The sequence below is a fragment of the Chrysemys picta genome, chromosome 3, assembly GCF_011386835.1.
Source record: "Chrysemys picta bellii isolate R12L10 chromosome 3, ASM1138683v2, whole genome shotgun sequence".
In the NCBI taxonomy this organism is placed as follows: Eukaryota; Metazoa; Chordata; order Testudines; family Emydidae; genus Chrysemys; species Chrysemys picta.
Genome location: NC_088793.1, coordinates 193,438,843 through 193,567,066, shown reverse-complemented (window position 1 = coordinate 193,567,066; position 128,224 = coordinate 193,438,843). Strand labels below are relative to the sequence as shown.

General features: G+C 45.0%; 1 protein-coding gene across 5 annotated transcripts; it reads right to left on the bottom strand.

The window, feature by feature from the left end:
* Window positions 1-17,832: 17,832 nt before the first annotated feature.
* On the bottom strand, window positions 17,833-118,922 carry SERTAD2 (SERTA domain containing 2). Of its 5 annotated transcripts, none has more exons than XM_005287226.4 (2): window positions 118,463-118,922; window positions 17,833-23,646 (listed from the first exon to the last, which is right to left on the bottom strand). In XM_005287226.4, the coding sequence occupies exon 2, from the start codon at window positions 23,640-23,642 to the stop codon at window positions 22,683-22,685; it is 960 nt and encodes a 319-aa protein (XP_005287283.1). In that variant the 5' UTR covers window positions 23,643-23,646; window positions 118,463-118,922; the 3' UTR covers window positions 17,833-22,682. The 5 variants fall into 5 exon arrangements, with proteins under 5 accessions (XP_005287283.1, XP_008170604.1, XP_005287285.1 ...); XM_008172382.4 differs by lacking the exon at window positions 118,463-118,922 and adding an exon at window positions 109,737-116,318; XM_005287228.5 differs by lacking the exon at window positions 118,463-118,922 and adding an exon at window positions 43,629-44,869.
* Between the last annotated feature and the right edge of the window lie 9,302 nt (window positions 118,923-128,224).

Sequence of the window (128,224 nt, the reverse complement as noted above, 5' to 3'; positions counted from 1 at the left end):
CATAATATCAATAGGTGCCTGTTATTTGTCCCCTATGTTAACACAGAGGCAACATCCATTCCTGTAGAAGATACATTTCAGGCATCCTCTTCTGGAGTTATGTGCCAACTATTTTGCTGGGTGATATCCAACTTCTGCATTATGGCGAGGGGGTACATGGTAAGCCTTGGGCTTTGTCCACAGGTGGGAATGACGTCATGTTAGAAAATGTGTTAACTGACATGATGTTAAACTTGATTCATCCCCTTAGCGTGGACAAGGCTAGTTGGGTTTAAACACCTGGGCATGGGCGAGGTGTTAGCTTTCCATGGTTATTAGTTGACAGTCCCACCCACAGAGTTAACCACGTCCAGCTACCACATTTTACAGCATGACTTGTCCCTGCCTACACTGGCTGCTAAAGCACGTTTAAAAAGCATGTTCATTATAATAAGTTGTTTGACACATTTGTCAACAGCCCGCGTGTCTCTAGCATAGAAATGGTCGTAACAATGTGGGAACATTTCTGAAACCAAAGGGCCAAATTCTCTTTTCACTTACAGCTGATAGTTACCCTGGGGTAAAGCTGGTATTAACTGAGAAGACGAAATTGACAAAAACTGTTTACAGTCTTTCCTGGTTGTAAAAAGAACAGGAGTACTTGTGGCACCTTAGAGACTAACATTTATTAGAGCATAAGCTTTCGTGGACTACAGCCCACTTCTTCGGATGCATTCCTGGTTGTGTTTTGCTTGCCTGGTACAGGCAGCAAGTTGTACATGGGTGAGAGTAAACCTAGCAAAGAGCCAGGTTCCTGGGGGTTGAAATCTTGTCGATGCGACCCAGAGGAAGAGACTCAGCGCTGAAAGCAGCCCAGCAAGTTTGAGACAATGACTTCACCTGGCTTGTTTCCCCCTCCCGTTAGAAAATGACCAGCCAGGCAGAGTGGAACTCTACCCTGAAACACGCAACTAGAGCACAGACTTAATGACGGGCTTTGTCTCAGCGCAGATGTTAGGGTGCGTGGAGTGGTGGCTGCGCTGTGCTGCTACCCAGTCAAAGTGCATCTGCTCCATGCTGGGATTTGTGAAGTTAATGGGTGGGGCAAGGCAAGCCGCAGCCACAGCGGGAGTGCTACAAGCCCGTGTGCACTGCAGTCATTTACCTCAGGAGCAGGGGCTTGAGTCACACAACTAGGGGTAGGACTCAAGCCTGCGCTGTGTGTATGTAGCAGCCCAATGGAAAGGTTACTCCCTTCTGACCCCATTTGTATTGCCGCCTGGCCTGGGGGTGATCAAAGATTAACTACACTGTGGGCTGGTGATTTTCAGCACCTTTTCCATCGTCCTGATCCTGGGAGCGACTCAGTACCTACTGCCTGGGGCTAGGCATCAGGGCCAGCTTTAGGCCAATTCCCCCGAATCGGGCCCCGCGCCCAGTGGCAGGGCCGCCCAGAGTGGGGGGCAAGTGGCAGAGAATCCCTTCCTTGGCTAGAGGCGCCTTATTAATTTTTACTCACCCGACGGCGGGCCGGGTCTTTGGCAGCAGGTCCTTCACTCGTTCTGGGTCTTTGGTGGCACTTTGGTGGGGCGTCCTTCAGTGCTGCTGAAGACCTGGAGCGAGTGAAGGACCCGCCGCCAAAGACTAGGAGCACGGCCCGGTGAGTACAAGTCCCACGTGTTTTTGTTAGTCATCTCTGTCGGGGCCCCATTAAAACTGTTCGGTTCAGGCCCGCACTTCCTAAACCCAGCCCTGCTAGGCATCCGCCACTTCCAGCAATTGAGAGCAGAGCGCTCAGCATCTCCCAGGCTCAGCCCTAAGTCTGTGCTGTGGTAACCCTGTCTTTCGCCTTTGTGCGCCTATTTCATCACCCCAACCCAAAGGAATCTCACCTCCACAGCTCCTGTTCCCACCCCTCTCTCTTCCCTGCACGCACCAATTAGTTCCACCCACCCTCCAGGGGGCCACTGGCCCCAGGTTGCCACCATCCTGCATGGAGCAGCTCTGGGTTCCATCCTGGTTCTTTTCCGACTGGTCTCCTGCCACCAATTCCTGCCCTGAGGGGGTGGCTGGGAGGCAGCAGGGAGGAATGGGGGGGGAATAGGAGTTTTGGCAGGTGAGCCAGGTGGGGCTTGCTGCATCCTAGAGCCCAGCCTTGGTCCCACTTCCAAATGCTAAGCACAGCCCCTGCCCTCCCCCCCAGTGGTCACTTAACCCATCTGGGAAGTAGCGAGGCCCTGTGTGCCTGCCCCTGGGGTGTACCATTGGAGCTGGTTGAATAATTCATAGCAAATGGTTCACTAGACAGATTTCCCCTCTTGCTCTGTCCAGCAGCCGTTTGCAATATTCATAAAGGTGTTAGTTGTCATTAGGTATTGTTTACGTCCCAGTAGCACCCACAAGCCCAGGCACCATCCACTCAGTCAAATAGTCATTTGAATAATCATGTTAATTTCTGCAAATAATTCTTGGCCTCTTCAGTGTCCACGAGCTGGTAACTTGGGGCTATTCAGTAGCCGTAGTCTGAGGGCTGCTGGTTACTTTGGAGCAGTCCCATGGCAGTGGAGAACTGGGCTATAGCCAGCAACATGAAATGCAACAAAGACAAATGTAAGGTGCTACACTTAGGGAAAAAAACCAAATGCACAAACACAGACTGGGGGGGGAGGGGGGGACGAATGGCTTGGCAGCAGCACTGCTGTGCAGAATCTGGGGGTTGTGGTGGATCACAGCCTCAACATGAGTCAGTAATGGGGTGCTGTTGCAAAAAAGACAAATGCAACGTGAGGTTGCATTAACAGAGGCATAGCACACAAGTCACGGGAGGCAATAGTACCGCTCTGTTCGGTGCTGGTTAGACCTCAGCTGGAGTACTGTGTCCAATTTTGGTCACCAATGTATAGAAAGAATGTAGAGAAACTGGAAAGGATCCAGAGGCAAGCGACAAAGATGACCAGAGGGATGGAATGCAAGTCATCTGAGCAAAGGCTGAAGGAACTGGGTATGTTTAGTTTGGAAAAGAGGAGATTAAGGGTGGGGGATATGATAGCAGTCTTCAGATACTTGAAAGGCTGCCATAAAAAAGATGGGGAAAAGTTGTTCTCTCTTGCACAGAGGGCAGGACAAGAGGCCATGGGTTCAAACTACAGCACAGCAGATTTAGATTAAATCTCAGGAAAAACTGCCTAACTGTAAGAACAGCAGGACAATGGAACAGACACCTTGGGAGGTTGTGGAGACTTCTTCACTGGAGGCTTTCAAAAGACGGCTGGGTGGTTTAGGCACAACAAATCCTGCATCTTGGCAGGGGGTTAGACTAGATGACCCTTGCAGCCCCTTCTACCCCGAGGATTGTTTCTGGTCTTTGAAGGGTTGAACGTAACTCTTAGGATGAGGTTCCTGGTGCAAAGAGTCATATTGGCGAGATCAACGCAGCTTTCCAGGAATAGTCACTAACATTTGCTGACAATTTGTTGCTTCTGTGAATGTTCCTGCCAATCAGCTCCATCATTAGGGGGTTAGTGGAAAGCAAAAGGGGTGTGGGCAGAACCACATTGAACTCAGGTGTTGCACAGTAGCAGATATTCCTGGGGGGTCATTTTGACGCAATCCCCCAGCTCTCCTTAGAACCCTGTGAGGCACCCACCTGACTTGGCAGATAGACATTCACTAGGCTCATGGATGGACTGGATTTAGCTGCCCCTCCTCATGTCAGTTTGGCTTCGAGCAGTGATCTCCCTTTCCCCTTCATCTCCCTGTTCCCCCATCCCATTTTTGCCTTGCATTCCCTCAATTTGTCTAGCTCACAAACTAAGGGGAAATGATCCTCCCGCCCCCAGCTGCGCAGGTGCAATCGGTGGAGTTGCATACATGTATCTGAGTGCCAAACAGCCCATAGACATTGGATGTAGGAAAGACCTACAGTCCTGGAGTCTTAAACGTGCACCTGTCCTGCCCAGGTCCCCGGACCGCAGTGTTACTAGCCATGCGGGATGGGAATCCTTTGCAGAACAGGTGGACAGTGAAAATTCCAGGAGTAGGTGATCTAGTTTCTCTGCTGCCCAGGCAGAATTATGCACCAGTGCTCTGACAAGCTCATCTTTAAATGGCTCAGGCCATGCTGCGGGGTCCATCTCCACAGTGCCCTGTACTGAGGGGTACAGGGCTAATTCTGCCCTCACTTTCATCCAGCGTAATGGCACTGACTTTGGGGAGTCTCTGGGGGGCAAGAGGGCAGAATTAGGAGCAAAGAGCTACTCTGTTTTTAACCCTTGAAGTGCCTTAAAGCTATGTCTATAGACTCTACAAGGCAGGGTTCTCCACGTTCTTATTTCTGTTTCAGGGGGGCTGCAACTGAAGACTCAAGCAGCGGCACCCTTCCCTGTGGGGCTGAAGCCAGGAGCCATGGGGCTAAAGACTCCAGGGCTGGGGACTTAGGGCTCTGGGCTCCGGCCACCCGGCAGGCATAGGCATGGTTTGACTTCTGTTTTGGGGGGCAGGGCCCAGAGGGGCTCAGGCCAGCTCCACCCAGCAGGACGTGGGGAGGCACCACCTCCACGCCCTGACTCTCCTCTGCAGATCACCTAGCCTGGCTGGGTTGTGGGGAGGGGTGCAACCAAAAATTATAGCTCAAAGGGGGAGGGTGGCTCAAAAAGTTTGAAAACCACTCAGGGTGCAGACAGGGGGTAGCTCAGGGTGCAGGGAGAGGGGTAGCTGGGGCTGTGTGCAGGCAGGGGGTAGCTCAGGGTACAGGGAGAGGGGTAGCTGGGGCTGGGTGGAGGCAGGGGGTAGCTCAAGGTGCAGGTAGGGGGTAGCTGGGTCTGTGTGCAGGCAGGGGGTAGCTCAGGGTGAAGGGAGAGGGGTAGCTGGGGCTGTGTGCAGGGAGGGGGTAGCTCAGGGTGCAGGGAGAGGGGTAGCTGGGGCTGTGTGCAGGCAGGGGGTAGTTCAGGGTGCAGGGAGAGGGGTAGCTGGGGCTGTGTGCAGGCAGAGGGGTAGCTGGGGCTGTGTGCAGGCAGGGGGTAGCTCAGGGTACAGGGAGAGGGGTAGCTGGGGCTGGGTGGAGGCAGGGGGTAGCTCAAGGTGCAGGTAGGGGGTAGCTGGGTCTGTGTGCAGGCAGGGGGTAGCTCAGGGTGAAGGGAGAGGGGTAGCTGGGGCTGTGTGCAGGGAGGGGGTAGCTCAGGGTGCAGGGAGAGGGGTAGCTGGGGCTGTGTGCAGGCAGGGGGTAGTTCAGGGTGCAGGGAGAGGGGTAGCTGGGGCTGTGTGCAGGCAGGGGGTAGCTGGGGGTGCAGGGAGAGGGGTAGCTGGGGCTGTGTGCAGGCAGGGGGTAGCTGGGGGTGCAGGGAGAGGGGTAGCTGGGGCTGTGTGCAGGCAGGGCCCCCACCTGCAGTTGCTGAACTCCCTGAGGGCTCTGCGAGCCCCAGAGCCAGATCCCCCTACCTGGGCGCGAGCAGTCAAAGGGAGCTGGGAGCAGCTGCAACCCCAGGCACCAGCAGGAGGAGGAGACAGGGAACGTTGCCACTGCCCACTCCCTGGCCCCAACCAAAGCAATAGCAGCTCCCCTGCCCAGCTCTAGCTTCCGGCCTCTGACCTAGCCCGGGGCTGGGGGAGAGGAGGAGGGGTTGGGGCGGGGAAGCTTCCCCTGGGACTGCCCCTTTTGGCTAAGGCAGTGTAGTTTGGATTGCAATGCCCCTATGCCCCCCAACTCCACCCCTGGGCTTGGGGCTTTAGTCCTGCAGTGAGAGTCGGGGCCTCAGCCCCACAGCTCCCGGCTTCAGCCCCCCCAGGGGGCATCAGGGCTCCAGGCTTCAGCCGCAGGCCCTGCGTCTCTCCTGAAATGACTTACCTCCGGTTGAGAACTGCTGCTTTAAGGTGTAGGTTCACATTCAGTTTTGTACATACACTGGTAGAGGTGATGCCTTAAAACCTGGCCTTACAAGAGTATAGTGGTGGACTACGTTCCCTCGCACTCACAAGCAGACAAACCGAGGGTGAAAGTTCTCCAAGTTCTTCAGTTAAAATAACGGGAAATGTCCCAAGCTGCCGAGTTCAGATCTGGATGGGGACTCCCTCCCTCCCCCCCAACGTCCATCAGGAATGTCTGGCTCTAGGCCTGAGGATTTGGGCCTGTAATGAAAAATAAGCTAGGTTACTTGTAGGACAGCAGCTTCTTGAAGTTTTCCAGAACATTAGCCTTCACATAAATGAACTTCAGCAGGGTTCCCTACTAAACAGAGTAAGTTGTGGATGGGTGGGATGTGTGCGAGAAAGATGCAAACTACATAGGGTACATCTACACTGCAAGAAAAAAAACCCATGGCACCGAGTCTCAGCACCCAGATAAATTGACTCAGGCTTGTGGGGCTCAGACTGTGGGACTAAAAATTGCACCATAGACATTTGGGCTCAGGCAGGTTAATGCAGAAAATACAATACAAGCTGCCGAGAGTCCAGCTGAAGAAAAGGCAGCATTTGCCCAATGATTCCGTTTTCTCCATATCCTCGTACACCCGCCCAGACAAGTGGATTTATTTCCCCCTGCCAGCAGGTAGAGACAGGAGAAGAACGAGATGCGGCCAAAAAAGACCTTGCTGGCTGCATCAGCTCTGCTGGAGGGTTTCCAAGCACTGGAACTAAACTTACCCCGAGCTGCCTAGAATTGTTCTTTCCTCCCCTGAGTGGGAGGCGGAGGAGAAACAAGCTCAACAGGTATGAAATTACCCTGCCCCAAAAATCTTACTGCGGCAGCCTAGACAAGTCGACTACCAAAGCAATAGCCACCTTTCACGCCTAGAAAAGAGGCAGGCACCTACGCCCTACAATGGACTGCAGACCCTGCAGCAGTGTCACCAACTCCGGCCACTGTTAGAAAGCGTCACAACATTTGGTGTCTTTCTTAAAGCCCCAGCGCTTGGAGTCAGCTTATTTCATGAGACTCTCAGCTTTCGGTTAAATAAATAAAGTTGGTCACTAGCCCTCATGGTTGAGGAGAAAAGGGGACCCTAAGGATTCAATAACCTCCCCCCCCCCATTTATTTTCTTTAACATCTGCTGATTGTTGAGCCGGTCGGATGATTTCGGGAGTGCCTGAGGCATGATTTTTGAATGCTTGGGGGCAGCGTCAGAGCGAGTGGCTGGACTCAGTCAGTAGTGACGGCAGCAAGTGTGAGGACAGGCCCCACGAGCCACTCACTGCACATACATGTCAGGACAAAGCCTTTGCTGTCTCCAGCCAGGATGCTGTCACTGAGGTAAGCCTCCCAGGCCTCAGGAGGCTCTGCACCAACGCTGAATAACTTGTTCTCCCTGACTCGGTCTTGACTGTATGACCCCACTCCTGGGTGTCCCCAGGCAGTGCACGTGGCCTGCTTTCCTAAGGGGGCAGAGACCTCTGAGGGACATAACCAGAGCCCGTCTGCCATCCAGCATGGGAAGCCCCGTCTCCTTCTGCGTCCCTGGCCAAGGATGCAAGGAAGGTGGGGACACAGCGGGGCCTCGCCTGGGGCAGTGAGTAAGGAATAGCAGAGGAGCCAAGTATTGCAACTAACCTCTTCCCCGCACTGTTTGTCCCTGACTGGCCTGGCATGTGAGTACGGCATTAACTGGTCCCTCCTGCAGTCGCACCAGGGGACGCCCTCTCAAGCTGGGGAGGGCTCTAATCAAATTCAGGGCAAACTTAACTCCTGGCTGGAGTCTAGAAGTGGCCCCACTAGAAGAGAGAGAGGGGAATAAAACAACAAATTAAATCTCATTAAACATCAGAAAATTGAAATGAACCTAACTGGCTCCGCAGGCCGGCCCTCAGCAAGTGCCTAACTGCCGTGCCCAGCGTCCATCCCTCCCAAGCCAGTCACAACTGGCAGCAGTACTTCCCCCGGGAACTGAAATTACAGGGGGTGTTCACTTTACAGGGGCGGGAGGGATGGAAAACAACTAAGTTGGCAACACTCCATGTAACTAGTTGACTGCTTGGGTGGGAAGGGGGGTGTTCGGGGCGGGGGGGAGGGGGGGGCTAGGGAAATCCTGGTTGGTAGGCTGCCAGGGCAACCAAAAGGGCTAGGAATTCATTGGCGGAGGAGTGGTGAAGTTAAAAGGAAGCCGAGGTAGGCAAGATGGTGGACTAGTTCCCGGATATAAATACTGAGGGACACACTTCCCTCTGCTCCAGCAGGCAAACGGGAGAGATTACAGGGAAGAGGCGACCTCCCTCCACCACACATACCCTTCCTGGTGGGGTGAACCCAGGTTCGAGGCTGGTCTTTAACTCCAGGGTTAACGTGTGCGAAAGGCTTTGTCCTGACAGGCGTGTGCAGAGAGCGTGTCGTGTCTACATGACTTTGGGTATAGCTCCAGTGGAGGAAATAAAAGCAAGGCCGCGCGTCTCTGCTCTGGGTTTGGCTGCACTGCGCGTAGCTGGCCTGTGCCGGCTGACTCCAGCTTAGGGGCCTGTTTAATTGCAGTGTTGAGGTTCCATGAGTGCTGGGACCCTCGCAGGGTCCTAGAGCCCAGGTGCCAGCCCAAGCCCTGACGTCTACACAGCAATTAAATAGCCTGAGGCAGTACCTGCAGTGTAGCCAGACCCGCAGAGCCCAGGTCAACTGATTCGGGCTCACCCTATGAGGCTAAAAGTAGCCGTGTAGGTGTTGCCACTCGGGCTGGAGCCCAGGTGCTGAAACCCAGTGAGGGGAATGGGGGAGGAGGCGCAGAGCCCGGGCACCAGCCGAAGCGGGCATGGCTACATTGCTATTTTTAGCCCCATAGCATGAGCCCCACAAACCCGAAGCAATGGACCCAGGCTATAAGCCTTGGGGTTTTTTCAGTGTAGATGTACCCATAGTGCCCCAAGCGCCACTGAATGGCAACAGTCCTGAGGCCTGGTCCACACACAGTTTTGGTACCAGTGTAACTATTTCAGTTAGAGGGGATGCTGTTTACTGATTGATACCAGTCAGCTCTGTGTTCTTGGGGAACCAGGGCGTAGTATCCAGCCTGTCTGACTCATGAAAGACCCTCTCCCCCCCCCCCCCCCCCACCAGCCTCTGCTTAAACCAAAACCCATCAGAGAAAAGACTTGCAGAGAGCAGTGAAGGGCGTTGGGAGACACACCTAGACCCCTCCTGACAAGGGTGACAAGATTAAGACATCTCTATTAGCATACAGAATGGAGAGCAGAGACAACTCCCCTAGCCTCATCTGCATGAGAGATGGGACAGGGAGACATCACACAGAATGAAGAACAGAGAACCGCACTGAACTCTGGGACCAGAAAAAGCAGGGAAGCATTGCATCATGGGAAACTCTGCTCCAGATGCTAATGAACCTATGCCTGCACACACCCAGCTCAGCAATTACACTGGTCTACAAGTCGTCTGCTTCAGAGATAAAATGTGCTATTTATTATGTATTTTGATGTGCTGAATTCAAATATGACAATTAAAACAACAGATTGGCTACTGTTTCTAGGATATTTAATTTTTACATTTTATGTCTATGTATATTGTGTAGATAGTAGAGTTTTAATCATAAATTGTAAACCTAGGTCTTTTCATGTGTTTATGGTTGCTTTACATGATAATATTTCACCTGTCCTGTTTATGTAACACTTTAAAAAGCAGCAAAAGGGGTATATAAATAAAATTTATTATGAAACAAAAGGCAAAAACCTATTAAGTACATAGTTTAGTCCTATTCAGTGTCTACTCGGCGCTTCTTGGCTTGTCTCTTGTATTCATGAAATGGAGCATCTCTTGTCACTGTCCAGCAATAGTCTGCAAGCATTGATGGGCTCCATTTGCCCTGATAGCGTTTCTCCATTGTTGCAATGTCCTGGTGAAATCGCTCGCCGTGCTCGTCGCTCACTGCTCCGCAGTTCGGTGGAAAAAAATCTAGATGAGAGTGCAAAAAATGTATTTTTAGTGACATGTTGCAACCAAGGCTTTTGTATGCCTTGAGGAGGTTTTTCACCAACAACCTGTAGTTGTCTGCCTTGTTGTTTCTGAGAAAAATTATTGCCACTAACTGGAAGGCTTTCCATGCCGTCTTTTCCTTGCCACACAGTGCATGGTCAAATGCATCATCTCGAAGAAGTTCACGAATCTGAGGACCAACAAAGACACCTTCCTTTATCTTAGCTTGACTTAACCTTGGAAATTTTCCACGGAGGTATTTGAAAGCTGCTTGTGTTTTGTCAATGGCCTTGACAAAGTTCTTCATCAGACCCAGCTTGATGTGTAAGGGTGGTAACAAAATCTTCCTTGATTCAACAAGTGGTGGATGCTGAACACTTTTCCTCCCAGGCTCCAATGGCTGTCGGAGTGGCCAGTCTTTCTTGATGTAGTGGGAATCTCTTGCACGACTATCCCATTCACAGAGAAAACAGCAGTACTTTGTGTATCCAGTCTGCAGACCAAGCAAGAGAACAACCACCTTCAAATCGCCACAAAGCTGCCACTGATGTTGGTCATAGTTTATGCACCTCAAAAGTTGTTTCATGTTGTCATAGGTTTCCTTCATATGGACTGCATGACCAACTGGAATTGATGGCAAAACATTGCCATTATGCAGTAAAAGAGCTTTAAGACTCGTCTTCGATGAATCAATGAACAGTCTCCACTCATCTGGACTTGAGAGCAGACCCCAGCCCTCCGGGCAGGTGGAGGGTCTGCAGCTCCCCAGAGCTGCTCGGGCTTCCGGACCACTCTTACCTGAACCGGGCTCCAGATTCTGACCTGGCTGGGGAGTGGGACCTTGGGGGGAAGAGGAAGGGCAGGAGGCTGGGCTCATGCCCAAAAGTGGAGGGGCCAGGTCCATCCACTTTCAAAAATGGGAGGGCCATGGCCCCTTTGCCCCCCCCCTATCTACTCCCCACCTCATCCCCCAGCAGCACCTCCCTCCTAAACTTGGAACCCCTAGCGCTCCTCCCACTCCTTCAGATGAGCCCACCCCTTTACCCTTCAGTCCTACATTAACATTGGAGCTACCCCACCCACTGCCCGTTCTCCACACCAACTCTGAGTTTCAGCTTCACAGAAACAGGCTGGATTCAGTGACTGATCAGAAGCACCGGCAGGCTCCAGTGGTCATTCTGTCCTGTTGCCCCAGGTCTAGGGAGTTGCTATGATGCCTGTACTATGCTCCTGCTGGAAGGTTAGGGGAGCAGGTGAGGAGAAATGGCGTCCCTGGTATGACGAGGGAGGACACCAGATACTCCTTGAACATAAAGTGATAGCCTGACGCATTGCCTTGATGGCTGGCAGCAGATGGCTGCATGAGCAAGGGAGACATGGACTTTGGGAAGGGAAAAGGTGCATTTAGATTGTAGTTGCTCTCTTGCTTTGGGGTGGGGTGGTACATTTAAACTCTTACAACTCCTCAGTGGAGTGACAGCAATACACCTGCATGACTGCCCCCTCCTTCCAGAGTGATCTAGGAGTCCAACTCCAATACCATGGGCCTGAGTCTGATCCCATCTACACTGATGTCATCGCATGGCCCTTAATGGTGCTGCACCTAATTAAACACAGAGTGAGGTCAGAATCACAGCACCCCTCATTTCCCTCACTTGAGCCCTATAGCACTAACAGCACATCTATTGTTTGAGCTAAAAGAGTAACTCTGTTATCTAGCAGTTATAGTAGACCCTTCTCCTATATGGACCAGCCATTAAAGGGAGACACAGATCACCCTGCCAGTGTAGGGAAAAGCCCTTATCTTATTGAATTGGAATGATAAGCAGAGCAGCTTTTAAAAAAGGGACAAACCCCACCCCCACCACCAATCTAGGCAGGCTAGAAACTGCATTCTACCAACAGCTTGAGATTTAGACTGAATCTATACCCTATTCTGCAAAAGTAAGGATCCATGTGAATAAATGGCCAAGATGTTTTAAAAATTAAATGTCAACCCAAAAAACGGTTACTTACCTTTTGTAACTGTTGTTCTTCGAGATGTGTTGTTCATGTCCATTCCAAGCAGGTGTGTGCGTGCCGCGTGCACGCCAGTCGGAAGATTTTTCCCCTAGCAGCGTCCGTAGGCTCGGCCTTGGCGCCCCCTGGAGTGGCGCCTCCATGGCGCCCTATATAGGGGCCCACTGACCCTCCACCCCCTCAGTTCCTTCTTGCTGGCACTCCGACAGAGGGGCAGAAGGGTGGGTATTGGAATGGACATGAACAACACATCTCGAAGAACAACAGTTACAAAAAGGTAAGTAAACGTTTTTTCTTCTTCGAGTGATTGTTCATGTCCATTCCAAGCAGGTGACTCACAACCTGATCTTAGGTGGTGGGGTCGGAGTTCACTGCGGATTGGAGCACTGCACGGCCGAAGGCTGCATCATCTCTGGCCTGGTGTGTGATTGCATAGTGCGACATAAAAGTGTGGATTGAGGACCATGTGGCAGCTCTGCATATTTCCTGTGTCAGGACCCGAGCCAGGAACGCCGCAGAGGAGGCTTGTGCCCTTGTGGAGTGGGCTGTGATCGGCGGGGCAGGCACCTTAGTCCGACCGTAGCATTCTCGGATGCAGGCCGTGATCCATGAGGAGATCCGCTGTGACGAGACAGGAAGCCCCGTCATCCTGTCGGCCACCGCAACAAAGAGCTGGGTTGATTTCCTGAACGGTTTGGTTCTTTCATTACAGAATGCCAGGGTCCTGTGAACGTCCAGTGAATGCAGCCTACGCTCCGTGCCGGAGGAGTGTAGCTTAGGATAGAATGCAAGGAGAAAAATATCTTGACCCATGTGGAATTGAGAGACCACCTTCAGAAGGAACGCCGGGTGTGGCCTGAGTTGGAACTTTGTCTTTGTGGAAGACAGTGTAGGGAGGCTCGGACGTCAGTGCTCTTAGTTCCGACACCCTCCTGGCCGAGGTGATAGCCACTAGGAATGCGACCTTATATGAGAGCTATAAGAGAGCACATAGCCAGGGGCTCGAAGGGGGGCCCTGTGACGGCGGAAAGGACCAAATTGAGGTCCCAAGCCGGGGCTGGTTGTCAAGTATGCGGGAACAGTCTGTCCAGGCCCTTGAGGAAACGACCAACCAATGGGTTCACAAAGACTGAACCACCTTCTGCCCCTGGGTGGAACGCTGAGATGGCCGCCAAGTGGACCCAAACCGAAGAGAGGGACAGTCCTAGCTGTCTCAAATGAAGCAGGTAGTCCAGGATGAGAGGGATTGGGGCGAGCAATGGAGCTTGACCTTGCTGTTCAGCCCAGATGGAGAAGCGTTTCCACTTGGCCATGTATATGGCCCTGGTGGAGGGTTTTCTGCTCTCGAGGAGGACTTGTCTGACTTGCTGAGAACATTGCATCTCCACGGGGTTTGGCCATGGAGCATCCAGGCTGTGAGGTGGAGCGACTCCAGGTTCGGGTGGCCGAGGTGACCTCGATCCTGTGTGATCAGGCCTGGGAGCAGGGGCAGCGTGAGGGGCGCCCGTGCGGACATATACAGGAGCAACGTGTACCAGTGTTGGCGCGGCCACGCCGGCGCTACTAGGATGACACGAGCGTGATCCCTGCGGATCTTGAGGAGTACCCTGTGAACCATGGGGATCGGGGGGAAGGCGTAAAGCAGGCCACCTTCCCACAAGAGGAGGAAGGCATCCGTTAGAGACCCTGGACTGCGTCCCATGAGGGAGCAGAAACATTGGCACTTCCTGTTGTCTCTCGAGGCAAACAGGTCTATCTGGGGATAGCCCCAGAGACGGAAAATTGAGCGTACTACATCTCGGCAAAGGGACCACTCGTGATCATGGAACGAGTGGCTGAGGGTGTCCGCCAGTCCATTCTGCTCCCCCGGGAGGTAGGATGCCATCAGGTGAATTGCATTCTGTACGCAAAGCTCGGCACCCCCTAGTCATACACCGGCACCGGCAGGGATCATGGTTCTGACACCGCAGGCACCGCCCAGCACGCCTCGTCGTTTGGTGTTGACCCCGGTACCAGCCACAGTGCCGCATCCTACATCCGCACTGGCCACGCAACCACAGTACCGTGTGCCGCAGGCCCCTGCAGAGACTGATGGTACAGAGGAAAGCCTCTGGGGTGGCGCGGGGCGGGGACTGAGGCGACATCATGGCTGGCTTGCCCCTTGATTGTATCAGGGGTCAGGCCATGGTTGGCAGCTCTTTCCACCAGTGTGGAGAGGCCAGCACCGGGAGGTTTAATAAGTCAGAGGCCGCCTTGAATGCCTCTGGCATCGATGGGAGATGCACATCCTCGCTGAGGTCCAGGGATCTCGACTGGTCTGGACTTGACCGCACCCTCTCCGGGGCAGGAGTCAACAGAGCTATGGGAGGGTGCGTTTGTGGCACGGCTTGTCCCCCTGCACTCGTGGACACCGCCGGCCTTTTAAGGTCCTGGTGGGGTGATCGGCCCCTCACCGGCCTCTTCGTTTTAGCAGGCATCGGAGATGGTGATCGGTGCCTTACAGAGGCTGATTTTCTATGTCCCGATTCTCTCCGGTGCTGGGACTTAGAGGTTTTAGACTGGGCCTCCTGTCTTGTTAGCGGTGCCGCGGCCCTGCGCACCGAGGAAGAGGTGCTGGATGCCGGGTCGGCCATAAGGCCGCCTCCATCAGGAGCACCTTGAGTCTCTGCTCTCTGTCCTTAAGAGTTGTGGGACGGAATCCCCCGCAGATATTGCACCAGCCTCTCTGGTGGCTCTCCCCAAGGCACCGTAAGCAAGTAAGAGTGCGGGTCACTCTTCAGCATAAACTTCCTGCAGTCTTTGCAGAGTTTAAACCCTGGGGACCCGGGTATGCCCCAGCGGAACCCCCCCCCAACAACTATCAACAACTAACGCTAATTCTAAACTAAGAGAGAAACAACTATATACAGTTAAATGGGACACTGCTAAGCTTGCTGCAAGAGCGAGCCAAGTTCCAGCTAGCCATCACCGGTGGTAAGAAGGAACTGAGGGGGTGGAGGGTCGGCGGGCCCCTATATAGGGCGCCATGGAGGCGCACTCCAGGGGGCGCCAAGGCCGATCCTACGGACGCTGCTAGGGGGAAAATCTTCCGGCTGGCATGCACGCGGCGCGCACACACCTGCTTGGAACGGACATGAACAATCACTCGAAGAAGAACTGGCAGGGCCGGCTCCAGGCACCCAAGCACATGCTTGGGGCGGCACCTGGTAAGGGGTGGTGGGGGGAGCGCGGCGCGGTATTCCGCTGGGGGGGGGGTGTGCTCCGGCGGCGTGGCGCTCGGCGGGGGGGCAGCGCAGGCGCGGTGCTGGGGGGGGGTTCCGGCGGCTCTCGGCGGGGGCGGGCTCTCGGCGGGGGCGGGCTCCGGCGGCGCGGGGCTCGGCGCTCTGGGGGGGGTGTTTCCGGTGGTGCTTGGTTGGGGGGGGGGCTCTGGCGGTGCGGTGCTTGGCGGGGGGGCTCGGGGGGCGGCGCTTTTTTTTGCTGCTTGGGGCAGCAAAAAAGTTAGAGCCCGCCCTGAGAACTGGTATTACTTAAAAAACCCAAAGCCCCACCCCTTTACTAATAATCTCCAGTTAGGTAATTAGGCTAATGATTCCTAATATTTGATTAGGAATATTAGATTCCTTAAGTGCAAGAGTGAGTGTACAGTGCAGATGGGTGTGCTAGGGAGAGTGAGCGCACGCACTACACGTCTGGTCAGGTATCGAAGAGTTTGGGGGGATTGTTTGCTTTATCATTGTAGTTACATTTCCTCCTTATTTAAATGGTTCCTGGTCTTAAGAGAAATAGGAAAGCAAATTCCCCCGCTACATCCTCACCAGCCTGTCCATAAGCCTCCCACTCATCTCACTGGCCTCAACATTTCTTGTGCCCTGTATTCCTGCAGCCACTTGTTACTACTGCCGAGCCGCAGACCTTAGGAGCAGCTGGTCTGCAGCACTGTCACAAGCGTTCCAAATGCAGTACCCTGCCATTGCTGGCTGTGATTCCGGTCACATGAGCCAGTTCTCTGTAGTCGAGATGGTGTCTGTGGCATGTTAAGACAGGAAAACTCACTGCTTTCCTGCGGTTTTGAATCCCCAACTCAAGCTGCATCGCCAGTGTCTGAACCTATGGCCCTGACTGAATTGGTAAGAGACCACCGCCACCTCTGTGAATATGCAAGGCCAAAGGTAACCAGGGTGATATGATTCAACCCCTATGTACCTGACCACAGCAAAACCCAATCCTGATGTAGATTCTGCTCAATAAGATTCATTGCTTAAAACTGCTCGAGCAAAGACAAGCCCTTGCCCTCCCCACTCCTGCTATCCTGGAAAGTAAATACCACTCACCTAGAGCTGGGGTTTTGAGGACAAAATTTTTAGTGGCCTCAGAATGCGGCCACCAACTCTTGCTGGTGGCTGCTCTCCAATTTTTTCCTAAAACACTTGATTAGCTTTAGGAAAAACAAATAAATATGCACCTAGACATCATTGTAATTCCTTTATTGCCAGCTAGTAAGTCTGGTGTGAAAAGTGATATTAACAAACATACAAGTATCACTTTTCACACCAGACTTACTCAGCCCAGCATGCTTGGGGACAAATTAAGCCCTGGATGGGGGGGGATAGGAGAGTGGGGGAGGCAGCGGGGGCTGGAGCCTGAAACCCCACAGCCACAGCCCAAAGCCCTGCGGCAGACGGACAGGGCCCAGGGATGGAGCCCAAAGCCATGTGGCTGGAACCTGAGACCTGCCACTGTGCAGCCAGAGCTGAGGGCTAGAGCCTGAAGCCCCGCGGATAGAGCCTTCCCCCCTGCCACCCCACAGCTGAAGCCCAAAACCTGGGCCTCACCCCCCCGGGAAAATGGAGAACTCACCTGCTGCCTGTTCTCTGGGAGGGTGCAGGGCTCAACCCCTGCTGGCAGCCCCAGCAAGCAACACCAACTTCCAGGAGCAATAGGGATTGGGAGAGGCCCCCCCCCCCCCCCCCCAAATCACAGCCCAGGAGGCTGTGGCTGCAAGAAAAGTCCCTGGTGGCCACATTTGAGAAATGCTGACCTAGAGGGATGAGAGGGAGACATCTGAAATCCAGCAGTGGATTATATAGCAAATGGTTCCAGCTGGCTTTTAATGTCGTAACTTAAAGTGCCTTCCGTCCCTTGAAATGGGACAGCTTCTGTTCTCAACGGCACCAGCTGAAATCCAGAGAAACTCCACAGAAGGCCCCAGGGTTACTCCGGGCTCGCCCCAGTGCCAGTGAGAGCAGGATTGTTCCCTCCTCTCTGTAAACTGACGCAGCCCCACCAGTCAAATGCAGCTACTGATTCTACATCTAACACTTGGTGATTAATGCTGCAGGACATAAAACCAGGACCACACTGTTCCCACACTAAACTCAGGGCTGGCCCACCCTGCCCACAGCCAAACCATTTGGAGGGTGCTCCAGGGGCAGAATCTCCCTAGGGGGTGTCCTCTTATTGTTGTTGGGGTGCAGGGTCTGCTCCCCTGTGGAATGAGCCACCCCCCCCCAACCCTGCAGAGGAGACTAATGGGAGTCAAGATCTATCCCTGTGGAGGCCCTGTGCCTGGGCAGTCCTGTTCCCTCACGCCCTTCATCAAGCGTAGCTCCAACTGCCACAGGCCATGATTGCTCTGAGAAGCTCCCTTACAAGGAAACTCCTACCATGCAGTGGGCTCCACAGACAATGCAAGTCAAAGCTGTATTTACCTTTCCGGGGGAATCTCCACAGAGGAGCTAGGGGATAGAATGCATGTGTCTCGCTCGCACAACCGGTCCCATCCAACACTACGTGAGGCCACCCCTAATCTAATGGGGATAGAGAAGTCTTGGGATGCAAACCCCCTTCCTCGGTCAATAAGTCTCCCAAGCTCTGTCTGGATTCCCTTTTAACACAATATTTTGGTCATGAAAATAAAAATAAGGGACAAGAGTTTTGTATCTTTTAATTGTTTATTGTATAATATAAAACTACAAAAGTAAGACTGCTCATTTCCATGTACATTTGTCCAATTGTTTTGATTACAGCCCATACCTACATGTGAATACAGTAATCTGGGTTCAAATGTATATGTCTGTAATATTGCATAGAAAAGGCACAGCGCTAAGGTCTGTGGGGGAAAAAAAAAATACAGCCTTCTTTTTGACAATAACAAGCCCTGTTCAACCACCATGCACTGAACATGTCACACTACATATATATACACACCTTTTCCAGAATCTCTGCCTTTACAGATTCTAGCATGGATTACATTGTTAACCCTCTAAAAAGTTTTTGTTTTTTTTAAAAAAGGATTTTAGAATTTGCATTAGGCCTATTTCCTGAAAGAGGGGGGAGGGGAAGCTTAAAATGAACTAATTTCTGAGAAACATTCAGACTCATTAACGTAAGCACTGAAAGCAACTTTCACAAGAGCAGGATGCCGAAATCTGTTCAAAATTAAATCAATGTTCACGCCTCTTCGGAGTGAATGAACCCATTTCTCAGGCAGGAACCATTACAATTTGAAGAATGTGTAAACTTTGGAATCACAACACTGAAGGCGATTAACATACAGCAGGGAGAAAACTACAATGGCTGCAGCACAAGCTAAGAGTTTATTCTCACACTGGGCATTTCAGGTGGCGTCTCGATCATCTTATTTTGTAGCTCACTGCGAGGAACATAAATAGACAGATGCCTTCAATTTGTAATACTTTACTGCTCCTCGAAGTTTCTTTTAAAAGGAATCTCTCCTTGCTTTGCATACAGATATGTACAGTCCACTAGGACTCTGAGCAGGGACTGTTATTGGGGCCCAATCCTGTATTGCTGGCAACATTCCCACTGAGAACTACATGAATTATGTATGAGCAAGGACTGCCTGATCAGGCCCAATAAGCAATAGTAAAATCAAAACCCATGCAAAAAGACATGGTGCACTTGGAAAGTGCATTTACCACTTTTTGTCTGCATCTTACCAGTTTGCACAAATGCAGTGTCAGTTCTGTTGCACTTTCTGGAGTAAGGGCACCACCCTGCAAACTCTTACTCATATAGCCCCACAGACTTCACGGGGACTGCTTGCATGAGTAAAGATTTAGGGCAAGTCTACACTGCAGCGCTGTATCAGCGCAGCTGCACCAATGCAGCTGCGCCGCTGTAGTGCGTCTGGTGAAGACACACTTTGCTGACGGGAGAGCGCTCTCCCAATGAGAATTACTCCACCTCGGTGAGACGCCAAAGCTACGTCAGCGGGAGAGTGTCTCCCACCGATATAGTGCTGGTCTGGACAGAGCAAAACTTGCGTTGCCCGGGGGGAGGCTTTTTCACACCCCTGAACGACATAAGTTAGATTGACTTAAGCGGTAGCGTAGACCTGCCCTTCCTCGTGCATTTACAAGATCAACCCTTAAAGGAACAGCGGTGGTATGCTGAACTTGCTGCTGCTTCTATCCATCTGACTTTAAAGGGTGCAAGAGCAGGCCCCTTTAAAGGAACTGACGCATTACGAGTCTGATTTTTAGGACTAATTTTGAGTATTAAAGTCTCCCTCACCCACACTTTTTGCATATTTCAAACAACCAGACCCATGTTGGAAAAGAGTGTGTGTGTGTGTGTGTGTGGGGGGGAAACTAATGTGAACCGTGCATATCCTCAATAGAACCCAATGCATTTTCTCTGAATCAGGCTTCCATCCCCTTTCCATACAGATTTACATTCCTACAAGAGAATACATTCCTACCATACATTCTGTACATGTTACAATCCAGATGTTGTTAGCTTCACAATAAAATAAATATATTTACAATGAAAAAAAGGAATAAATAACTTATGAAAAAATCACTTCAAATCCAAAGCTCTTTTATTCTGCTCCCATCTTGTCACTTCATTGCACATCATTGTCAATATACATCACCTGGGTATTCATCTTTTATAAAGAATTCTTATCTTGACTGTTGTACTCAGACCTCTGCAAGAAGGCCATGCTATAGAAAGAAAGTTACTGCCAAAGCAGAAGATTCCAACAAGCATTTCAATCTATAGAATTAAAGGTTACAGTTCAAAATAAGAATTACCGACCTTTTGCCTAATTTTATAAATCAGGTGTTTTGCTCTTTGTGTATCTCCTGCCAATTTCCTTTAAGTACTCTATTATTAAGGATTTCCCTACTTTATTACCAAGAATACACAGATTTCTTTTGAGTGGTAAAGAGTATTTTGAGATTCTTTCTCCTGGTCTGCAAATACAAAGAGACGTCAAACAACCACTTTTAAACAACAGTTCACTGCTCTGATAATGGCGTTTATTTGAACTGTTGCTTAACATATGGTGCTTGTCTAAAAACACAATTAACTAATCCAAAGAAAGGGCAGTTGTTAAGAACTGATTTACAATAACTTAGAACAACGATAATCAAACTGCTTACCATGTTATTGTTCTGAACTATCAACATTATTGCATGGCTTTAGGTTTCTGTATACAGATTGATACACCTTGTAGCCATGGTTCCTTGGGTGTTCCAGTTACAAAAGTTGCAGAGTGTGGCAGGATGGTTCTCTTACAAGGAATGGAAGCTGCTGAATGAACAACAGCCAAACATTACTGGATGCAAAATAGAGCGACCCTTCCCCAGCTGGCCCTGCGCCGGCAATTAAAAATGGTCCCTAATTCTACAGTTGGTTGTTGCCATTCTGTTTGAAGTTAGAAAATAGTATATTGGAAGCAAACAACTGCGATTATATCAACATCTTGTTGTGTCAGAGAGTTAGTAATTCACTTTAAAATATACTAAAACTGGCTGATTAATTAGGAGCTAGAAGCATTTCCTAATTGTACATGATGCATTGCATTTAGAGTAGCAGTTCCTTCATTGCAAAATTTATTTGCTTTGTGTTGTGTGTGTGCATTATATATATTTACTAGTAAATATATATGGCCTGTTTAAAGTGCCAATTTATAAAGCTGCCTTCTTAAAGGCAGACAAGACCCAATTTTATCCATGACAAGAAGGGAGCAGAATTGACTGAATATTGCCAAATGACATAAAACATAATTTAAAATTTCTTAAATAAATATAAAAGTTATTCCTAGAGAAGCCATAGGCATGTCAACAATATAGGTTGTAACCTGCACTCATCAGCTAAAGTACCATTGAAAAACTACAATGCCATAGCAGGTTCAGCAACAGGCATGATACATTGCAAACGTTTTTTTAAATTAAATGTACACCACAATGAATACAAAAACGCTATTGGTGCAGTAATGAGAAGACTTCTCAGGTGTTACGGGGGAAGGAAACATGCATAGAAAGCCGTGTCTGTATATTCATTGTAAAACAGGTCTATAAAGTGTAAAGCCGGTAACGCGGTTGATACAAGAAACGAACCCTACAGGAGATGCCAAGTGATGTAACACGACTGGCTCCAGTTTCAACAGCAATGGATACTAAAATAAGTCCATCCAGTGCAGATAAGAGATGAGCTTCACTGCAGTAATACTGAAGTTGCATTTTTCAGCACTTATTAACACAGTGAGGGAGAAAGAATGCTCCAAGAAAGGGCAAGTGGAATCTTGAACACCAATTAATTGGAATAAATACCATGTATACCTTCTTTAAGAAAAATTACAAAGAGATGTATTTGTAAATGGCGTGTATATTCCCATTAAAATCATTCGCAATAACTTCAGCTAAGGAAATGCCGACTTGCTAAAAAGGTAACACATTTCAAGTAACAAAGACAATTGGCTGTTCCAAATTTAGAAAAAAACAAAGAAAAACTTTGCTTAAAAAGAAAAAGATTATACATTTGCTTGACATACTGGCTTCGGGATCAGGTTTTCAGTAGCCTTGATCTCACAAGAGAACACTTAGAACGAAGTTTCACAATTATCTCCTGCCAACTGTTTAACATAGGTCTTGGAGTCGACATGGCTCTAGGTTTTCAAATCACAGTAGTGCACAGGTGGCTACAGCAGCGAGTAAATATTTGTGAAACAGACCCCAGCCCTTTCTTAAAGCACTGTTTGCATTCAGGGAGACCTAACTGCAGATTTATTTGATCCATTTTTCTCTTTGCACCATACACATATAAAACATTACAACTCTGTATAAAAGTACAAGTGGTTCTTGTACATCAATTATGCAGGAACTATGTGAGCAAACCCTATCAAAATAGCTATTTTTTGTGTGTATAAACAGCATTTGTTTTTAGAAAAAACAATATAATAAACTGCAGAATCTGTACAAAAATATAAAATAAATTTGGGCAGCAGTTTCTAAACAGCCATGTAAATGCAACACTTAAAGAAGACTAGTTAATGCCTCCAAAGGGCTGAATTGCTAAGTCAACCTATACAGGGCTAAAATGCCAAAAAGGTACTGAGATTATCTAAATAATAAATTTTTTACCTCTTGCAATAAAACTTATAGAAAAAATAGACAAATATGCACATGCAAATGTACAGCTTTCCCCAACATAATCCTTGTGCTTAGCTTTTACAATTCAATTTTTTTGTCGTAATATCATAGTAATATTGTCTACAATATGTATTCTTTCCTATACCAGGGTATTAGGTCTTCCTTGAGGAACCACTTTAAAAAAATACATTGAAAGTGGTCATACATGGATGAAGGCACTCCAACTCTGCTTGAAGCAAAAACTAGTGTGATCCTTTTCTTTTAAAAAAAGGCAAGCAAGGACGCATGCACAGTGCTGTGAATTTGGAGGGGCGGGGAGGGAGGGAAGGGTTGTGAAAATACTACCAAGTGTATATACTGGTACATAAAAAGTCGTTATACTTTAAGACCCAACAAGCACCTCCATTATGTGATCCAGTTCTGTGAGGTCCATTTTGAAAGGCTGATTTGGGGTTACTGGTTGACTGCTATAGGGGGCTAGAGTTTTTAGGAGATCATCTGCTGAGACAGGAGCCATTTTTGAGGCAGCCCCTGTAGCAGATGTGCAAGGGTCAAAATCATACATAGATGTGTCAATGTCAGCAAACAGAATATCATCCAAGGTCAAGTCTGTAAGGAAACCTGTGGAAGTTGTTATCTCAAAATTGCCGGGTAAAGAGTCCATGAGTTTTGATTCACTTGTTCTGCTCTCTTGGACTCCCTCAGACTTTTGAACATTAGACTCACTGGAGTTATCTTTAGAGTCATCCGTTGTTGCTGCTGCTTCTGTTGCTGCTACTACTACTGCCTCGGTAGAGGTAGGTGTTGGACAGAGCTCCTCAATTTCGTCCAAGGCCGAGGAGAAACTGTCTTTTACCGGTTGGACAGCTGGAGGTGGTAGTTTTGTAGGACCATCATGTTGGACAGTCTGGGAAGTGCAAAAAGTGTCATCCTCAAGCAAAGAGGCTGGGGTGAGGCAAGACTCTAATGGTGTAGTGCTTACTAAGTCAGTGGGGTGAACTGGCTGAGAGGCAAGATGACTGAACGCAGGCTGAGCCTCTCGAAAGCTGTCACCCAGAGGGTCAGTAGGCTGTGAAGTGGTGATGAACACAGGCCTCAAGCTGCCTTCTTGTTTGAGTTCCTCCTGGATTCGCCTCAGCATGTTGTTAATTAAAACTGTCTTTTGCAAGCTTGGCTCTGTTAATGGCCTGTGGTTATAAAGTTTCATAAGGGAAATGTTGAAGATAGTCTGGCGCTGTAAGGTGTAAGACACCTTAGATGGACCGTCAGTAGGAGACACCACTTTGCCTTCCAGCCCATCTTCATGCTCGTCAAACTTCCGCTTTCCTCCTTTCCCCAACATATATCTGAAAAAGAGGGGGCGGGAGAAACCATTACAATAAATAATTTAAATATTTATATCTTACAGCAAAACATTGTCTTTATGCTTCACACCGACAGCTCAGCGTCAAACAGTTTCTACCTACCCTAGGCAGATATAACTTAGAGAATTTTTTCACTTGATTTCTACATACACCTCTACCCAGATATAACGCGACCCGATATAACACGAACTTGAATATAACGCAGAAAAGCAGTGCTCTGGGGGGGCGGGGCTGCGCACTCCGGTGGATCACAGCAAGTTCGATGTAACGCGGTTTTACCTATAACGCGGTAAGATTTTTTGGCTCCCGAGGACAGCGTTATATCGAGGTAGAGGTGTACCAGTGACACAGATGGGCCTGAATCAGATCCCACTCATACTGGTTTCCCACTAGAGTAACTCCATTGAAGACTTCAATGGAGTTACTCCTGATTTACACTGGTGCAATAGAGAGAACAGAATTAGGCATAGATAGGTTTAGTCAGAGCAAAAGCTACCTTAGTACAATGCTACGGCTGATAATTTAAACAAACCTCAGTTAGTAAATTCAAAGTATGGTTAGAGCTGCAACTATAATCCAGCCCTCTGCACACCTGTAGCATTTACACTATACGCTGTTAGGTGCATTAGTTACATCCCTCTCACGCCAATGTGGGCGAACAGGGTGGAAACGAGGCTCTTCCATTCCTCTCCAGCATTTGCTGCTGCTTCCATCTGCTCTGCGGTGTTGAGGCTGACTGTTCTGCCCCCCTCCCTGCTAGGTGTATGCCTTCAAATACAGCTCTCCTACAGGCATTAATCATTCCCTGAGTTTTGCATTTACATTCCCAATCATAACACTGCATTTAACTCAGGGTGTTTTATACTGAATTTCCCTTTTTATTTTAAATTTAAAAAATTCCAAGCAACTGTACACAGAGAGATTGCAGAGTCAACTCTCTGACATGCCACATATATGCATACCTGTTTTATTCAAATGATTAAAATAAACTCTAGACCAGGAAATGCTTGTCTCACTTCTCCAAAGCACATACATTACAAATGAGGGGGGAAAATCCTTTCAAGTCATTTAGTCCATCCTCCTGCCAATGCAGGATTGTTCTCTCCTGTGTATTCTCCCGTTTAGTGTAATATTAACAGCTACAGCCACTTTCAAAAAGTGACGAGTAATTTGGGGCACCCAAAGTTCAGGGTGCCCAAATTTAGACTCCTTAAAGGGGCCTGATTTCCAGAACGTGCTGAGCACCCACCCTGCAGAAATCAGGCACTCCATAATCAAAACACTAAAAAACAACACCACCACCACCACCACTACTGATCCTGGTCTATTAGAGTATTTGTTTCTAGGCATTTCAATGTCCCAAACCGAGGCAGTCACAAATGCACAGTTAAATTGGTCACCCTATTAACACTGAGCACTAGGATCATGATGGTCTGACAGCCTACCCCTGCCACCACCTGCCCTTTGGGTGGGGGGCTCTCCCTGAATATTTGCAATCACTGTGGATCTTAGGCCCTGACTTTTAAAGGTAGCCAGCATTCCTCTGCTCAAGGTTACAAGGCCTAGGCCCAGATTCGCAAAGGTACTGAGGTAAAATCAATGGGAGCTAAGCACCTAAATACCTTTGAGAATCCTGACCTAAGTGGCTTACATGGCTAAGTCCCATTTTCATTTTACACTCCTATGTGCCTAAATCACATTTGGAACTGGGACTCGGCTGTCTAAGTCACTTAGGCCTTGCAACACAGAGAAGCAATGCCTTTACAAATCTGGGCTTAGCCATTTTCCATTTTAATTTACTTAAGGGAAGGAGCTTCCATCATTTTGTTCGGGGCGCTATTTAGGCTGAACAACAGGAAATATTTCCTAACCATGTTGTCAAAAGTTTCATTTCACTCATTTTTCACCTTGTTTATCTGAAGAAACATCAGCTACCTTTTTCCAGTTGTTAGACTTTGTATATACAACATCCACATGCATCTGATGCGTATATCTCGCAAATCATACTGAATCAACAGGGAAATGACACTACTGCACATGCACAATGGGTCTTATTTTTAAATGCCTAATCAAAGCACCTTCCTCACTGAGGCCTATATCCATGTAAAGTTGGACACTTAAAAATTTCTTTTGAGGTATCAGAGGACATCTTTAAAAAGTGTCAGCATGCACACACACTTTCCTAACACGAAGATAAATTTAAAAAAGGACCATCGGAATTTCATCCAACTTTCCCAAGAACATAAATTGCCTTTGAACTAAGAAAGCAGCATGGTGCTTTTCCAATCACAGATGTTTTATCAGAAAGTTAGAGAGCACCTGAAAAGAGAGGCTTAGAAAGTGTCACTCCCATCTAACCAGAGTACCATAACTGTAACCATATTATCGTCAGCACTACTCATTGGGTGGAAAAACATCATATTTGAGATGCGTAGTAATCAGCTCAACAAACAAATGCTACCATCATAATAAAAGGTGCACCTTATGCTATACACTTGGTGTACAAACAATACTCAACTACTTGTCAACCATGTGGAACTTCCAATAGTTCTGGAAGCAAACAGAAGTTTGGTTTTGCTTGGGGTGTTTTTTGAATCTCAATTATTACTCAGGAAAATGGATTTCAAAGCCTGATGTGGAAATATATTTTCTGCTACAGATGGCCTTCAGATATTCTTTCAATGCTTGTGAGATTTCAGTCTCGGTCATTTTTTCCCTACAATTAGGCTGCATGGAATGCATATATTGTACAAGAAGTTTTATTGGACCTAATCTAAACAGTCAAGAAGAGAGGCCATCAATACATCTCCCTTACCTGCACCACAAGCTCCACCAACCCCATCTGAGGAAAATCTTGCAGGAGGGAGAAACTCTAAGCTGCTCTCACTGCATCAATCCACTGTGGGGGGTGGAATATCGCAAGTTCACACAGGGGGTAAAGGGCATAGGTCCCTAGCAAGCCCATAAGTGCACAAAAGCCTCCCCCTTTGCATTGTTCACTTGGCTCCCGCACTCCTGAGTGGCACTCTTCACACCCAGGAGCTGTGCTACCCACTGGCTCCCTGCCCACCCTTTCCTCTTACTGGGGCGAGGAGGATAAAGCAGAAAGTGTGGAGCAGAGAACTCACGTGGTTTTACCTGGAGACAACATAGAGCTTTGTGAGAGTGCCTTGAAACAGGCCTAATGAGTGAGAGCACGGAGTCAGGCGTGAAATACTGCAGAGATGCACCGACGTTTACCTGAAATGCTGCACCTATGTTTCCTGCAATGAAGAAATGAACCACAGAGCTGCTATCCCCTCACCAACCTGACACCTCACTCCCCCAAGCCCATGGAACCCCCAAAGTGCAGGGTTCACATGGAGGCTTATGCAGGGGACTGGAGGTAGGCTGGTGGGGCAGTGCTTCCCTTGCTCTAACATCCCCTCCCCATCGGACAGCGGTGGAGAGGAGGTGGCCTAGCAAGATTCTCATTTAATCAAACCATCTCTGCTCAGGCTCACCCCTTTCTCTCTATCTTTTTATTTAGTAACACGTATGAGGGGAGGAGAATCAGTCCCTCGGGTAAAACACCGAGTGGCAGATGAGATCAGCTCCAGATGCACAGAGGGAAATTACAACAGAAGCAGAAGTAGATTTGAACCCCGAACCTGACTCTTACACAATCCTTACGGTGTTGCCATAAAGGTCTATGGCAGCGGCCCCTAAACTATTCAGTCGCGCCCCCCTTACTCCTATTCACATCCCAGGGCCAGGAGCGGGGCAGTGTGGTTGCAGCAGAGAACTGCCTAAGTACACACACGCAGAATCGGGCGGGATTATACTTGGGAATGCACGCATGCTGCCCGCTCTATTTGTAGTGTGCTAGCTTGAACAGAGCTGGCGTGTGTATGTCTACACAAGCTGGGCATTTCGTCTTCCAGCTGCTATGCAGACAGACCTTAAGGGGACACCTACATAGCAATACAAAAAGAGCCACGGCCTGGCTATGGCTGGCTCAGGTCAACTGACTCAGGCTCAGCTTGGGTTCCCGGGCTCAGAGCTCAAGCTCCAGCGTGAACCAGAATTTCTACACTGCAGTTTTCTAGCCCCTGCGAGCCCAAGCCAGCTGACCCAGGCTCGGAGTCTCAGTGCCCCGGGCTTTTATTGTAGTAGTCATATCCCAAGAGACAACTTCTGCAGTCCTTATTCAAGCAGAATTTCCAGTTCACCCGATGGGAGTTTGGCCTGAGGAAGGACTGCACCGCCTGTACCCACTGGTTTAATTCTTGTGCAGCTTTCATGTGAATTGATTTAAGATCTCCAACCTTTCTTCTCAGCCCCATGCTTGTTTTAGGAGCAGTTTTAAAAGCAAAAACCCTTTGCAGAGTGGAAGGCAGGAGGCAGGGTAAAAGAAGCGTCAGGGAAATACTCTTGACACTTTCTGAAGTTTGTCTAACATTGAATCTAAAACAAGTGTGGGGAAAGTCTATCTTGATGGCTAAAAATAAATCCGAACTCCAGATCTCTTTCTGGAGTTATATGCAATTTTAAAGGGGGGGCAAAAAAAACAAACAAACCAAGAAAAGCTGAGGAACCCGTAGGCAATAATCCAAGTTTCTTGGCTTGCTACCAAGAATCCTTGTGCCTGGAATCTCGGGTGAACGAAAACTCTGAAATGTAGCATTACCCCATGGAAGTCTGTGTTTTCTCTCAACCCTAGTGCCAATTTCACTGAATGCTCAGCCTTTTTTTTTTTTTTTTTTTTTAAATTCTGCAGTGGCACGCTTCCTTTCACTTTAAATGTGTGTGCCGAGAGCAGAATCGCAAGGCTGACAGACACAGGATACATGAAAGTAAGTGTTCTGAGCCCAGCAGTTTTAGAAGCTTTGTGCTAGGATGAGCACTGGCAGTGTTACAAGCAGAAAAAGGCTCCATTAGAAGAAGACATATCAATAGAACATAACGGCCATACTGGGCCAGACCAAAGGTCCATCTAGCCCAGTATCCTGTCTTCCAATAGTGGCCAATGCCGGGTGCTTCAGAGGGAATGAACAGAACAGGTAATCATCAAGTGATTCATCCCATCGCCCATTCCCAGCTTCTGGCAGACAGAGGCCAGGACACCATCCCTGCCCATCCTGGCTAATAGCCATTGATGGACCTATCCTCCATGAACTTATCTAGTACTTCTCCAACCTTGTATTTAAAGCAGAGTTTCTTAATGGTGTGGGGTCTGCTGGAGAAGGTTTAAAGTTTGTCAGACCCTGGAAGTAGTTAATGTTTTAATACTAGAAAATATTCACCGTACAAAGCAAACCCTTCCTCCCTCCCACTAAGAGGAAAGCAGGCAGTTTGGGTGGCTAACACAGCCTTCCCATGCCAAGTTTTTTGTTTTTTAAATGAGCTGGTTTCTCTACTAGGCACCAAAGAACACGGTACCTGAAGTAAGCTCCTAAAGTGACAAAGAAGAGAGAGAGAGACAACCAATAAACAAAATAACTTCTCTACATTGTTTTCCAGGAAGCTTAGAAATGACTGAAGGCTTCCTGTACACATGACTGTCTAGCTTTCACATATCATTCAGCCTTTATGTAGCTCAGTTCAAACAGAGTGCTGTTGGTGTTCTTTTTAAAGTCAGAATGTATCAAGTAACTCATAACTTCATCTACTAACTTTACAGTATTTCCCCCCTCCAGAAATCCCCTATCAATGGGTCTAAAACTTTCAATCTACAGAAGTAGCTATTTCTAGCCTACACAAGGAGATTTTCATTTCCCTAACTAGGGGACTAGAATGACTAGCAATAGAACATCAGCTTTTAAAAATATTTTGTTCCAGAGCACAAATGGCTCATGACTTCTCCCCCCCCCCCACCCTACCACCAGTGATCTTGGGTCTACATTAGAAAACATTTCAATTTTGCACATCTTGGCTTGTTAAAGTATCAAGTGATTTAAAATAAAAAAGATACTAAGACAATATGCACCACCTAAGAAACACTCTCTCCAGCTTGACTCCACTGGTCTTGGTGAAGAGCCCACTCGTACACTCCCAAGTCAAAACTCCTGTTGAGGAACTGAGAAGGCCAACTTACCAGTCCGGCTAGGCAAAGAGTAAAGATTAGTGTAAAATTAAATATATTCACGCCCTCCACATCTAGGAAGTCACAGTAAGTCTGAGTCAGACAATTATAGAAGGCAGGGATAAACAACCCCACAAAATGCAGCGCTCTCGTGGACCGGTTGGTATTCTCAGAATGGAGGTCTTACTGGGCACTGCCTAAGTATATTACATCTGTTAGGAGCTGGTCTACAATGACCTCAGGACCTCTTCCTGGCTACACAGGTTCCTTTTCCTTGGTATTTGTATCCCATTTCTAGTGATCTCTTGCAACATATTTCTGTATTTGTGTTTATGTGCTATTCATGTCAAGCCCAAAGATGACTGGCTGCATGTTATGGCCACATGTTTTAAGGTTTAATGTGATCATGGGCATGAGCTACTTTTAAAGAGAGACAATGTAGAACTGATTCAGCCATTCAAAAGAAAAAGAAAAGTTGCTTTGAGATTTTTCCCAAGATATTAGCCACAAAGTAAGCTTCACTGGCTCCAGCTTTTGGAAGACCCAGTCCAAAAAAGCATCTAAGAGCCATCCACTCTGTTTCAGTAAGTCTGAACTTGCTTTTTTGTCCTCTGCACTTTCGGATGATTACATACACTCTAGCAGAAGTTGAACTTTACAAGAGTAAAGCTGGTGTCATTTAGCACAGTGGGTTTGGTTTTGTTTTTAATTAAAAAGACAAGTGATGTTATTGAAAAACATCTTTTGCCCTTTATGAAGAAACTGGTTTTGTTTCACCGAAGACAAACTGGTTTTGGTTTTGTTTCACCGAAGAGAAACAGCCTGAAGATGGTGGTTGTCTAGAGCCAACAGCAAAATGATTAGTAAGTGTGGGGAAGCTTGTAACATTTCTGGTCCTAATTACTGATATGAGCCCTTCACTTTCTAGAAAACACAGATCCATACACATCTTTGAAGAAGTATTTGCCAATCCTGGTCATAAGGATATTCTTTGCTATTGCTGGGCCCAATCCTGAAGTCTTTACTAATTGGGAATTTTGCCTAAATAAGAACTGCAGCACTGGAGCCATAAAAAGCAAAATGAAAAAGAAAATGGTTTGGTCATCTTGTCCCTAGACAATACAGGCTTGTTCCCTACTGTATATACTCCAAGGCCTTGCCCGGTTTAGTTTTAAATGTCTCCCATTCACAGTGGCTTTTCTTGGAAAGCTATTCCAGAATGCAACAGCACTCATTGCTAAAGAAGAAGAAATAAAAAGGTTGTTTTAAAAAGCAGTTTAACACCTCAAGAAATATATCCTACAGAATCCACAGAATTGGAATAGGATCTTTAAGAAGCCACATCCCCAATCCTTTCACTTGCGCAGTCACCTTAGGAGTTCTCGATACTGAATGGTCTAAGACTCACTCTCAAAACTAACAAGGGAGGGTTTTTCAAAAGGTACTCGTATAAATCTCAACAATTCACAGGCAATGATTTGTCCTCATGGGTCCAAAGTTTGAAGGAAAGAAAAAACTAGGAGGAGCTGGTGTGTGCAGGGTGGTTTAAAGCAAACCTGGCAGCGTCTACTTCCTGACTGAAATCCTGTGTAGCTGAAACCACAGCACTTAAATAAAAATTAAAAGAGGGGGAAAATGGATTATTTCACTTTCTTTTCCCTCAGAAAAAAATAAAGCCCAAATCCTGCAGGGTGAAAAGGGAATTGGGGAAATTTTTTCTGACTAACTGAGTACACAGCTTTTCAAGCCTCAGTGGTGATCGCTCTGAGATTTTAAGTTTTTCAGGCACTTTCTGCGCTGTCTCTGTAAACATGGAATATTATTTCTCTTCCCTACTTCAAATCTCAGAGGGCCAAATTCTGGTGAAACTGAAGTCAGTGAATGTTTGGTCAGGGACTTCAGTGGAATCAGGGTTTGGCACGCAATGCCACGGGACCACGAGTAAAGGGTATTTTGTGTCAATTGGGTAGTTCAACTGGCAACACCATGGGCCAGCTCTGATCCAGCCCATCTGTGTTTGGCACAAGGACAGAGTGGGCAATTTTAAGCCTTTTTGATACTCCCAGATCCTAGGGCTGGTCAGGGCAGCCAAAGGGACAAGCTTAAATTGTACCCAGCCACCCCTGGGTTCAAGAGGCCATTTGGACAGTGAGGAGTAAGCAGAGCAAAAGCACACCTATTCATACACCTTTTCCCTTGGCCACACCCTGGAGTGAATCCCTCACAGGGCCAGACCTGCCAGCTTTGTGGCTCATTTGTGTTGCCTAAGCAAGGCCCAGGATCTAGCCCCTAAATTCCTGGCAATGCCAGCCTACGACTGGCAGCCTATGACCACCAGCTGGCCAGAGGAAGGAGTCCGAAGATTAAATCTGTCCATAAAAATGGAAGCCCTCCAACCTCCTAAAGGAACGATGGACCCCTTCTCCCACAACCACTTGTTCAAAGCCAGAATGGAAAGGTAATTACCAAGGATAAAAAGCGGTTACTCCGCTCTGGCTGGAGAAAGCTAACAAATCTCACATCCATTTCTCACTTCACTTTGTATTTTTTAAAAAGCCATACGTACTGGGTTTTAGCCCAAGGAATTGGAAGAACAAATTATGTTGATTTAAAAACAAAACACCCACAGTCCTTAAATACACACTTTCTTTAAGATTTTGTTTGCCTGGTACAAAGGGGTTTTTTAATCCTGGCATAGCAATGTCACACTAGGTAGCTAGTACAGTACGTACTGCATGGTAATGCGCGACTAGATTTGATATGCTGCAGCTGGCTCAGAATCTGTACATTAACTGTTTTTGCAAGACTTCTTAGTGTCAGATTCTGATCTCTATGATGCAGGCTGAACACCAGTGTGATTCAGCTTACTCCTAAGGAGTTTTACTCTGGATTTACGCTACTGTAGGCAAGAATCAAGTCCTAGGTCTTGATATTATGGGCACATGACGGGTGGGAGAAGCCAGAAGAGATGGAAGGCTATATGGAAAGGGACAATACTGGGGTTGCTCTCCTCTCTGACTTTTAATAGTTAGGATTTCCCATTTACAGTGTGTTTTTTCCAATACCAAGTTGTTAGTTTTAGGTCAGTTTTGACTTAAGTTCTCTCTAAGCCACGTGGCCGCACAGCAAGCTATCAAGGGCCATGCAGGCAGGGAGAGGCACCTCTCCTCTGGCCCCGGGCTGCTGCTGCGGTGAGACAGAGCTGGGGGGAGTCCTCTCTGCCCGCCGCAGCCTTGGGTCAGCCTGCACCCCAAACCCTTCATCCCTGGCCCCACCCCAGAGCCCACACCCCCCAGTCGGAGCCCTCACTCCCCCCACACCAACTCTTTGCCCCAACCCTGAGCCCCCTCCCGCACCCCAATCCCCTCATCCCCGGCCCCACCCCAGAGCCCACACCCTCAGCCGGATCCCTCACCTCCCTGCATCCCCTTCTGACTTTTTTTTTAAAAGGAGTAAAAATATTTTTTAATAAGCATTTGCAAAACTCGTTCCGTTGAATATCAAAAATTACAGTTCCACACTCCCAGAGAGCACAGGACATCACTCACATTCACTGGCCTTCTCTTCAAAGTGCTAGCAAAAACTGTAAATGCCAGGTGGTTTTGGGGTGTATTCTGAATGAAGCTACTCCCCCCATTTGCTTTTGTGGGGGGGGATTATAGCAAGTTTTAAACCTCAATTGTAGAGGCTAGTAAAAATGCACCCCATACATGTCAACTCAAGCCAAAATTTTCAGAGATGCCAGTCATGCACAACCACAGTCATGACAGCCATTGTGTGTGTTTAGTTCCTCTGAAAATCTGGCTGGTTTTATACAGATACTGTAGTAGACGCACTGACACCTGGTAAATTAAATAATAATGTTTAAACAAAAGAAAACAAAAACCCCACTGGGGAAATTTTTAGTAGCTATCTTAAGTAGGCTTTAGTGCAGTGTAATGAAAGTTATGGCAGTCGTAAGGACAGGATGCCAGAGGAAGTTTAGAATCTCAGTATAGGAACACGTGAAGTCCTGCAGTTATCGCTGGAGTTCTACTTTGCACTTCCAGGAGTTCTGAGGTCCCTGCAGTGACATCCATGTTAATTGGAAAGTAAGGTGAAGCCTTCCCTAACAAATAAGCAATGCAATTATAAAGCAAGTCAATAGAGTAAAGCCAGCTAACGTGTTCCAGTGATATTTTGAAACTGTAATCCGATACTACTGTTTCCATCCTCGTGCCTTGCCTGCACTCCCTTGTTGCATACTGTACTATTTGAGGCCCAGAGGGCAAGGCAAACTCTTGCTGTTTATTAATGATCAGACACTGCATTTCGACTGAGCTCCGCATGCACACCACCCGCACTACTTTCTCAATAGTTTCTTAAACTTGCAGATTATTGAAACCCTACCAGAAGGTTAACCTTTTTGGAACAACTTAAGCAAGCAACCCCTCCCCGCAACTCTCTCATTTTAAATCTCCAACAGTTTTTACTGTGCTAAAAAAGGCAAAGCCACTCTAAGCAAGTCTCTACTCTTGCAGTCTGCTAAGTTTTGCAGGAAGCATATGCTTCTATTAAATTAGAAACAGTTTCTAATGCTGTCAGTTTGCTAAGTGTAACCTTTTCTCTTGGAAGAAGAGAAGCTGGTTTAATGTTTTTGACAAACTGCACTCAGCAAACAAAACTATGTCAGATAAAGCTGGAACAGGCTCCAATAAATATAATTTAAAATAAATTAGGGCCTTATTAAATAATCATTTGAAAGAGGAGCAGGTTTTGTATGTTATAGGTGTGTTAATAAGAGCATTCATAATAGTAGAAATTGTATTAAGTTTTATTGCCCTAATACAAGTTGAAATCAAATTTACCCTCCCTTAGCTTGTTAAGCCATTAAAAATTACACGGAAAGAATTAGGAGGTGATCAAAAGTACACAGGTGCTGTATATGGAAGGTAGACCAGGCATTTTTAAATGGCCACTTGAATAGAAATCACGAGCAAATAGCACAGGTGATTGAAACAGAAAAAGGATCTTCTTTCTGATACAAAGGAGAACAAGTGATGTGTTTTTAGAATAAAGTATTAGTATGTAAAAACAAACAAACAAACAAACAAGCACTGCTTATTGTCTAGCGGGGAGCTGTCTTTAAAGCAGGAATGAACTGTTTGGGGGCAATATATATTATTTTTATGTCAGAGCCCCCAGCTAGCCAAAAGGTCAGTTCTGACATATTCTACCTTGTGTAGAACTTCTCTTTTGCCTCCTTGAAACAGTGACCAAGGGCATCAGTCAAGTGTGAATGTGATCACGAGACGCAAGCCTACTCCCTTTAGGGATCAACAACTAGGGAGTTTCATGCAAAAATTTGCTACCATTGCTAACTCTGGCTCAGCTCCACCAGTGGGAGTGCTAGAATGGACCCTATGATCACAGGCATAATTTAGACCTGCTTGGGGCAAGAGTAGATAACACTGTTAAATACACTGGCAGCCCATTTACACCATTGCTACCACTGGCATTGGCAACGAGGGGGAAATATTTGCAAAACACAGACATAGCCTTATCCTGGGGGCATCTCTTTGTCCAAAGTCCTCATTACTCTTTTCCACGGAATAGCTGCGCATACTGCAAACCAATGAAGGCAAAACCAGAGTTCCTATGTGGAATCTGCAATGCCGCCTGGGAGCGCTGGGAAAAAAAGAGCACACTCTCCCCTGGCAGAACAGGAGCGTTAGCTCTGCAAGGACTCGTCTCAGCCAACATGAAGAGCGAGACTGAGGTTATTCCGAAACTCGGATCTCCACGTGGCAGTGCTAAGGAAGTTGTCAGGCCTGCCAAGCACGAATCAAGTTATATTATGCTGTATACACATGGTTCAGACTCCTTTCAAATGGTGCAGTGAATTGTGCTGCCAATATACAGTAACACCAATATCTCAAGCACCATGGTTTGGATCCCTGCACTTCTTCTGAGGGAGAGAATAAGAAATGCAGTAACTAAATAGTATCCAAGACTAATCAAGCTGCATGGACCGTACAGAATAATCCTAATCTGACAAAAAACAGGCGACACTTTTTGTTATCTGAAGCTATACCATGGGGCCTATTCAAAGTTACCTCAGGGGGCTGAACTCAGTTACGACGTCCATGAGCAGGTCACATTAAGGGGCTCTCTTGTCCAGTAGTCAGCAACGCTACAGGCCACAATCCTGAAAGGAGAACCACATGGGCAGACCCCTGAATGGAACCTCACTCAAACCCATGGGACTCTCTGCAGCATCATACATTTCTACTTGGAGAACTCGGGCCCCAGTTTCTTAAAGCCGTGAAGCCTCAACAGTTAAGATGACTGGGCACTGCTTTAGGGCCAAATCCAGTTGATTGTCCTCCATTCCCACCGACTTCAGAGCCTTCAGGAATCCGTATGTTGAAGAGCCTACCAGGAAGGAGCAGCTTCATTGTAAATTAAATTCAAAACCATCTGAAAGACCTACTACACTAACAAATAGACGTTTTCCTTTCATGGTTAAAATTGTAAACTGCGATCCCGGTATGCTACTGCACACAGAGGATAAGAGTGATGCTGAAATATTTAACACTTATTTATCCCTCCCTCCTCCCTTGTAATTTTGTTAATGTGCTAAACAATGGGGTATTGCTGTGCTGTGTCATGTTCAGCTGGTTAAACAAGACATCTTTATTGGCATGTACATGTCATGGTCTGGTTGATGTATTTAGTGTATTTAAAGATCCGAAGTCTTCAGAGTCTATTCTCCCCTGGATGCACGCAATTCCTGTAAAGGTTAATGGGAGTTATGTGTGCATCAAAGGGAGACTCGACCCCTTTGTGTATAATGGAAGGTAGTTTTTCTCATGTATTTATAATTACTTGGATGGAGTCCTTGCTTTCAGCCTTTTCATAGAGTCTTTTCCCCAAAGGTACCTTGTTTTTCCCCTCACATTTTAGACCCTTAATAAAACACACTGAGAACCGCTCTCCCCCCCCCCACTTAAAACAGAAGCTGAAGCGTTTGCCAAAATGCATATTATAGCTTTGAAAATGGAGTATTGCATAAGTTACCACAGTCAAACTGAAAAGAAGTGACTTTTTTTTTTCTGTAAAGAAAAGTGTGGCATAAAATGCAAACTACATGTCAGCAATGGGAAATCATCTTAGCTTCTGTCTTGTAGGTTTCATATGTTAACCAGTTTCTTGCCACTGAAAGTAAAAAACCATGAACAGACTATAACAGGAAGTATTTCCATGATGCTGTTCTCAAAGCAATTGTTCTTATGTGCTTAGGAGTAGTTTTCAACATTTTTTGCTTTAATAAGCGAAGCACCAATTGCTTTAAAACAGACAGGTCACAACAATCCTCGGGATCGTTAGTTTTACATACGTCATCTAATCAGAGGTAATTGTTATTTTTGTGCCAGGTACTGCAAACTGAGGGCTTCAAATGTTCTGATAATAAAGAGTCTGTGCATTATTACATGTAACAAATCTTAATGTAGAAAGGAGCATAAAACATTTTAATTTATTTCAATGGGAGGAGTAGCTATTATCCTGCCTCTACCACACATGTGAACACAAGCAGAAAAAATGGTCCCGAAGAGCCGATGTGAAAGTTTGCCAAGACAGCATTAAATGAGGTTAGACAAGTGGACAACTGTTGGCCTTTCAATCTAGTGCACTAAAGCTCTTGCATTTGTTGAAATACAGTGTGTGTTTTCATGTTTCCTGAAGTAGAATTCCAAAAGCTGATAAAGGGAACTTCGGCTAGCGTTGAACTATAATAAACCTATGGCAATGGCAAGTAAGAGGCAGAGAGATTCAATTTTCATGGTATCTGTCTGATTCCACAGTCAGAATAACTAGACACACAAAAATAGTATAATTATGAATATTAACCCACTTGAGCTGCATAATGTCCAGTAATTGAAGTGCTAATATCCTCAGAAATGGTTTTATCCAATTATCCTATTTTGGAACACTTATATTTTATGGCACACTTTAGGATCAATTCCACATTTAAAAGCCTGGCTAATACAGGTCAGTTAGCCTGGAATACTGTAATTTAAACACTGATACAGTGTGTGCAGTTGGGGGGATGGGAAGCAGGCCCACATTTCACAGAAAAGTAACGTTAAGAACAGAATAAAAAGAAAAGAGAAAGTGTTCTAAGTTGCATTTCTCCTTTAAGCCAGATACAAATCATACATCATAGCCAAGTTCCACATTACATTAGTTTTCTTTCAGAGTTACAGTAACTAGAAAAAAAAAATGTAACCCAACGCAGCAACTGTGTATTGTGCATGTCTTTTTGCACTCACAACTGGGGCAACACACCAGACAACCAAAGCTTAAGTTTAAAAATACAAAAAGGTATAATATTCCCTTCTGTACATTTGCAATATTTTGTGCAATGAGTTTGTGTGTAATCTTAGAAGCACCAATTTCCCAATATATGGGGGTTGGGGTGTAACAGAGGCTATGTATCTGATCACAGGAGGGTAACAGAAGCAAAATTACTGTACCCACTGGAGGGTGGGGTACTAAAGTAGCCCTGTTCAAAGCCCTCCTGACTGTGAGTGATACAAGTTACTGCTCTTGGCGAGAGGAAAGGTAAGGGGATAAGGGCTGATTTGCAGAAAATCACACTACAGTGAATGCTTAAATATTGCAGATTGAGAGAGAGAGAGAGAGAGAGAGAGAGAGAGAGAGAGAGAGAGAGAGAGTGTGTGTGTATGTGTGTAAGAATGCAATAAGGAAGCAAATTGTACTACTGTTGAAAACACTCAGGTGGATTTCATGCAAACCAGAGTCTCCTTTTTATGATGAATTAAGGAGACTTACTCTAATAAAAGAAAAATGTATATTAATATTAAAATATTTTAATATTAAGAAAAATATTTTTCCAGGGGGAGGGGCTACCCTTTACACATGTGAAAAATACTGAGTGCATGAGAACACAGGAAGATGTTGCCATATTTATGAATTAGATTTAAGAACTTCATTTTTGCAGCTACCCACAGTTAAGACAAAGCTGCCTTTAGGCATTTAAAACTAGTCAGACCTGCTGTAGCAGCTGCACAGTCTGCTTCGAATATGCCCTCCACACTCCTTCCAACCCCCACCCCTACATATCCGCATAGTTTACCTCCAATCATGGGCGTTTCTTTCTATAGTGCAGTTCACTCAACAATCTTATTGCCTCCTCTGCAAGGGAAAGAGTTTCAAAAAGAGCAGTGTGAAAGACTACTAAGAAAAAGTTGGATATTAGCAAATCATAGATGCTAATCACATTTCAGTTGAAAGTCTGTTTGGATCCTACAGCACAATTGTTTTACCATGGATTGAAAATCATGCCTCAAAGAAAAATGTTTTGTTTGTTACAGATAATCCTGTCAGGTATTAAATCTGAGGAAATGAAATCCTTTACTTAAATACTGTAGTGACTGAACATGTGTCAAATAGAAGGAAGGGTCTAAACCACCCAATTTAAAATTCCTTGGATCAAATTAGTACAATTTTATGTCACTCCGTTTTTTAAAAAGCAGTTTTTAAAGATTCCTGTCATGCATTTGTATCTGCTTCATAGAATTTTTATATATGTAGTAACACTTCTCTTTTGCTGTTCTTTTCTTAACAGGAAACACCGGAAACGGGACCAAATCCGGCTCATTCATTGATGTGTAAGTAAGACAAGTAGGATCTGGCTCCCACTGATTACACAGAATGGGACGTATGACACTTGAAGTAATGTAAAAACTGAACTCCAAAGCCCCATAGGAGAGGCCATTCCAGCTTTGCCAAAGCACAACAGGGCTGTAATGGGACTGAGGTTCTGGCTCAAAGACTTCAATAGAGTCACACCAGTGTAACGGAGAGCAGAATCTAGCCATGTCATTTACCTACCACAGTCACATATTATTTATATTATGGTAGTGGCCAGGAACCCCAGTCATGGCCCTGGACCCCTTTGTGGCAGGCACTATACAAATACAGAACAAAATGACTGCCCCACCACAAAATGCTTACGATCTAAAGGCTATACAGTCACTTTGAATTTGGCTTCTCTGGACTTTTCAGTGACTGTGCAATCTGAATGTTGCAGTAACAGTTTGTTTTCCGTTTACATTCCATATTATTTTTTGCTGACTGCACTGGTAATGCTGGGGGAAAAAAGCAAGACCTCAGTTGTGGCAAACATTAAAGTTCACTTCATTTATAACAGGTAAAAAATTATATACATTAAAGGTCTTTCTCCATTTAGGAGAAGCAGGCCCTTCTGTTCAGAAGCAGCTATACTTTTCCTGATTGATCAGTGTACTTGTAAAATAACTATTGGTAGAAATGTGTCAATTGCATCTATTAAAAAACACCACCACCACCACCACACACCAACGATTCTCAGATCTGCAGATTCCACTTTTTATAAACTCATAATTAGCGGGAGGATCAGCTACACTAAGTATTTGCACTATTACCAGCTGGCTTCCCTTTAAACTGGACCTTGCTCTCTTTTCTTTAGTGCATTCATGATCTTTGGACTCAGCAATTGAAGTCTGCTGTTTCTGGCACAGATTGATTTTTTTTTTTTTTTTTTTTTTTTTGCCAAGAAACTGTTGCCACTGAAGCGGTCTCCTTTTGTGCCAGGCTTACAAATATGAACTAACTCACAAGAAAGCATACCTGCATTAAACAGAACTTATAAAAGTAAATGGGTCATCAGAAGATTGTCTATACCTTTGAAGGGATGCATTCCCTTTTATGAAAAGCTACACTGTAGTATATGTTATCTAAATGCAAAAATGGTCATCACAACTCTGGATTACCTGCCTTACTTCAGCACTCCTAGTCGTGGACTAAGGCAAAGCATTATACATCAGTGTGAAATATAAAACAACATTCTAAATTGTTTTTCAGATAAATGATTCACAGAAAAAAAAAAAGGCTCATTAATTGTTGGCAAAGTAGTTCAACTAGATACTACTAAGATCTGCTGCATCCAATGGAGGTGAAACTTCACTTCAAGAAAATGTCAACCTACATTATAAAGTTGGAGTTTTCATGCTGACTGCTTTTAGTACATTGTGCCCAATTGTGTGATGTCTTTCAAGCAATCATTTTCATTACTTGGGTCTTATGCATTATTTGTATTACTTCCACCAAAGGCATTGTGAAAAACTCATTGTCTTATATTTTGGGTACATCATGCTAAGAATAGCAGGTGTCTAAGGAACATAGTTACACATCACAATAAATCAGCATATACGCCTGTTTAATTCTGTATATTGAAATGGTTTTAAATAAAGACAAACCTACATACGTTTAGGCTAAGAAGTTTCTTTTGTTCATCTGTTTTTAAACAACTTCCAAGTGAATAAAAATCAGCTTGACGTGAATATCAAAAGGAGTACTTTAATAAGCACAAGGTATAGCTTCATTCTCTAAAGAGGGTAATTCTGCTTCTACTGAAGACAATTGGAGGTTTTGCTATTGACTTACATGGAAGTAGAATCAGGCTCTAAAGGAGGAAACTGCAGCTGTTAGATGCTGCAATACTTGTCTGGACAATGGAAGTGTTCCCTAGGATACATGCCCTAATGTACCTGTCTGGCACCACAAGCTACTAATCCTCCTTCCATCTCTAATAAAGGGAATGACAGTATTAATACTAGCCCATAAAAGTAAATCAGGTTCAGAAGACACCAAACTTGTTTTATTATGCATAAAAAAAATATTAGTTTTACTGTGAGCAAGAGCTACTTTTAATTAGCCTACCCAATCAACTGCTTAGTTTATAAAGCAATATATGTATGTTAAGCAGCAAGTTATAAGAAAACTTAATTAGTTATGCAATTACTTTACCATGTGAAAATCCTGATGGCACTGGATCAGAAAGCTAGGTAGGGTGACCAGACAGCAAATGTGAAAAATCGGGACGGGGGTGGGGGGTAATAGGAGCCTATATAAGAAAAAGACCCAAAAATCGGGACTGTCCTTATAAAATCGGGACATCTGGTCACCCTAAAGCTAGGTAGGGTTCACACAACCCTTGTGTACAATTTCTATACCCTCTATACACTTTGTCTAGATGTAGGGAGTTTTATGCAGGTAAATCTCTGCTCGCTGAAAAGAAAAATTATGAACCTGATTCTTCTGTCACTTTAACCCATGTAAAATCAGAAGTGGCTCCATTTACTTAACTGGAGTTACACTAGTGTAAAATTGGTGTGATGGGAGAATCAGTCCTCTGCACTGTGGGCATTACAGGTACTCTGTTGGGGCAGAATACAAAATCCACTGGAGTCAGTGAGAGTCTGTCCACGGATTTCAATACACAATGGATATGCCCTGGGTGAGGGATGCCTGACTGTTGCTTTGGACTCCTCTGAACCCGGACTGCCAAGTGCAGCAACTCACATCACTTTCTATGTCCCGACTTTGTAAAGGCACCAACCTCCACCTGGGAGGGAACTGAAACTGGCAATTTCATTTTGCACCATCAGCAGATCAGAACTGGAGTCCAAACTGTAATCAACCACTCCGGGCTCCTCCATAACTGCATATGAACAATTCGGTACTTCCTATCAAAACTCTCCTTGCATTTCAGAATACACACATCATAAAATACAAGAACTATAGCATGTGATATGCACTACAAATGAATGCCTTTCCCTTGGAAGACTCACGTTTCCAGAAGGACCAGTGAGTGACACACAAGAAGTGCTAAAACCTCAGGATACCCCAACAGCCAGGAATCTACTTTTACAAATCCCAAAACACTCATGCAAATAAAGCAGACCTCACTTTGAAGCCAATGGGCACTGCAAAAGAATAAAATAATTCTTGCCTAGAATAAAATGTTTCCAACATTCCCTAAATCTGCGTATTCCTTGATGTGCTGATATTGCCTCTAAAAAGTGATCAAATCTTGTTCTTTAACACCCCCCGCCCCAAGCATGTTTTTTCCTCTGCTGGCATTGCTTCTATCGAGGAGAAATGTAAATACACTGCTGCTCGATGAAAAGACACAATAACCCCCTGCCCTGATGCCACATAGACACCAAGCATGGAATAACCCAGCTCTTCTGTAACCTATCTGGGACAGGCAGAGCCTCCACCAGGGTAAGTCGTTTCAGCTCCAACATATCTGAAGTCTTCTAGATTCAGAACCCTCCCCAAACCCTTTAGTTTGCCCTGCAAAGATCCACACTTCCAGGGGGACTCCCAAGTCCTGTTAGCCAGGGTCTGAAGGCAATGGGGGAAGGGAGGGGGGAAAAGGTGGGGGCAGATTGCAAGATGCAGCTTATATTGCACCTTGTCTCTTGCCGGTTTCCAGAGCTCTCCGGCCCATACTGAAAGTTATTACAGCAGACACTGTTCCTACAAGTTGGAGGTAAACATGGCTCTGGGAACACTAACGCGCAGCGCTCGTAGAGCGCTGCCCAACAACCCCCCTTGAGAAAGTACGTACACATTTAACACCCCCCCCAACACACACACACACACACACAGGAGGAGAGCTCTGCACATTTGGAGACAGTCCTTTTAACAGGATCCTCTTTTCTGCTCATCCCGCTCACAACTCAGCCGCCCCGGGAGGGGGCAGATCCTCGCTCCCGAGGATTACAAATACTGCAAAAAGCACCAGACCCGTGGCTCCCCCCCGTCACTTCTTGCAGAGTTTTTGTCTTTAGTGCTAACCAAGGGAAATCGATTGTTTGTAGACACAGCACCGGTGTCATCGTGTCATTACGTATCGACTCCCCCCCCCCACACAAACAAAACAAACACACACTTTTCTCACCAGTACCTCCCAACCTCCCCCCCACCCCAGCACCTGCAATCCCAGCCGCCCCTGGCCCCCAGCAGCTGGACAGCAAAGACCCCCCGCCCCGGGAGTTGAACTTACCACATGCAGTTCCACCTGAGAACTAAAGCATCAGTCTGCTCGCTCCGGATCTACACCCGCTCCATATGTCGCTCGCTGGCGGGGACGGGGGGCGGGTGGGATGGAAGCGGAGGGGGGGGAGAGGCGGAGGCAGCCTGAGGATTTAAGCCGCTGGTTTCTCCGCGCTGCTGCCGCCGCGCTCACGAAGCATTATACAATGGAGGAGGGCGGGGGGCGGAGAGCAGCCCGTGCGCCCAGCACTTGCCATGCACAGAGAGTGACGCGAGGAGCGAGAGAGGCTCTGGCGAGCTCCTTGCCCTCTGGCTCCCGGCGAAGCTCCGCCCCTGTGCTAGTCTCTCCCTCCCCCTTCCCCCTCCGCCGCCTGCTGCTGCTGCTGCTCCCCCGGCTCCCGCAACGGGGCTGGGAAGGCAGCGGCGCATCCCCTGGCCGGGCCAGCCAAGGCCAGGCGGAGCTGCGCTCCCCGGGATCGCCTGCACGTGCCTTTGTCCCGGGAGAGCCCAGCGCTGCCCGCCGGGGAGAGGCTGGGAGCGTCCCCTCCCCGAGCCCCCGGGGGGCACCTGCCGGGGTGGGGGCAGCGGCCCCGGGCGCAGGCGGGGACAAAAGGCAGGGGGCTGGCGCGCACAACGCAGCCGGCCTGCGCAGCTCCGCGCAACCACAACTATGACAAGCATTCGAGCTATCCGACAACTTGGGACTGGTCAACAAGTCGGGCTGGAGCGCGGCGAGTTCCTGCAGCAGCAGGCAGGCTCCGCCGGAGCAACAACAGCTGGGGGCCTGCCCCCGCAGCTCGCAGGCAGGGGCGGGAGCTGGCTGGAGCGCTGCCCGGCCTCAGGGAGGGCCTCACTCATTGGCATGTGCAAAAAGAGGAAGGGCCGATTGGTCACCGAAGTTGTGCTGGACTTTCTCTAGGTTCCCCAAGCACCAGCCAGAAACCCCCACCCCCGCAGACAGCTAGGAGCTCCCACTGTTAGGTGAACGAGGAGAAATCCCAGCGAGTTGCGCAACTGCGTCCGGGATGCAGCAGAAAAACACAAGCAGCGCAGTGGGCTTGTAAGGTCCTGAGCTACCTTCTGCTTGTGGACATGCTCTTGGCAACCTCAGAGGGCTCTAGAAACGTGTCAGCAATGTCCTGAACCCCCACGCTCACCCCTTCCCCAGGTCAAAGCCTTCATCCAGCCTGTCTGGGGGCTGCAAAAGGAAGGACTGGCTTAGAACAGTCGTTCTCAACTTTTCCGGACTACTGTATCCTTTTAGGAGGCTGATTTGTATTATAGGTTTCACCTCGCTTAAAAACTACTTGCTTACAAAATCAGACATAAAAATACAAAAGTGTCACAGCACATTATTACTGAAAAATGCCTTACTTTCTCATTGTTACCATATAATTATAAAATAAACCTATTGACATAAATATTGTATTTACATTTCAGCGTATAGTAATATAGAGCAGTATAAACAAGTCATTGTATGAAATTTTAGTTTGTACTGACTTCACTAGTGCTTTTTATGTAGCCTGTTGTAAAACTAGGCAAATATCTAAATGAGTTGACCTACCCCACGAAGACTTCTGCGCATCCCCAGGGGTATGCATACCCCTGTTGAGAACCACTGGCCTAGACCCCCCGTCTTTTCTATTTCAGAGTTAAGAACGTGTTTTGGTTTTTCAGAGTTTTGTATTTTAGCTTCTAAAACTATACAAACAGAAAAACAACGTGCACACATCCCCCTCTCTGAACAGAAAAATAGTGCCTTCTGTACAAACTGTACAAACACTGACTAATGGAGTCCTGTGCAGTTAATTATGTATTGCACCCATTTTACAGAAGGGGAAACAGATACAGAGAAATTAAATCATATGAACACAGCAACACAGCAAGTCAATGGCAGTGCTTGGATTATTATTAAATTATTAGTTCACAGACTTGCTTTGGGTGTCACAGTGCCCACCCCTCAACACCTCACCTTTCCAAAAAAGGGTTATGTGGTTTAAAACAAACTAGTAGAGACTAAATTAGCAGAGAAAACTCTGCACACTTGTTCTCTCTCATCTTGGAAATACATTTTTACCTGGGAAATTAATTTTGATAGTGATTTTTCTCCCCTCTATAGAATCCTAGATTCTAAAATTTGGCTTTACAGATATATGCCCATGCACAAAATTAGGCCAAATGGGTGTGTTCAAATGCATAAAGACTTGAGCGGGGAAAAGCTTTGAACCATGTGTTATCTGCAAAGAAAGACTTATAAGTTACCTAAATGATTCTGTTTTAAAATGCATTTCTAGACAGTATTATAAAAGGCAATACAAACACCTTAACATTTTGGCTGCAACCCCAAAAGCATCTCAGTTCATTTTGGTCCACTAAACCAGTACTTTGTGACAATAAAGCGTTAAGACCTAACCTAAAGGAGGTCATTAGTCATTAATATCACGACAAGTTTAGGTATTATGTTCAAAATGTTCTGGAATGATTTGCAATCAATCCAATTTATGATCCTTGTTGCAATTTTCAACCAGAGCACTGAAAGGAGTATCATACTTTTGAAAAAAGTTACATTCAGCTGGAAGCTGCATACACATAAAATCCACAAAGTCAAAACATTTTAAAATGAAAATTACCAAAACAATAAGAAATCATTCAGGATTTTACTAATTTTTAAATTATAATTTAAAAAGACAGGTAATTTATATTTTAAATTTCTAGTCTTTTAGGGTCATTTTTAGATGGTACTCCACTTCACATAGTTATGGCATACATCATTAAAAAAAATATTAGACCTGAAGCATTGGCGCTTCTCCATTTCCACCAGAGCTGTGTATTTTGGAGGCCTCCTCATATCTTAGTGTTCTTTCCCATTCCTCCCTTCCTATCAGCCACTCACTTTGAGGAAATCAAATGAAAGAATACCTATAATCTCCTGTTGTGATACAAAGGTAGCACTGAACCAGATTTGCAAAGCAATTCATGAACCATTTATTGAATTTTGATAAGTGTCTCATGAATTGATCGGAAGCAGGCAAAAATTAATAGTAGTCTTTCTGATGGCTGGCTACTATCCAGCAGATAGGATAACCTTCTGTCTGCTTGAAGGAAGCAAATCTTTTCTTGATGGCAAAAAAAAAAAAGTAACTGCATTTTATTGCTGAACTGAACTGTGATATAGCAAAGACTCAGGCAGGTTTCAGCATTCTCATAAGCCACTACGTATTTTTATGTATATTTAAAAATAACTTTCACATGCTATATCTACTCAATTTTGAGGCCAGATTTTGCTCTCTGTTGCGTCAATGAACATCCTGAGTAACCCTTTGATTTCAGTGGATTTACACCAGAGAAACTATGAACAGATTTGGCCTACAATAATTGTTAGATTTAACATTCCAGACAGTATTATGAATAGATTTTCTCCAATATCTTTCATAAAAGGCGGCCAAGGCACATAGTGGGTGCTACAACACCTACTTATACCACTCCTACACTAGGTGATTAACTCCTCTATAAATGGAGAGGCCAGATTCTGATGTTTTTAGGCTAGTGTCATTTTGGAGTAATTCCACTGAGCCAAATTCTTCTTAGTTACATCAGTGGGAATCTGGAGTAATTCCATTACTTTCATCAGAGTTACTTCAGATTTACACTGGTGTAATTAAGAGCAGAATCTGGCACTGAGTGTGTTGCCTATAGGATACATTCAGATTACAGAGGCCTGCACCATGGAATTCAAAGTTTACAATTAACTTACAGCTTCTGCACGCCAGTGAGCTTGCTACAACAAATGTTTGCTAAAGAAGCAGTTGGATTTGGTTCCGATATCTAAGGGCCCAGTCTTGCAGTTATATATTACATGGCATAGGGCCAGAGTCCATTTCATATCAGTTTTAAACTGGTATAATGCAACTGACTTCAATGGAGTTGCTCCCAATGTACACCAGTCTGAAGAAAAATCAGATCCCTTCTGCTTATTATGGTGAGCAACCCCACTGGACTTTTCTTGATGAGAGGTTTTTCGGTCATGTTGTAACACAATTGTTCCCTCCAATGGGAATTTAGTACACCCTGCGTCTGTGCACAAAAGTCCCTCAACTGAGTGTCGTCACACATGCCTAGGAGCTTTAGCACAACTGAGGGCTTGTCTACACTACTGCGCAGGGCCAATCAAAGATACGCAACTTCAGCTATGTGAGTAGCATAGCTGAAGTCGACATACTTACATCTACTTACTGCGGTGTCTTCACTGCGGTAAGTCAACAGCTGACGCTCACCCGTTGACTCCGCTTGCGCTCCTCATTCTGGTGGAGTACTGGACTCGACGGAAGAGTGCTCAGCGTCGATTTATCGCGTCTATACTAGAGATGCGATAAATTGACCCCTGCTGGATCAATTGCTGCCCACCGATCCCCCGGGTAGTGTGGACAAGCCCTTGGGCTCCACTATGTCAGGTCAATATGTCACTGCCAGTGTGCACAAAGGTTACACTACATATATCAGATTAGCCTACCACTGGCTGTCCCACACTGTGAATGTGGCTTCTCTGTAATAAAACTCTACTGCCTCAAGATCATCAAACTGACCAGACCCCGCTATTACGGCTCTAGGCTGAACTCAACCTTAGACCCCTTTCAGTCCCTTTGAAGTAGGTCGTTTAAAGGACTGCACTAGCTTCCTGCACCTCACTCAGAGTGGAGCCAGGCAGTGTAACCACTCTGGATGTCAGCCCCTCGGTTCTGAACCATGCTAACAACACAGGCTCAACTTGGCTTTGGCACCTGTAATACTTTCCTTTCAGGAGTGTGACAGTCTAAGTTTGCAGTGACATAGATAGACACAGTGTCTTCAGAACAAAGCCTTCTTTATTCCGCAAAGCATATAGAGCAAAGGGGAAAAACAATAAGAGGCCCACACACGGGTCTTACTTGTACCTTAAACTTTCCTTGCCAGCTGTTGCCAGTTCCCCTCAGCCCAGTTACCTTTGTCTCTAGCAGGGAGAAGGAGCCTATTCTACTGCAGCAGGTTCCCCGTCTCTGTGCGTCAGTCAGATGGTCAGCTTTCACGGCCATTCCCTGGGTAGCCTCCGGCCACTCACTCAACCTCTCTTTCCCAAGCATCTTTGAGGTTTAGGATCCCATTTGATCTTGGAAAGAGCCAGCCACTCTAGTCCGAATGGAGCCAGCTGGGGTATTCCCCAACTGATAGCTCCCCCCATTGTTTCCTCAAGGAGCTTTATCTTTCTCATTGTTTCATTTCCTGTGGATTGGTTTCCCCCTTTACAGCCTCCTTATTTAACTCCTGTCATTCAAGCAGGTTAATATCAAATAGATAATCTAAGGGGCGAATGAGATTTGTGAAAAACACTACACAGAACTCCCTCATTCTCCACAATGCCTACATGAGGTTTGCCTAAATCAGAGGTCTCAAACTCAAATGACCAGGAGGGCCACATGAGGACTAGCACATTGGCCCGAGGGCCGCATTTACCGATACCTCCCCCCTGCCGCCCTCAGCCCCGCCCCCACTCCACCCCTTTCATGAGGCCCCGACCCTGCCCCGCCTCTTCCCACCCCTTCCCTGCCCCCATTCCAACCCCTTCCCCTTACCCAGAATCCAGGTTTTACAGCATTTACAGCTGCAGATTTTTGGTTCGTCTCAAAGTAATTAATTAGACTATTACGAACTGATCAATAACATTTGAATACCAAGATGCATGCTGATTAGGAAACAACAGCACTATTGAGGCTGCAATATTAGCTTGAACAGCTACATCTTTTACTTTTTCAAAAAGAATCAGTACAAACAGTTTGTTACATTTCTAGTGTGATCCTCTACCTATTTTAAAATGTATTGGACACTAGGGTTTTGTGAGATTTCACCAGGTAATTCTAGATACAAATCTAGTCGTTAACAGCATTCTCGCAGAATGATTTTGTATTGAACTGAATTCAAACAACAGTATTTGGTGCTATAAGGAATTTTTTCCACCTCGGTTCTCAATTTTTGGACAAGATTGAAAACACAAGTGATGATGTTTTTTAAGACACTTTTTTAAAGAAGTGGAAAAATAGCAATACAGGAAGGAGTCCTTAGATGGGTCAATGTAAAACAAAGGAATACACTCTAAATAAAAGTGCAGAATTGTTGGGAAAACACCAGAGGAAGCAATCTGGCTATCGGTCAAATTAACCATTGGTATAAAGAGATTTAACTCCATGGAATCTAGCAGAGATGGGCCACTAATTCTAGTTCTGAGCATGCCCCAGTGTGTGGATGGTACTGCTGATTACTTAGAGAGTGTGTTAGCCCAACAAGGTCTGTAAAAAGGGCACCCCACTCAGTTTTATTGATGCATTATTCACTTCTGGTTCATAATCAAAATTAGACTAAACTTCAGTAACTTAGTGTACAGCAAGCTCTGCAGATACTACAGATCTTTTTTTGCAAGAATGCTTGTAATAAAGTCATTTCCACAGTGATGTAATACAGAGACACATTTACTAGTGCAGATGCACCCAACACAGATCCTTAACATATTAAAACACAGTTTGGTTCTTTCTACGCAGGCAAGACCAAACATGTTATAACATATTTGGGTCATTACCATGAAACAGGGCTTGAATACCATACATTTTTAAGCATGAATAGGACCAGAAAGGTAATCACAAGCAGAATTTGGCTAGCATGGCTCATAAAGGGAAATGCTCTGGCTCACATTGGTCGATAGCAGTGACTGTTGCTCGTGCAATTTCAGTCCTAGTAAGGATAAAGCCTAGATGCTGATATGGATTGATAAACCCATACTGTCAGAGTTCCAACATGCTCATTTATATTTGCTATGAACATGCTTGTGCCAAAGAATAAATTTCAGTCTAGTTTATGTGTAAACATGCATATGCATGTATACATCAAAATGGAGGAGCATATTTCTACCTACTTTTGCTTTAAAAAAAAAAAAAAAAACCACAACACCACCAATGGTACATCAAGCTAAGCTTTCATAGCGTTTCTGAGATTTGGCACTCCATTAAAAACTTTAGGAAACATCACAGGGAGTACAGATTTAAGAGGTGCCAACTGACTGATACATAGACATTTTATTAATAACCCAAATTTGTAATGATATAACCCTGCTCCAACCACCACAAAAAAGTGCAAAAAGAAAAAAATATTATGCAAACATGCAATTATCTGAGGGTCTGATCAAACAGTGAATGATCTACAGCAGTGGTTCTCAACCTTTTTGGGCTCAGGACCCACTTGTAAATGTTTATTTACTGGGTGGCAACAGGCCATAGTCTGGGGTGATTTTGGTAGGATCCTGCCCCCACTCCCGGGGGAGGGGGGGAGAGGGTTGGGTGCTGCCTAGCACTCACCCCACAGGGGCAGCTCCTGCGCTGTGTGGCTGGCTGGGCTCGGCTCTCCATTCTGGGTGTTGCAACCTCTAGGGTTGAGCAGCACTGCTCAACTTTGGCCCCGCCCCCTTGACTGGATCCCTCACAGAAATATGGAATTGTGACCTGGCTCATGGGGTTGCAGTGCCACTCACTCAAATTTAGCCTACTCGGACTCCCATCCTCACGATGGCTGGGCGGAACCTGAATGCCACTGGGAGGGACCCCAGAGGTTGCAGTGCCTGGAGCAGGGAGGTGAGCCCAACCAGCCCTGTGGGACAGGAGCTGCCGCCCAACCCTTTGAAACATTCTAGTGACCCAATTTTGGGTCCCGACCCACAGGTTGAAAACCCTGCTCTATACAGCTTCCCCTTACAAAAACAAAACAAAACAAAAAAAAAACAGAAGTTGAATCTGCACCACCAAATTCAGAGGAAAAAGTGTCTGACAGCAACTAGCACGAGACCATCAGATGTAGCATAAACTCCCACTGCCGTTCTGTTCCGTTACAAATAACGACACGGCAGACAGAACCTAAACTCATTGAACCAATGCATTAAATTACATTTTTAAGAGTTTCCCCTTCCCTCCCTTTAAAAAAAAAAAGGGAAATGTACAATCTTTGAAATCCAGATCAGTGAATAAAGCATCATGTCCGATTCTTTACTGACTACAGCTACAGTAATGACTCACTTGGCCTCATTAGATTTATGTTAGTGCGAAGACGAGTCAGCAAAATCCAGTACTGTATATGCAGGTAAATAGCTACTAGTCTGTGGAAGCAACATTTGCACTCCCAGCACCACCTGAAATCATCATTGTAATGGTCATTACCACATTACCGTCTAAATGATTAAATAAAAAGGACTACATATATAATAAAATTCATATATTTCCCTTTTAATCATTTCTAATTCTTTCCCACTTCACGTACAGAATGAACAAGAGCAGTTCTCCAGCTGCAGGACAACAATTGGAGAAGCTAAGACTGAAGGCTCTACAAATCACTATTTCTAATGTAGAGGTAAAACGTAATATCCTTGTGGACAGACTCAAGAATCAGTGTCCATCGCAAGGGAGAGAAAGCAGTAAAGACTCCGAAACTTAACACAAAGGGCCATGTACTCCCACTCTTTCCACCTGTGCTAGCAGAGGGAAGCTAAAGCCACCAGAATCTGGCAGGGGGTGTGGAAGTGGGGCGAGGCAGCTGTGCTCCATTTATCCCCACCCCTCGGCTGTCATAGCCTGCGAGTCGGGATTCAGAGGAAGGAAAGGGGATATTACTGAGGCAGGATGGCATGGAGCTGGGGAAGCAGCTGCTGTATGTGGCATGCTCCTCCCTGGGCCTGGTGGCGTTCTCTGAGTGAGCTGAAAGCTGCACAGCTTTCAAGTAGCATTAACTCCCGCTTCTGCGCTTTCTAACCACATGGGAGTAGGGAAAGGAGAGGCAATACAGGACACTAGGGCGGCGGGGAGCCAATGACAAGGCAGAGCCATTATGCCAGACAAAAGGAGTCGCTAAGTCACAACCCTGGTACCTGCCAGTCTGCAGCCTGGCTAGGCTCAGTGGGGCTTCCCAGCTGCGCCCCTGGGAAAGGAGAATGGGAAGGAAATTCCATGAGGCAAACCAGAGTTTCCCCCCCGGCTTTTCCTCCTACTGTGGATATTTCAGCACAAAGAAAAGGCCAGGCCCTCAGATCTCCTCTCTTTCATGAGCAGATGAATTGAATTGGGTGGAATAACTTTATAAGCAAGTTTCTATCTAAGCACATTTATTAATGTAAATACAGGAATTGCCATAAGGCCCATAGTCCATCTAGTCCAGCAGCCAATCCTTGACAGTGGCCGGCATCAGATGCTTCACTGCAAAGCGCTAAAATCTCTGTAAGGAACAATTTAGAAGAACACGCCTGCAGGGGAAGTTTCTTCTAACACCCTGTCAGTCAGTGGTTGGTTTCTGCACTGAAGCATGACTGTCTATATCTTTTTATTAGCCTATCTCAGGGGTAGGCAACCTATGGCACGTGTGCCGAAGGGGGCACGCGAGCTCATTTTCAGTGGCACTCACACTGCCCGGGTCCTGGCCACCAATCTGGGGGCCTCTGCATTTTAATTTAATTTTAAATGAAGCGTCTTAAACATTTTAAAAACCTTATTTACTTTACATACAACAATAGTTTAGTTATATATTAAAGACTTATAAAAGAGACCTTCTAAAAATGTTAAAATGTATTACTGGCACGCGAAACCTTAAATCAGAGTGAATAAATGAAGACTCGGCACACCACTTCTGAAAGGTTGCCGACCCCTGGCCTATCTAATGGAACAGTGGATGTTCTAAATCATTCACAGAAGTAGCTAATCATTTCTTGAGCACTGCTAAACCTGTGGCAATGAGTTTCACATGCAGATTTCCCCACGTGGCTCTGGATTTTAAAAGGATTTCTGTTAGCCTTTAGTTTAAATATCTGTTGATGTTCTCTTCTGCAAACTCCCTTTACTCGAATGTTTAGCCAAGGTCACAGCGATAACAGTAGAAGCAAGGCACATCTTCAAGTACACCCTCTCCCACCCCCCATCCCTGGTCAGTGCTCAGAAACCTCTCACATGCCGGTAGCTCCCCCAGAAGGAAACTCTCTCTCATCTGATATGTTGAGATTCAAGAAATGCAAGTACTGTACTCCTAACATAAGTAGTTATGGTGCCAATCAAAAAAGCTGTCTCCTAAAAATGGCAGGCACTACTTGCTGGCCCCTTAAATGTTCCAGACAGTTTATTTACACATTTAAAAAGGAAACCTAGGGTTTGTTTTCTTTTAAAAACACATTTGCTTTTAAATAATATGGTCTCCCCCATGATGTTCAGGTGAACACCTCTAGAACTCCAACACATTTTGCTTGCCTTTTGTTAGCTGTCTCTTTTGGTGGGAGAAAAAAAAATGCATTTGTTGTCTTGAACTTTGGGAATGTGAGTGGTCTCCCACTTTACTGAGTGAATCTTCACCTTAAGTAAATTGAAACAGGGAGATCTTTTTGAAATAAGCCTTAAAAAGTTTTAATCACACAATTTCTTGCTAGCTCGCAGTCATTCAGTAGCTAGGTGGTTCTAAATAAAGAATTCTAGTCAACAACAGGAAATAACTCCCACAGAAAAAAGGGCAGAATACAAACTCTCACCAACTCTTGTATACAGCTCACAACGGCCTTTTGTTTCATGCACAGTACATCTAAAATCTTTACTTTTCAGAACATGTTCTTACTAAAAAAGTTTTTTTGAACAAGATTTTCAAAATGGACTTGTTCTCAGGCAGAGACATTTTACAAGGGCCTGATTTTCAGAAAGTGCGGGGCACCTGCTGTCTGAAAATCAGACCCTTTTAAAAGGTGTCTCCAGTTGGGAATACCACAACTCACCAGCCATTTTTAACGGTTTAGGTCTTTATCTAGAATGATCTACTTCTAAATTATATGTTATTGGCCTGATCCTGGAAACGCTCTTAGTTGCTTGCTTCTTTACCATGTTCACTTCAATGAGACTACACGTTACCAGGATCTGGCCCTACAAGTAACACAAGCAACAATACAAATCTGAGTCTACATATTCTGGGGGGAAAAGGAAACATTTATACGGATTCTTTTTACACCACATTTCTGTAATTCAGATTTACCAGTCCAGATTGATGGGCTACTCAGGCCTTCATTCTACAAATTAGACAGATTGAGAGGAGGGGAAGATGTTCACACTGACAACTCTTCGAGGTTCCCCGCTCAGTCGAGCCTCCAGTTCAATGTTTCTGTAGAAAAATGCAGAGAAAAACGATGCCATCAGCATGAATCAGCTGAAATGGAAGAATTCCGGAAGGGTTACTGAGGGCTTCTCTACATGAGCATTTAGTTCACAGCAAGCGGAGGTGTAAATCTACATCGCACTAGCCCGCCGCACGCTACCTTTCTGCACAGACCCTACTGACATGCACTTACAGTTCCTTTGTGTGCTTCGATTTAGCCCCACTTTGAAATGTGACTAAACCAAAGTGCATTAAGAAACTTAGGCCTTGGCTACACTTACCGGCAAGTTCGACGGCTGGAAATCGAACTTCTGGGTTCGACTTATCGCGTCTAGTCTGGACGCGATAAGTCGAACCCGGAAGTGCTCGCCGTCGACTGCGGTACTCCAGCTCGCCGAGAGGAGTACCGCGGAGTCGACGGGGGAGCCTGCCTGCCGAGTGTGGACCAAGGTAAGTTTCAACTAATTCGAAATAAGGTACTTCGAACTTCAGCTACGTTATTCACGTAGCTGAAGTTGCGTACCTTAGTTCGAATTAGGGGGGGTAGTGTAGACCAAGCCTTAGTGTGCATCAACAGGGTCCACCATGACTGTTCGTGCAGGGCAGATTGACACTCCAGTTTGCCACAAACTACATGTTCATGTACACAAGCCCTAACTCAAAGAAGTCCAGCTCAGCCTGGCCCAGCTGTGGAACAGAAGTAGTTCTCTACATTGCTATGTGGAAGACCTGGGTTTGTTGTTTCCAACGCTGGCTGGGGCTGGATTTGTGGTAGATCCAGTGCTCAGTCTCTTCAGGAAGGAGTCCAGAAAGGGAGTGCTTTGTGTTGCCCCACGGTAACAAGAAGCATTAATGGGCTCTGGAAGGAATCCAATCTTGCAGAAGTCTTCAGCCAGAAGGATGACCAGGATGCAAACCCTAAAAATATGCTGGGCTATAGACTGGGAGCAAAATGAGGAAGGACCCTCAGGGCTCCAATATGATGAAATAAGAAAATCCAACTTACAAGTAGGAAATTTCCCTTCCTGTGCACACTGATAGGTTCTGCACAGTTGTCTCATCCTGCCATTAGTTAACAGGGTGAGAAAGCGAAGAGGAATATACATAGCGAAAGTTAGCGCTAACTTGAATGAGAGCAATGAAAACTCTACAGCCAAAATCCCGCACTAGCAGAGGCACCGACATCTAGTCAACTGCATCTAGAAAATGTATACAAATCATACGCATTCAGAAATAACTCTCTCCATATTCACATAACAGAGCCATTAAGGAAACCTGGGTCAATAATCTGTATTTTTTTAAAAATCCTTCAATTTTCCTTGACCTTACTCTGTTATTGTCAACATCCTGGCTGCAAAATGTACTAGGATTTGGGGGCAGTGGGGTTTGAGTACACATCCCTGTGCTCTTAGTTAGTGGAAGTTTGCTGTTCTCAGCCTCAAAAAAAAAAAAAGGGGGGGGGGGTTACAATCTGCTCTGTCAGGAGGAGATTTTAAACTAAAATTTCCTTTAAAAAAAATAAAGCTCTTGTCCCAAAGGGTGGAGTATCACGCTGTCACAAGGTGGACTGGGTCCTTTAAGAAGGAACTGCTCCTGCCCACCGGTGCCACATTAACAGCCTTGGTGTGGCCTGATGAAGGACAGGGATGCTGTAAGAGCAGCAGGAAGCGACACTGAGAGGGAGAGGAAGCTGTGGCAGAGAGCATGAAGCTCCTGGAGACCCTGACTGGGAGAAGGGTGTTTGGGCCTGGAAGCCAGAGCCAGACAGCTGAAAAAGGCTGAGGGCCAGAACAGCAGAGGGTTTTGACTGTTCACTTCGCAAAGCTGGAGAGCAATGGGCACCAGGAGGTTGTTGGACCCTTTCCTGGAGAAGAAAGGATTCCAGGTGGGAATACTGGGGAGTTCTTGCTGGGAAGAGGAGGGACGGACTCCAGCTAGAAGTCCTTAAAAAGCGGGCTGGCACTGAAAAAGAGCCTCAGGACTGGCAGAGCTGAACAGGCGTTGCATTGATGGACTATATTTGGGGACTTAGAGGACAGTTGGAATTATTTTGTGTGTGTATTTGTTATGGACTTAGGACCCAAATCGACCACCTTTACTCAAGTACAGTAGTACTCTACTCCATCCAAAATAATATTTGATATCTCACCGAATGGCAGAATCAGGTCAAAAGATTAAGGGCCTGATCCTGCAATGTAATCCTCACTCATCAAATAGTACCATTTACTTCACTGGGACTACTCGTGGGAATAAGGATTACTTAGGTGAGTGAAGGTTACAGCATTGGTCCCCATGTATAACCATGCATACTGTGAGACATACAAATATACGGATTATTGACCCAGTTATCCCCCATAGATCAATTGTACAAACATGTAGATAGTTTCAAAATGCATATTATTTGCTAGCTATCGTGTGTTTAGGCATCTTTAGGACATTGTTACAATTTGTAAATACTGTACATATTTAGAAACCACGTTTTAGGGTTACATGTATCAAGCATTTCTACTTCAAAATGCCAGTGCTATTATACCACATTACAACTTAATCCCAAAACAAATTTAATTTTAGAACTCAAAGCCTGGTTTGAGTCATACAACTGCGAGAAGTCAGTTTGAATTGGTAAGCTCGCTTTTCTTATTCCCCTTCTCCCCCTCGTTCTTCAAAAATTTACAGAAAGGTCAAACCAAATGTATTTTGTAAACAAAAATTGGCTCTTAGGCTGAAAATTCTGTATGTAGAGATTTAGCCTGGGATAAAATTTTGTGGCTGTGTTACGAACCCCTGAAAAAAGTAGGTGTACAGAGTGTTGATATCATGGTCTTTGTACTATCGAGAAGCCGTGGTGGTCACTGCTGTAGTGATCGGACCTGACTTTAGCACTTTCAAAAGGAAGAAAAGCTAAACTGACCAACACATATCCAGCAGCAAATGCACAAAGTTCACAAGCTCTCAGCTGCTGGTTGAAATACTATAACTATTTCAGTTGATTATCTGACTTTTGAACAAGTACTATACCTTCAATGATATTTCAGCCCACATACACTGACACACACAATGTCTAAAACTGCCATGATTCATCCTCCGTTCTAGTCATGCTCACAAGTGATGTGGCATGCTAGATGTGCCTACAGTATCTGCGTAGTTCAGCTTCATTTTCCTCAGCCCCCACCCTGCATTAAGTGAAGCTCCAACAAAACACAGTCATCCACCTCCAACTCATCCTCCTACCTGCTTGGAGGATGCATACAGCAGGATACTGATGAATAAAAAAGGATGACAAAGGTAGAGAGAGTTGTTAGAAAGCTAACATCTTCCGGGAGTCGAAAATAATAAGGATAATAACTGAAATAGTCACTGTATAGTGTAGCAGTATTGTAGCAGCTGCACTTATCTTAATTAATTATTACACATTTCATATCTGTGACCTTGTTTTAAGTGACTGTTCGTATTAAAGAAGATTTCTCTCTTCTTTTTTAAGTCACAATCCAGGTTTCATGAAGGCAGGCACAACAACAGCTGCTTTCCACAATAACCCTGTAGCGACCACTAGCTTTCCTACCCTGTCCTGGTCAGACTGCTCCGACTAGGCACAAGAGTTAGTGCAACCTCCTTACCAGTCCAATTGTAGCTCTCTTGTATCCATGGCATCCAGTGACTGCCAGCCATTCTGAATTACGTGTGGTGGTTTTGTGATCCAGCTTACAGATCACTGAAGACTGAGCTAAACTCCACTCGTTGGAGACATTAGGCCAGGTTTGAACAGAAATGAAAGGCCAGCTCTTTATTTGACAACTCTCAGACCTCACCGACATTCAAAATACACCCCAGTCACAGAATTACAGTGTCGTTCTAAAATTACTTAAAGCGTAGCGATGCTTCAGCAGATAAATGGTGCGTGATTTAGAAAATGTTTACACCTCTTCACTAACATTTCCAACCTTTTTTCTTGTAACTAGATGGAAGGAATAAACACGCCTTTTTATTCATTTGTTTACAATTGAAAAGCAAAAAAATCAAAAGGTCAGTCGTGTTTCTTGCAGCAGCAGGAGACCCCCAGACAGAATGAGTCACCTCACCTCCCTTAACATTGCTCTAGAGGGGCTGCGTGACTTCCCTCCCGCCCCCAGATGTTATGAAACTGGGAAGAAGGGCAATTAGCATCAGAAGACAGGAGGAGAGAGAAGGTGCTGAAATACTATTACGTTAGGGGCCATAGAAGTACCTAGGTAAATCTAGAGTAGAAAAGAGCAACAACAAACTAAGAGAATGGCTAAGTTCCTCCATTTACAGGGTCACTGTGTCTGCCCGTCTGTCACCATCACCCACAAAACCTGCCAGCTAGCCAGTGTCACATTGCTGATTCCCCATTCATGATCCTAGCTGACTCAACACCAGCAGGCCAGAGCAGAGATTAAGTTCCCTACCTGCCCATGGGCCCTGCCTTGCTCACTGAACTGTCATTCAGCTCTGCCTGTCTGGCTTGCCAGCCTGCTTTCTGCTACATCCCTAGCTGTTGCCGGGCACGTGTGATTGACAGGCATGAGTACAACTCCTGCTGGGGTGTACAAGCTGGCTGATATGTCAAGACCCAGTGGATGAAGCTCACAAGACAAACTGAGTTATCCACAGCCTGCAAAAGTTGCATCCTAGCGGTGTGACTTGCCCAGAATTTAGCACTTTCTCATCAAGCAAGTTCTGTTCAAATCAAACTACGAATCAGTCAGAGGGACTATAGCAGTCTGGCTGCCTCCCCTCCCTGCCTTCTTTTACCAAAGCCCCTGAAGTGGTGAGAGCCACTCTGGATTTTATTTTCTTATGGTACATTTTGTTATACTGCATTGGCTCAAATGCCAAATCATTGCCACTGGGTTTTAACTCTCCCTCATTCCACCAAAGAACTTGCTTTCTGCAGGGCTCGCCCAGTTTTAGCTCTTAGGCAGTCTGAGAAATACACTGAATTTTCTTGTGTTCATTTGTTTCTGCCCCCTCCTTTCCTAGTGCTCACAAATCCTCACAAACAAGTGAAAGAGTTGTCATAGCTTGAGGGGGTGAGTGGTCACTGGCAGGAAGCTACTGGGGTGTGGGTTAGCTATACAGTAGAACCTCAGAGTTATGAACACCAGAGTTACGAACTGACCAGTCAACCGCACACCTCATCTGGAACCAGAAGTACACAATCGGGCAGCATCAGAGAACAACAACAACAACAACAACAACAAAAAAGCAAATACAGTACAGTACTATGTTAAATGTAAACTACTAACAAAATAAAGAGCAGCATTTTTCTTCTACATAGTAAAGTTTCAAAGCTGTATTAAGTCAATGTTCAGTTGTAAACTTTTGAAAGAACAACCGTAATGTTTTATTGAGAGTTATGAACAACCTCCATTCCTGAGGTGTTTGTAACTCTGAGGTTGTGCTGTACATGAGGGCTGGAGGAAAACCTAGTCATAAGTTGGGAGGGTGCTGGCCAGAGTCCCACATGGCTGTTTGACACGACATAGGGCTCTGCACATGCCGTGTTAGGCTCTGAAGGCTTTAGGGGATTTTAGTAGTAGTAGGAGAGTAACACCTAAAGGCCCCAAGACAACTGGGACTTGTGTTAAGGCACAGTACAGACAGACAGTAAGGATATATGTCTATGTTGTAATCCAAGGTGTGACAACAGCGTGTGTACGTATAGCCATATTAGGATGGCTAAAAATAGCAGCACAGATCCCCTGGCACGGGCTGTACAGGCATGCTGGGGACACTAGGTATGCGCTCCTGTTGCTAGCCAGTGCCAACACCCATTCCATCACTGCTACAGTTAAGACGTACTCGTACAGGTACGTCTACTTGTTTCTGCAATCACACCTCGGGTTGCAATGTAGACCTACTCTAAGAGATAGAGCTTAAAAACTAAACAGACAAGACAAAGGCTAGGAGAAAGGAAGGATTAATCCCATTGTACAGATGGGGAATTGAAGCACAGAGAAATTAAGTGGCTTGCCCAAGGTCACACAGGAAGCTGGTGGCAGAAGTGGGAATTTGAACCCAGATTTCTTGCATTCCAGTGCCTTAACCACAAGTCGATTTTTCCTCTAAATGTCTAGTTTATAAACCAGATCGTAAAGTCTTCAGGGCAGGGATAGTCTCTCTTACTTTTCTATTTTATGATGTGCTCACTCTAGGTTCCTCCAGAACCTATAGGTTCCTCATTCTGTGCACCTGGTACATACATCTAGATAAAAACATAACAACATAAAATGGCTATACTGGGTCAGACCAAAGGTCCATCTAGCCCAGTATCCAGTCGTCCAACAGTGGCCAATGCCAGGTGCCCCAGAGGGAATGAACAGAACAGGTAATCATTAAGTGATCCATCCCCCTGTCGCCCATTTCCAGCTTCTGGCAAACCAACACCATCCCTGCCCATCCTGGATAATAGCCATTGATGGACCTATCCTTCATGAACTTATCTAGTTCTTTTTTGAACCCTATAGTCATGGCCTTCACAACGTCCCCTGGCAAGGAGTTCCACAGGTTGACTGTGCGTTGGGTGAAAAAAATACTTCCGTTTGTTTTAAACCTGCTGCCTATTAATTTCATTTGGTGATCCCTAGTTCTTGTGTTAGGAGAAGGAGTAAATAACACTTCCTTATTTACTTTCTCCACACCAGTCATGATTTTATAGACCTCTATATCCCCCCTTAGTCATCTTTTTCCAAGCTGAAAAGTCCCAGTCTTATTAATCTCGCCGCATAGGGCAGCCGTTTCATACCCCTAATCGTTTTTGTTGCCCTTTCCTGAATCTTTTCCAATTCCAATAGATCTTTTCTGAGATGGGGCGACCACATCTGCACGCAGTATTCAAGATTGAGAGTGCCTCCGAGTCTAAGTGTCCCAAATTGGGCCTCCTGCCCTAAGCCTCAGAGAACATAGTTTTCTCATTATTTCAGCTCTTCCTGTCCCAAGGTAGGAAAGCTGTTGGTTTCCCATGTGGTAATGCATTATGTTGTCAGCCCAGCCTATTTTATTTAATTTACTCAAGAAGGTAAGTGGCAGACCTCCTTGTGCAAAGGTTTCCAGTGTGATCTGAGAAACAGCAGTCGTAATCATATACAATGGCAGGAATATCCACCAGGGAAATAATGTTAATTCATGGGGATTTTCCCTTCTCCCCTCCAGCAAGTGTTATCGCCAAGAAATTCAGAATGAGCCTCTGTTAAATATCTCCTGGTTAGGCTAACAAAATGGGTCAGTGTCGGTTAGCCCACAGTTTCCCTAATAATGGGGTTTACAGTTCTCAGCTTCTCTGAAACATGAAAAAAGATGCTTCAGAGCTTAGCTAAAGATGGCAGGTTCATCAGTCTGTGCCCACAAGAAGTGCCGAAGCAGAAGGGAAAAAAATTGTTGTGTCACTATTATCATTTTCCCCAGTAGATACAACAACCCCACCCCCAAACTTTGCACAGTATCTTGACCAGGGTCTAACCAAGCCGCGAAAGACTTCTCACATGACAAACCACCAAAAATCAGTTCAGTCATTTGTGCGATGGAGAACACACGTGCAGTTTCAAACCCATTCACAAAAACTGTTGCCACTCTTAACTTTCAGCAAAGATTTTTTTAAAAATGAGTAACGCTGAAGCTCTGAGAAGCAAACGCTACAAACATTGCACCACAATGGAGCCCATTCTTTCCCCCATGCACGTGCATAACCCATTAACATGAACGGGAGTTGAGCTTGCCCAGAGAACATTGTAGCCTAGTGTTTTATAGTTCTAAGCTGTGCATGCTTTTTTCCCCTCCCAGAATCGACCAAGGAGAGCCAAGCTCCCAGAGTGATGATCTTACACTTTAAATATGGATTCTGATTAGCCAACTCACTCCTGGCTATTTTGAAAGATTTTGGTAATTATTCTTCCTCAACTGATGTACATCCCGAGTTGATTAGGTCACAACACACTTGTGTACAAACTGATGTAACAGAGATATCTTTAACCAGCTAAATAAAGGCATAGTTTCTCAATACAGAAAGCAACTTAACCGGAATCATGCATGGAGACTAAGGGCTACTTATTGAAGCAGTCTACATACAGAAGTGTAACATCCACAAAAAAATAATGTTAGAGCTTTGAAAGAGAAACTATGCACAGCCATCTGTATGTTAATTAAAAAAAGCTTCACTGTCATACACTTTTGGTTAATTTTGTTTGCTAGTTGTGCAGATCACAATGGTTCCAGGATAGTTACAGTTATACAACAACTGTCTCCCAGAGGCACAAAGGTGATTCAGTCTATGGGATGGATAGGAATTGAAAAAGGTAACTTCTGCCCCACATAAAAGAAAGCAGAGCCCTTGTCCGCTCAAGTCAGGCCTATTTGTTTTAGTCATTAGAAATGTACAAAAGTTATTTTTACACACACGGCTAAGAATTGCAGCATAGATGGTTGATTTAGTGCTGATGGTTCCCTAAGCTTCTGAACACCGAGGTAATGCCACCTACCGCTGGCCTGCATTCTGCTAGAATTTCTAATGATATATCCATCATAGTACAAGTTATTTGCTTCTTAAACTCCCGCCCCCCCCCCAAAAAAACAAAAAAACCACACACCACTCATGATGACCTGACTTCAGAAAATGCCCTTTTTGCTTCTTATATTTAAAACAAGATTTGCTTTACGGACTATGCACGTGCTTAACATGAGCATGTGAGTAGTTCAACTGAACTCAAGCATTTGCAGGACTAGAACCTATTCTTCCTGTTGCATTGAAGAATACATTATAGAGTTATGAATAATAAATAAATAGACAAATAAATAAATAAATAAAATAATAAAAACTAACATGAGGTTTGACTGTGACACAGAATTCCCCCACCCCACCCCACACACAACCCCAAGCTGACAGAAAAACATTTACAATTTTAAAAATATATATATAAGGACTTGGCTAGATCAAGCGCCATTAACAGCTTTAGACCACGTTGATTTTAAAGCCTGGAAACAGACTGGGTGTCATTTAATCTCCTAGATTAAAATCACTTAGCGAATATTGTATTGTTTTACTGTCCTTGCTGTCATTTCAGCATTCAGGGGCCTCACTGGAGTTCTTCTGCTGGCTAGTTTACAAGCTAATGAAACCTAGCACAGGAACAGCTGCCTGAATCTATGTCAAACTGCATCTGGCACCCATCTATCTTCCAGCCATCTAAATTCACCTCTGAAATCATACAAAAGCAGCCGCAGAGCTCCCTGCAGCCACTCCAACACACCAGTCTTTGTCTCATCAAGCCTGTTAAGCAATTTATTTTTTAATTTGCCTTGTATTTTATAGTGGCAGCTTTTCAAAGGAAGGGGAGAAGTTAAAAAAAGGAGTATGTGTGTAGAAAATAAAGCCTTAAAAAAAGTGCTGTCAAGCTCTGACTATCATTAAACCAGTTTTGGCTGAAACTGTATGTTTAGGGGTTTTCCAATGGAGACACTCTGGTGCCTGCAACACCCAGACAGGGAGGGGAGACTGCTATACAATTCTTGAATTGTTGTCACGGCTATTAAATATGCCGTAGTACAAATACCCACCAGGACTGAAGGTTTTCAGTGCATTGGCTCTGGAGAGGTATCAAAAATACTGGCATTAACTAGCAGATAATTTACAGTTACAAACTCTGAACAGAAGATTAAGTCAATGTTGGAAAAGGGTTATTAAATCCCCCTTATCCCCCACAATTGTTTGGCTTAAGTATCTTGCAAGTTAAACATTTGACATTTATCTTTAGTGTTCAATTGACTGAACTGCCCTTAGAATTTGGGGAACTAATTTCTGTCCCCCCTATAGCACACAGTCACACATGCACATCCAGAGCCTTGCATTTTACAGCTTGCTAAAAGATGTCTGCGGCACTGACACAGACAAGCCACAAGTTGCTGACTAAAACAGGCGAATGAAAAACAAGCTAGTGAGTGAAAATGAAACTTCTCATTTCTCCCAAGAATAGGGTGTATTTTTCACTTGCTGCACTAGCACAATTAAGTTTAATGCTTGCAAAAGCTCAACAGACAAAGTCAGGTACAACATGGGTGGCGGCAATACAAGTGTCACTGCACTGCCTGGGTCAGAGCACACTAGCAGGCAGGCCCGCCTCTAGAAGGAAAAGGCCTGGCCCTAGTGTCTGAACACAGACTCTGGACTGGAGCCAGGAACTCCCCAAGTTCTAATCCTGGCTCAGTCTCTCACCCTGAAGGTGGGCATGTCACTTAGGAACGAATTTTCAAAGAAGCTTGCATATACATGCAGCGGGACTTGTAGGCACATGCTCTTCTGCACACATTGGGGGCATCAGTTTTCAAAGATTTATGTGGGCATCTAGACAGAGTGAAAAACTGGACAGCCATTGTGTGCAGCCAACCCCTGGGTCGGCAGAGATTGCAGCTGCATGCACAACAGCGGGGTCGTGAAACAGGGGCTTGTGTGCATCATACAGCTCACATGTCTGTTTCTCCTCCCTGGGGGCATCGGCAGCTCAGATTGTCATTGTACCACAGGGCCAACAGTAGATGAAGCACCAGGCTGTTTTGACCAGATGCAAGCTGAATGTTACAAGCTGTGGAATGAGCAGGAGATGAACTGGATGAATGGGCCAGTCTCCTCAATACACATCTTTCTAAGACTTTGATAGTTTCCTAAGAAAAAGACCCTCCTTTCTTGACTGGACCTAGAGCCTGCACAGAGCTGCTCAAATACATTTTGAATCATTTGCAGTCGATGTCTGAGGGTTGGGGGAGACGAACACTAGGACTAACTAAGCCTACTTTTGCATATAGTCCTCCTATCTATCCATGAATATTTTTTGTATATTGTGGCCAGCACCACTGTACCTGAACTGCTTTGGCAGGTCCATGCTCTGCACATTTCCAATAACCCCCTTTGAAAATTCTATGCATGCCCCTTTCTTGCTTGCATCCCAGATTAAGCATCCATGGACTTGCACTCATGCAAGTGTTTGAAAATTTGGCACTTCATCTCTCAGCCTCACTTCCCCTCCATCTGCAACATGAGAATGCTAATATGTGCTTACCAACCTCAGAGGGGTGTATGGATTAAATCTTGTGAGGCAACTTTGAACATGAAAAGGGCAATTTCAGTTTGGTCTCCATGCCCTCCGATCCTATGGCCTCCCAGCTGGGATTTGCAAAAAGGAGGCCTGTTGAGATGGTGGTCTTCTTGGTGTGGAGAACTGTCCACTAGAAAATGGACTGAGATCAACAACTCATTTTACACAGCTCAATGGGATGCATCTAAACCAGTCAGGGACAGAAATCACCTTAGCCAGCCAGTGGAGCTATAGTACACTGAATTTTTACAGGGTTCTTCCCTCCCCCATTTATAAATGTGATAATACCAGAAGTTGTGAGCATTCTCACATGCTGAAGTCACTGCTTTGAAGTGAGGTGCGCTTGTGGAGCATTGTTTGCATGACATGCAGCAGAATACAACAGTTGGCATAGATGATGGTCATCCACAGAATGGGTTTGGGGGTCATCGTTTGATTTGTATCTACTCTGGGAATGTCCATTTCATATTGACACTGTCCTCAAAAAAGGTTTTTATTATAATTTAGCATCATTGGTGTGCTAAGCCCTGCACAGGCAAGTCGTCAAAGTCTCAGTCCTGAGGAACATACAATCTAGAAATACAATGTGCTGATGAAGGGTGGAAGACAGAATGGTGACAAGAAGCAAAGTGCTGTGGGAACGCTTTTAACTAGAGTAGAACCTCAGAGTTACGAACACCTTGGGAATGGAGTTTGTTCGTAACTCGGAAATGCAACGCTTTGTTCAGAGTTACGAACGGCTGTTCTTTAGAAAGTTTACAACTGAACACTGACTTAATACAGCTTTGAAACGTTACCATGCAGAAAAAAAAATGCTGCTTTCCCTTTATTTTTTTAGTACTTTACGTTTAATACAGTACTGTACTGTATTGGAGGGTGGTTTTTTTTGGTCTCTGCTGTTGCCTGATTGTGTACTTCCAGTTCCAAATGAGGTGTGGGGTTGACTGGTCAGTTCATAACTCTAAGGTTCTACTGTACAAGATTTTACTAGGCCTCATGGAAGAAGAATAGTATCAGAGGGGTAGCCGTGTTAGTCTGAATCTGTAAAAAGCAACAGAGGGTCCTGTGGCACCTTTAAGACTAACAGAAGAAGAATGGAAGAAGGTTTGCAGAAGGAAGTAGGAGGAGAACAAGATGGAAGCGCAGCAGACTAGGGCTACAAAGGGAGAGTACTAAGCACAAGGACCCAAGTGGAAGAAGACACAGTGAGGTGAGTGAAGGAAATGAAGGAGTTCTGTAGCTTGGATTGAGCGAAAAGAGATGAGAGAGGATTAAGTGTCTGAAACTAAACTGTGTAGGCCTTAAAGGTAAAGACAAGGAACTTATATTCAACGTTGATACATGAGTATATAGAATAGGATGCTATATTTAGGACACTGTACATGGTGACTACTAAACATGTCAAAACCCACGTGAAAGAAAAGTCCCTTAATTGAGGGTTATGTGTGTGAAAATCCACAAAAGTCCAGGGAGGGAAGCTACTACTGATCTTAATCTCAAAAGATTTAGAGCTCAGTTTTGGAGGATTGTGGTGATATCATCCTTATGATGTCCTCCCACACTGGGCTCCATGCCTACCCCTTTCCCTTCCCCGACCCCACAAAAGTGGCAAATAAAACACTGAGAACCTTCAAACATGTTGAGAACCTTCAAACACTACCAATCTGGAGTGGCCAATGGGTGCAGAGCAGATCACCTGCAAAGGAAGCACCCATCTCTCTCAGCTACGGAGCATCATTGTAATTCTACCCAGAATGTGGTTTCATGACCAGCATGGGAAATTAGTAGGGGGGTATCTAACACAGGTACAAATTTTTCCTCTGCTGATATATTGCCTTCTGGCAAGTAAATTTATTCCTTAAATACATTTTTCCCCAAATGACCATTAATTGGGGAACCCATGATCAGCATGGTTAAGAACTGTCTCAGGTCATATTTATTTATTAACTGAATAGGCATGACAATTGAGTATAATGGCAGATGTATTGCCCACAGAGGTTCATTCCTTTAACAGATAGAGTATTTGTTTAAATAATCCTCTATTTCACATAATGTGCACCACAAAATTAGTTTCCTGGCAACTGAAAACTGGGACCATTTGACAGATAACTTTCAGCATCCTGTATAAGATTTTCTTTGGCATGAATTGATGCATCCTTGATCTCCTTACCTCTTGTTGCCAATTTTACACAACTTCTTAGAGTGACTTTCACTGCCAGAGGTATGGAGCTAGGCACTAGCATCCTGAATGTTTGCAGGATATTTATAATACACCCAGTACCCAGCTAAGCATCTCCACAAAAGATCTAGAGGGCAGGGAAAGAAATACTCTCTCCACTGCCACTCTGCAGAGGGCATTTCCACCCAGTAACTTTGAAGGAGCCCTCCTTGGCCTCAGTGCATCATCATGGGAGAGGACCTGTGCAGCAGAAGATCCTGTAGGCCTGTCTCTTCCTTGATTCCTACCAACTCATTGCTCAATGCTGCTGCGCAGGGAATTCCTGGGCAGCTGTATCTTTGCACCTTGCAGTAGGTGACCTGTCCTGACCCACTGCTCTGTGCTGATGCGCAGGGGATCCCCTTCAGAGCTGTGATGCAATAAGCATGTAGTGCCTGCGTGGCCCACAAATCCAGTTCCTTCAACCCTCCCTTGCCTTAATGGTTCTGATTCCATGAAACTGCTAAGGAGGCGGGTGCTGGATGGGTCTCTTGAGGCATAATTTGGAAGGGTATTACTGTTTCAACAAAAAAAGTGTTTTTAATGGAAAATCCAGAAGGCTTTTAATTTAATGGAGCTGTTCTTGTGTTGGGTGTTTGTTAGGTGAACTTTACTGTAGGGAAACAGTTCTCCAAACAGGCCAGCCAAGAACTCTCACATCTGGTTATCTATAAATCAGGGCTGGAGAGAAAGGGAATGTGGTCCCAGGGTGGTGCATTTCAGTTCAAGCCACTGCTAAAACAAGCCATGCAGGTAAACAGCTAAAAGACCCCATTAACAGTCAAAAGGGTCACATATATGGTGTTAAAGCACAGAAACAAAACTACAACGAAGTCCACTTATTTATGCGGAAGAGACGAGCGAGCTATCAGCATGCATTTTACAGACAAACAGGAGGAACGTAGGGTGACCAGATGTCCCGTTTTTATAGGGACAGTTCCATTTTTTGGGACTTTTTCTTATATAGGCGCCTATTACCCCCCTACCCCCGTCCCGTTTTTTCATAGTTGCTATCTGATCACCCTAACTAGGTTCCTGTGGCAAAGAGCTTACAACTTAAACAGTATATAAAAAGAGGGATGCAATGCAAGGGGCAGCAAGTGACTGAGCCGTGAGGTTATTCTGACGTTTTGTGAGATCGTGATTATTCGTGATCTGTTTTGCTAACACTTCCCTGTGGAGGGGACGAGGATTTACAGGCCTTGTATTTCGCAGAGGAATTGTTCTGAGTTAAGGGTGAAGGCCCCTTTGGATGGGAGATTCCGATCACAGGGAAGATGGTGCGAGAGATGGGAGGGACACAATAAAGGGTCTACTTGGGCAGCTTGGGCATGGCAAAGATAACAAGCAAAACACCAAGAGCACAGAGACAGGCTGGAGCTAAACCGTGCAGCCTGAAGGTAAGAATATGCTACTTAAAGCGGGTAGAGAAGGCGCTCCAAGCCAGTGAAAGGATTTGAAGAGGGGCTAGACCTGACTAGAGCAGCAGGGAGCAGACATGATTTTTGCAGCAGCACTTTGGATGGATTAAAGGGGGCTGAAGTGAGAGCTTGGGAGGCCAGTGATGGGGAAGGTCGCAGTAATGCAAGCAAACCACGATCGGGTTTGGACGAAGGTGTTAGCAGAGGGAACGGAGAGGAACGAAGGGAGTTTGGAAATGGTCTGGAGAAAAATACAGCAGGATTCGGCAACAGCATCGATGGGCGGGAGGAGTCAAAAACCACACTGAAGTTGCAAGCCCCTTTTCACAGCATTAATTCAGCTAAGAAACACTGAATCAAATGGGTCTGAACAATGGACTATTCATTGAGGGGGTGTGTGTGGGGGGTATTGTTCCCTTCAGCCGAGTAAACTATTGTCCAGAGATTTTAAATATTTTTTAAAATTGCAGAGGGTGAACCACTACCCGATAGTTTTGTTCAGAACTGCTGCCCTTACGCCCAGTCACAGCACTGTGTGTTCTTTAGTTTTCTGGTGAACATGGGGTGATTGCTCTCTCTGTAAGTAAATAACTATAACTACAAAGTGACCCCCCCTCCCTCAATCTGGAAACATAGTCAGAGTGATGCACAAAAGGCTGCTAAATTTTCAAATGCAGTTCTACCCTGGAAATCGACTGTTTAAATAAATAAATAAATAAAACAAAGACACCCTCTTACTCAACAGATGCTTCCTCTGTGTGTGTCATAGCTGGTCACTTCAACAGCAGGCTTTTTGCTACCCCTGCCTTTAGCACTGCCGCTATAGGAGAACGAGCTGGATTCTATTCTAACTTGTGCATCACCAACAGGTGTTTCAGAAGTTCTAGTCAGAGGTTGCTTTCACTGACAGCCATGCAACCCCACTGAAGAGACTGCTTGGAACAGAGGGCAGAATTTGGCCTGCAGAATCTTTCTTGTTGATGTCAAGAGCCGGACAGACCCTAGCATGGCTTTCAGAGCCCATGATGAGGGTGTCAGACTGGCTATTAGAAATATACATCATTGGGCCTAAAAAGTATGATGGCTGGCACTCTCTGAGTACTTAAGATAGGCTTTCTGCTTGTAAAATGAGCACCCTGGTATGGAAGTCAAAGAGGAACAAGGAACCCCACAGTGACATTTCTATTTTGCACACTAGTTAGGGGCAAACCTCAGGAGGCTCCGTGCAGATAAACACTTAGGGGCAAACATAACGTTTAGCCACCAGGCTGTCACGTGCACAATCACACGGCCTCGTGGGGGTGCTCTACGATGGACGTGTCTCAGCCACAACGCTCCCATGAGCAGCCAGCCCAGCATACTGGCGAACATGATATCCTGCTTATCCATTCATCACCGCCCCGGCCCGAGTGTGGCCTCCATGCTTTTGGGGCTAGCATGGAGATGCGGCCCCATCTCCTCTAGGTTCCCAGGGGCATAGGGAGGGAACAGTCCTTGTGCTCTGCAGAAAGCAGGGACTGCAATTGCGAGAGGCATTTGCATCATCCATGCAAGGGGGGAGGAAGGCAAGGCTGCCTGTGCTTCCCTTCCCTGCGCACACACGCACAGAAGCACTTGCATAAGGACCTGTCAGTCTGGCCGACCAATATTCAGAGATTAATAAGGCCAGAAGGGACCATTATGATCTTCTCTGCTGACCTCCTGCATGACACAGGCCACAGAACCTCACCCAGCAGTTTGTACATCAAGCCCATAACTTGTTTGTGCTATGGCATATCTGTTAGAAAGAATCCAACTCTCAGCAAACACCACTCTCCCTGCAGAACTGGAGTGGAAATCACCTGGGTAAGGGGCTGGCTCACAAAGTTTCTAGTATTTCTTGCTTCTGCTGAGGTCAGAAATACCATAAGAGCCTGTCTAGTTGGTATTTCATCACTACTACTTCCACCAGGAACCAGGAGTTACTTCTATGCATTGCTAAAATGATCCTTTGAAGCAAGTCAGCCAAAACTTTGGACTGTTTAGCTGAAGCTTTGCAGAAGAAAGCTCAGCTCCGTTCTTTTTTTTAAAATCCAAACAACTCTATCCAACCACAGTCTTGGGAACACTGGCAATGACAGAACGCCACCTCTTCTGTTTTGTCTTTCATACAGAAATGCCATGGGCTTCATTTAGTTCTGGAATACACTGCCAGCACAGGGGCCCATCAGAGGAATGTCAGCCTGACTAGGTGGGAGTGAAGGGGGGGGGGGGAAACTGTACAAGTAGCATTTAATTTGTAACTTAAAATTGCATAAATGTAGTCTGTGCATATTATATATTGCACATACAGTTTGCACACAAAGAGCATACCTATTATGCAGGAGAGAAGTGAAGGCAGATGAGGTGATAGTACATAAAACAGTCCAAATCATCAAGTTTACAATTTTCATATACACATTATATATAATTTCATATTGTTTCATATTTAGGGTTAATGTAGTTCACAAAGTATCTTAATACACCAGTCAGGCATCGTGAATGACTCTAGTTTAGGGACCGACATATAAAAAGTGTCAGCTAAGCGCCAAGACGTATACCTTCAAAACACCACACTTCAACTCTTTGAAAATCCCCTGGGTAACTGGTTGTGCCTGGAGTCGACCTTTGTGGCTCCTGGCTATGAGCCCCATGGTTTTTCAGGTCTCTCTAACATTGATCTGAGCTTTCATTTTAAGAGGGGGGGGGGGGAAGTTTCTACCTCTTTTCATTGTGAAAAGAACCTTCAAAATGTAAACTGAAGGCTAGGGCTGAAAGGACAACAAAATAACTCTCGCCCCCCAAGTCATTCATAGTCCCAACCACATGGATAATGGTCCATTTAAAATCAGTGAGTTAAATTTGGGTCCCCACCACCCTCTTCCCCAAAAGAACCATTTCACTGGGTTACCAAAATAGCAAGGAGTGACCCCAGCTGTGTAGAGAATGCCTGCTTGCAATACTTAGGCTATGCAGAATACACACAGGCAGATAACTGTACTTCCCAACACTGCTCTCCTCACAGCTTTGCCAGTATGCCTGGACCACACATTTTCTTCTGTCACCTACACACCGAGGACTTCTCCAATCCCCTCCATCAAAAGGTGCAGAGGGAGAACGATTCACAGGCCGGCTTGCAGAGCCTGCCCTGCCCTTCAGGAGCACTACAATCCCCCGAAAAGCTACTCCCTTCTCCCTCCATGCAGCCACCAACATACAGAAGAGAAGGAATAATGCAGGGGACAGGAGGGATAGGGTCAGGGAAGAGAACCACTGGGGGAGGAAAGACCAAGAGAAGGCCTGAGAGGAGATATGAAGGTGAAGTCAGACCAGTGGGTGAAAGGTTTGAGGGGAGAAGACTGATGAGTGGAATGAAAAAGAGGAAAAAAAAAAAAACACACACCGAAGTTAAGGATTAGAGGGAGGACATGGCCAATTCAGAAAATAAAAGGAAAAAAAGGCTATTTTATAGACTGAAGAAACGATCAAACATTTAAAAAGGGTGACGTTAGCCTGAAGAAATACACTTACCTTGAAAATGATTACAAGAAAGATATACCAATAAAGAGACACAAAATAAGTGGAGGATAGGAAGAGGAAAGGAAAATAAGGAGGCAACGAACATGGAATCATAGTTCTTTTTGCCTTCACTCACACAGGTGCAACTCTCCTTAAAGTTCGTGTTTAAGTGAGACAAGAATTGGGCCCCACATTTGACAGTTCCAGCAGATCATCTTCAGACTAGGATTAGTGCCCCCTTCCACCCCCCCCTCCAAAAAGGATATTCTACGAATGCCTCTGCCAAACCCTCCAGGACCCAGGCAGCGTGAGCGCCACTGAAAATCAGCTCGGCACACGTACCATAGGTTGCCTACCCCTGATCTAGACTATGCTCATTGATTTTAAAATCAGATTACCAGACTCAAGGTACCAATCAACCCACATTATCAGTTCAAATTATTTCAGCTGAAAGTTTTTATTTATCAAATACATTTTTTACTTGTAGGTTAAACATTGAAGTAACAAAATTTCTAAAAAGCATTGCACTGTCCCCTACGAAACAAAAATAAGGCTCCCCCATCACGTCCTGGTACTGCACTTGGCCTCCAAACTCCATGAAAGTCTGGCATGAACTTCCCTTTCAGACATCATACTTCCCAAGGACAGACTTATAGAAAAGATGCACTAGTTCCCTTACATCATATGTAGATGGACTCAGGGGCAGATAAAAATGGCTGTGTGAATGTACTGTGTGCAGATGAAGCTGCAAGCAAATGTCTTCACTCTTTCTGTTGTAATATGATACCTGGCTTTCGTGATCATTCCAGCTCTTGAATTAGGAATGGAAAATGTGAAAGCTCTTTCACAGCAAAGGTTTAGGCACAAAAATCTCCATGCTACTTTCTTATGATATTTGCTTTACAATGGACTTTAACACCTGTGATAGGTACACACACGCACAGATCAGTGTGCAAAGGCTGCCAACCAGTGTCTCTTATACTGTGGTTCCAGTAAAGCCTAAGTTTCCTTGAATTTATTTCAAGTGCCATATTTTTAAAGGTGGCCTCCCCAGCTTTGCCGCTGTAAGTTGCAATTTTGTGGATGCAAAAAAAAGCATTTAAACAAACAGCTACAGCTAGCTAGTTAATGTTGCAAATCAGAGAGTTAGAGATCTAACTGCCAATAGCTGCTTCTGCAAAAACTGTTCCCGTAGTTGACTGCAGGAGTAAAATGAGAGGCTGAGTTGAGATCCCTACAAAAATGTTGTTCTTAATTAAAAAAAAAAAAAAAATTCCTTCAGTATACATGTGTAAGTGAATCAAGGCATCTTCATGCACATTTGCTTCTTTTTGTACCCTCTCATACAACTGGCAACTTTAATTCCCTAATGAAGTATATGTTTTGTTTTGCAAGAGTTTACAGTCGCTATAATTTGCAATATAAATCTAAATGCTTGGCTTCTGCAGACAGTTGTGCATTGGTGAAAAGTATGGTGTAGTCCAGGGATCGGCAACCTTTGGCACACGGCCCGCCAGGTAAGTACCCTGGTGGGTCAGACCGGTTTGTTTACCTGCTGCGTCCGCAGGTTCGGCCAATCGTGGCTCCCACTGGCCGCGGTTTGCCGCTCCAGGCCAATGGGGGTGGTGGGAAGTGGCGGCCAGCACATCCCTTGTCCCGTGCCGCTTCCCGCTGCCTCCATTGGCCTAGGACGGCAAAGCGCAGCCGGTGGGAGCCACGATCGGCCAAGCCTGCGGACGCGGCAGGTAAACAAACCAACCCGGCCTGCCAGGGCGCTTACCCTGGCGAGCCGCGTGCCAAAGGTTGCCAATCCCTGGTGTAGTCGCATGCTACAAAGGAGAAACTTTCTCGCTGAGTGTTGTGGCTAAGTGATTTCAGTTAAACAATTATACACATTGCCAAGCATTATTGTAACATGCTGCAAGGCTTTTGATGGCAACATGATTTAATACAGGGGTTCTCAAACTGGGGGTTGGGCCCCCTCAAAGGGTCGTGAGGTTATTATGGGGGGGGGGTTTGCGAGCTCTCAGCCTCCACCCCAAACCCCGCTTTGCCTCTAGCATTTATAATGGTGTTAAATATATAAAAAAGTGTTTTTAATTTATAAGGGGGGGGGTCACACTCAGAGGCTTGCTATGTGAAAGGGTCACCAGTACAAAAGTTTAAGAACCACTGATTTGATGGGGGGAGGGAGGGGGAGGGAAGAGAGGGGCACAGCCTCACAATCCTGCTGAATCCAGCATAATTATTCCTGATGTCAGATTACCTTTTTCTACAGTTAAGGCTTGGTCTACACTAAACCCCCAAATCGAAGTAAGGTACGCAACTTCAGCTACGTGAATAACGTAGCTGAAGTCGACGTACCTTAGTTCGAACTTACCGCGGTCCACACCCGGCAGGCAGGCTCCCCCGTCGACTCCGCGTACTCCTCGCGGCGAGCAGGATTACCGGAGTCGACGGGGAGCACTTCTGAGTTCGATTTATCGCGTCCAGACAAGACGCGATAAATCGAACCCAGAAGTTCGATTGCCTGCCGCCGAACCAGCGCGGTAAGTATAGACAAGCCCTAATAGTAGCAAGAATATCTTCTTTCCCCTCTGTTCTAATAGGGCTTCCCACTTAGGCTCGAGGTCTACAGGAGAACAGAAAAATGGTTCAATATGGGTCAAGAGAACTTGGTAGCTCTTGAGATTAGCATACTGATCGCTTCCTCCCAGAGACAGAGGTTTACGTCTAGCTCAGGTGGCAAATTTCTGCATGCCTCACAGTGAAGGAAAAGTAAATCAGTGCATCACCAGTCAATGATCATTCAATAAAAGACCAGAATTAGTTAATACAGCATCAGGACAGTCATTTTAAGCCATCAAAAGATGCAAGCAGATTAAATTACAGAAGCAGGGCCAAATTCAGAGGAAGTCAAAGATGGTATAATTTCACCCCCCGCAAAGGTTTAAGAGCATTCATTTTTCCGTTGGCAGTGTTGTTGTTATAACCATGTTGATCCCAGGATATCAGAGAGAAGGCAGGCAAGATCATCTCTTTTATTGGACCAATTTCTGTTCAGGAAAGAGACAAGCTTTTGAGCTACTCAGAGCTCTTCTTCAGGTCTGGCAGATCTCATTTTTCTGAACAGCTGAGAGGTTTCTAAAACTGCAGCTACTGTGCATATGGAATTTACTCTAGTGAGACCATCACGGATCCTCATAAATGTTTACATTTGTCAGTGTGGTGGGAAATAGGAATTCATTATGCAAAAGAATAATGAAAAATAAAAGTCTGCCCTCTGAACTAAACATTGGGGCTGGGGTATCCTAGACTGCTGGGTCCTAAACTATGTTTTGTGGAGCGTTGGCTGGTCACATGTTGCTGGCTTTCTAGCTCATTTCCAGCTGCTTCTACAGATGCCAAGGCTCTTCATTGCAAAAAACTGGCAGACTAGTAAAAGCAGCTAGAGGAAAAAGGAGGAGGAGGAAGCAGACCGGCTGTCTCCAATAAGCGCATCAGAGGGCACAACTGCACTGCCCTGAGGCACCACTAGTATGACTGGGGCGGCTAACCACCGGTAAAGGAATAATAACCAGGGAGAAAGGAATGAGGCAACAAGATATTATGTAGGGTTACCATACGTCCGGATTTTCCCAGACATGTCCGGCTTTTTGGTCCTCAAATCCCCATCCAGGGGGAATTGCCAAAAAGTCGGACATGTCCGGGAAAATAGGGAGGGAGGGGTCGTGGGGCTTGGGTCCAGGCTGGAGCCGCTGGGGACGGAGCCGGAGCCGCTGGGGACGGCAGGTGCTCGGCTGCCGGCCGGTGCCGCTTGCTCTGCCAGGGCCAGGGCTGGGCCGGAGCCGCTCGGCCGGAACCGGGGCCCAAGCCAAGCCAGCCGGAGCCACTGGGACCGGGGCTGCTTGGCCGCTCGCCCAGGGCCGGGGCCGGGCCCGGCATGCTCGGCCGGAACCAGGGCCGGCGCCCCAGGGCCCAAGCCGAGCCGGGCTGGAGACACTGGGGCCAGAGCCTCTTGGCCGGGACTGGCCGCAGGAGGGAGCCGCTCGGCTGGGGGGGCCGGACTGGGCCGCGCCTCCTCGCACCCCCTTCCCCCAGCCCCAGCTTACCTGCTGCCTGCCTGCTTCAGGCTTCGCGCAAATCAAGTGTTCGCGGGAAGCAGGGGAGGGGAAGGAGCAGGGGGGCGAAGCTTTCAGGGGAGGGGGCGGGGACTTTGGGGAAGGGGCAGAGTTGGGGCGGGGCCAGGGCCCCGTGGAGTGCCCTCTTTTTGGACACTTAAAATATGGTAACCCTATATTATGTCTAGGGGAGAAGGGATAGAAGAGGGCCAGGTCGCTGGGCAGCATCTTAAAAGAGATGAAGAATGGAGCCAAAGGGTACCCGATACGGCGGGTAGCAATTGATTTATCCGGGATCGATATATCGCGTCTCATTAAGACACGATATATCGATCCCCAAACGCGCTCACCATTGACTCCGGAACTCCACCAGAGCGAGCGGTGGTAGCGCAGTCGACGGGGGAGCCGCGGCCGCTGATCCTGCGCCGTGTGGACTTCAGGTAATGCGATCCAAGATACTTCGACTTCAGCTACGCTATTCGCGTAGCTGAAGTTGCGTATCTTGGATCGATCCCCCCCCTAGTGTAGACCAGCCCAAAGAGAGGAGAAAAAGTGGTCAAGTAACAGAGAAGCATGTGCAAGAAAGAAGGGACAGAATCACAGAGTAGATGGGAGGAGAGGGGAAGAGATGAGTAGACACAGTGCGAGCAACTTCTTTTTCCCCAGATGGGACTGACCACAGTAAAGATAGCTAAAATGTAGACACACTTTCCTAATATTACTTTGCTATGTAGACTGTTGAGATGGTCCACAAGACAAATCTCTTTATTCAGATATGATCCAAACCATTTAAAAAAAACAAAAACCCCTTCATCCCAGTCTCCTAGTGCTAACGAGTTACACGTTATGCTGTATCTGTCTTTACTGTAGTGCCATGGTGGCAGTTCTGCATGTAACACAGAAGCAGTCCTATTGCTTCCAGCATGATCTCCCAAATACTCTCACCCCCACCTGTGGCCAGGAAAAAAAAAAAGGACTTGCCCTGCAGTGTAATTTGAACCCCTATCCTAAACTTTACCTGCAGCAGTAGCCAGACATCTAAATCTTTGATGCCACAGTGCTGGCTTCTGCAAAACACTGCTCCTGTAAAGGAGCCATTCATGGAGCAGCTGGGAATGCTCCTCTCAAGGTTATTGGACATGGATATATGAGCTAAGATTTGCTATTGCATAGATTTATAAAAGATGCCCGTCTAGACCCATTTTACATGATTTAGATAAAGATACATTATTCCTCATTATAGGGAACATATACCCCTTTTTCTTCTGTATTTATCGGGCCAACCTCCATGAAATGGGGGAAGAGCCAGAAAGCCAATCGTGGAAAATTCTTTACAGGCCTGGACAACTGTAGCCAGAATCAGGCTCAGATGGGTCTCTGGTGAATGCCAGCTGCTGAGAACACGCTGCACCCAGCTTCCGTGAGCTCTCCTACTGGGACAAAACTCAGCAGACATATCCCTGCTGAGCCCAGGTGTCATGGTGGCAGCATACAGGAAGAGGCCATCTTTGAGAGAGCCAGATTCTAGTCCAGGCACAGCTTTGCACACCATAATAATTGGTCCCTTGAATTTTTCCCAGACAAAAGATTGGCAGCCAAAGTAAAGTATGGAGGACAGGTGTAAGATGCTCTGGCCAACACGCCCTCTTCCCAAGGTGGGCAGCTGTGTTCTACAATAGCAGCTCTTCTGGGTAAGGCCCATACAGAGTGCCCTGCCATAGTATAGCCTTGAGAAAGGGAGGCAAGACCGCATTTGACAGAAAATGTTGCGAAATCCTGGCAAGCCAAAAGATGAAAAGGGGCATCTCCTGGGTCACTAGAGAGTGGGAATCCAATAGAAGTGACTGTGATCCCCTTTGTTAACTGGCAGGCAGATTAATCAACTGGGAGCGCACTCATTGACCCTGCAAATTTCTCAAAACTTTCTCCTCTGCCAACATGCTTCACCTCCCTCTTATCCAGGCAGTGCCAAAGCTCACTAGATTTCATGCAAGTCACCATCGCCACCAGACACTCCACTTAGGTAGGTGCCTTAGGCAGATGCTAAGTGAGCAGGGAAAGCTCAAACAGGGCCTGATGGGATGGAGACAGAAAGAGGAATGTTGTCAGTATATCGATAATACTTGCAGCCCTCAGCACCTCACAGTATTTATATATACACGTCAGCAAGAGAGCAAGACTGAACCCTTCAGGACTCCAAACAAAGTATCCTCATGGCACAGGCTGGTAAAAATGTCCCATGCTGCAATTACATTTCCTTTAATGCGTGGCTTCTACACACGCCTCTCCTGTTTCATCTCTCACAGTTCATTAGAAACTCATGGCGACCTGTTAGGATGATTCGGGGAGAGGCCCATTTAGGCCTAGAGCACGTCCTAAACCAGGGATGGGCAAACTACGGCCCGGGGGCCACATCTGGCCCTTCAGATGTTGTAATCCGGCCCTCAAGCTCCCGCCGGGCAACAGGGTCTGGGACTTGCCTGGCTCTGTGCCATGGCTCTGCATGGCTCCAGGAAGCAGTGGCATGTCCCCCCTCTGGCTCCTATATGTAGGGGCAGCCAGGGGGCGCCACATGCTGCTGGGCCCAAAAGCTCCCATTAGCCAGGAACCATGGCCAATGGGAGCTGTAGGGGTGGCGTCTGAGGATGGGGCAGCGAGCAGAGCCCTCGACTGCCCCTGTGCGTAGGAGCCGGAGCGGGGACATGCCACTGCTTCTGGGAGCTGACTGAGGTAAGTGCCGCCCGAAGCCTGCACCCCAACCCACTGCCCTAGCCCTGATCCCCCTCCTGCCCTCTGAGCCCCTCAGTCCCATCCCAGAACACCCTCCTGCACCTCCAACTCTTCATTTCCAGCCTCACCCCAGAGCCCGCACCCCCAGCTGGAGTCCTCAGCCCCCCACCCTCTCCGGAGCCCCTTCCCACACCCTGAACTCCTAATTTCTGGCCCCACCTCAGAGCCCTCACCCTCTCCCGCACCCCAACCCCCAATGTCATGAGCATTCATGGCCCGCCATACAATTTCCATACCCAGATGTGGCCCTTGGGCCAAAATGTTTGCCCACCCCTGTCCATCACAGCAGGCCTATTGAAGGCTGGAAAGGCTTTTAGCTTGGGCTGGAAGAGATGGTGTTCAGATCATGCAAGTTCCTTATACCCCCAGCATCATACTGTAAAAATCAGGTCCAGAGAGTGTATCCACTTACACAATCAGAATCAACAGTCACATGGGATGACCTCAGAGGTGACATGAAAGTCATGAGATGCCAGGTCACTGAGCTAAAGATATGGTCTGCACAAAGTCCCCCAGGGCAACCAGTCTTGGTGACCCCAGTACAAGCACCAGTCTGCCAGCTTAAATAGGAAGCCTATGAGGGAGAGGAGGGTGCACGAATAAGGTTCCCAGCAGATTGTCACAGAAGTTGCACATCCAGAGGGTGCAGTTAAACAGCAACTTCAACCTTGATATGGGGCATCTTCTACATGTCGGGCCAGATGGAAAAAGCAACAGAAAACGGATGGTGCTGTGGAGGAGATGGTCTACTTGTAGTTCATCTGTAGAACTATCTTTAAAACAATATGAATGCATTTTATCAGGCCAGTTATGCCAGGATATTTAGAATTGCTGCTGGGGGTTGGAATCTTGTAGACACATCAGACTAACAAAATTCTTGTTTTTATAAAAACACTCTGGTATCAAGGTTATATTGTTCGAAAACAGTTCAAACATGCAGTTTCAAATCATGGTTTATTTGTAAAATGTGTATATCAAAGGGGGGAAAAAAACAGAGCTCTGGAAATTTCATAGCTCTATGCAACAGGAACACAATGGTCAGCAGGATTTACTGCATTCGGAAGAATACTTGGAAGCACTGGGTGGGGTGTCCCAACAGATGCTAACCACTGCTACTGAGGGATGTAAAATAGAAGTGAGGCCAGGAAATGGGTGGGGAGGGGTGAATAGTGAATGACATGGCCATGGTCAGGAAATGCACTTGGCAAAAGGTGTGGAAAACAGAGCTTTACAGGAGTAAAACACACACCACAAAGCAGGAGGAGGAGGAGGAGAATTACCAGCTATGGAGAATTGGGAATGGTGCCATTTGACCTCACATTATGACCAGCAGTTGCTTGGTGCTGGTTAAGGCCTGGTATCATGTGATCTGTGCTCAGATAAAAGGGAGTAAAGGAAAATTAAGACTAAGAGACACCTTTATAATAAGGTAATAAAACAGTTAAAATTAGGAAGTTGGAGCAAACACCTCTGTCAACGGCAGTACAGTGGAAACAATGGATTTCTATAGAGGGTTAGTTTTGCAGTAAAGGCAGCCACCAGTAAACTGTATTCTAACAAGCAAGTTAACTACAGAGCTGTCCCTTTACAAGGCAGAGCTGAAGTAATACTTTCCCCTTTTTAGGATGATGTATCTTTTGAGAAGGGAATAAAGTAAGAGATCAGAGTGCAGGGCACTGTACCATTTTGACACCGACAGATGGCTCAGTATGTCCCAAGAACACCATCAAAATCATCCTGCTGAGTCTGGATGCCAGATCCAGCGATAGCAAGTAGACAGCCTGTGCAGGAGTTACACCCTCTTAAATGAGAGAGTTCATATGTAATGTAGGTCAGAAACTGGAGCAACAACAGGGCAAAAGAACACTAAGAGAGAGAGTCACTTGAAGGGATGCTCGAGTGTATTTTCTAGTTCCCAAGATAAGGAGTTATCTAACGACAAACACCGTTTAGAAATCTAGTGGGCTCTCCAAGATGTGAGCATAACCGAACTGTCCTCCTCATACTCACTCCTGGTGTTGTCTTATAGGACATGGTTCTTTACAAATACATGATGAGAAAATCTCTGCCCCAAAGAACCTACACTCTAAACAGAAATGACAAAGGGTTGGAGAATGGTCATATTATTAATGGGGAATTGGGGCTGAAAAATTAAGTCACTTGCTCAAGCTCACACAGCAAGTATGCGACAGATCTGGGAACTGAACTCAGGTCTAGTTGTGCCTTTAGCACAAGCCCATTCTTTCTCTCCTTATTGTCTCAATCAGTCAGACTGCAAATTCTTCAGGGCAGGGATCAATCCTTTTATTTGTTGTGTGAGGTGCCGAACATTTTTGGGTGATGTAAAAATTAACGTATTCCCTTAAAAAAAAAAACTAATCTGACTTGGAAGCTAGGAAAACGTGCTGTCCTATTATTTAGGGACAGGTATCTGTATTTGGGGCAGCAGAAAGAAGAACATCGGGGCTACACAGGACGGAAAAGAGTAAGAGAAAGTACAGTCTCATGGAGGCTAACTGAAAGCTCTTTGAGACATTACAAATGAGTCATGTTTGCACAGCATTTTGTAAACGTAAAACAAATAATAAGCATTAAATATGAGGGATTCCGCTTAAGTCAAGCCTAAGAATGTCTTAATCTGAAGGACTATTTCCAGTGACACCCAGTGCTTCTTGCTGAGCATTTAGGAACGGAGGATTCTGCACATTAGTTTTTGCAAAATACAGTACAAAATGAATCATGAAGCTGGTTATTAGTGGAGTTACTGGACCAACCATGTCAACCAGGTCAGAGGTTAGCTCATAGATGGGCAAGCCTAGAAGCGTTCCTAAGGCTAGAGCTTTATAAACCAATGTGATCCTTCACAGAGGGATCTTTTTGCTCAAGTGTAAATTAACCATTAACCATTTAAAATTACAAATAACATCCTTTGTGCACATATTCCGAGCACCCCATAATTGAAGGTCAGTATAATGTACAAAATGTTGTCCATTTGAAATACAATACTTTGATGAGAATTGTTTTGATTTAGCCAGCTTTTTGGAACACAACAGTTGACCTAACTTTGTGCAGCACGCTGACACAAGTAGCTGTTTAGAGCACACCACGAACATACATTTTTATATATTGTGGTTTGACAATCTGATTCAACACGTGTCTGATTTAACACGCTTATCTGATTTTCCAACGACTAAGAAAAAGAAAATACTTTGACAAGGATTAGCACTACGCAAATATTTTGTGATTACAATTTTTCAAAAGTTTGTTTAAATTGGCTCCTGAGGCACAGTAAGAGAGCCCTTCACAACGCAGTTTGGAGAGAACTGTAGTTTAAGAGCACTAGAGGATATGTTTGCTCTCCGGGCTTACAGGAATCCCATTTCACCCCTCTAGAACTTCTACTAGTTGATCGGCACAGAGGCAATGAATTTTGCCTTCCTTGATGGTGCACAGAAAGTTATGATGAGTGCTGTAGGTTAACACACCTCAGCATACTCCGTTTCTGCCATCTGAAACCAAACGCAGTACACTCCTTACCTGTAACTAGAGTCACCAGTTTATTTCAGTGTTGCTTGCAAGTTATTTTTATAGGGACTTAATTATTTTTCTCTGGGTCTTGGCACTGCCAACTAATTATCCTGAGCAAAACCCCTGGGTGGTTGCAGACTTGCAGTCATGCACCTGTATCTGTGATTAGGTGACGGAGAATTGGACACCACTCACCCACCCTGACAGCGACACACACACTTCTCGAAACACCTTTCCAGGCCTTGAGAAAGTTCTCGGATGAAATTCTGACTGCACTGAAGTCAATAGCAATTGACTTCAATGGAGCCAGGATCTCACCCCCGTCTTCAGCCCATCCCCTCAACCCAACCCCCTTTACGATCTCTGTAAGGTAAAGATCCTAAGATAAATATCATCTTATTAAGGTAAAGCTCCTATTTTAAAGGCTGGTGGTCACAAGAGCAGCACTAAACTCAGCAGCTTCAGACCACCTGAGTTTTGCTTTAATTTGCAAGTTTGAATGAACCCAAAGCTGAACATGAAGCTTGTGAATTTTGCCTGGTTTTGGTTCGAAACTAGAAACAGACACTGCATTTAACAAGTCCCAAATTCACTCGAATTACTGCCAAAGATCATCAGGCCTTGTAATGAAAGCCAAAGCCTAGCAAGTTTTGTCCAGTTTCAGGTTTTGTAACAGAAGTTTCTCTCAGTATTAGTCATTGCTTGTTTACCTTAAATGTTGGGGGGTGGGAGGGGAGAATGTAAAGCGTGTGTATTTCAAGTGGGAACATATATCTCAAGTTCATATCACTACAAATATTCCTGTGCCCAAACAATTTCTAAATAAATAAAAAAAAACAAATTGTGTCCTTATTTATATTCAAATCAAGGGCATTGCCTGGTTATAACCAAGGACAGAATTTGATCCACTGTGCAAAGTTAAGTCAACTAAAAAACTGGAAAGTGAACTAGCCCTCAGGGACTGGATGGCTCAAGGGACCCAAATGCAGTATAGAGCACCAGGTAATCTGTTTGAATCCAACCCAGACAGAAACCAAATCCCAGCTGCTGACTTTCCCTAGGGATAGTCAAAGTCAACTTTCCCCCCAGAGAACTTCTCAGAACTCACCTCTACAGCTGGCACTAACAGACAACCTGGCTAGCAGCATGCAATCAGAACAACCAAGGTATGAATGGATTTGGAGACTAAGCAACCCTTATCCCTAGAGATAGACACTTCAGCTTAAGGCGGAGGTATGCTGGCAGGACAGGTTGGGGCAGCGCACATGGATGCTGCCTGGGCCACACCTGTTCTGTGGGTAAGCAGAGGACTTCAGTCTCCAAAGCCTATGGTTAATCTGGCTCCTTTCACAGTCACTTAAAACCAGGCATCATCAAAATAAATGTTTTATTGATAATAGATGAAAAAAAGGAAGGACTGAAAGGATTTGGCTGTAGCATTTAAGAGTGCATCCATGTACAACTTCTCTCCCTCACTGATATAATCAACATCAGTCCTTACATTTTTCTGGCCTACAGCCATACCTTAGGCTGTGATCTCCTCAGTTCTTGCAAGCTGAGCAGGGTCAGGTTGGGTCAACACATGAAAGAGAGAGACCTTCAGAGAAAAATCCAAGTGTTGCAGGAAATGCAGTAGGTAGGGATTCAATAGTAGCACTCTTCTTCCCTCTGACTCATGTTGTTGAGCCAATAAGTATTTTTAAGGTGAGATACTGAAAACAAAGTCCTGATCACCTGATCATTAAAGATCTAGCAGTACTTTTTGCAAGAAAAGACCCTCTCTCAGTTTAGGTTACCTGTTTACTTAAGGTCCCCGTACACTTTCAAATAGCTACAATAAACTTCTCCACTTCCTGTCCTAAACTCTTGTATGTTGCTGTACTGTTAAACAGCTGCTGCATTCCACCCTACACGTGGCTGCTTTTCATTAGCAAGTGAAGTGATTTCTGTATGTGTATATGAATAGCTTGCAAAGTGCATTAGGATCCTTCATGATGCACGATCCATTATAAATGTGTAATATTAGTTACTTTTGTTAGAATTGCCAATGCGAGTGATTTCCGCATCTATAACCTACAAACAAATGCATTTAAACCAGATAAATAAAGTGCACAAGATACAGTTTTTTCCAGCTGTAATTCATTCAAAAGTTCTAAAACTTTCTGTAAAAGCTAATGAGTTCATTTATGCGAGTCCCACGTGTCAGCTAGCAAAATGATCGCTTTTACACTATGTCATCTGACAGTTCCTGCACTCCCTGCAAATTCGTCTTGATTTGAGATAGCACAAACTCTTGTGGATACATTTTCCAAGGAATTATGTGGCATACTAACTGCACAGTTCCCATTGGAGCCAATGAGAGTCAGATAGCTAAAATCCCAAACAACTCTTTTGAAAATTTACCCCATGGAGTCAGTCACAAAGCTTTAATGATGGGACTTCCTCAGGGAGATAGCTTTAACTAGTTACAGAAACTGCTAAAGAGAAACTTACAATAGCAATAATAGCAACTTGCTCTCTAATCTTTGTACTTTCAGCTACTTAAAGGTGTTTGGAGTTACTCCGAAATGACCTCAACGTGACTATGTTTGGCATTCTACCACAGGGAAAAAAGGGCACTCACAAAGATTCGCCTTCTCCTTCATTAATATTTCCTGCAGATAAAATTCAGATTTTTGTTATCCATTAATTTATCAATTAAATGTTTTCAATTCCTCAGTCCATTAGGATGCTTTTAATTAGACCTCGTGCCTGTGTCAGAATACAGTGTAAGAAACTCTGGAGTTACATTTTCCATTGATCATGTAGTAAACAGTCCATCAGAAAAAGTATCCTCCTAGAACATACATACAAAAATATAGGAGAGAGGAGAAAACCAAACCCAGCATAGTTCTCTCCTACCAGAGCCATCCTGCATCATCACACACATATATGCAGTATGTATTTAGAAGAAAGATACAACAGGATTATTGTACAGGGGTAATGTTGGTGAAATATGGGGGCAAAGGAGAGAATAATATTCTAGTACAATTTAAGAAAAAGATGCCTCTTCTTTTTAAGATAGAAAAAACTTCCAAAACAAACAAACAAAAAAACCTTTCAAGTAACTTCATATCAGAAGAACATACACATTAACACTTCAAGCTAAAAAAGCTACAGATCTGAAACAGAATGCTCTATGGCTATTCTGTTCCCCCCCCCCCGTGCACCAGATGAACTGTATAGTAATTGTCTAGGCAGCAAGATCACTGCTTATTTTGGAGTTATGGAGTTAAACTAACAAGCTTGGGCTAAATTCTGCCCTCAGATCCACACAAGCTTCTCCTATTGACTTCAGTTGTACAACATGAAAGTGACCTTGTCCCACATCTTACTTAAGACTTTTTTTAAAATATTTTTCTGTTTCTTAACAAAAAAAAAAAAAAAAAGTAAAATAAATATACCTCAGGGTGCAACTGAAAAGCTGCAACTTTGTGCCAAAACATAGTTGAGACAGACACTTTTTAACTTGACTGGAAAGGACACAGTCCACTTGAAATCTAGCCAAGTGGGGGAGGGGAGGAACAGTTTACAAATTACTTTCAGTTCTATACCTGCCCCCATTGTCCCCTGTCAATTTTGGGGGTTTTACAATCACAATGTTTCTATTTAAAAAAAAAAAATTCTCTACCAGTTGCCCTGTGAAAGACACACACACACACACACACACACACACACACACACACACACAAGGAAACAGAACAGAGCAAAGCGTGGAACTAACTAGCTACGACCAAAGCGTTATCAAAATTCACTACGTCAACAAGCTGGGAAAAGAAAAGCTTTCCCCTCTAATCTCTTTCCGTTATAGTAATTCTGGATATTACTTGTATCAAAAGTAGATAAAATATTTTGGGGCAAACGTGCGATTTTTTTTTTGTTTAAAACTTGATCCCTTTCAAGTTAAAAAATGTGCAGGGGGGGGGCCCTAAAGAACCACCCTCCGCCTAAGACAACAAAATAAAAGCCCCCCCCCCATTCTGGAGAGTGTGTGCTGTTATCACAGAAGCAGTTCTGTTGCTTTCTACTGAAGTGTTTGGTTGGTGAAACCACACCCTCTGTTTGGCGCACTGCATATGCTGCTCCTCGCTCCCTCAGCAGGGCCCTGTGTTTGAGACGAGTACAGCAGAAAGGAAGTAAAAAGCTTTGGCCAGCAGCTGTTACTGCCGCTTACTCTCTGTCACTCACAGAAAGGGAAAGAAAAATGTTGAAGAGGCAGCAACTTGTTTTCTTTGTTGAGTTCCCCCCCTCCGCCCCGATCTATTATTCATTCAAATTGCCTTTGTTGTCACACATTCCCATTTTTAAGACATTGGTTCAAAGTCCTGCTTAAGTATTGCTTCAAAAAGAAAGAAAAAAAACTATTTGTCCATTTTAAACCAAAGTGATTATTTTTACAACAGAAATAAGTGAATCTTCAGAGGAGGAGACAAGAGTTTCAATTGAGCGCTGAGAGATTTTTAACAGTAATGTTAACGCTATTCATAAAATCAGCCACCCATTTGCTCAATCACACGGACGTTATGCAGCTGTGTAAGGGCCCGCACAATCTACCTAGCTGTCAAATTATTCAAATTCTTATTTGTGCTGCACAGGTCCATAAAACGCTGTTTCCTTCTGCTCTTGAGTTTCCCCACCCTCTGGTTTCCCTTCCTGACTTCTTCCTCCCAGTCTGACTTCTGTGGCTTCCCCGCCAAGAGAGATCAGTATATTTCCTGTGCCTGCCACTGCCCTTAAAAGGGCAGATCTGGAGGCAAGCAAGAAGGAGATCCTTTCCAGAGTAAAGGACAGAATCAAGGTCAAGAATGATTGCCTGGCTGCAGAGACCTTCTCTTGGAGCTGGGAGAGGGTACTTCATGGAGCCTTACTGTCAGGGCTAAGGTGGCAGATGGGGTGACAGCATGGAGAAAATTCCTATCTACTTAGTGCTCTGCATCAGGGGAGACTCTGTGGCCTACTGGAAAAATGGAGTGGGGGAGGGTAGAAGAAGGCCATGATATTTATAGGGACAGTGGGATACTTGCAGGAGGGCTTAGTTGCTCTACATAGCAGCTGCCTTCCTCAGTTCCGTAGCTCCCAGCTGCATAGGGGTAGGGTTCTTCTCCAGTGGAGGCCCACACCAGAGAGGAGATGACTGTGTGGTCAGTGACAGGGCTAGGGCAGCAGAGGCAGGCAGCAGGAGGAAGGTTTGTAGCACTTCTAGGGCCAGGAGACCGCTTGCAAGCGCAGGTGTCTTCCTTGCAGATTTCCGAAACCGCATTAGTGCTGCCTGCCCTCCTTCTATTCACCTAGCCTTGCACGAAAGAAAAACAGTTTTTTTTTTTAAAAAGCCATCCCTCCCCACAAACACACACACACACACACAACTCCCCCCCCCCCCACACACACACACAAAGAGCAAAAGCTAATGTGAACAACCCTCCTCTGTACCACACTCACTTGAGCCAGTGCTTGGAGCAGCAATAGCTCTCAGAATAGAACCTTAAGTACACCTGAACTCCAATTGGCAAGAGTCCCAATGTCTGTTACGACCCGTGATGCTGTCACCCTGTTCTCCTTCCCTCTCTAAGTCTAGGCTTCCCCCTGCCAGCTCACTGCGACAAGCAGCACAAGGTGCCTCAGTGGGGTGGACCCTGAGACCTACTCTTCATCTTTGTGAGCCTCTCCCTCCTCACACCACCCTGTTCATGCTCAAGGGAGCAGAAAAAGGACACACACACCCCTAACTGGGTAGGCGGCTGGGGTAGCAAGAGCTCAAAGGGAAGTAGATGGTCAGAGCCCCAGACAGAGGAAGAATTCCCAGCCTTAGCAGCAAGGGAACGGAAGAGCAGAGAGCCAAATGCCAGCCAGCTAGCCATCACCACCTCTCCCCCAAAGTGATCATTGAGATTCACTCAACAACCTCCCGCCACAACAGAGGGTGCGTTCGTAAGAATATACGGTCCATCGCTGACCTGAACAAACTTCAGAATTTAAGTCCCTCTCATTTCCATGAAGTCAGATCAAGGAGTGCTTCAGCCATGAACCCTCCCCACTCCACAAACCTCGGGCTTGCGTACTTAGTAATTTGCTTCATGCCCAAGGGTCTGAGGAGAAGCCATCTTTGCAATAGTTCATCACTATTTTGATCACTGTGGAAATTCAGTAAGATACCAGGGCAGTCTCCTGCTGTATTGCCAGCTCTTGCGATTTGATTGCCATTCTCACAATACCGGGTGTTTTTCTTAAAGCCCCAGCTCCTGGAGTCAACTGATTACATGACAATCTAAAACTTCACTTCATTTTTAATAACATTAATTTCTAGCCCTTATGGTTGTGGAGAACAGATTGAAAACTGGAACACTAAAGCTCAAACACCAGAAGGCAAATAAAAATCTTTTTTTTAAATGAATAGTTCCAGGATTGTTAAGTTATTCTCCTGATTTTTCAGGGACTGATCCATGACTTTTTGACACTGGAGCTGGCATTACATGACAAATGCCTAAGCTACATGACAAATAGGAGCAGTGGCGGATTAATGATTTTGCCGCCCCTAGGCCCTGAAATAATTGCTGCCTGCCCACCCCTGGCCCCGCCCCAACTCCACCCTTTCCCTGCCCCCATTCCAACCCCTTCCCCAAAGTCCCGCCCCAACTCCGCCCCCATTGGATCCCTTCCCCAAATCCCCGCCCGGCCCTGCCTCTTCCCCCAGTGCCCCGCGTTTCCCCTCCCTCCCTGCCCCACGAAACAGCTGTTTCACAGCGCAAGCGCTTGGAGGGAGGGGAGAGAAACAGGACGCGGTGGCGCGCTCATGGAGGAGGCAGAGGCGAGCTGGGGCGGGGAGGGGAGATTCTCCATGGGTGCTCAAATTTGCCACCCCTGCAAATTTGCCGGCCTAGTCCTTAGAGTCATAGAATGTCAGGGTTGGAAGGGACCTCAGGAGGTCATCTAGTCCAACCCCCTGCTCAAAGCAGGACCAATCCCCAGACAGATTTTTGCCCCAGATCCCTAAATTGCCCCCTCAAGGATCGAACTCACAACCCTGTGTTTAGCAGGCCAATGCTCAAACCCTTGTCGGCCTAGGCGATAATATGCTGCTGAATCGGAGCAGAAGTGCAAGACTGGAATGGACCTCAGTAGGTCATCTAGTCCAGTCCCCTGCACTCAGGGCAGGACTATGTAATAACTAGACCATTCCTGACTGGTGTTTGTCTAATCTGTCCTTAAAAACCTCCAGTGAGAGCTTCCACAACCTCCTTAGGTAATGTGTACCAGTGCTTAACTACCCTAACAAGAAATTTTTCCTAATATCCAACTTAAGTCTCCTTTGCTGCAATTTAAGCCCATTGCTTCTTGTCCTATCCTCAGAGGCTAATTAGATCAATTTTTCACCCTTCTCCTTGTACAATCTTTTCTGAACTTGAAAACTTATCGTGTTCACCCTCCCCTCCGCGTCTTCTCTTCTCCAGACTAAACAAACCCAATTTTTTTCAATCTTTCCTCACAGATCATGGTTTCTAAATCTTTAATCACTGTTGTTGTTCTCTGGTGGACTTTCTACAACTTGTCCACATCTTTCCTGAAAAGCAAATAGACATTGAAAACAGACCAAGCAATCTGACACACTTTTTTAAAGAATTATTTCAGTAAAACAGAAGGTTATAGAAAAAATTCATAATCAACTAACATAACTCTGTAACTCTGCTGGGCAAGTTTGGGACCATTGCCACATAAGTTGGGTCTAATGTGCTGCATGATATAAAAGGGGCTGCCTATAAGGAATGAACCCTACTTACAAAAACAGAGGAAAATGCCATCCTTACCTGGGGGAACCACATACAGAGGGGGTGAGAGGTCCCAGAGCGGGGTCAACGGTGCAGCCATCTCAAGAGCCATCTTGCAGTTGCAGAGCAGGAAGTCTTGGCAAAACAGGCTGCAACACACGATTACTGTTCCTTGGAACAGGACTGGTTTGTAAGTGTCCGGCTAGGGATTACCACTGACAGCGTGTGCATTACGCACAGCCCATAGCCCCGTTAAATTGCACTGTGTGACCAGCACGTTAGGTGGGCAAGAAGATGAAACAAAAGAGCACCGTGGCACTTACACATGGGAACAGGGAGAAGAGGAAAACCACCCTATCCGTTCTTTCTTCCACCCTTTGCAGAACAGACAGCAGGATCCGGTCTGTAGTGAGGCCGCACCTGAGAACTGAAATGCCTTTGTCGCTAGCTGATATTGGAAATTTACACATGCTGCAGAGGGCCAGCACGAGGCCCGCTATGCCACTTACGCCTCATATGGAAACTCTGGGAGAAATCCTGGCCCCACAGAAGTCAGTTGCAAAACACCCATCGATTTCAATGGAGTCAGGATTTCTCCCTCTGTGGGCGTAAGTATAAAAACCGTGCAGGACCTTGGGAGAATGAAGACACACAGCAGAGACTGGGCATATGCAATATAGCAATATGCCACCAGATCAGGAAGAGACAGAAATGACAGTGGACGCAGGGCACTGAACCCCACACATAGTGTGTAACCGCCCAGGATGTGTCCTACCCTCTTTGAACGGAGATCTGAGGGGATGTCTTTTTCTTACACTTTGGCAACACTTCTATAAATTTCTCACGCCCACAAATTCTCACTGAGCTGTGCTGTGTTTGACACTCCGAGAGAGAGATCGTCTGCACATCCATTACATGAGCAGAAAGGAGCTACATGCTGGCCCTGAATAGATTGGTGCACAAACCTGCTCCAGGGTAGAGGCCTCGGGATCCACATTTACATGGATCCAGTGGCCCCCAGCTGGTGCAGAGGTGTGTGTAGCAAATCAGTTCACTTACTCTGGCTTGGGAGGGGTGAATTTCACCCTGCAGCCCCTCTACATTCCACCTGCAAAGAGTCCAAATATTTGGGCTTCAGGCGGGTGGATGAATTTTACCCAAGTGGATTACTTGTGAGCATTCTTAGCTTAACTGGGTTATCTTTCACTTACAAGTCTGCTACAATGTAAGGGTTATCTGAAGGCTTAGAATCATAGAATATCAGGGTTGGAAGGGACCTCAGGAGGTCATCTAGTCCAACCCCCTGCTCAAAGCAGGAACAATTCCCATCTAAATCATCCCAGCCAGGGCTTTGTCAAGCCGGGCCTTAAAAACTTCCAAGGAAGTAGATTCCACCACCTCCCTAGGTAAAGCATTCCAGTGCTTCACCACCCTCCTAGTGAAATAGTGTTTCCTAATATCCAACTTAGACCTCCCCCACTGCAACTTGAGACCATTGCTCCTTGTTCTGTCATCTGCCACCATTGAGAACAGCCGAGCTCCATCCTCTTTGGAACCCCCCCTCAGGTAGTTGAAAGCAGCTATCAAACCCCCCCTCATTCTTCTCTTCTGGAGACTAAACAACCCCAGTTCCCTCAGCCTCTCCTCAGAAGTCATGTGCTCCAGACCCCTAATCATTTTTGTTGCCCTCCGCTGGACTCTTTCCAATATTTCCACATCCTTCTGTAGTGTGGGGCCCAAAACTGGACACAGTACTCCAGATGAGGCCTCACCAATGTCGCATAAAGGGGAACGATCACGTCCCTTGATCTGCTGGCAATGCCCCTACTTATACAGCCCAAAATGCCATTAGCTTTCTTGGCAACAAGAGCACACTGTTGATTCATATCCAGCTTCTCGTCCACTGTGACCCCTAGGTCTTTTTCTGCAGAACTGCTACCTAGCCATTCGGTCCCTAGTCTGTAACAGTGCATAGGATTCTTCCGTCCTAAGTGCAGGACTCTGCACTTGTCCTTGTTGAACCTCATCAGGTTTCTTTTGGTCCAATCCTCCAATTTGTCTAGGTCCCTCTGTATCTGATCCCTACCCTCCAGTGTATCTACCACGCCTCCCAGTTTAGTGTCATCTGCAAACTTGCTGAGAGTGCAGTCCACACCATCCTCCAGATCATTAATAAAAATATTAAACAAAACCGGCCCCAGGACCGACCCTTGGGGCACTCCGCTTTAAACTGGCTGCCAACTAGACATGGAGCCATTGATCACTACCCGTTAAGCCCGACAATCTAGCCAGCTTTCTATCCACCTTACAGTCCATTCATCCAGCCCATACTTCTTTAACTTGGCGGCAAGAATACTGTGGGAGACCATATCAAAAGCTTTGCTAAAGTCAAGGAATAACACATCCACTGCTTTCCCCTCATCCACAGAGCCAGTTATCTCCTCATAGAAGGCAATTAGGTTAGGCACGACTTCCCCTTGGTGAATCCATGCTGACTGTTCCTGATCACTTTCCTCTCCTCTAAGTGTTTCATAATTGATTCCTTGAGGACCTGCTCCATGATTTTTTCAGGGACTGAGGAGAGGCTGACTGGCCTTTAGTTCCCCGGATCCTCCTTCTTCCCTTTTTTAAAGATAGGCACTACATTAGCCTTTTTACAGTCATCCGGGACCTCCCCCGATCGCCATGAGTTTTTAAAGATAATGGCCAATGGCTCCGCAATCACATCCGCCAACTCCTTTAGCACCCTCGGATGCAGCGCATCCGGCCCCATGGATTTGTGCTCATCCAGTTTTTCTAAATAGTCACGAACCACTTCTTTCTCCACGGAGTGCTGGTCACCTCCTCCCCATACTGTGCTGCCCAGTCCAGCAGTCTGGGAGCAGACCTTGTTTGTGAAGACAGGGGCAAAAAAAGCATTGAGTACATTAGCTTTTTCCACATCCTCTGTCACTAGGTTGCCTCCCTCATTCAGTAAGGGGCCCACACTTTCCTGGACTTTCTTCTTGTTGCTAACATACCTGAAAAAATCCTTCTTGTTACTCTTAACATCTCTTGCTAGCTGCAACTCCAAGTGCGATTTGGCCTTCCTGATTTCACTCTTGCATGCCTGAGCAATATTTTTATATCCTCCTCCCTGGTCATTTGTCCAATCTTCAGCTTCTTGTAAGCTTCTTTTTTGCGTTTAAGGTCAGCAAGGATTTCACTGTTAAGCCAAGCTGGTCACCTGCCATATTTACTATTCTTTCTACACGTTGGGATGGTTTGTTCCTGCAACCGCAATAAGGATTCTTTAAAATACAGCCAGCTTTCCTTTGTCCTTCATGTTATTTTCCCAGGGGATCCTGCCCATCTGTTCCCTGAGGGAGTCAAAGTCTGCTTTTCTGAAGTCCAGGGTCCGTATTCTGTTGCTCTCCTTTCTTCCTTGTGTCAGGATCCTGAACTCAACCGTCTCATGGTCACTGCCTCCCTGGTTCCCATCCACTTTTGCTTCCCCTACTAATTCTTCCCTGTTTGTGAGCAGCAGGACAAGAAAAGCTCTGCCCCTACTTGGTTCCTCCAACACTTGCACCAGGAAATTGTCCCCTGCACTTTCCAATTTGATTGTTCAATTGTTTGGTCTTATCTAAATGATCCGAGTCACATAAGTCAAGGACCAAATCCTACTACCACATGCCAAAAACCTTGCATGCGTACGGAGTACTTTCTACCCACACTGATTTCAAGGAATAGCCTGGCTAAAAGTAGGCTAGGGCTCTTCCAGGTTTAAGAGATCCTTTCTGAGATCTAAACAATCCCTGTTTTACATTCTTTCTATTAAAATATGTGGGAAATACCCTATGGTTGTTTTCATCCTATACCAAGTAGTTTCTTTATGAAGTGATCTATGACTCTGCACTGATGGCTGTAAAAACACCTAACAAAAAAAGGCCCCCTTCTCGTCTCTCCCCTTCCTTGCCCCCACAAATAAAGCCAGATTGTATTACTAACCCCATTCATGTATACCCTTAAAAAGAGATTTAAACATTTTTGTAATTCAGAAAACTAAGGTTTACTATTGTTCTCACTCCCTTCTGGGGTTTTACAATTTCTGCAAACTCTCACTACAAAATTGACAAGGAATACGTACTTTTTAGCTGTCTCCACATCTGCACAAGGAATAATGCAGACATGCAGCTCTTTTACACAAAACAAATATTTTAACATGTGACAGAGTCCTTTTCTGGCCCGTATTTTAACCATGAAAAGTTGTTTATAGCAGTTTGTCAACTTTTTGCTATAATGTTCTGATTTTCTGTCAAACAGTACCGTGATTTTTCATGTTTGTTTTGACCCTTCCACTGTTACCAGCACAACAGAATTACAAACCATTCATTTTTAGCTGTGGATTTTGGCACAGGAATATTGTATGTTCATAATACAAACGAGCTTTCAGTGGTAAAACGGAACAATAGAAAAGTCTCTTTAACTGTCTGGATATGAGGAAAACCAGCTGTTAATAAATTTAAGTCACAATGGCTCTATTTCAAAAGTACAATAGAGGCTTCTCTAGCTGTACAATCAAAATATTTGTAGTGTTACACTAGAGTAAGTATTCACAGTTCCCGCTCCCCAAGGAGATCCCATGTAAAGGGAGGTAATCTATTGGTTTCCAACCACTGCGTACTGTTGGAGATTCCCTGAAACACTTCACTACAGGCTAATTTATCCATTATTTATTTAGCCATTCACTGTACCAAAGACTACACCTTATTACTGGTGTCTAAATTTTGGTATGAACAAAAGTGTATGCAGTTGGAAGAAATATTCTTTATACTGGTAATATAAAAGTAATAAAATATATAGAACCTTAGTTAGAAGCTTAAGATATCAGGTTCAGTTCCCTGAACTATATCTAGCCTAAATAAAAAACAAAACACTAAGAATTAAAACCATAATGAAAAAAAGTGTTTAATTCAACACAATGGGAAAGTCAAATTTCATCATCTGCTTGATTGCCTGTTATACGGTACTTTAATTGTGCTGCGATCTCCAGTACAATCATGTCAACTCTACAAAGCAGTAAATATTTTAGAGCATGAATTGACAGAAAGGACTATTACATACAATGAGATCAGAATCAAAATACCTCTTTTATACAGCACTTACAATCACTTCTCCACTGCATGCAAAGTTATCAGGAATTGCTCTATTATTTCTGTCATTAACCAATCTTTTTTTTTTTTTTCACCAAGTCCTCTAAAGTCTAGCCAGAGATTATCAAAGCCAACGACAGGCTTTCAACAGCTCGGCCAGTTGAAAATCTCTCAAGTTGTGCTGCTATCACCACTGCACGAGCTGACGTCAGACTGTTGTTTACAGGAGATGGGATACTGCCAATTTCCACTGAGCTGAAGACAGCAGTGCCCGGCCTCTTTTGGCTGTGCACAAGCAAGAACAATCTCCTTTTGTGTGTTGGTGCACGTGGGAGAGAAAGAATGAGAGAGTGTGCACATGTATGTAAGTGCACGCAGGCAAAAGGCTACTTATTCTTCACTAGGACACCAAAAAAAGCCAAAACAAAAACAATCTTCTCTAGGACAGCAAAACCTCATTGTCAGACTGCAAATAAAAACATGGTTCTGTTTTTATCATATTAGATATCATACTATGAAAACCATAGTTGCAAACACAATGGATAGCAAGGAAGTTTGGAGTTCTCCCTAGTGCCCCTGTAAATACTCCCAAACTCTAAAAATGTTTGCCCACCAATAAAAGGATTAAGATGAAAATGTGAATACACAGAATGTCAAAACTTTGCACTGAGTGACCAAGCATTACAGGAACCATTTAAAATTTCAGAGTAGCTACAGTTCCTTCCTCTTCTAAGACCAGGAAATCCCCTTGTCAGTGCTAACATACATGAATAGAATCCACCATAGGAAGATATTGTGTCAAATTTACTGCCAGTAGAGACAAAAATAAGAGCGCCTGACTTAACTTTTTTTTTTTGTTCCATTTATGGTATTTCCTGGAACAGAGCAAACTTAAATGTAGGTGTGTTTTTGGGGTGGGGGGTGGGTGGGGAGGGTGAGCGATGGGAAAGCAGGAGCAGGAGGTGCGGAATAGGGACAGTATCAGGTTCAGTCTTTCTTCAGCTAACTTTTACTTATTAATCTTGCTTTAAAAAAAATAAAAAACAAAAAGCCAAACAGACGGATCCATATCAGGTTTGCAAGTGCCACACCATAGCTTCTGCCTGTAAGAAAGTTTCAGTTAAGTTCTAATCGTGGGGAAAAAGAAGTGCATGTATTTGAACCTAAAGTGAAGCTTCGAGGATTGGAAGGTGACCCAAGAGCCTGCATTTCTGTTCTCAGCCCCTATGGCTAGAGGCTACAATGCAAGAAGCTAAAATATCCAACCTTCAGCATAGAGTTGGCAGAAAGCATGTTGACAGACTTCCCAGAGGCGGCAACACGTTGCAGATTTCCTTTACAGGAGTCTACTTCCCCTCAATCCAAAAGCCAACGATTGCCTTTTTCAAATACTCCAGGCCAAAGTGGACAGGATAGCGCTCCCAGCGTAGTCTGGGATTCTACTGCACCTCAGTACTAATTAGGAATAAGACAGACACTTCCCTTTGTAAGCTGACAAAAAGGGCATTTCACCAGCACAAAAACTGCCTTTCCAACAATACCATTTGGACAAGATTCTCATTTCTGGGTCTTGTGCTTCTTAGTACAAGACAGGTGCCTCTCCGTTAGGTTTTTGATCCCTAAGGATAATGGTAGTTGTGTACTACCAAGGACAAAGTCAGTCAACTTGCTTGATCAGTCTGTAAAAGAAGCTGTGTAATATGAATGTTACACAAAAAGGATTGTGCTGGTAATAGACTGGACCCATTGATAATACATAGTCAGGGCTTGATGTGATGTGACTGAAAGGATACATCAAAGAGGGCCAATGAAATGAGTCAGTCATGAATTGTGGGCCATAGCCATTGTTAGCTCATGGAATCCTATGGTGAACAGGTACAATACACAATATGTTATTGCATTGTTACTTGATGTGTTGTCTGTGCCAATCTTGGACCAGGGCTGAGTGGAAATTTCATGCAGCGCTTTTGCATTCTGCTTCCTGTATTTATTACAGATTTCAAAAACTTATCTTCAGTGGCAGCATGAGTGCCTGGCCACAACATGACATCCCAGCCTCTGTTCTTGCATTTTTCTGTACTCAGATTGTGATTTGCATTTATGACCTCTTGCTGTGGTATTATGACATAACATCCTTTACACAGAAATCCATCATATGTAGAAATTCCATACCCCAGTAAGTTTTTATGCTTGAAGATACCTGGGCTTGACTCACTTTTTGTTTCTTATTTGAGCTTATCGAATTTTGTTACAGAACTGGGTAGTTCTTGAGCTGCACTTATTTCAAATTCCTCTTCCTACAGTTCTTTGCGTTCATTATTTCTAGACATCCAACCACATGAACTTACATTTACTCCGATTTTAGGCTCCTGGTTCATCTCAAAATATTTCAGTACGGATGTTTCTGTAACAATTCTTTCTTTTTAATTCCATGAAGTTTTTCCTTTTTCCAGTCATACTATTGCCATTCTGTATGGTCCTCAAGCTGTGGTCACACTTAATTGTAACAAATTAGTAATCAATTTACTTAGTGATAACATGCCCATGGATCTCTATGTTAGGCCCCCTTGTTTTGTGGTCTTTCCACTAGTACAACTGCTTCAAGCTTTCTTGGGTCTAGTCAAACTCCTTTGTCAATGGGTGTGTGTTCTCCCCAATTCAAGAGAGCATCAACAATTACCTTCCCTCAATTCCCTCGATTAGAAGATGTGAGAGATGGAGTTTTCATCCAGAACTGAACATACTTTGGTTTTTTAAAGTCTAGACATGGTTTCCTCATCTACTTTCATGGTCTAGAGCAGGGGTCTCAACCTTTTCCTTTCTGAGGCCCCTCCTCCCAACATGCTATAAAAGCCTCCATGGCCCACCTGTGCCACAAACAGCTGTTTTTCTGCATATCCAGTAGATTAAAAGCCAGGGCTGGCGTTACGGGGTAACAAGCAGGGCAACTGCCTGTGGCTCCACACCACAGGATGCCCTACAAAGCTGAGTTGCTCGGGCTTTGGCTTCAGCCCCATGCAGCTTGGGCTTCGGATTTCTGCCCTGAGCCTCAGGGAGTCTAACGCTGGCCCTGTTCTCCAGTTTATTTTGGTGGACCCCCTGAAACCTGCTTGCGGGCCCCAGGCCCCTAGTTGAGAACTGCTGGGCTACAGCTCTAGTGTTTAATGGCCTTATTTAGACTTTTTTTTTTTTAAATAGGTACACATATATTTAAACTTTTTTTTTTTTCAGTGACCACACTGTTCAATACAGATAGCAGCTGAATTAAGCAATAATTAACTATTGTTTGGTCATTTTCATCTTTTGCTTCATCTCTCGCATGTGAGCATGGTGCACGTATCTTGGTGATACACTGAGATCTCTCTCATATGTTGCATTATATCCTTAATTCATCTCAGTCCATGAAACACCTCATCATATTCTTTAAGAGCCCTATTCTGTACACCCATTTGAGCATCCGTATTTGTAGACTGTTCTTCAACCCTACAGACGAGTGGTATCTGCCCTTGTTCAGGCATGCCTGCGTGGCTTTGCCACATGGGTTCGTTGTGTGCCAGCTATATGAAAACTAGCTTAGTTTATTTTAACATCAGGCAGTCACTAATGTTTCTGTATGGTTGCTGTGATTTCTTTGCACTCAGCTCCAGTATCTATTTTGAAATTCATTGTTTGTTCATTTATTTCCAGGGTCACACACCACTCTGTTGTAGAACCTTCCTTGGTAATTTTAATTAAGTGATCCAACTGCATCATTATTTGATTTTTGTCCTTCAGCTGTATGTTCATGAACATCATTTGCCTATATGCTTTGAAACTGGTGCTGACGTGATGTGCTTTTTCAAAATGGCAGCATACTTTATGTACACATTGTGCTGGACCCCTTGGCTTTATATTGCAATTACCTCTGCATTTGTTACAAACAAACCTGGGTCTGCCATTTTTGTTTACGAATGAATTCTGTCTTTATGGCTCCATATGTTTTTTAGTTAGCTACACTTCAGTTCTTCCACTGCTTATTAACATTTTTAACGAGGGAAAAGCACAGTTTTCACCAACCCTGCAAATACCCACTGCTCTTTGCAAAGTCAAGGCTGTTGCTCACAATACCTTTTTCATCTTATCAGTTATACCACAAGTCATTTAGTTTCCAATTAGTCCATCTGCTAACAGTTCAAAAATCACATGACTTAGCTTTATGTAAGTGTGGAGTACTATGGTAAATGGGAACCAGCATAAAGAAAGTGTACCTTTCTCAAGTGATATTCCTGCATTGATCAAAGGATTAAATGACGTATTTTAATGACTTTCTAGCAGTTTGCAGTTCTCCCCATGCTTCCATAGGAATCAGCTGTAGATCTCAATTGCTGCATGTGTCAGAGTCAGAACCAAAATGCCCTCCCCAATTTCTCTGCAATGCCACTGGTTTTGAGAAAGATTTGGAAGTACTGCAACCACATCCTCCAGTTCTTTGCCAGGCTCCCTTCCAGGCCAAGGGATTCAGGTGGCTTCGTTTGCTCAATTTTTGTCAAGTATCTGGTTTACTTCCAATACCATTTAATAGACGTCTGACCATACAGGAGTGCAAGTAAGGGCAGGTCTTCACTACGGGGGTGGGGGGGTGGGAGGGGGTCGATTTAAGATACGCAAATTCAGCTACGCGAATAGCATAGCTGAATTTGACGTATCGGAGCCGACTTACCCCGCTGTGAGGATGGCAGCAAAATCGACCTCCGCGGCTCCCCGTCGACGGCACTTACTCCCACCTCCGCTGGTGGAGTAAGAGCGTCGATTCGGGGATCGATTGTCACGTCCCGACGAGACGCGATAATTCGATCCCCGAGAGATCGATTTCTACCCGCCGATTCAGGCGGGTAGTGTAGACCTAGCCTAAGAGACTGAACTTTGTTTCCTGACATGGGTCAGAGCTACAAAAAAATACTGCTTATCACATGACAGGGGTCAGTATCCACAAGCCACTCCTCCAGCTTTCCATCCCATCCCAGCTTTCAGGCGGGTTCAGATATACTTTTCTGGTGTGTCCCTTCCTGCCTTCCAGTCGGGTCCATTCCTCATATTTGCTTTTCTGGAGGCCAGAAGGCTGCTCGCTCCTATCAGTCAGGAAGCACAGAGAGCCCCAGTCTCTGCTCTCCAAAGACCCTGGAAAAAACTGAGCCATGCTTGGATCTTTGTCAGTGCCTTGGTACTTTGATGAAAATTCCCTCTCCTCTTTGCCTGCCATGATCCTTCCTGGCAGATAGAGCCACTGGGCTGCTGCCTCCAGGTGAATGAGGATAAGGATCTCTTCTAGGCACTTTCTGATCCTTTTTGACATGAGGGCCCCAGCTCTCTCTGGATCTCAGGGACCTCAGTCAACACCCAATCAAGGAAAATTCATGGGATTGGGGTGCTTGTCAATGGAAGGTTGAGTCCCCCCACTCGCCATGCTGTGTGATGAGCAGGCCAGCAGGCAAAGGAGATACTAGGAGGGGCTGCTGACAGAGCAGGAGTCCTCCCCTACTAAACTGAGGGGCTGCACACTTGGCACATATCCAGGATTGGGGCCCGTTTAACTCTCCAGGGCTGAGGGAGAACGCAGCACTTCTAAAGCCCCAGCTGTTTCAGCCTTAGTGATAAGAGGCCCAGAAGGAGCTGGCAAAGGGCCGTAACTCTCCTTTGCTGTCTTTTTTCCAGGCTGTCACTGAAGCTTTTGTTGACGAGGCTCAGGTGTACTGAACAATAGTGGTGGAGCCGGTTGCAACTTTGCTCTTGGTGGCAGACTAGAAACCGGCTCTCAGGAGACAGAAACTAGTCAAGCCAGTCCCAGAACACCATCATTCCTACTGGTTCATTGTGCCTGAGTGACAAGCTAGAGAGACTGGAAATTAAATTAGTCTAAATTAATGGGTATGTTGAGTGAACCAGATATTCCAAAGATACGGACCGTGTTTTTACTTAGGCTGCATCTGTAACTGCAGTAGGGGACCATGATTGTAGCTCTCCATGCTGGCATCACAGTCCCTTCCTTGCCTTATCCTTACCTCTGGCATAGGGGTGAATTGCTCCCATCCTCTCCCTAAACCGGATGCCATGAAGCTGCAGGGAAGTGAATGCTGGGGGCCCATTACCGCAGCCCCAGCCATTGTGGGGTGGGCACATACCCCCCAATCCTCCAGAAACCAGCTCATTCTTCCAACTCCTACAGATCCGTGCAGAAAGGACAATCCCCCTCTACTGAACTGACACTAACTTCCATGACTCCACACAGTGGGAAGAACAGGCATTCCAGCTATCACTCCCTGTCTTTGCAGCAACTGACAGAACGGTGTGCGTGGCGGGTCCCTACTCTCCAGTCCCAGACGCTATTGCTCCTGCATCCTCCCTATTGCACAACTTTGCTTGCTCTGCTCCTTAGCTGGCATTGTTCTTGGGAGGGGAAAAGGAGCAGGGTCTGGGGAGAATCGGATGACTCATGTTAAAATAAAAATTTTAAACAAATTTTTAAAAAAAAACTTAATTTTATATTGAATTTTTCATATTGAATAGGGGAGTCTTTCCCATATGCTCAATTGTATATTGCCCCCCCTCCCCCAGTACCATGAGAGCCCCCACAAATGGAGAGTTTCCAGCAGAACCATCACAGGACCCCCAGTACTAGCTCTGAGAGCTAGGATCATGACAGTACAACGACTGTAGTTGCTTCCTTGAATTTACTGTTTTTAGCATCACAGTGAATTCAAAAAATAAATACTTGGCCCATGTACAGCACTGCTCATCTTCAAAGTGTTTTACAGACAGCAGCAAAATCAGCCCTCTCAACAACTCTGAAGTGGGCAGGTATCACTCACGTTCTACAGATAGGGAAATTTGGGGAGAGGGAGTAGGTGATTTGGTTCTGGTTACAGAAGTCAGCATTTGAGAACAAGCATTTGAACCCCAAAGATCCTGGCTCCCCATCCTGTTATCTCTCTTCTCACTGTTACTATAAAGTACTATTTCCAGTAAAAACAAAAACAAAAAAACCCACAATAATTGTGCTTACGTGTTAAACAAGATGAATGGGGAAGCAAATGAATTGAACTGAGGGGGAGCTACTAAACTTCTGCCTTGTAGGAGTATGGTTTGAACTCCACTGTAGTGCAGTCCTTCGCAAACATCTACCTAAAAGCAATATATAGCAAATATTGACTTTTTAAATGGAAAATTGCTAGCAGATGTCACTTATCAAATGTTGACTTTCAACGGCAACTACTGCATCTTTGTCAGTTGTTCAACAAAGGTATCACATTAGATACTTTGCTGACTTTTGCCTAAAGGACCAGGCTGCATGCACGGCCATACATATCATGTACAAAAACCATGCGCAAGTATCACACCACCAAGTACCAATAGGAGGAAGAATCTACTACAGACATGTGGCTCAGACACGGCTGGGAGTTTCAGCATCCCTCCCCACACTGAATTCACTCATTGCAACCTAACTGCATGTGAAAAATCTCTGCTTAGGAATTCCAGCTCTTACAATTAAGCTTATGGACAAAATGTCCTTTTCTCCCCTTTAATGAAATTACTATTTATTTCAAAACTATGATGAGTACTTATTTCATTATGGTATCCCGTGACAACTCATCATTCACTGAACTTCACTTTATGATACATGAGAAACTGCAGCACAAGCTTAGACAGTTCTATTTAAACTAGCCCCTGCAGTTGAAACAAATCATTCCAACAGCAGTATTGACTTATGGAAAGGGCCATTCAAAATCTGAAGACATAATATTCTTCAGTATTCACAGAGCTTAATATCTTCAAACAGAAATTACTCAAGCTGATGTATCTCATTATTACAGAGTCAAAGTTCCTCCCAAAAGGAGAAAAATGTAATAGAGAATAAGAGACTGTCGGGGCCAGCATACTGAGAGATGAGAGCCTTACAGCCACAGGTGAGAGCAGAGATCAGTTCCTGTCCCTTTCTCCAAGCCAGCAAGACTAGGAGTGCTACAGAGGAAATACACTTTGTACCTCCTGTTTAAAATAGGGAAGTCCCTCCTCTCATTCGACAGTGCTCCTTCCGGCACCAATGAGCCAAGAACATTGCCCGAGCCCTCTTGGCTAAAAGGATGGTAGTTGTGATACAGAGTTTTAAAGTTGGAAGGAATGTAAAAATGCAGGGAGATAACATGTACTCCATAAAAGACTCCCCTGGCCTTTTTCCTCCCATGCCACTGGGAACAATGTCATACAAGACAAAAGGCCTGATCAGGAGATATGTGGAACACCTGTAAAAACCTCTCAGGATCAGGCTCTGCATTTTGTAAGTACTCGTGGGACAAGTTTGGGACTTAAATTGCTCAAACTGGGGCTGGTGAGTGGCTAGGAGCCCAATCTGATATGCATGGGAGCCCTCTAGAAAATGAAAAGCTCTACCATTGGCCTAAGCAGCTCTCCAACAGCTTCAGATGATTTCAGAGGCAATATATTAAAAATATAAAAAGGAGATTAGGCCTTTCAGTGTCAGAGTGGAAATACCCCAATTCTGACTCAAGCTGGTAGATGCTGAGCATGCGGTATACGAGAAATATGCCATCTGCAGTATATGCAATACTTCTTGGTGCGTCTGGGGCCCCATACGTTGTACGCTGACCTTTCACATAGGAAACAACAGCGTGGAATCTGTGTAAAATGAAGTATGTGTCGCAGTCAAGCATTGCAAGCCACATGCACAACATGAGGGACGTAGGATTGCCATCACTGGTCTCCTATATTCCCAGCCTACCAGAGCACACAGCTGCCTGGAGTTAGCCTTAAAGAAAACCAGTTTGTACTTTATACCTCATGCTTATCGCTGCCCCACCGCTAACCAGTCAAGCCACTGAACTAATTTCCAACTCTGGTTGGTATTATTTCCTTTCCTTCTGTTAATATATATCAGGAAATAGGTATAATGGCCATGCCTCATACATAATTAAGGAAGATGGCAGTGGTACTGTGTAATATATATAGCATCCCCCACACCTGAAATAAGTCAGTCAGTATCATGTGTAAGCCATTAAAATGGAGGAGAGATGAAAGTAGCAGCTTGTGATACAGTACAGGAAAAGTCCTCCATTATGAAGACTTAGATACTCAGCATTAACACCCATGTGTATTTTGCTGTGGGACCACCACATCAAGTGGCTTTCATCAACATACCTACAAAAACTCTGTGCCCAAACTACATGCTGTTGTTACAGAAGAGCTTCAGGGAGAGAAAGATGCTGTTTAGAATTTCCCCTCATTTTCTATCTAAGACCCTCGTATGGGCTCTCATCCTAGCATTTAAGTGCCTCGCAATATTGAGTATATTTATCTTCACAACTCTCTGAGATAGTGCTTCTCTATCACCTCCATATTACAGATGGGGAACTGAGGCAGAGAGAGACTAAGTGACTTGCCAAGGACCACACGGGAAGTCTGTGGCAGAGCAGGAATTGAACTCATCTCCCGCACAGCTCAGGCCAGCACTCTAACCACTGGGCCATCCTTCCATTACGTGCTTACAAGTCATCTTTGCTTGGTCCATGAACACCTTTTGTTCCCTCTGTGCCTAAAAGCCAAGAGGATGATTTGACTGCACATACTGTTACCCACACATCTGTCTCCTTATCGGTTAACAACAGCTTAGAAATAATATGAGAAAGCCAAAAATACAACCATAGTGCATAAGCACTAAGACACGTGAACAAAACCTCTCCCTATGACATAATTTAGTGCGTTATGTAAAGAGAAACACTAACAAAATATCTCCACTTATTACGTGATCATTCACTGTATCTACAAGCCTGCATGGGGAGGTCGAGCCACTAACAGGGTAACAATCTAAGCTGCTTTTTAGTAAGTGGCTCAAGAAATATCTTGTGATTAAAGCAGAGGACTGATAATCAGAAGGTCTTGCTTCTACTACTTCTTCTGACACAGATTTCCGGGGGAGGGGAGGAATATCTGTGCTTCAGTTTCCTCATCTGTAAAATAGGGATGAAACTCTCTTTCTACCTGACAGGGTGCTTGCGAGTTTAAGTTCGCTGGACCAGATCCTCAGCGCTGTCAAACAGCTGAAGCAGGGCAAACATAGTCAATGCTGACCTAAGTGGCCAGGTGAGGATCCCTCTTGTGTAGCAGAATCTTGTAGGAGCAGGGATCCAGGATAGCCAGCACTAAACTACCCCCCTCACAGCCTCCAGCCCAGGGGCAGGCCGAGGTCAGCCACAGGCAGCGAGGGCCCATTCCTGTCTGAGAAGCCTTCAGATACGACAGCGACTTGTCAGTAGAATTTACACTAAGTTTTTTTTCTCCCAAGAACTTTCATACCCCTCTATGCCGAAAAGGACAAGACCAAGGCCTCATTAACATCCCAACTGTGAGACCACCACAAATGCAAGCACAGGATTGATAAGCAAACAGCCCATGTGGTATTTGCAACCAACACCCCCTTATGATATAGTGAGCTTCCACAGGTTAAACAAGCTGAACTGTTTCGACCAGGCTGTTCTCCATCAGAGCCTGCAGTCTGACGTCAATGGGTCTTGTGCTCCTGAGTCACTTAGGTGCCTAAGACTGAACTAAGAAGCTAACTGTAGGTTGTTTTTGAACATTTTGATCTGTGTGCGTAAAAAAGTTTCACAATAACTGACATATTGACAATGTAAATAACTTTTCACGGTTTACACCGAAGCAAATTTTTTTCTGAAGTGACAGATTTTATGCCACTAGGAGAAATTTGCTTAACAAAAACCCAATTTTAGCCCTTTGAAATCAATGGGAACATTCATGTGGGTGAAGCCTCGTACCTGCTTGTGTGTTCACAGGATAACGCCTCAGTTTTCAAAATTTTGATTTTTGCTTACAGCAATTTTGTAAAATTCCAATACGATACCCACTGAGTAGTGGCACTTAAATTATAATCCGACATTGTAATAGCGTAAATTTTCCAATTAGTTTTCATGAAGCCTCAACCTGATTTAAGTCAATTATTAAAAAAAAAAAAAAAAAAAAAAAAAAAAAACCACATGATTTAAGTCAATGATCAAAATCACCTTTAATTAATCACTCCATCTTGTTGTGCTCAGGGCATTCAGTGCTATTATGGTATTACTTTATTATGCGAAGAATGCTGAGGGTTAGAAATTATCTGAAGTCCTCCACCACACAATGGCACTGCCAATTACCCACCCTACTTCTCATCTCCCCACCCATCCCAGGATGTTCCCACTCCTCCTCTGCAAATTTGGCTCCCGTAGTTCTCACCCCTTCCGTCGTACTGTCAAAGAAAAAACGGTTTATTACCGTTGCTCCCAGGCCATGTTCTTTGGCCACCAATGAGGCCACACGCAACCACACAGTTTGTGTGTCCCCAGGACTGGCTCTGCACGCAGATGTCTTATGAATGAGCACATGCACGAGCATTATGTTTCCAGTGGCAAGAAGGATGGGCAAATTGCCAACCACTTGCTGTAACCTTTTTGTAATGCCACTTACTGGCTAATTTGAGGACACATGTTAGATACCTTCTTAGAAAAAGCTCTGCATTTCATCCTTCCAAATGGAGGAAGAATGAGAGAGAAAGAGACACACACACACACACACACACACACACACGTAATGATAGAATTATGGCTGAAGAGTTTTTATTCTAAATTATTATAAGAACATAAATAAGAATGGCCATACTGGGTGAGACCAAAGGTCCATCTGGTCCAGTATCCTGTCTTCTGACAGTGGCCAGGTGCCCCAGAGGGAATGAACAGAACAGATGATCAAATGATCCATCCCATCGCCCATTCCCAGCTTCAGCAAACAGAGGCTAGGGACACCATCCCTGCCCATCCTGGCTAATAGCCATTGATGGACCTGTCCTCCATGAACTTATCTAGTTCTATTTTGAATTCAGTTATAGTCTTGGCCTTCACAACATCCTCTGGCAAGGAGTTCCACAGGTTGACTGTATGTTATGTGAAAAAAATACTTCCGTTTGTTTTAAACTGAATTATTATTTGTACTACCCTAGCACCCAGAGGCCTCTGAGCACGGCTTGAAACATAAACAAACAAGACAGCCCTGGCCCCAGTGTGCTTACAGTCCAAGTCCCTGGTTTCAGGTACTTACAACTTTCAGAGAAGTTACTCTTTGCACCGAAGTTTGTTATGGTTGTTCTCAACCCAAAGGTAATGGGAACTCAACATGGTATGCACTCAGTTAATGTTTTTTACTCCTGTTAGAAAGCTTAGGAAATTAGATGCAAAAGAAATAAAAATAAAAAAATCCCTACACAAACTTAACATTATATAGTTGAGAGTTTAAACAAAAAAGAGCCAGAAAATTCAAGCGTACAATAGCTGCTAACATAATAAATCCAACCACACTGCAACTTGTATGTACATTGTAACTTAACTCTCCTTTTTGAATCCTGCCATTGGCTTCTCATCCGATTATACCAAACTCAAATTTAAGCTTCTGGTCACCACTCTCAAAGTTCTGTCTCTCCCTTCTTATCCTTCCTGTCAAACACTGTCTTGCCTTCCCCGCCTCTCCCCTTCCCCATTCCCAACCTTGTTCACTCATTTTGTCAGATTTTCACAAAATCTGTGCCACACACCTCCTTTCATGCAGCCCCCTACACATAGTTTGACCTCCCTGAGGTCACCTGTAAGGCACCTAACCCTGCCCGCATTTACATGTCTCTCAAAAGCCCCAGCTCTCGCACGCTGCCTACAGTAAATCTTGTTGATTTGTATATAAATTGCCTATTGTTATTCTCCTTCCCCCTGACCTATGGCTTTAGAGTGTGAGCTTCTTGGAGCAGGAACTGTCACCAAGTGCCTGGCATGCAGTGGGCACTATTGCACACAAATAATAGCACAAACACACACCAGTATATATATTAAGATAACTAAATACTGGTCTCGTCTTTGACCCAAAAAATTAGTACAGTAGTAGCTCCTGGAAGTGATGGTGGGGAACCTGCACCCTTTGCTCATCCAACAACTGTGAAAGTGTTCAGATTTGCCTTCCCCCAGACATGTTACCCATCTCTGAAATGATCCACTGCCCCCTTTTCATTATAATAATTTCTAATCAGTTTTGTGGCATGGCAAAAATCCAGCATAACCATTAAAAACACACACATAGAAACCACACACACACAAATCTAGCCTCTTCATTTAAAATAAATAACTCATGTATGTAATGCAGATACACAATCTGGTGAGATCCGGGCCAGATGAATATCCCCTCGGCTCTCCAGCACTTACCTGATGTTGATTTTTCATAAGGGGTGCTACTATCTCACTCCCCTTTTCCTCTGGAAAGAGGAAATTTCACTGTCCTCTCAAAGAAGTCAAGGAAAGGGGAGCAGCAGGGAAACCTTCATTCCTCTCCCTTGGAGGCAGAAGGATGTCATTGCAGGGCCAGAGGGAGCCCTTGGGAGCTTTCTCTGTCCCATCCCTGCTCCTCCCATGAGCTTGGGAAAGCAGTAGGAGATCTTCCCAGCTTCTCCACTTCAGAACATGAGTCCAATTGGTGCATGGGGAGGGAAAAAAAAGACCATCAGAGGAGAAAAGTATCAGAGCTACTGGTTAGAGTTCTAACTCTCCATGTGACCTGGAACACAGTACTCGCTACAGACCCCCCTTACCAGAACCTGAAGGAACCCGTTTGCCTGAATAAGAGCAGTAAGGATTTATACTACATTTATAAATGGGGCAGATAGTGCTTGCTTCCTGCTCTTACTCTCAGGCAAAAGCAGGACCCTCGGAGGCCAGGATTCTCAGGCGAAGCCAAGGAGAGTCCTGCACCCAGAAAAAGAGAGGGAAGGAGAAATCAACAAGCACTTAAAGAAGAGCGGCTGCGTGAGCTTGAATTGCAGGTGATGAGAGAACGTGGGTGCGTGCAGGTGAATCACCCAACATGCGTGTACGCCCTGGATAAAGGGGGTATGTTGACCATGATGGGCATAAATCATCAATATACACAGGAATATTAACAAGTGAGTGTGCAAAAAAGGACAAATGCTCTGGAAAAACTGTAACTTTTGAATTTTCTGCACTGTGTACTTAAATCCCTAGCAGGATCATTTTGTGTGGGTAACCACTTATTCTTGGACAACTATGATGCCGCCCCTACAGAATAATAAAATGTATGAAGTAACAAAGTTTAATCCATACGTTACCGTCCAAGAAATCCAATATTTGCCCTGAGCAAGAAGGCAGTTCATCTAATTTTTAATTAGCTACTGGAGATTGTGATTTAGGAGAGTGGATTTTCTAAGTTAGGGATGCCACATGTGCCATTATGTCAAGCCCCTCAATCTAAAAGCCTGAAAGATAAGAAGCACTTTTTCCTGGGAACAAACTAAAATATTGGAGAGTGAGGAAAATTTTAAATTTAAAAGTTTAAGCAAACATAATTTTCTCAGTTTCAAAGTTAAAAAAAATTGCGCTTGGGAAAGAGGAAAGGGGACTACTGCTACTTTATGTTTTTTCTGCCATTGCAAGCCAATTTCCAACCTGCTTTCAGTACTGATTTAACAGTCTATACATCAGCTTCGTGCTTTTACCCTCCAGAGTCATCATAGCAAGATGACCCTGGCTATCAGTAGCCTTAGATACATCAAGTCTATTTAGAAACTATACCTTCAAATAGGTTACTCATCATGGTGAAAAGCACTGCTTACCTTTCACATTTTCAGACTACTGGGCCCAGCAAAATAGCTGATGTAGTCCTTTAAGAACTAATAGGAGATGTGACTTATCTCTATAGTATTCCTGAGTTAGATTTGTGCAGCATGTAAATTACAACACAAATGCACCAAATATTGCCTTTTCCCTGTCTACATTCATTTTTTTAAATATATATTTTGGTGCCTAACCTGAACATACATGTATTCTTCTGGTATGTGAAGCCAGTGGGCCTAATTGTGATTTCACATACTCCTGTATAAGTCAGGAGACATTCCACTGAAATCAGTGATGCTTCACCAGTGTAAATGGTATCAGAAGAGAAATGTTTATGGCTACAGAACAGTCTCAAAATGTCACTCCAACTCAGAGTGTATTTAAGATGGAAAAGAGCAAATGGATGAGGAACACAAAAAATAGAAAGCAGAAAGAGGTGAAAAGATGTGAGGTGGGTGGTCTACTGGACAGGGTACTGGGGTGGGGCTCTGCACCCATCTTCTATTCCTTGCTATCCTCCTCACCTGCTTTGTGCCACCTTGGGCAAGTCATTACACCTCACCCTGCCTCTGTTTCCCCTCCAATCCTTTGTTTATCTTGTCTGTTAAGTTGTAGGCTCTTTGGAGCAGGGACAGCTACTATGTTTTTGTATAGTGCCTAGCAAAACGTGATCCCAATCCTGACTTCAGCACCTAAGTGCTAATGTAACTCAATAATTGATAATACTAATAATGGTACTGAGGTAAAAGAAGAAAGAAGGAGGAAAGAAACAAAAGGGATCAAGAGGAGAGAGAGAAGAGGAAATGGAAGAGATACGAGACAGAAGAAGAGAAGTAGAAGGAGGAGGAGTAAACACAGGGGTAAATATGCACATCTTCTATTTTATTTCAAGAAAAATACAATGCATATTCCTTACCACAGTGTTTAGTGCTTTATTTTCCCCAAAGTTTAAACAAACTAAAAACTTCCCCAAAGTTTCTAGTATATATAGGAAAATGCAACAAATTCAAATTTTAATTTTGACAAGGAAAATTCCAAGTTCACAAGAAATTTGATGTCAGAATTAATGCTCTTTAACCTCACTGTTAATGGCCGAATGGTTTACAAGACAGAAACAATGGTGTAATTACAATTTCCTCTCCACTTAGAAGCTTCACATTTTATGTGACTTTATGAAAAGTAACATCTTCGTTATTTCTTGAGATTCTGGCTTTATGTTCTTGAATCTAAAAAAAGTTTGTTCTGGCTCAAGTTAGGATTTCTTTATCCCTGTTTTTCACTTCTATGTTCTTACAACTATCCTTGAACTGATTCCCACAGCAGTGCCAAAGAAAAGTAGTGAAGGCCACAGGGTCATAATAAGTTTCCTTAACTACAGGCAATATTTTGGAGAATCAGGAACCTATTTGTAAAATGTGCTAACTCTGACTCCCGTGGTCTTTTGGGAACACAACCTGACCAGAAGACAAAATACAGCTTCTAAAATGCAGATGAACACTAAAAGCCCCACTCTGACCCTCACAGGCTCTGTTTAATAACAAACAATCAAATGCTGAAGATTACAAACATTTTCTCAGTTTTACCATAGAAAGGATTTTGGCTGGGGTGGAGAAAAGGGGAACACTGCTGATTTTGTGTGTTTCAATGCAGTGAAAAATGCAGGTCCATGGGAACCACCAGAACAGACTGGGGTGTGGCTCACTCCAATCTGCATTCCCTCTGAAATGTCAACATGAACCATATTATTAATTTTCCAAGTTGGTGACCTTTACTGTTGCATGCATCATGAATCTGGCATTTTGAACAGTTTCTGTTCATACAAAACCAAGCTTTGTAAGCCCCCAACATACCAAAACTCAGTACTTGCACTCCTCACATGTGTCATGAAGTAGGTTCTTCATAAAGCTGCGGACTTGGACTTTGTTATACATGAATTCGAGGGGAGTTAAGAATTACAGTATAGATCACTAAGGCAGGCAAGTTTCCTCACAAGAAAAGATTCAGAGTACCTTATCTTGCTTGAATAAATGTTTTGGAGTATCTGGTTAAGGGTCATAACACTCTGGAGATTTTAAACAAGTTTTCTTATTTTAATCAAGTAATTGCCATTTCAGTTGCAAAACACAAAGTCCCGACATTAAGGGTTAACAGCTCCCATTTACTGTCCCATATCATCTCATACAGATCACCAATACTTAATGTTTCATACACGCTACAGAGGAAGGCTGTCAATTTGTTACTTCTTTCTCCCCAGGTACTTAATGTGATTGATGGGTCTAGTTACTTGTTTTGCTAATCCCAGAACAGGTGGACCTTTGAGGCAAGGAGAGGCTAACACACTTTACAGATTCTACAGAGATCAATACCAACTCTCTCCACCCCACCCTCTAAAATAGTTAAGGTCACAATTTCTCTTTCAAATTTACTTTGGGTACATCACATCCTGGTATACTGGAACTTTCCATACACCTGAGTTACTTCAAAGCATGAGCATGAGTATGGAACCATGAGCTGGAAGTGAAGGAATACACAGCATTAAGGCAATAGGAACCAATGTCATGCCAGCATGTCATCTGAAAAACAAGTGACCTTCTCTCTTGATTCTGCTGACAGACCCACTGAAATCACTTACAGGCCAGCATGTTAGTCTGATTTCTGGAAGGCAATCTAATAAATAAAGATTTAAAAAAACAAAAGCAAAAAATATGTATCATCTTTACATGTATTGTCTAAACTGAAGAGAATGCCTTTCTAAATTAACTATTTAGCAAGCCAATGTGAAATGCTACCAAGAAATAGCATCTTTTTCTTTTAACATGGATCTACAATTAGAAGAAAAATCAGCATTTTGTTGATTTTCATAAAATCACTTCCACGGCTTAACAGACTCACTACATTGCTAAATGGTAATTTTCTAATACTATGGAATCTTCCCATTTAATTATATAACATCCACTTGTTAGAGCCCAGGGTACTGTTTTTAACATTCCAGAGAACTACTGTGATGGTCTTGCACAAAAGACAAATATTGAATACAAACTGAAAACAAATGATTGCTTATTTGGTATGGAAAGTCAGAGGAAAACTGGGAATCGTTTTCTAATGTCTTACAGTAGGTTTATACACCAACACTTTAGAATGTTGACAGTGTAAAAGAATTCCAATTTAAATTCTCCCTCCGCCATGGTATTTCTCCTGTAAGTATATTATGAATATAAAAACAGAACACAAATATCCCTGCAATTATGATTTCTATTGAGACTCTAACATGAATCACTTTCAGCTCTCAAGTATTTCATAGGGGCAATTCAAAGTCAGATTTAAAGATTTCTATTAATTTCACTATAATCAATCTGAAGGAATTAATTCAAATATAATTACTGTACTTCCTCTATATAAAACATTATTAGACTTTAATCATTTTTTCTACAAGCACTTCTGTTTAGAAAAGTTAGGGTGTAAAACTAATCACCCTTCAAGTTGATGTGGAGGTTTTTAGAGACAACAAAGCAAAAATTAAAAACAAAAAAAGAAGAATTAAGCAAAAAGTTGCCTGTTCCATCGGCTTGTTTTGCCAAAGCTAGCACTTTACTACCTGCCAAATTCTGTTTTGCTTAAGCAGGCAAAAAATTCTCACATACTTAAATGGAAACTTTATTCAAATAAGGACTGCAGATTTTACTCAATAATCCTGTCTATCTTGAAAGAAGATGGTGAAACTCTAAAGTCTACATACTCTCTTCACACAGCCACTATACTTACTTCCTATTTTGTATCCTTGTTTACTGTGCCTCATTATTTCAGATCAAATTGTGTGACTAAGCAGTGCTGTCAAATAAAAATTTCACAAAATGTTTGAGCTAAAAGTGGCATTTGCTTTTGTTTCCCATGCAGATACTATTTTGTAACTAAGAGCTGTAGTTCCTCCAGCATCCTGAAATGTATGCATTCTTGTTTAACAAACAAACAAGACGACAGTATCAGTACAGAGTGGGAGAACCTCTAACAACAATCTAGTTTGCATAATTAATGTTAATTACAATAATATCGCAATCAGTGACACAAAAGTGTAGCAATGAATACAGTCATAAAAGGAAGTGAAAACATGAAACAAACATGAAATAATTGTCTTTCATCCTGAGCGTGTCCAATACAAGTTTCAGGAAATTTATGAAAAAGTACATGAAATGCATCAAGGCAGGACACAACACCACTTCACTTGACAGGTTTTCTTCTTAACAGTCTGTTTAACACAGGTCTTTCTACTAAGACAGAAGTCAGTCAGAGGAGTAGCGTTGTGAACACTTCCTACAACTTCAACTGCTCTAACAAAGACTATCGAAATGCTTCTGTGCCCATTGAAATCAACAATAAAATTCTTCATGCCATATTGTAAAAAAGCACCTCTAACACTGCATTATCAACTTGCCTCCCGCAAGACCTTCAGTTTTCAAAATTCTCTCCAGCACAGAATTTCATTACAAGATACTGAATTTCACAACAATCCTTTTCTACCTTCCACAGCATCAAGAGAAACACCCAGAATACATACTTGCTTGCTTATTTCATTTGTAGCATAGGGATCGTCTTAAACAGTTATTTCTGGTGTAATCATTTAATAGAATAACTTCACGCTTAGTTCTCAGAAAATTTTGCCATGACCCCAAGAAATATATCAGTAATCCAGTATATTCTTATTTCAAGGAAAAAAATAAATATTAAGAGCCTGATCCTGTCACCCTTACTCACACTGATTGGTATTTTAGCATGTGAGTAGTCACACTGGGATAAAAGGGACTACTCATGTAGTAAAATATCATTCAGTGTGAGTAACAGTAGCAGAACTGCCTCCGATGAGAGTTGGAATCACAGTTTGTCATGTAAGTATTTGGAGGCTTTTTGAAAACATTGGATTCTAATCTCTTCCCATACAGATGTAAATGAAGAGTAACTCCATTAAAATTATTGGAGGTACACTAGTATAAAAACTGGTTCCAGAGAGGTGAAACAGGCCTGTGTATAGGGCCCCACCAAATTCACAGCCATAAAAAACACATCACGGACCGTGAAATCTGGGCTCCCACCATGAAATCTGGTCTGTTGTGTGCTTTTACCCAATACTACACAGATTACATGGGGGAGACCAGCGTTTCTCAAATTGAGTGTCCTCAACCAAAAGGGAGTTGTGGGGGAGGGGGAGGTCACAAGGTTATTTTAGGGAGGTCGCAGTATTGCCACCCTTACTTCTGCGCTGCCTTCAGAGCTGGGCAGCTGGAGAGCGGCAGCTGTTGGCCAGGTGCCCAGCTCTGAAGGCAACACCCCGACAGCAGCAGCGCAGAAGTAAGGGTGGCAATACCATACCGTGCCATCCTTACTTCTGCGCTGCTGCTGGCAGCGGCGTTGCCTTCAGAGCTGGGCTCTCGGCCAGCAGCCGCCGCTCTTCAGCTGTTCAGCTCTGAAGGCAGCGCAGAAGTAAGGGTAGCTGTACCACAACCCCCCTTACAATAACCTTGTGACCACCCCACAACTCCTTTTTGGGTCAGGACCCCTACAATTACAATACTGTGAAATTTCAGATTTAAATAGCCTAAACCATGAAATTTATGATTTTAAAAGTCCTATGGCCGTGAAATTGACCAAAATGGGCCATGAATTTGGTAGGGCCCTACCTATGTAATATTGACTCAACAGACCATATCTAAAAGGGCCCTATGAGAGCAACTGTAACACACATTGGGCAAATTCATGCTTACTGTAAGTACACGGGGTCTGACAGTGTTATGCAAGCAATGATTTTGGCTCATAATTGATATGTACAATAAAAAAAATTAACAAAAAGTAGTTACCAAGCTCTGAATTTAGTATCTCAGCCATCTAAGTTTTTTCCTTTTTCAATATCATGGGTGACAACATAGGAATTTCTCACCTGTCCAATTTTATTGTCTCTGGACAATCGCTGAAATCGCTGGGTTTCATTTCAGTAGTCACTGACTAACGAAATCATAGCTATCTTGATTTCTTCTCATTTACAAATATATATATTTTAAAGGAGTGTTGAACTTGGTGTACAAGAGCTTAGTCTGGCATTGATTTTAACAAAGTTTAGCGGAAATTTCTAGTGACTGTTTTTAGCCACGAGATAGAGACAAAATTGGAGTGTTGTAATAAAGGAGCATAAACATCCAAACACCACAATTCAAAACTGCTTTATTTACCTGATTTGAATGTTGTAAGTTATTAGTCTGCTATTTAAAATATTTTATACATAGGTAAAGTACTGAGGCTTAGAAAGTATCTTCTGGAGATACACTGTAACTACTTGTTGGGGTTGGGACTTAGTTTTTCATTTTAGCAACTTTGGATATTATGGTTATACAAAACATGAATTAATACTCCAGTCTCATTTTTTAATTCCATATTTAAACGATCAATACAAACAAACTCCAGGTCAAACTATTTTACACTAATATTTTGAATCTGAGTTTAGTCCACCAAAAGGACATTCAAACGGAAAGCTAAAAATCCAATTGGATACACTCATTTCCCTGTGATTCAGTCATAAGGCTCATACATTCCATATGTGTTGAAATATCTAGACAGATCAGAGTGTGGTAAGGATGCAGTGATAGAACAAATGAATTTCCTTGTTTGTTGTGGGTTTAAAGACTTTACAACTACTTACTAGTTTCATTTTAATAAAAAGCACATACACACAACACAAAATTTCAAAGAGTTGAACTGCAGTATGATTTGGACAGTGAGCTATCTACTGCTCCATCAATATACATTTCAATATGAATTACTTTCAAAAGTTAGTATATAGATATATTACACAGGTTTTTTTCCAATCTCAAAAAAAGAAATATTTTTATTTCAAAACAATGAATGTATCTATAGCCATTTCAGGTGGATTTGTACTGATCACAGGTATTTTATAAAAATTAAAAAAAAAATAAAAATCTAGACAGACAAGAGGGAAGTAAGGGAGAGGGAGTAAAATAAGAGAAGGAGAGAGAAAAAAAGTATCATCTTTGATCCATGTCAGAGTTAACTTTAAAGAAATCAATTCAACTTTTAAACAGTTTGCAACAGATAAGTGACCCATTCAGCAAGTAGCAGTAGTAAAGGATAACGATCATATACCCTCTCTCCCACCCCCATTTTCTTTTTAATTCTAGATCTTTTATTGAATAAGCAAACAGCACATGCCAAGGCAGACCCCAAACCCCATATAAGACTTTTTCCCATTAAAAGAGGGTACCACTCAAAAATGTTAAGTCAGAAAGGCCATGTCTTGTACTCACCCTTTCCAGAAGAACTCAACAAATCTAGGCTCCAAGACAAGGGGGAAGGGAGGAATAAAATAAAGAAGGGAAAAGCAAGAGAGGAAGAAGAACAACCAAGGAATAGGACAGGGAGACAGACTGTAATAAATAGAAGCCCAGGTGCTGGAGTGGCTTTGCTCTATCCCATCACTTTGCAGCAGCCCCGGGCAGGAGGAGACTAGCTGGGGGGGAAGTTGGTGCTGCAGCTGGCGGGGAGGATGTGACACTGTAACAAGTCCAGCCAGCCAGCCATGTATCAGAGGGGGAAGCGGCGGCAGCCCATGCACAGGGGCTGGGGCAGCGCAGGGAGCAGCAGAGGCAGCACCGCCTGCCTGCCCGCACACGGCATTTAATGGGATTGATGGGTTGTGCAGTGACTCACAGACTTTAGTTAGTCACAGGAGGGGGAAGAGCCCCGCCCACACTGCTCCAGGGAGCCTATGGCCAGGCCAGCCAGGCTGAGTAGCAGGGCTGCCAGCGAGTGCCCTGGCAGCTCTCACCCAAGGCGGGGGGGGGGCCTTCACCCAATGAGTCTTCTGAGGACACTGCTGCGAAGGGAAGGGGGAGGAGGGGAGCCCTGTGGGGACCGAGCCTCTCCTGGTCTGGCAGCCTGGCCAATCCGCTGCGGGCCTCAATTTGATGGGCATGGCACAGCCGGCCAATCAGAGGTAAGGGGGAGGCAGAGGAGGCGGCATCGTCCCCCTCCTCCCTCTAAATTGGTCACGCAAAGACAGGGGAGGCTGGGAGCCTGACAAGGAGGGAGAGGGACAGAGAGACTGGGGAGGGGCGGGCTGCACGGGGACAGGGGGCTGGGAAGCCTGCTGCAGGCGCAGGGGGAGGGGAGCCCTGCCCTGCCTTGGGGGAGCCTGCAACACGCGTGGGGAGGCCTGCAGCACGCGTATGGGGTGGGGAGCCCTGCCCTGGGGGAGCCTGCGGGGGAAGGAGAGCCCTGCCCTGGGGGAGTCTGCAGCACGCGTTCGGGGTGGGGAGCCCGCAGCACACGTGGGGGGTGGGGAGCCCTGCCCTGCCCTGGGCGAGCCTGCAACACGCGTGGGGTGGGGAGCCCGCAGCACGCGAGGGGGGTGGGGAGCCCGGCCCGAGCCTGCGGGGGGTGGATGGGGAAGAGCCCTGCCCTGGAGGAGCCTGCAGCGGGGGAGGGGGAGCTGTCCCCGGGGGCGGGGCAGGACCTGGAGCGGGCAGGCTCTTGCACTGAGCGGAGCAGAAGATGGGGAAAGCGGAGACGCTGCCGCCCCTCCGTGCAGGGGGAGACCTGGCCCTGGAGCATGGGCAGAGCTTATTTTGTGCCCGGGCTGAGCTCCGGCACCGCTGAGCTGGGCAGGCCCCAGCCCCGGCACCTGTTTCGTTACAAATCAGGCCCGGGGGCGCCCCAGAGGGCCCGGGGAGGAGGGAGCGGGCCCGGGGGACGGTCTCCGGGGCTGCCTCTGACAGCCGGCCGACCCCGTGGGAGGCGCGGGGGCTGCCCGGCAGAGCCGCCAGCTCTGGGCGTGGCGCGGCCGGAGCCCAGGAGGGCGGTGCCTGCGGGTCGGAGCGGGGGCCAGACGCTGCCGGGGCCGCCCTCGCTGCTACAGCCCGGGGCGGGGCCCTGTGCTTTCGGGGCGGGTGAGCCCGCCCACTTCCCGGTTCACCAATACCGGCTCCGGCTGAGCAGCAAGCGGTGGGCCGGCTGCAAGTTGCGATGGGATTTCCAAGTGGAGGGTGGGGAAGGCTTGTTACCGCCACAGCCCCTGCTGGGAGTCAGGTTCCCTGGACTCGGGCAGGCCCATCCCAGCCAGGTTTGCAAGTAGTGACTTTCCCTGTGTTCCGTGAGATTTTTATAGGTATCGCTACTCAGTGCCCAGGATTTTTTTCTTAAGTGTGAGTTGACTTTTTAAAAACTAGGACATTTAAAAATACTCACATGCTAATTATTTACACAAAATTGACCCAGGTGTGGAGATACAAAACAGAGTCGGTGATAAACTCATAGTGGCATTACAAGTATTAGTCTCTTGACTTGTGGATTGCCAGACAGAACTGACAGCTAAAGAGAACATTAGTTGTGGATAAGTGCAACATACATTATCTTTCCAGACTACATTTCCATTATTAATACTGGACATTTTTTGTTTTTTAGTGTTTAGGGAAAGTAAGAAATTGACACTTACTACTATTTGTTAATGAAGGCTGATCCTGTCAGGCAAGACTTATTACAACCAACAAAACCAGATATTCAAGGCTGAGCATTCATACACACATACAGCAACCCTAAAATTCTACAGTATTTTAAGAGTTAATTTTTACAGCAAGAGCATAAGATAATTGTCAGCCATAGGTATAGGGGGTTTTTTGTTTTGTTTTTTTAAGCAAGGCTACCAAAAGAGGAACCATCCTGGCCTGCAAAACTGCAAAAAACATACCTGTTCTAAAGATGATCTGAGAGAGAGAATTGCATTGTGCCCTTTTTGCATCATGATAAAAGGCCTGAAAAAGAACCTTAAATGATTTATTCTGCTTGTTTTTACCTTAGAAATATCAGGAATAACAAGACTCCTCTTCTTTGCTTTTGCAATGGATCAATGAACTAGAGTGGAAGCTTTCATATCCCTCCACTGAAAGAGTAGGAATGTTGAATTACAAAGATCTTTTCTCCAAAGTGCTTTGGTATCTCTTGGTGTTTGTGATGATGTCATCTTACTAGTTCTCCAGTCATCCATTGAGCCTTTGAGGAAATACGGGTTAGGCAAGACCTGAATTTCCAGTATGAGAGAGTAAGCAGAATAAAGCATTTGGGCCATCATAGGCATATACTTTTTTTTTTACCTTTGCAGAAAGGCATACTTTCATTGAAGGGCTCCTGGCAAGTCAGAGCAATCCTGGCTATGCTCACATACATGCCTAGGGCTACCCTGATCATGCAAGAAATTTTAGGAAGTAGGCTGTCATTTTAGTAGTATCATAATTTTATTTTAAAACTTACTATGGAGACTTCTGACTCCTTCAGCACTGCATGTTTTCTGAGCCACTCCCCCACACCTCTGTTACCATGCTTTAAACCCCATCAGTGGTTGTAGTGCAGGGGTAGGCAACCCATGGCACCTGTGCTGATTTTCAGTGGCACTCACGCTGCCTGGGTCCTGGCCACGGGTCCAGGGGGCTCTGCATTTTAATTTAATTTTAAATGAAGCTTCTTAAACATTATTTACTTTACATACAACAATAGTTTAGTTATATATTATAGACTTATAGAAAGAGACCTTCTAAAAACATTAAAATGTATCACTGGCACGTGAAACCTTAAATTAGAGTGAATAAATGAAGACTCGGCACACCACTTCTAAAAGGTTGCCGACTTCTGTTGTAGTGTCTACCACAGAATCCTCTGTTGGTTGTAGAATTCTAGAAGCAATGGCTTTTCTCCATTCCTTGGCCATTGTCAGTAATCATGTCAGAGTTTAACCCCTTCCAGTACCTTTATGTATAGTATGTGTAGACCACGGGGGGACACATTCATTGGTTGGAAGGTGGAATTCCATTTTTAGATGTGCTCAGTGTGCTGTGGGTGCATCCATTCAAGACTTCATACTCCACTCAATCCATAGGAGAATGCCCACTGGTATCGGTGCACGGTTTGCACAGACATCAGTGGTAGAATATATAACAACTTCTAGTATTACCATTATTTAGTATTTGGCAATACCAGATTGTCACACTCACATTAACTTGTAACTCTACACCTTGGGAGGACTGAACCTGGGATCTCTGGATCAAAAAAACTCTCATCTGCCTCTAGTGCTTGAACTAAAGCATAAGAAGTAGCTCAAAGGCAGTAGCAGACTCAAACTTCTGTATATGGGCTAGCAACTAGAAGGAGATAAAGAGCACTGTGTTAACGTAGGTTATATCTATTTGTGTCTCCTTCTTTCATCCCTCTGCATTTCTTGCCTTGTGGCAACTCCTAATTTCCACTAACCTGTGAGCTTCCCTCCTCCCATTTCCACATTCTATGCTCTAAAACGATCAGCAATGCAATAGTTATGTTGACATGAATGAGTTAAACTCACTTTATATTGTGCCGCTGCAATGAGATTAATTGGGGGTACAAGGGAGTTAACGCGTGTCTGCAAACCCAGGAAAACAGTACTGCTTTAGCTACACTCAGTTCGCAGGCATGAAAGCTAGAAACTCTCTCCCAGCCTGGGTAGACAGACACATGCTAGCTCTGCTTGAGCTAGAATGCTAAAACTAGTGGTGTGGGTGTCACAGGATGAGTTAGCCACCCAAGTACAAGCCTGTCTGACCCCCGGGGTCTGTGCTTGGGTGGCTACCCCATCCCACGCTGTTCACAACACTGCTACTTTTAGGCTTTGTCTACACTGCCAGTTGAACGACAAAACTTTTGTTCACAGGTGCTTAAAAAAGCTTCCCCCTGAAAAAACAAAAAGTTTTGCGGCGGAAGTATTTGTCAGCAAAAGTGCCGACAAACAGCATTTACACGGTTGTGTCACTAAAAGCTGTGTAGTATAGACAAAGCCTTAGTGAGCAGAGCCAACATGTCTGTCTACCTGGCCTGGAATGCATGCTCCCAGCTGCAGTGTACCTTTAGAGTGAATTCCAGACCCCGTTTAAGTTAATGGCAAAACTCCCATTGACTTTAATGGAATCAGGGTTTCAAACTTAAAAAAAAAAAAATCTTAGATACTGCACAATCTGCATATGGATGAGGTGAGGGTCATGTAGAGCAGACCAGATTTGGCCTATGGGACATGTTAGACACCTCTGGTGTAGGCAGACAGATACGGCATAGACTAGTGAACCAAACCTAGAAACAGAACCGCAAGACCCTGCCCAAGAAGAGGTAGCATCCTGTTACACCATGATATTTTCCTCCATATGTACTGAAGATATTAAAGTACGTTTGTCTGCTCTTCATAAGAGGACACTGGCATTTTGAACTCATGCTTTTGATTTCTTCTCCAGCCCAGTTTTGCAGTCCTTTTGTATGTAGACTGTTATTGATGTCAATGGGAGTTTTATGTAGCCAAGTGCTTCAAGATTGGTCGTCAGTATAGGCAGGCAACAGATACCAGTATTTGAAGTGACATTATGTGGCATTTTGGATGCTGTACATTGTAAGTTTACAGTCCAAAAGTTAGAACATAAAGCAGAGTTTTCCCCAAAGGTCTAAGGTGGTAACCTCGCATGTTTGCTTTCTTAACCCTGCACCTGCATCAACTTTTCTGAAAGTCACAGTTAAAACCAAAACAATTAAAGCTGTATTTTTTATCAATACCCACACCATATGTTCCAATTTTGGGGGCACATGCGGAGAATGTTTGAAGGCTCCCCACAACTGTTGACTAGTATTTTGAGTGAAACTTTGTAAAGTCCCATTGAAATGAGCTGGGTTTTTATATTTCCATTCCTTTTGTTCTATATCTGAAATATGGTAAATGGTACTATGGAAAATTCTACTTCAATTAATACTGGATTGTGGTCCAGAAGGGACTAAATCCAAACACTGGATCAAAACCATCCTATTATTATCTAGTTTCATTTATGTATCTCAAATTTTGCTTTTCTTTTAATGACTTTTCACATTAAAATGTGAAAGTCTGAAGACACATTTTACTTGGAATGGGCCCATTTTCACTCAAACACAAGCCAATTTACACTGGATAGGAAGTTCATTTTTAAGCTAAAAATTGGGACACATGGCAGTTTCTGAATCAGAATAAAATGCCACCATTTAGTTTTTCAAGGACTTTTGCTTGGCATTATGAATATTTTGAATACCAACTGTCAGGCACTGGGAACTTTATCAATATTTGTATGGCTCTCCATGCTCAAAGACTTCTGGGTGCTGCTGAAAAACATGTCTTAAAACCATAGGCAAAATGTCTAGCAAATAAAGTCAGTGAGAAAATAAATCAACCCCTCACCAAAACAAGTCCCTTCAAAGAACAAAAGTGTGTGTTTGTGTGCTTAGGGGGGAACAAAAGTCAGCCGTATGAGACCACTGATCACACACAGCTACCACAATGCGACATAGTATATCCACACTACAGCTGTCAAGTATCAAGAGGTAGCCGTGTTAGTCTGTACCACAAAAACAACAAGGAGTCCGGTGGCACCTTAAAGACTAACAGATTTATTTGGGCATAAGCTTTCATGGGTAAAAAAACAAGTGAAACTAAGGATTCCTGTCACATGTAAATCCTATTTAAGGCAGGGAAGTGAGTTAATCAGGGTTCATTCTTCACTGAATCCCCGCTCAGGATGACTACTGGAAACATCTAAGAAACAAAGACAAAAAGGGGGAGGGAGAAGAGCTGAGCCCAGGCTGGAAAAGGTGTCTGGCCTATGAAATAAATGCCTAAAACAACATTTAGGGTGAGAAATTACTACTTGTAACCAGTTTCTTTTGTGTCTTAAGATTACATTGCGGTTTTTGTTTTATTTGCTAAGTAATCTGCTTTGATCTGTTTGCTATCCCGTATAATCACTTACAATCTGCCTTTTGTAGTTAATAAACTTGGTTTTGTTTATTCTAAAACCAGTTTGTGGAATTCCTAACTGTGGGGGGAGTGCAAAAAGCTTTGCATATCTTCCTCCACATTGAAGAAGGGGGCGAATTTCATTCGTTTATGCTGTACAGTTCTCTGTGCAGCGCAAGACAAAACAATTTGGTGTTTACACTTCAGAGGGGGTGTGCATGGCAAATCTCCAGTTGAGTCTTCCTATGCAGAGCTGATCTCAGTGTCTGTGTCTTTCTGCAGCTGGGTGTGTCCCTACCTGTGTGGAGGAGCCTTAAGGAGGCTTTAAACTGTTTATGGAAACAGCTTAAAGCCAATTTTAAAGAATATTTGCAGAATGCAAGGGAGCCTAGGCTGGTGGAACAAGTGGGCTCAGTGGTACCCCAGTACATCAGGTGGCACCTTGGAGTGGGGGGGTAACTCATCACGATCACTAATGCACAGCTTTATTATACCCCTGAAATCCAGCACCGTCTGTCACAAATAGATACTATTTCATAATGGGGCAGACCTCAAGAGTTTGACTCTGCTCTAACTCAGGAGTAACTCCACTGAAGTCTCTAAAGTTATACTAATGTTAAAAGACTAAGAGATATGAATCTGGCAGCAAGGGCCCAACTTTCCACTGCCTTGCATTTCAGTGCATTCACACCTGTGCAAAGTGCATGTAAAATACTACCACTTCTGAAGTCTTCACTCACACCAGTGGTAGCATTTTACACCACACTTCTCACAGGTGTTAAATGACTACACAAAGTGCAAGGTAGTAGAATCAGGCCCCGAGCAACATGGATTTCAGTGAGACTTGTGGGAGATCAGGATCCTGTTGGGTGCTGAGTTCTTTGAAAATCTGGCCCCAAATACGGGTATTAAGCACTTAAAAATCTGGCCTTAAGTGATTACATTTCTAACTACATGGAGGCAGTCAGTAACCTCCTGATTTCTATCAGGGCCGGCTCTAACTTTTTTGCCGCCCCACACAAAAAAGAAGAGTGCCGCCTCCCCCCCCCCACGAGCGCCACGCCGCGCCGCCGTACCCCCCCAGTGCTGTCGAAATCCCCGCCCCCCCAGCATCACGCTGCCTGAATCCCCGCCCCCCAGAACACCACGCCGCCCGAAGCCACGCCCCCTCCGAGCACCGCGCCAACCCCCGCCCCTCCTCCGAGCGCCAGCCCCCGCCCCCCCCCAGCACCGGGCCGCGCCAACCCCCGCCCCTCCTCCGAGCGCCAGCCCCCACCTCCCCAGCGCCGCGCCGCACCAGCCCCCGCCCCTCCTCCGAGCGCCAGCCCCCGTCCCCCCAGCGCCACGCCGCGCCAACCCCCGCCCCTCCCCAGTGCCGGGCCGTGCCAACCCCCGCCCCTCCTCCGAGTGCCAGCCCCCGCCCCCCCAGCGCCACGCTGCACCAGCCCCCGCCCCGCCTCCGAGCGCCAGCCCCCGCCCCCCCAGCGCCGCGCCAACCCCAGCCCCTCCTCCGAGCGCAAGCTCCCCCCAGCGCCGCGCCGCACCAGCCCCTCCTCCGAGCGCCAGCCCCCCCCCCAGCGCCGCACCGCGCCAGCCCCCACCCAATAAATAAATTAATAAAAACCTGAGCACCGCCCCGGCCCAAGGTGCCGCCCCAAGCACGTGCTTGGTTGGCTGGTGCCTGGAGCCGGCCCTGATTTCTATGCACATCCATTAGCTACATAAACACTTCCACCTACACTTTTTTCCCAGGGAAAATCCCCAAGTTTTTGTTGTGTTAAAAGAAATAACTTACTAACATTATTTCTTCTGACCATATAGCTGCAACATTTGTAACTGGTACACCCAAAGCTCTCAGGCTGGCCTTTGTACTGCATTATAGGTGTCTGCAAAACACAATGGCTTAGCTATAAGCCAAGCACTGGGGGAATACCTCTAAAACTTTTCTGCACATATTTGCTCAGATCAATAACACTGAATCCACTTCAGTTGTGTTTTCATTCACTTTTAGAAAATATTATAGTAAATGAGAGTAGCAGAAGGAATGTTTATGGAAACAGCTTAAAGCCAATTTTAAAGAATATTTGCAGAATGCAAATTTTTCATCTCAGAAACACAAGTATTTATACTGGAAACTTTGAGTTGAAGTTATATTAATCCAAACAAGGAACAAAAGCACATATTCTCTGATCTGTGTGGTCAAACTCCACACCTCTCTACTTACACACACTCGTCTGTTTGTGTGTCACCCCACCCCCCTCGTCTGCTCTGCCAATGGTGCCAGTTTCAACACTTTATTTGTCCACTTCTCCCACAGCATTTCTAAACTTTCCACATTGTTCTCTGCCTAGAGCTTCTTCCAGTGCCGGATCCAGCCCAACTCAGGAACTCCTGCATAGAACCTACAGCAGTCCTGCTGCAGGGATCACAAAATAGAATGGGGGCCCTGGAACATAAGATTACTATCTTCTGCATTCAAATTCCTCTTGAAGGCCTACATGCACCATGACACCTATCAACAGGGTCTGGTTATGGCAAGGTTATAGACACTTGGAGATAACCTGGATATAACAAAAGAAACAACAACATTGTGTTCCCAAGGTGTGGACAATTACCACTTTACTTATATTCTCCTTTCTCTGGCTTCTACAGTCTATAGTCTACTACAGGCTATTTGGGGCAGAGATTGTCCTGTTTGGACAGTGCATAGTACACCTAACAGAAATATAATAAACAACAACAACTAACCAACATAACTCATACCTTAGACCCTGTATGCTCACAACAGCTTTTGAATGATCTACAGGTCAAAAATTAGTTACAGATTTTACAAATCTAATTACAAAAAATTAGTTTTTTGGAAAAAAAAAATCAAATAGCAAAAATTCAAGCAAATTATAACCTGCTCCTAGATAAATAGGCTAAATTCATGGAATAAGTTATATACTATGAAATATTTGCTGAGTTCAGGATTTTATAACAGAAAAGCCATCAGACATCCAACTACAGATGCTGCTACCGATTACCTACACATTGGAATAACAAGAAGTGGGATATAAATAAAAGGAATGGTGATAGAAAGTTGCTTCACCCAGACTGGTGTATTTCTATCTTAATTATGCTATGGAAAGGTCAAATCTGGATCCATGTTGATGGATAGAAAATTTGCTTTTATAAACGAATCTCTCCCAAACACAAGATCTGAGAAATTAAAATGATTTTTTCCTCCAGAGATCTTGGGCTCCAA

Bases quoted from the DNA above. Each gene is read 5' to 3' on its own strand.
- SERTAD2 (XM_042857185.2), bottom strand. From the start codon at position 35,855: ATGGACGTCGTAACTGAGTTCAGCCCCCTGAG. The intron at 23,647-35,823 runs GTAACTTTGAAT...CCTCTTTTTCAG, and splicing joins ACTGAGTTCAGCCCCCTGAG to ATATATGTTGGGGAAAGGAG.